The following is a 121,896-nucleotide window of genomic DNA, read 5'->3' on the forward strand; positions in this document are numbered from 1 at the left end:
TGTGGACCACTGGGATAGTCCTGAAACTTCTTTTGATCAGCATGAAGTTTTTTAGATTCACTAGTTTTGCTGTGTCTAGCATTTGTTCATTCCTTTTTATCACTGAGTAGTACTCTATTGTGTAGATGTACCACGAGTTATCTATTCTGTTGACAGGCATCTGGGTTGTTTCCAGTTCGTCTATTATGAATAGAGCTGCTCTGAATATTCTTGTGCAAGTATCTGTGTGTGGGTGTGTTATTTCTCTTGGGAAAATTTAACCATAGAGTGGAGAAACTGGATCACAGGGTAAATGTGTGTTTAGCTTGATAGGAAACTGTAATAGCAATGGATGCGAATTCCAGTTGTTCTTCATCCTTGGAGGCTTCTCTGCTTGAGATGTTTTGTTGCCTCAAGGAGCTCACCCCATTTCCCTTCTATAAGTGAGCCTGGCTTCTAGAGGTGGCAGCATCTTCTGGGAACCCAGAGCCCTGCTGCAGTGGAGGATCTGGCTGATGTGGGAGCCAGCAGGCGAGAAGGGAGCTCACATGTGGCAAGCACCACCTACAAGCTGGGCACCACACAAGGCTTTTACTTGCCTGCTTTGACTTAATCCTCTGGTTGCTGGGTTCCCGCCAGGAATGGTGCACAGACACTTACTACCTGCAGAGAGCCTGTCCCTACCTGCCAAGGTTGCCTGTCCCCAGCAGTGCCTCCCGGCTACCATATTGAATCTTTTAGAGGGCCCAGTACAAAGGCACTGTGAGGGTCTGAAGAGCCTCTCCTTCCCCTCAACCTGCAAGAGGAAAAGCCAGGCTCTGGGAGAGAAGGGACAAGTAGACCCTGATTTCCTGCTCCCAGCTCAGGAGAGGAAATCAGGCCTCTTTTTTTTTTGGAGATAGGCCCTTTCTAGGACCTCGTTTCATTGAACCAACCAGGACTTCACTCGATTGGGAGCATTTCTGGGTTGGCCATTTAACAGATCTGTGTGGGTGCCTTGGTCCCACCTGTGGAGGCATACAGCCAGCATCAGTGAGAGGAGGAATGCATGAGTGATTTAGTCTGACTCTGCTGCTTGGAAAGCTCCTTATCTGAAATAGTGACAATTGCGTTCGCAACCCAATCCCAGATCTTAGAGCTGAAAAGAACCTCTAGATATCTTTCAGTGCATTGATCTACTTTCAATAGCCCAAATGTTACTAGCCACATTTGAAGAATAAAGTCATTGATACCAAGAAGTCAGAAGTGACTGTCTCAGTTTTGTGCTCCAGAACTGACTGAAGACAGTGGAGAAAAGAAACCGAAGGCCTTAGGAGCAAGACCCAACAGGCATGAAGACCACACATCTCAGGAATCAACGTAAGTAATGAGAAAATTAGAATTCAATTGGCTACACTTCATTTTTGTACAAAGCTTCTGAGTAGAGCAGGGTCCACTGGCATTTTCTCTGATGTTGTGTGTATTATGCAGAAATCTCTTTCCTCCCAAATCCACCCAGTGCTGACTAGCTGGAAACCAAGTTGGGGTCCTAGAAGTGGCACCATAACATCTGGCTGGAAGCCCAGCCAGGTAAGCGAGACTCTTGTTTATTAGGGAGATTAAGCTTCCCTGTTGCTGTAACAGGTATCAAACAAACATAGTAAATGTCCCTGTTAACGTTTTATAGATTGACACCTATATCCTAATAGTTATTGAATGTAAGCCATATATTAATTAAAAAAATGGGGGGAGGAAATGGCAGCATGGGAAGAGAACAAGGAGTGCAATGGAAGGCTTGGGACAGGAGGGAACTCTGGTCCCCCGTTATGGCAAGCAGGTGGGGGATGGAGAACAGACATGGATTCAGAGGGGTGCAGGCCACCCTTGCCCAAGTCCAGCAGATGACTTTGGGGAGAGGCTGGGAGGGACCGATGTCATGTCTCCCTTTACTTTTTCTTCTCCTGGTGGGCTTGCCCTCCTAATTCCCTTCCAAGGGCCCAGTGACCATTATCTCTTCATGAACCTCCCACCTCTGATCCTCCAGGAGGCCACAACAGGCTTGGAGAATGTTCTATGGCTGAGTTGGCCCTAATCTCTATTCCTTCCTGGCTCCTGGGCTGTAAGCAGCCAAATACAGGAGCCCTTGGCCAGCATAGTGAGCCTTGGTGTCTTGCTTCCAAATGCCAACTCCTCAGCCCCAGCGTGGACCCTCAGGTCTTGGAATTGGCCTTGCTGGGGTGAAGACTGGGTGGCTGCTGCTTTTTCATGTGATATACAGAACAAGTCGGTAGAGGACCACAGGGAATGAAGACTAAATGTCCCATCAAAGACATACACATTAGATAAAAGTACATGAGTGTTTCTGTATTTACATATATATGTATGTGTGTGTTTTATATATATTTATATATACTTTTTAATATGTCTGACCAATGGGACATTTATTATATATTTTCATTTACATATTATACATTACACATTTCCTATCACACATACATATTCCTGTACATTTAGTATTTCATCTTGTTTTATTATATGTTTTCATAGATCATATGTTATATTGCACCTGAGCTAAGTCACTTCAGTTGTGTCCAACTCTGCAACCCTATGAATGGTAGCCCACCAGGCTCCTCTGTCCATGGATTTTCTAAGCAAGAATACTAGAGTGGGTTGCCATGCCTTCCTCCAGGGGATCTTCCCAACCCAGGGATCAAACCAGCATCTCTTATGTCTCCTGCATTGGCAGGCAGGTGCTTTACCACTAGTGCCACCTGGGAAGCCCCATATGTTATATTACTAACTAATAATTAGGGATATTTCTAATATACTTATTATATAATATATATGCTGTTAACAAAGAAGAATGAAAACAGATGTCCACAGATGGACTTATACATGAATGTTCATAACAGTGTTATTCATAATAGCTCTAAATTGGAAAGGGTGCAAATCAACAAAGGGATGGATAAACAAATTGTGGCATATCTGCACAATAGAATACTATACAGTAAGAAAAATGAATGAGCTACTGTTACCTGTAACAATGTGGAGGGACCTCAGAATCATTATGTTGTGTGAGACTACCAACTATATAATTCCGTTTATACGAAATTCTAGAAAATGCAGTCTAACCTGTAGCAAGAAAAGCACATCCGTGGCTGCCTTGGGGATATTGGCAGAGGAAGGGCTGGATTGCAGAGAGATGTGAAGAAACTTTTGTGGGTGATGAATATTTTTTTTTATTGTCATGATTTCTACATATATTCATATGTCAAAACTAATCGAGTTATTAAATATGTAGTTTATCGTACTTTAGTTATACTTCATCAATGTAAAAAAAGAAGCATTCTTAATCTCATTCCTTTTTAAAACAATACTATTATTCTTAATATGATATATCCCTTGTCCAAGGTAAGGAGCAGTGGCTGCGCTTTGCTGGAGCAGCCGTGAAGAGACACCCCACGTCCAAGGTAAGAGAAACCCAAGTAAGACGGTAGGTGTTGCGAGAGGGCATCAGAGGGCAGACACACTGAAACCATAATCACAGAAAGCTAGCCAACTTGATCACAGGACCACAGTCTTGTCTAACTTAATGACAAAGCCATGCCGTGTGGGGCCACCCATGACGGTAGGGTCATGGTGCAGAGGTCTGACAGAGTATGGTCCACTGGAGAAGGGAATGGCAAACCACTTCAGTATTCTTGCCTTGAGAACCCCATGAACAGTATGAAAAGACAAAATGATAGGATACTGAAAGAAGAACTCCCCAGGTTGGTAGGTGCCCAATAATGACTGAGCGACTGAACTGAACTGATTTTTTAATATCATTAAAATAATAATTTAATACTATTTTGTGAGGACCTAAGTGATGATACTCCATTGATAAAATGAATATTATTTAATGTTTTTAATTATTTTTATTTTACTTAAAAAAAAAGATAGATGGTGCTTTTTAAATTAGCTGATTTCTTTATTTGGCTGCACAGCATGTGGGGTCTTAGTTCCCTGAGCAGGGACCAGATCTGTGTCCCCTGCAGTGGGAGTGCCGAGTCTTAATCACTGACTGCCACAGAAGTCTGAAAAGTATTTTAAAGTAGTATTTATCTTATCATTACTTCTTCCTTTTAAAATTTTTATGAATTGTATATGTTTATAATGCATGTCATATTTTACTAGATAGACTACTATGTGTGTATAAAATAATGATTTAAACATAAACATAATGGAGGGTGTATGCTCAAAACTTCACTGATGTAGATAAGATGTTTTGAAGACCAGTAGAATAGAGGTGCTGAATCTTCACTCCTTGGGCATTCTGTGTGATTATAATAATATTGTTTAACCTGAAAAAAAGGAGCAGTTGACCATCAGAGGAAAAAAGGAGTAATCTTCTGATACATGTAACAACATGATGAATCTCAAAAACAGACACAAAAGGGTATTACTCTATGATGAAATTTTGTAAGAAACAGACAACACTAACTATGGAGATAGAAATCATATCAGTAATTGCCTGTGGGCAGGGCAATCACTGGAAGAGGACAGAAGGAACTTTCTGAGTGATGGAACTCTATGTATCTTGATTGTGGTGGTGGTTACCTCTGTCAATACTCAGAGACTACACACTTATTAAATGGGTGCATTTTATTGTATGCACATTAGACACTCCCCAGGAAAAGAATATTGCAAAAAGCCTCATTGTGCAGGTCAAGGAAAGCACTTTTCGTCCTTGGTACCAGTCACTGCAAACTTTTATCATTCAACTTTTAAATTGAGATGTTATTCACAAGGGCTTCCCTGGTGGCTCAGTCGGTAAAGAATCCACCTGCCAATGCAGGAAATGTGAGTTCTATCCCTGGGTCGGGAAGATCCCCTGGAAAAGGAAATAGCAACCCACTCCAGTATTCTTGCCTGGGAAATCCCATGGACAGTGGAGCCTGGAGGCTACAGTCCAAGGGGGTGCAAGGGTCAAACATGACTTGGTGACTAAACTACCGCTGCCGTTACTCACATACCTAAAATTCACCCTTTTAAGTAAAGTTTACAGTTCAGTAGTTTTTAGTATATCATGAAATTATGCAACCATCACTATAACTAAACTTTTTAGTATTTCACCACCCCAAAGATAAATGCCATCTTTGTTTTCCCTGCATTGCTGAGTGCCCTTGCTCGCCTATTCTGTGCCCTTAAGCTCTTGTTAGCAGATAATAAGTTGAAGAGGCAAAAGGCTTAGGGAAACTAAATGGCCCAATAATATAAAATCAACAACATTGTGCTAATTCATTTGTTTTCCTTCATGAATTGGGAAAAGAATGTAGTGGAGGTAGAGAGAGATCCCTGGGCTTGTGATACTTGAGGATGGAAATGGGGTCAGGGGAGCCTGTGCTTTTCCCAAGGTAGGTGACTGGGGAAAAGCAAGCTAAGTGCCTTAGGTAGACAGAGAAGGAAGTGGAGAGATCTTGGGAGGCCTCCTGGAAGAGGTGGCTTTGGACTATGACAATTATTTTTCAAAATTCTGTTGTGCTTATAGTTGGCAGAGAGTATTTATGAACCTTATGGTCTTGGATTCTTAGAAGCCAGCAAGATAGGTGTCTTTATTTGCATTTTTATAGAGATGAGGAAATTGAGGCCCAGAGAGATGAAGGGTCCCATAAAGGACGTATTATTGGGGAATTTCCCTGGCAGTCCAGTAGTTAGGACTCCATGCTTCCGCTGCTAGGGACCTGAGATGAATTGCTGGTTGGAGAACTAGGATCCTGCAAGTCACATGGCATCGCTAAAAATGAATAAATAAAACTCAATTAAAATTTAAAATAGTACAGCTCATAAATAAGCAATGACTCAATCTGAACTTGACCCCCAGTTGTGGGGAGAGAGAACCTTTTTAGGTGAAGTGGGCAAGGAAGACTTCTCTAAGGAGACCACCTTCTTAAAAAACACTGGAACAGTGAGATAGTGCCAACCATGTGAGGGGCTGTGCATGAGGTGGGATGGAGAGTGTCCCAGGCAGTGGGAGCAGGGTGTGCAAGGGCCCTGAGGTGGGAAGTGCCTTGGCATACTTTAGGGATGGAAAGGTACAGGTGAACTGCAGCAAGCAAGACAGGTGAGTAGTTCTGGTGAGCTTGTAGGGTGACCAGAGCCAGTTTCAGAGGTCAAAGTAAGTCTTTTGACTTTTTCCAAGTGCAATAGGAAGCCCTGGGAAGCTTTTGAGTAGTGGTGTGCCATGATCAGAAGTCAATTTCCTCCATGCTCCTCTGGCACTACCTCTTTAACTACCATCCGAATTTCCAAGCGACAGACGGGTTGAGGAGCTGGCCCACCTAGTTTGTGTTCTAGTTCTGCCTCTCACTGAGTGATCTGGAAGCTCCCAGTTTGTTCTTTGTCCTTAAGAGAATGCCATGACCTATGCTGGGGGATGTTGCAAGGAGTAAAGTTTTCCTATATGTGCACACATGCCCACACCTACACAGGGCCCTGCACAAGCCAGACTTTTTTAAAATTTCATTTATTTATTTTTGGCTGCGCTGGGTCTTTGTCGCTGTTTGTGGACTTTAGTGGCGGAAGGCTCAGTAGTTGTTGCGTGGGGCCTCAGTGGCATGTGGGCTTTTCCTAGACCAGGGATGGAACTTATGTTCCTTGCATTGGCAGATGGACTCTTTTAACTACTGAACCACCAGTGAAGTCCCAAGTCAGACTCCTAAATGCTGTTCCTTGTGGCTCTCTGCTCTTCCTGTTCCTCAGGGGTCATGAAGGTGAGCAGCAGAGAGAGAGGCTGGAATCAATGAGGACCCTCACTTCTGTCTGAGTTTTTAAATATTTGGATAAATGGAAAGATAGCACATGTCCTGGTTGGGAAAATGAAATATTCTGGAATATTTGATCTGTTTAAATGAATTCATAGGTTTAATGTAACACTATGCAAAATCTCAATTTTTTGGAAATATCAGTAACAAACAGCTGATATATACAGAGTATATATATGAATATATGTTATATACACATACATATTATATGTTATATACACACACATACTATGTGCCAGGCATCATTTAGCTTGTGAGGCAGATGTTACTTTTATTCCCATTTTATAGACCAAGACCCTAAGTCCTGGGAATCATAAGCAACTTGTCAAGGTCACAGGACTGGTGAGTGTTGAAGCTGGATGATCCTGTCTCCAAAGTGAGCACTCTTAACTCCTGTATGATGATCCTAGAATGTATATGGACTTATATTCTGTTTAACAAGTGATAAGTCTGAATGAAAGAAGACCCTATGAGGGGGGATTCTAGCCCTGCCAGATATGAGAATCTATTTTAAAGAACCAGTATTTAATTCCACATGGTATTTTCTTAAACCAAAGTCTGTGAAAGGAAATGGAGAATTCAGAAATAGACCACCCAAAATCAAAAGCCTAGCATGAAAGTAGATTTTACTAAGCAAAGGATAAGGGAAGAATTTAGTAAATGGTGATTGCATTAAGAACTGGTGATGACGGTGGTTACTTAAAATCCATATTTTACTCCCACACAGTAAAATAAACTTGCCATGGATAACCACCAAAGAATTAAAAATAAAATTTTAGAAAACTAGCAGAATGCAGACTATCAGATGGATGGAAAAAAGCTTTGTCAGCACTGAAGCAATTAAAAAAAAAAATCAAAAACGACCAGAATGGCAGATTGAATAAAACAAAAAAGAATAATGGACTGGGAAATATTTGGATCACTGATGACAGAGGAGTAGTATCTGCAACATAAAAAATTCTTATTCAAAATTAGAAGAGGTTCAAGTCCCCAAAAGAGTGTGAACAGATTATTTACAGAAAGGGAAATTTAGGTAGTAAATGCATGGAAAAACATTTTAAAGTCACCTAAGAAATACTGAAGTAACCTCGAACTACCAGTAGACACTACTAAAATAAAGGAGGAGAAAAGATGGCATCCAATACTTAGAAATGTGTATTGAACTCTTTACACTTGTTTCTGGCAGGTGCAGAATGAGTGGGGCTGCTGTTTGGAAAGCTCTGTGGCACTGTGGGCTAAGATCATCCTGCTGTTCCTTAACCTTCCACATGGTTATTCAACTGCCAGGAGTTTGTCTAAGTGCTGAACTAAGAGATATATTAGCAAACAATTATCAGGGACCAAAATAGGCAATATTAGGAGACAGAGTGAATGAATGATGACAATTGCACACATGAAAAAAGTGAACAAAACAAATGTTAGTGATGGTAGCAAACACAAAAGAGGATGTGTGGTTGCAACTATGTAAAGACTTGCATATAGGCGGAAGGTTTCATGTTTGAAAAGTTGCATTTTGTAGTAGTATTATGGATACTACTTCGTTCTTTTTGCATGTTTCTTCCTGGTTGTCATATTGTCTCTTCAGTGGCATTAAGAAAAAAAAAAAAAATCTAGATTCAAATCTAGCCAGTAGCGTGACTTTGAGCAACACTGTCTGTGAAGTAGGGTAATATTTCCCAGCGTAGTGGCTGAGCTCATTGAGAAGTGACTTGAGCCGCATTTGGCACCCCAGACCTCCTTCTTGGTGTGGGGGCGCCTCTTCCTTCCTGAAAGACAGGAATCATCAGAGTTCTGTCAGAGACCTTCTCCCCCGGCCCGGGAATCCGGGCACTCCACGGTTTCCGTGGTGCAAGGACTCCCTTCTGCAGGGAACTCTACAAAGCAGGTGGGAATCCTGGTGTCTCACTGGCACCTGCCCTCGCTGGGGGAAAGGGCGAGGTCGGGGAACACAATCGCCTGTGGGCAGCTCGGGTTTTGGGGCCGGCTTGTAGCCACCTTCGACCTTCGGTCCCAGCCCGGGTCCCCCTGCTCTCCCGCCGGAATTCGGCAGCCGTCTTGTGCCCCCTCGCTGGGGCCCCGTGCGACAGGAAAACTAGGATTTACAGGGTGCCTCCTGCGGAAGCCCGGAGACACCCGGTGCGCCGGGGGCCCAGGATCTGACTTCGCAGACAGGGGGCACTTGGGTGCTTTCCAGATCTGAAGGGACGCGCCCCAGGTCCTCGACGTGGGCCTGATGGACGGACGCAGCCCTCTCCCGCGGCAACACGCGCCGATCTAGCATCCAGTTGTCGCTCCGTCAGTTCCTCCGCTAATGCCATCTTGCCGGAGGCTGTCACATGCGGACGACAGCATCGCGCTTCACCTCGGACGCCAAAAACGACACCAGGACGCCACCAAGTTCCCTGGACTCCGTCCTCAACCCGAGGTGAGGCGCAGGGGCCCTTCTCTCGTGGGTCGGAGCAGGGACACGGTGGGCGCTGGGTCCCTGGGGCGCGTCTTCCCGTCGGGGCCAGTCCGCGTCAGGCTGCAACGCCGTCGGGGGCCGGAGGCGCAGCCGTTAGCTCTGCGCCACGGCCTCGAGGTGTCAGCTGTTAAGTTGTGGGCTGGGGGCACGAGGGGCCGGGGCGGCTGCCGGCGCGGGTCCCCGAGGACCCCCGTCCGCGGCCGCCTCGTCTCCCGTACTGACCCAGCAGGGCCGGAAGATGAGCGAGCCTGCTCGGAGAGGCCCGGCAGGGGGGCGCCACGCGCGCCGCGCGAGGGGCGCGGGCTGCCGGGAGGAGCGCGGAATGGGGTGGGGGGGGCGCGGGCGCATGCGCCCTGCGCCCGTGCCATATTGGAATGAGTCGGAGCGCGGAGCGCCGCCGCCGCCGCCTCCGCCGGAGCGCGGGTGGAGGGGGGCGGGGAGAGCTGCCGGCCGCCCCGCTCCGCGGAGCCCAGCAGGAAGGAGAGCGCGAGCGGGCGAGCGCGGGCGGCGCGAGCGGAAAAAGCTTCCGCGCGGGGGGACGAAAAGAAGAAAAGAAAGAAAGAAAACGAGCGCGAGAAGGGAAAAGCGAGCGATTGAGCGAGCGCGCGCGCGAAAACTCCCGGCAGGTAAAAAAGCGGGGCCGCCGGCTGGGCCTTCCCGCGCGGCGGCCTGAAGGGGCGGCGGCAGCGCCGGGGCGGTGGACCGCGCGGCGGCCCCCTCGAGGCGGCCGTGCAACTTTGCCAACGAAAATCCACCGGGAGCCGGAGGGCGGCGGGCGCGCGGGCTGAGGCGCCAACGGGCGGCGGCGGCACGTTGGGGGCGGGGGCGGGGGGGGGGGGGGGGGGAAGCGCGGCCCCGCGCGCCGGCCGACCGGGCGGTAGGAGCGCGCCTGGGCGCCTCGCTGAGGCGGCGGCGGCCGGCAGTCCTGGGCTGACTCGTGTGGCGCGCGGCAACCCCAGGGCGTGAAAGGAAAGTGGCCGGGCGGCAGTACCGCAGGCGCCCAAGTTCCCCGGCGCGCTGGGCCCCTGGCGCGCCCCTCCCCGCGCGTCCCGCGCTCCCTCCCGCCGAGCCCCCGCGGACCCGCCCCCCGGGCTCGCTCCGGGCCCGGGGCGCGAACCCGCAGCAGGACCCGGGGGCGCGCCGCCCGCGCGGAGATCTGAACTTCACTGGGCCGAAGCGGCCGCGGCGCGATGGCTGAGCGTCTAGCGGCCGCCACAACCGGTTGCTTCGGACCAGCGTATCGGAGTGCGCCGGGCCTCCCCAGCGCCGATCGAGCGGGCCGTGGGCTCGCCGGGAACCCGCTGCCCGACCCCAGGCGGACCTGCCGCTCCAGAGGTCCGTGACCGTTTCGATTTCTGTTCTTAAAGTCTCGTTTTGGATCCTGAAAAGGAGACTATGGAGAGGCGAGCCGAATGTCCTGAGAAGGCAGGCCTGCTTTGTGGGGAGCAGAAACGCCTTGTGAGAACGGAGATACATTCCCGCGGAAAGGATGTATGTTAAGTTTTTCACAAAATGTCAGCTGCTCACTGGGGTCTAAAACTGAGCCGTAAAGGACAGGTCACTTGCACCTCTTGTTATACACCAGCAGTGAGGCAGGACACCCTTGCCAAGGACAGGCTTTTTATTTAGTGGGGGATATTCTCAGCGGGTCTCTCAAAGCCGTGCGGGTGGGCTGCCCCGAGCGAGGTTTCGTGAGCCTACTTAGTCCTGAGAACCAAGAAACCATCAAAAAGATTGGAAAGGTAATAAGATGGATTTTATCAATCCCTGTAATGCCTTCTTCTCTGGAACCACATTTTTAAGATGTCACACTTGATTGCATCGCAAGTAAAATGCCTGAAAACGTACTTGTTCGTTTGTCGACCGTCTTGAGATGAGGAAGGAAGATGAGTGTACTCTTTGAGTACACTTTGGAGCCTGTCGGCCTGGTATTTTAAGGTATGTAGAAGCTTTCTAGGCCACAGGTAGATTTGGAGTTCAGATTTGTTTACAATGTTAGAAAAGTAACGGCTTGGAAGCGGGAGTGGCCCCAGATCAGGAAACAGTTCTGTTACTACTGTTGTCATTGACTACTGCCTTATCTTGGGTAAGTTTCTTTACAGATTTGTTTTTCTTTCTTTGCAAAATTATTGGATGAATAGATGATCATTGTGTGTCCTTTCAGTTCTGAAATTCGATGACTTTCTAAAGTGAAAGATTAAAAAATTTAGGTTTGTACTTTGAAAGGTTCTACAAGGAAGTACTCACAACCTGCATCTTTATTAAAATACATTTAGAAAAAAATACCTTGAGAGTTGTATCTTGGATGATTTTATGTAGCATTGTCTGGAAAGATAGTTACAAATGCATTTTAATATGTTTTGAAATTATGTATATATATTTATTTATTTATTGAGGCCTAATTTACAATAAGATCTTAATTTATGTACATAGAGTTCAGTGACTTTTGCATATGTATATGCACTGGTAGCTACACTCAGATCAAGATACAGAGCATTTTCAGCTTCCCAACGGCTCTTTCTACATTTCTTCTTTTCAGTTAACACCTTCCCTCCCCCACGGTGACACTGTACTGACTTGTGTCACCACTGGTGAGTTTTGCTTTATTAACAACACAACCCTTTTAACTGGGTGAATGGGGGCAGTATTAGTAAACTGAAGAACAACACATCTGTTAACTGGAGTTATGGTCATGGTCATTTTCTCCATGATCCTCATGCTTTTTATAACAATTTTTGCATTTTTATGCTATTTAAAATGACTAAAATTTCTGACCTGGGAGACCTCTTAGTCAGAAGGTCACTTCGTTGAGGCAATACTGTGCATATTTGGATCTGTGGTTCTGGGAGTCCTTGTGGACATGGGCTCTGTATCAATCTGCTACTTCCCATTTTTTGGAATGCAGGTATATTTGCAGACAGTAGGTTTAAAGGATGAATCATGAACTTTTCCCACAAGTCAGGTTTAAGTGTCAGTAGATGAATCAGTTCCTTAAAGCCTAGAATTTGCTGAGAAAATTAAATGAAAATTGATTTTTTTTAAGTTCATTGAATTAATGAATGTGGGCATAAAGCTTTAACAACCTTTTAAATGACAGCAATTAACTTGATTTATATATGCAAGATATTCCCCTGGTTTGTCAGATCATTAAAACTCTAGCAGTGAAAGCAAAAACAAACGATAACTAAAAATTATGTCAGGTGATTTTTAATTTTTGTTTGGTTTTTGCTTTTTGTGTTAGACCTAGGAAGTTGGGCTTTTTATGTTTCCCACTAAAGCAAGAACTTGAGCAATTTACTTATCCTTCCCAAATGCCTTTTAGTATATTCTTGTACCCTTTCTTATTTCTGTTGCTAAAGGAGAGGAGTTAGAGGTTGTAACTGAATTCCTGTTAGTTCTCACGAAGGCCTGTGTTTTTTACTGCAAGGCCATAGAAAGTTGAGAACTAAGTCCTGTGGTAGGGATGCATAGGGCATAGTCCACAAAGTTCAAAGATTTTATTTTGTGAAATGATTCTGCTGAATAATTCTGTTTTTCTGTGACTACAGACAGTTGGTCAAAAACTAAGCTGAATTTGCTACCCTAAGATTCATAGCATCATTAGCAAAGAAAGTAATTTATCACTTAGTTATTATTGATCTATACTTTTTTCTCCTTTCTTTCTTCCTCCCTCCCTTCCTTTTTTTAGTGGCTCTTTAGATTTCTTAGCTTTTGCACTATCAGATATTTAACTTAAAATTTGTTAAATTTTTGAGCGATGTAACTAGAGAGATGCAAAATGAGAAAACGTATTAAAGTGAATTCCATCTTTGCTATTTATTTTCCTGTAAACTCTGATTTTTCTCTTTAAAAGTGCTTTTCTTACCTATAATCTTGCTCCTTCTCTAGGGTACTTTTGCTTTCACAGTGGTAACTAGACTGGTCTTTACTATAGAATGATGATGTAGAAGCTGCTGTCTTTTGACTCTGTGAAGTCTGTAGAAAAGCTGAATTGTCCAAACTTCATCAGCCTTTTTTTTATGACTTCGTGTCATGTTCACATTAAATAAAGGAATACATCCAGAAAGCAGAAGACATAAGGCAGACACTGTAAATGCTAAGTACTTTTTATTGAAGCTTTTCTCTCATAAATTCTTAAAACTTTTGTTTCTGGAATTATTTGACTGTTACCCAGTGCTTCAGAATAATTTATGTGAGAATGAAAGAAACATGTAATCAGTAAATGGTATGGCTTTCTTATGGGAGAGTACTTTTATTTCTGTAAATAGACTTTGTTTTCTAACTGAAATGTTTTGTAATTGAAAAAAATATTTCTTTTGTACATAGCTGTTACATTGGGTGAAGCTCTCTGGGGATTTTGGTTACCTGGGAGATTTTGAGCCATTAGACTTCAGGGAGTGGGATTTTGGTATGACTCTATACTTCTTCAAATGGAATTGGCAAACAATTAAACATTGGAAAATATTTAAAATAGAAAGGATGTGGTCAGGTTGTTACAAGTTCGTTTTTAAGCTTTAGAGAGGTGGGAGAGAGGATAAGAAGGCAGGTTATTAAAAGAAAAATTATGAATTTACTGTAAAGGTTTTAACACATTGGATTGTAAACCTTTGCCTGTTGCTCAAAGGCACCTAAAGATTTCTAATTATTTTCAAGTCTCTTTTACTTAAGAGGATGTTTATAAATTTATTCAGCTCTCTTTGTATTTTTAAAATATTTTATATACATAGATATATTTATTTTTATTTATTTGGCTGCACTGAGTCTTAGTTTGGGCATGTATATTCTTAATTGTGGCATGTGGGATCTAGTTCCCTGACCAGAGATGGAACCCGAGACCCCTGCATTGGGAGTGGAGTCTTAGCCACTGGACTGCCAGGGAAGTCCCTTTCTTTGTCTTTAGATCATCGCTCAGGGACATAAAACCTTGTCTGTATATTATCCTAAAGGTATTAGGTCCCTGCTGACTTAATGGTTTGATGGTTGAGTAACTTCAGAGCCAAGCACTGTGGATAACTGCTGCATGGTGGCATTTCTAACATGGTGTATGACCTGCATGCAGGTTCCTTTCTGACTTTTTTGCTTAATCTGGAGAAAGGTTAATTACTAGACTGATTTGGGGTGGATTGGGCAGTTGATAGTTACCTGCTTGGTCTGGGAAAATTAGTTCTGGGCTGAGATGACATTTGGAGAGAGTCTTAGACGAGAGATGGAGGGTGGTTTTATCGGCAGTTACAAGTACAGGATGATTGTTTCTAGAATGACAACATGAGAGGACTGAGAAATTTAGCAATCATTAAAATACCTCAAGAATTTTTCCTGCTGAAAAATTCAGTTTAAAGTGTTAACCAGCAAGTACTTCGATTTGAATTCCAAATTAATATTTTTCCAGAATAGTTTTTATTTGAGGTGGCTGCTATGTAATATTTGCTCCGTGGTAATGCCACCTGTGCATTATCACTGATTTTCCATGTTAATTTCATGTTCATTTGGTGCCCAGACTAGTGCTTTTTCTCAGTTTTTACTAGTGTTCTTTCTCGTTGGTCAGTTCCTGTAAAACATGCATTTTCCGTGTTAAACATAGTATGTGTTACTTTGGAATCATAATTTTAAGCCGCTTTGGCTTATTTTTACTCATATCATTATAAAATAATCTTGGGGTGATCAGTGATAATGCAGATGCACTGAATATATCATCTCTAGAACACAGTAATTAATAAGGAAGCAAGCTTACATTAATTTAAAAATATTTAATTTTGTAAGTTGTGATAAAATATACACAACATAAAATTTGCCATTTTAACGGGTACAATTAAGTGGCATTAAGAACATTCACAGTGTTGTGCAGTGATCACCACTGTCCATTTCTGCAACTTTTTCATCTTCCCAAACTGAAAGTCTGTATTATTGACAATAACTCCCCATTCCTGCCTCCCTGCAGCCCCTGGTGACCAGCGTTCTGCTTCTGCCTCTGTGAATTTGACCGTCTGGCTATCTCATATAAGTGGAATTTTACAGTATTTGTCCTCTTGTGAGTGGTTTATTTCACTGTAGGGTAATGTCCTCAAGGGTCATCTGTGTTGTAGCATGTGTATCAGAATTTCCTTTTGAGGAAAGACATTTCCACAGCAGGTAAAATAGGTCCTGGAACACTGTATATGAGGGTTTGTTACCTCCTTTGGAAGAACTTGGGTAAGTGCCAGCAGAAATGTGAGAACCAGATACCTTTTCCTTAGATATAGTTCTGACATACATGGTTATTGGAACGAGAGAGGGATGAAAGCAGAATATGATGAAAGCATAGAAGACAGGGAAAGTGTAAAGCAAAGGTTGCTACAGTTTTGGATTTTATTTGGATGAGGACAGAGCTTTGTGGGTCTTAGGATACCACCTTATTGTGTAATCACTGATGTTCACAGTGTTGGTCTGAGTCAAGCATTTGGTCCAGAACAGTTAACCAAAAGAGTTTATGCCTTCTAAAGTTGTAAATAAGCCTTTGAGTATCTGAGAGGCATGATTATTCTGTGACTCATTCCCCTGCTGTTCTGGTTAGTTGAGGTTTTTTAACTGTATTTCAGTCTCATTTCTGTATTAATGGAAAACTAATTGAGTATTTAAAGAGGCTTAATATTTACATAATAATGATACCACATAATTAATGCTCTGTATTTTATGTTTTAGCTTTATTGTATTTCTGTACCTCTGGATTTGAGAAATACAGATGTCCAGTCATAGAGAGAAAGCAAATTGGGCAGAGAGTGTGAGTTGAGCAGTTAGCCCTTTCAGAATAGCTAAACAACTGAGCAACTAAATAACAACCAACATGTGTAAGTGTTTTTTAACACACATGTACACCTGTGGCTGATTTATATCAATGTATGGCAAAAACCACATGATATTATAGAGTAATTAGCCTCCAATTAAAATAAATTAAAAAAAATTATTGTTTTCTTTAGTGTTGTTACCATTTTTAATTGATGTGTAGTTGATTTGTTGTGTTAGTTTCTGGTGTACAGCACAGTGATTCAGTTATATGTGTGTATGTATGTATTCAGTTTCAGGTTCTTTTCCATCATAGGTTATTATAAGATACTGAATATAGTTCCTTGTGCTGTACGTCTTTACTGTTATTTTGATTCCTGTATTAGTAAATATGGGGTGACTTTCCTGAATACTGTTTGTTCCAGGGTGGTGGGGGGACACTAGAGCATCTTTTCATCACCCCTCCTCCCCAGCTTCCTCTTTGACAAGGAGTGCTATTGACTATTTTTGTGACAGTGAGGTTATGAAGTCTGATGTGTTTTTGTTTTTTTTCTTTTTGGTGCTTTAAATAACTGCTCAGTTCTTAAGAAAATCAGAGTGGTTAGTTGTTTTCTAGAGTTCCACTGTTAGAAGAGACATAATTTTCTTTAAAAAAAAAATAATAGGTACCTGTTCTTTCCAGGAAGGTAGTTTCCTTTTGATTACTTTTTGTTTTTATTATTGAGCAAAATGGGCAGGAGTAGGTGATCTAGTAGCTAAACCTAGAAATATGAAAAACTTTGGGTATTTTGTTGTTATCATTTATGGACTTTCCTGATAGCTCAGTGAAGCCTGCCAGTACAGGAGACACAGGTTTGATCCCTGGGTTTGAAGATTCCCTGGAGAAGAAAATGGCAACCCCATTCTAGTATTCTTGCCTGGGAAATCCCATGCATAGAGGAAACTGGTGGGCTACGGTCCATGCGGTTGCAAGAGTCAGGCACAATTTAGCAATGAAAACAGCAACAACAACATGGTCATTTATGATAGTGGAACCCCTTGACCTCTTAATGTAGTTGTTGTTCAGTTGCTCAGCCGTGTCTGACTCTTTGTGACCCCATGGACTACAGACCCTAGGCTTCCTTGTCCTTCATTATTTCCTGGAGTTTGCTCAGACTCATGTCCATTGAGTTGATGATGCCATCCAACCATCTCATCTTCTGTTGCTCCCTTCTCCTGCCCTCAATCTTTCCCAGCATCAGGGTCTTTTCCAATGAGTTGGCTTTTGGCATCAGGTGACCAAAGTATTGGAGCTTCAGCATCAGTCCTTCCAATGAATATTCAGGGTTGATTTCTTTTAGGATTGACTGGTTCGTTCTCCTTGCTGTCCCAGGGATTGAATCCAGGTCTTGTGCATTATAGGCAAATTCTTTACTGTCTGACCCACCAGGAGCTTCTTTATTTTTGGCTGTGCTGGGCCTTTGTTGCTGTGCAGGCTCTTCTCAAGTTGCGGTGTGTGGGCTCTGGGATATTGGGCTTCAGTAGTTGCGGCACGTGGGCTTAATTGCTGTGCGGCATTTGGGATGTTCCCGGATCAGGGATCGAACACGTGTCTCCTGCAGTGGCAGGTGAATTCTTTACCACTGAGCCACCAGGGAAGCCCAAGCATTTCTTAATGTAGGGTTGATGTTCATCACTTGCATTTTGTTTCCATTTTGAAGTTGATTTTAATCCTCAATCGTGTTCGTATTTGCATTTGAAATGTACAGAAGTTTTTGTTATTGTTAATACAAGTAATGCCACATGCAGACTGGGGAACAGAATCTGGTCTTCAGCATTACCTGCATCTGGTTTTCCTTAAGGGTTCCTGGGTGAACTGAGAGAAACTTTAAATGACTCTGTTGCCAGTAGTAGCTGTGACAGGGGACGCAGAGAGCTGGGGGGCTCTGCTGGCCTTGCCTTCTAGGCTGGCTCTCCCTTCTTGCAGTGAATGCTTGAGGGCTCCAGGACTTTTGCAGCCTGATCCAGGGCTTTAAGGCACAACAGGGTTCTGAAAACAGTCTCCTCCCCGCCCACCCCTTGACCTTTACCCTGATTTTGGCTTCCTATTAACTTTGAGAGGAGCTCTTTCGAAAGCAGCTATACTACTGAAATCTCAGGTTCCGTCGTGGTATTCTTTTTCCACAAGCTCTTTGAGAGGCTTCCCTACTATCCCTGTCTCATCTTTGACCTTACTGTGCCCTCCTTTTCCTCTCTCAGAGTTCCAGCCCCTTTGGGCCTGGACCCATTGTCCAGTCTTTTGTTTGCTTCCTGGCCAGTACCCTCTACACTGGTTCCTTTGCCCTTCTGCAGCTTCTGCTCTGGCGAGCACCGCCCCCGCCAGTCCAGCCTGTGCCCCCTTTGAAGTGGACACACTGCCCGGAATTCAGGGTCTCCTGAAGGGGCCCTATTTGCGGCTGGTTCCACACAGTATTAACTTGAGGCAGAACCTTTTCTTTTTGCCTTGTGTGACCTTTGCAGATCCTCAGTTGTTCCTCTGTTTGCACCTCCCTTGGTGGATCCTCCCACCTTTAGACTTCGTCTAGCCTGTGTGCCCCCCTAAACCTTTCTACTGAGCTTCAGGTCCATATATCCTCTCTTTCTGGGCCTCTCCAGTTTGGAGTTCTGCTGGCTCTTTAATCTACAGGTCCCAACAATTCCTTAGTCTGCCTTAAAGCTACTTCTCTAGCCGACTTGTCTGCCTAGGTCTTTTTTTTACCTTCTTTCTTGGTGATGGTATCCCATTTTTCTCCTGACAGCTTTTTTCTCCCAACAGCTTTCCTGTGGAACTGAGCCTTATTCTTGAAAATTACCAACCCTTGACTTAAGAACATGCTGTTCTGACTTCTTGGTTTTCAAACATTTTTAGAAGCTATGGGGCCCTTTGTTTAATGAAATCTTTCCAGGAGGCTTAATATGTAAAATAAGAAAGACTGGAGTTCTGGTGAAAGGGGAATGAAGGGCCAGCATCCTGTCCTGCCACTTACCCCGTGCCGCCCTCTTCCTTCTCCCAGGCAGAGCCGGTGTCTGGTCCTCAGCCTCTGTAAGTGGAACTCCCTGCAGTTAGTTGCTCTGTACTGCCTGAGGGTACCCTGCTTGTCCGAAAACTGCTTGATCTTTTCTATACCCTGCCTCTTTCTCATTGGTTTTATCTTGTGACTGGTAAGTATAAAATTAATGCTGTGATGAAACTTGCCGAGGAAAAGCAATGCCACTTTGGAAAGTGAAACTAGGTGGTAAAAAGAGCCAACTCCTTTAAATGCTGAAAACTTCAAAAGTGCCCAAGGGTTCCTTTCCATTTCAACAGAAGTCTTTATTGACTCTTATCTTTCTCTGAAGCTGCTCTTCTACAACATGAACATTCAAGTAAACTTAGTTTAGTTTTACTGTTTTTGTTTTGTTCATTAGCTAGTATAGCAGGTTTGTTCAACCTATATAACTAAAATGTTAAACAGTGGCAGTTAAAAATGTGTTCTGTTGCCTCCAAATGGTTGTCCATCCCCTCCACCCCACTCTTCTGTGATCCATCTGATACACTGTGGACAGATAGCTCTTTCTAAACAAAGTTGATTTTATCATAAAAAACTTAGCGCTGCCAGCGTGGTAAAGTCCAGGCTCCTCAGGAATGTATGCAGAATCCTGGAGCTGGTCCGGTCACCTGCCCCGCTCAGCCCGCTCTCACGTGTGCCCTCCCTCCAGCCTTGGCCAGACCTGGTCCTCCCCGCATCTCTCCTCTGCACGTCCAGTGTGCCCTCCACTGACATTCACCTCCCCAGATGTCAGTCTGGCATATACCACCCGCATACTTCTGGCCCTATTTGACTGCTGTCATTATTCTTTTCATATTTTAAAATTTTACTTTAAATTTGGACTTTTTACTGAAATTTTACAAAGCATGATTGCATTTAAAAAATAAAAATAATGAAATACAAGTAATAATAAATTAATAATATTCCTTCAGTAAGTTTCCCTCTCTGTCTCTCTTCTTTTTGGCTGCACCACGGAGCTTATGGGATCTCAGTTTCCCGACCAGGAATTGACCCTGGATTCTGGCAGTGAAAACCCAAAACCGTAATTACTAGGCCACCAGGGATCTCCCGTGGTTCTCAACTAAACCTTTTGTACTTAAAATTTTTATGTACTTCGTAATAGGTGATACTAAGGATTTTTTTTTTTAGGTATTATAATGACATTGTGACTATATATGAGAATGTCCTTTTTCTTGGGAGAATCAAACTGAAGAGTTAAAGGTGAGGTATCATGATGTTTGAACACTTTTAAATGGCTCATAAAGTATGTATGTGTATAATACATCATGCACACATATATGGAAATATATATATGCACATACCAATGCACATATATATATGGAAAAGTACAGCAAATCAGGGGAATTTTAATAACTTTCAAGTCTAAGTGGAGAGAATTTGGAATTTTTTCAGAATCTCTGTGTGTGAAAATTTTGATAAAAGCTTGTCTTGGTTTTAAGTATAAAAATGGCTTCAAAAGCTGCAAGAAAAGATTTTAATCCCAGTGCACAGTGGGTAACACACATGCATAAACCTCCGCGCACGTGCGTACACACACACACACACACACACACACACACACACACACGGAGAACACAGACCCACTTGTTGAAGTGACATTTAGACTACTGTGTTTTCAATGTTGTGGGAAAACCAAATGCTAGTGAAGGGTTTTTTAAATAATTTTTTAAATTGAGGTATAATTGATATATACAGTATTACATTAGTTTCAAGTATACAACTGATGATTTGATAGTTGTATATATTGTAAAATGATCACAATATGTCTAGTTAACATCTGTTACCATATCTAGTTACAAAATTTTTTTCTTATGACTTTTAGATACACTCTGATGACTTTTGGATACTTTCAAATGTGCAATATGACATTATTAACTATAGTCATTGTGCTATACATCACATCTCCATGATTTACAACTAGAAGTTTGTACCTTTGAAGTTCCTGACAAATCCTGTTTAAGCAATACCTGTGAAGTTGCAGTTGCATATTTTATATGTTAACTTTTTTTCCCCCATTCCACCTTAATGATGCTACATAAATTCTTTAAAAGAAAGTCTTCAGCAGCCCCTAAATTTTCTCATGTTCCAGCAGTGGTTTGGGTGTTGTGTTTAGGGGACTATGCTAAGGAGATTTCTTGTTTGTCCTGTAAGACTCAGGTTTCCTGTGGAGTTTTCCTTCCTGGATGCCTCCAAGCCAGGTTAACTACCCTTTGCCCTGGGCATTCAGCCTTCTGCATATTCTCCTCTTGTGAATGTTATAAATGTAATTACTTGTTCAGTGTCTGTACAAGATTGAGAGCTGACTGGGAGAGACCTTGTTATCCCTCATTGATACCTTGGATACAACATAACAGAGTAGACAATAGATAAATTATAGCTGAGGAAAAACACAGAGGCAAAACTGTAGCACCACCATTTGTAGCTTTGTTTCTACTCCAAAATGCATTATATTCTAAACAAAAGCTATGATGTTTAATCACATCTGATCTAGTGACTCCTTGGTTTAGAGCCTGCCATTGGCTTTCCATAGCAATTACAATAAAATCCAAACTCCGTTTGTGGTCTGTAATACCCTTTGCAGTTTGTTCCCTGCCCACCTCTGCCACTTTGCTGCCTGCTTTCCCACGATCCGCGGCATCTTTTCCGTCCCTCCAAGTACAGCAAAGTTTGTTACGTTTAGCTCCTTTTCATCAGAGGGTTGAGCTCGGTCATGAAACCTTCCCTGAACATCCTTACCTCCACTCCCCTGGCTTTCCTGTCTCTTTACTGTTTGCTTTCTTCACGGCACTTATCTCTTAATGAAATTATCTTACTTTCAGTTCATATTAATACTTAAATTAAAAAACTTAATTTATCATTGACTGCTTTAAAGTCACAAGGTAGAGAACATTAAAACCCACTCCAGGACTGTTTCTCCTTATTGTTCCTTGTGGGAAAACCAAACAGGGCACTCATGCACTGTTCTTCTGTTTACTGTTGGAAGCTCTGTAAAGATAGGAACCAGTTCCTCTTAATAAGCATGCATCCCTGTACTAAGAATGGTGCATAGCAAATATATGTGTGTTGAGTGGAGGTGTGAATAAACAACCAGCTTGTAAATGATCTAAGAGAAGTTTTTTTTAAACTTCAGAGATTTGGGGGCAGTGTTATGGTTTAGTTCTGCCTGTTCTGAATTTTTTTATGAGAAGCCAATATTTTGTCATATTTTGCTGCCTGGAGTGCCTGTTTATTGTTCTAGGTGAGCAAAATTCCTTTCTTCAACTTCATTTTTTTTTTAATCACATTAACTTATAACTTCACTTTTTTGAGGATAATTGCTCATCTTTAGATCTTCACTAAATGCATTCCTTTTCTTAAAAAATAATTTTGTTTATTATTTTTGACTATACTGGGTCTTCATTGCTGCTCGGACTTTTCTTTAGTTGTGATGAGCAGGGGCCACTCGGTTGTTGTTTTACGTGGACTTCTTATCCCGGTGGCTTCTCTTTTTGCAGAGATCAGGTTCCGTGGTGTGCCTGTGTGTATGCTCAGTTGCTTCAGTCGTGTCTGACTCTTTGCAACCCTATGGCTTGTAGCCTGCCAGACTCCTCTGTCCATGGGATTCTCCTGAAAGAATACTGGAGTGGGTTCCATGCCCTTCTCCAGGAGATCTTCCCTGACACATGGATCAAACCCGCATCTCTTATGTCTCCTGCTTTGGCAGGTGGGTTGTCAACCACTTAGCCACCAGGACAGCCCTTACAAATGCATTTCTATTAGTAAAAATCAAATTGAAGGGCATTAGCTCCAGTCATTGGCTTTTCTTCTCTCGAAAGTATTTCCAGAGAGGCCGTCACTAGCCTGGTTCTTTATGGACTTGGGACGGGGCAGTGCTACTTCCTTTGCCCTCATGTTCCTCATGAGAACCTGTTATTTGCAGTTGTATGAGGCCCAGGTTGATCTGCAGAATAAAGTCCAGTGAATCCGCTGTCCTTCTACCATTGTTAATTGAATCGATGCTCTTACTGTGGTGGGAGTGCAGATGATGGTGTATCTGGATGGGAACGGGGGAGGCATCCACAGAAGGCAGATGGGGTTGCAGACGATGGTGTATCTGGATGGGAACGGGGGAGGCATCCACAGAAGGGAAATGGGGTTGCAGACGATGGTGTATCTGGATGGGAATGGGGGTCCCTGAAAACAGGGGAGGCATCCACAGAAGGGAGATGGGGTTGCAGATGATGGTGTATCTGGATGGGAACGGGGGAGGCATCCACAGAAGGGAGATGGGGTTGCAGGCGATGGTGTATCTGGATGGGAACGGGAGGCATCCACAGAAGGGAGATGGGGTTGACCACACTTGGACTTTGCCTGGTAATCCCTCCCACCCTCTCCTCAGTCCTGTTTGGAAATGGAAGAGTTTTGGAAATTTTGAAGCTATGGGGGAAAAGAAGCCCTCTAGTTTTTAATTAAAAATTTTTTAAAAACAAATTTTTAAATCAAAGTTTCTTTGTTGTTGTTTAATATATTTTGTTTGATATATTTTGATAGATTTTGTCCTGCTTCCATGCACAAACGAAAAATGAGTTAGTATTCTAGTTTTTTACTTAATTGATTTTTGGAGAGAGTTTAGCAAATTTGGACTCTCAGGAAATCCTGAGTTCTTTGTTAGTTTAGAAGCAAAAAGATATTTTGTAAAACTGGTTACTCATAATTAGTATGTGATACTAACATATAAAGTGTAATAGAACTTTAGTTGCAGATTTTTTAGTATATTTGAATCATTTAAACTTTGATTACTGTGGAGCCAAACATGTAGGGGATTTTTCCATCTTGGTTTGAGGAGAACATACACATTTTTTCAGCATGGTGGCAAACAGTTGAAAGTTACTGTGGGTAGAATAGACCTTTTCCTATACCACTCTTCCACCAACACATTTTACTGAACTCAAATTTTGTCACAAATAATTGCACCGAAAAATGGATGCTTTTGAACTGTGGTGTTGGAGAAGACTCTTGAGAGTCCCTTGGACTGCAAGGAGATCCAACCAGTCCATCCTAAAGATGATCAGTCCTGGGTGTTCATTGAAACGACTGATGCTGAAGCTGAAACTCCAGTACTTTGGCCACCTCGTGCTAAGAGTTGACTCATTGGAAAAGACCCTGATGCTGGGAAGGATTGGCAGGAGGAGAAGGGGATGACAGAGGATGAGATGGCTGGATGGCATCACCGACTCGACGGGCATGAGTTTGAGTAAACTCTGGGAGCTGGTGATGGACAGGGAGGCCTGGCGTGCTGTGATTCATGGGGCCGCAAAGAGTCAGACACGAGTGAGCGACTGAACTGAACTGAGCTGAGGAAAAATGAGATTGCTTTTAATAGGCATCACTTTTTCTTGCATTGCATTGCTCTATTTTTATCAAATGATAAACTTAAGTATCAATACTTAATCTTTTGGGTTTTTTTGGCTGTGCCGCATGGCATGTGGGATCTTAGTTTCCCAACCAGGGATCAAACCTGTGCTCCATGAAGTGGAAGTCCGAAATGCTAACCTCTTGATCACCAGGGAAGACCCCTTGGTCCCTTCTATAGGTCACTGTCATTCCTATTTTTTTTTTGTTTTCTGCCAGAAAAATTCTATTTGTATAAAGATACATATTTCCCCACCCACTTAAAAAAATCAATTGACAGTGCTCTTTTCATTTAAAATATCTTGGATATATCGAAATACACAGCAGTCTGCCTTGTTCTTTTAGTGATTGCCTAGTAATGTATTTATATAGATGCACTGTAATTTATTCAGTCAGTACTCTACTTGTATACTTTTGGGTTATTTCCAGTGTTTTATGCTATAAACAGTGTTGTGCACTAATGATAACTGAATTTGCTTGGATTAAAACAGCTTTCTAATACTGAAAGCATTTTTCCCCCTGATTTCGAGTATTTGTATAAACACTGGTGGCCAGCACTGGGTGTGGCAGAGTAAGGGGAGCTGGATGTGAAGTCCTCGCCACCCCTTCCCCTTTGGTGGCATAGAAGGGGTGGAGGGGACAGAATTCCCAGCCGAGTCTTGGGAGACCGATGTGTCTGAAGATGTCCACAGACTGTAAGGTCTTAATCATACCTTTGAAGCCCAAGACCTGTGTGTGTGCTGCTTGTTATCAGATTATGTTTGTCATTTAGTTTTGAGAAAACCACAGCAGCATGGATGGACCAACTAACAAGTTGTTTTACTTTCTGGAAATTTTTTTAAAAACACCTTTTCTAATTTTCTTAAGTGTGTTGGTCTTAGTTGCAGCTCTTGGGTTTAGCTGCTCTGCATGGGAGATCTTAGTTGCCTGACCAAACCCATATCCCGTGCATTGCAAGGCCGATTCTTAACTGCTGGGTCACAAGGGAAGTTCCTGGAAATTTTTTTTGTATTCTTTTGTTCATTGGCAGTAGGACAGCTAAAATTTTTTCTTGAATTTGCTTTTTATCTGAGCTACTTGATAAGAAATTTTAAACAGAATGCTCTGGTTCCAGTATAGTAACTTCTGAAGAAACTGAGTTTGGAATCTTGAGGCATTATGTAGCTGAATCTTAGAGTGGTTATGATATTTCAGTAATCTGAGTTTTTAGTTTTCATCCCTTTGCTGAAGAACTTCGGAGCATTCCCTTGGAGCACACATTCGTACTGCCATGAGTATCTCCTCTGCGCACTGCCACTGCCTCTAAAAGCATTGTCCTCAATGTAACAGGGTGATAGGAGGGAGGTGCAAGAAGGAGGGGACACATGTATACCTATGGCTGATTCATGTTGATGTTCGGCAGAAAACAACAAAATTCTGTAAAACAATTATCCTTAAGTTAAAAAGTAAATAAAACAACAAAAAAAGAGATGGGTAACAATTGACTGTAATATATCCTAACCCGGGACTGTCTCTGCTTGCACAGAGGGCCTGCACACCCAGCCTGTGGCGGGTGGATGGGCGCTGCTGGTCCGCGGGCGCTGCTGCCCTTCCCTGCAGGGACTTGTAGCTGCTAAGTTCACTACTGGGCTTTCCAGAGTCAAGTGTGTTTGCTTTGCTGTGGCATTCTTTCTGCCATTTATTTTGTGTTCTAGTGAGTAGTTTTGACTCATGAAGGCAGACAAAAGGATGCAACTTGTAGACTTGGGGTTGTGGCAAAGAAACAGTGGCAGAAAGCAAGTTTTTGTGCATTGATAAGGCCCCTTCAGAAAGTGATCTGAGAAGTGTAGAAATTGGCAATTAGGATTAGTCAAGTTCTTTGTTTTATGAATAGCATTGTGAACAACAGGGAAGCCTGGCAAGTTGCACCGCTTAATGTTTAAAGAACAGGTGTAAGAAAATGGTTCGAAGGCTTATTTTAACGTCAGAGGATTTGAAGAGGATTGTAGAGCAAGCAAATTGCCTGTAGATAATGCCTAACAGATTCACACAGGAGTTCTGCTTTTACGCCCTCTCAGGTGAAAAAGGCACTCGGGGTTGGCCCTTGTGCACACCAGGACTGTCAGAGGTGCTGGCCGTGAGGCAGACGGTGGGCACTGAATTTCCTTCCCTTAATGAGAATGGCATTGCCCCTCCCTGGAGGCAGGAACATTCTGCTGCGGTAGAAAGTTCTGGTGTTTTCCTTTCTAGTGAATTGGAGGTATCATGATCTGTTGACATATAAATTTATTCAGCAGACTGTATAAAGCAGTGATGCCAGGAGTTTAGGGAATGCAAAGATGAGGGAATTCCCTGCCCTTGAGGAGCTTATAGTGCCATGAGATGATGCCACACAAATAGCTAGTGTTTAAATGCTGTTGGAGAGGTACAGAACGCCTCCTGTGGAAGATACTTTGACAGGGGTGGGTGAAGGGTCTAACGTTTTTGTAGGGTGTTATTTTGAATAGTTTTGTGGAATAATGTTTGTGGGAGTAAAGGTCAGAGAGTGAGTGATCTTTGAATACTTACTCATATATCGTTATTGTTAGTGTAAGACTTTCTCGGGCTTAAAATATTTCTGTTTTTAATGGAGAAAAGGCCCAGTGTAAAATAAGAAAAGAACTTTGGACTTTCCTTTTCAAATCCCTTTCTAAGCCTTAATCTTTTAGTGCTACTTCCTCCTAAAGCTGTTTAACTTTGGTGAAGGTCCCACCAACTTTCCTTCTTTGAGAACAGCAGAAGAAGCAAAGAACTAGCTCCAGTGATCTGTCGAATCTTAAGCTGTAGGCAGGCTCTTTGGGACCTGCCTGGAACTGCAGTGAGCAGCAGTCAGGATATGGGAAGGGAGGGGAAACTGTTAACTTGTGTCCGTAAGCAGGCAGCTTGGCAAGAATGACAGTATATCCTCAGTGGGCCCCAAACTTTTTACTTTGTTATTTGTTGAGTGCCCCTGATTTGCTCTTTAATTGCTGAGGGAGGTTATTATGCTGAATTCTTATATGTGAGTCACTTGCTGTTTTGATAATATTAAAATTTTTATAACCCTGGCATCTTATACATTAGTTTTTCCTTTTATTGACTATTGCTGAATGTTAATTTGCAATTATTATATTTTCTTCAGCTAATTATATTCTCAGTTGGTAGGAGTTTCTATTGATGTGGATTTCAGCAAGATTCAGGGACCAGCCCCTGGCTTTTTTTTTTGGTATTCCTTTTTGTTGTTGTTGTTGACTTTTTAAGAATCAGATAGGAGTTAAAGATACATTCAGAATTTGCTCAGTATCCTTACTGTCATTTCTTTGGTCTTACCTGTCATCTGGTCTCATTTGGATTATTACAGTGGCCTCCTAACTGATTCCCCTCCTTCTGCCCTTGCCTGCTCCAGGCTGCCCATGATATAGTGAGATTCTCTTAACAGGTAAATCAGATGATGTCACTCTGCGCAGAATTTCCTGCTTTCACTCAAGTCTTCGTCCTATCCCACAAGGCTCCCATGGCCTAGCCTTCCCACTTTTTAAGAATTCCTCCCCATTATCTGTTGTCCAACAAGCCCAGGGGACTCCTTCCTGAGGGCCTTTGCATGTGTTGCATGTGTTCCTGCCTGGAATGCCTTTGTACAGATATGTGCATAACTAGGTCTCTCACTTTCTTGGGATCTTTCCCCCAAAATAAGCTCAGTGACCTGTGTGATTGATTTCAGCCCTCCTGTTATGCCCAATGAAATAAGTCCATCAGAGAAAGACAAATACTGTATGGTATTGCTTATATGCAGAATCTAAAAAATAAAACAGACTAGTGAATATAACAAAACAGAAATAGACTCGCAGATATAGAAAACTAGTGATTACCAGTATGGAGTAGGGCAAGATAGAGGTAGGTAAAAAATAAGAGGTAGTGAACCTACCTCTGTAGTGGTAGGTACAAATTAAGAGGCACAAACTATTATGCATAAAATAAGCTGTGAGGGTATATTGCCCAGCACAGGGAATATAGCCAATATTATACTAACTATAAACTAACAATAATATATACCAACTATATATTATTTTAACTATACCTTTAAAAATTGTGAATCACTGTGTTGTACATCTAAAATGAATTACCTGACATTGTAAATCAAGTATACCTCAATGAAAAAAAGAAAATTTCACCCCTCCTCCACCATTTCATATCCCTGCCTCTGCTTATTTTTTTTCTCCTTTGCATTTATTATCTAACACTGTGTATTTTACTTCTCCAGCCTGTGTATTATCTCTTTCCTTCACTTGAATGCTAGCTCTTTGAGGACAGGGATTTTTGTCTGTTATATCTCCAGCACCTCAAACTGGGTCTTATCTGTAGTAGGTGCTCAGTAAGAAGTTGTTGACTGGATGGATGGATGAATGTTTCATACCATAGCTTCCTGCCCTGGTTTGTGAATTATGTAAATTCTGAATGTGGTAGGCTGTCAGACAATGTCTCATCAAGAAACCTCTCCTAAATCTTCAGTCAAAAGAGGGCTATGATTCTATGTGTATAACAGTCATTTTGTTATACTGCACAGATTGGCACAACATTGTGCACAAATCAGCTATACTTCATTTAAAAAAAGGTGGGGATATAATTCTGAATTGGATTCTGAATTCCAATTCTGTATCTGAATTGGATACAAAAGGAATAGCCGGAGGAGCAAAGGGGAAGGTGCTATTACACAGAATCCACGCACCACCTTTTCCCAGTTGTGCTGCTGGAGTTCGCTAACAGCTGAGCAGAAACCTGTCCACCTGCCAGGGCTTCTGTCAGAGCGGAGTGAGAGCGCAACTGTTAAGGGGGGTGGCTGTGTAAATTCATGCCTGTGATTCAAGGAGAGTCTGCAAGGATAAGTGTGGGACTGACACACTCACCCACTCATGTGTTAAGTACCAACAAGCTATCCAGCACAGGGGGTGTTTATTTAATTCATGTGTGGAGATACCCTTAGATGTAGGACAGACTAAGTTAATTACACGGGGTAAGATCTGAGATCATGAGTGAAAGATTAGAAAGTTAAGAATTAAATTCCAGCTTAGCCTAGTCACATCCATGTGTTGAACCACAAAACTGAACTCAGCCTCTCGAAATGGAACACGACAGGAAGCATGTCTTCACTGTGGCCGTGATCTCTTAGTGTGATTAAGTGCTCATTTCCGTGAGTTCAGTAAATCTGTGTTTAGGCCCAGTTGTGTCCCAGATTAGATCTCTGTCCCCTAGAAGATCACAGTGGCCTCTCTTATTCTGATCATAGTTCTTCCTCGGAGCACTGTTGTCACTTAGGATTCCAGGCGGTGACAGGCTTGTGTCCATGGTGCCTCTGACCTGAGTGCTCCCCCCTTGGCTGTCAGATCCTTCTCGCCTCCCCCACCCGCCCCAGGACACATTGCCAGCATCTTGTTGCTCTTCTGCCTAATGAGCAAGGGTACCAAGGTCTAAATGTACTTTATTTCAAACTATAATCATGTTCGATGCTCGTTAATATTTATGACTTGCATCTGTTACTGATAAGCTTATTTTTGATTACAAATGGCAGCATTTAAATCTCTCAAGATGTGAAGGGAGATCACAGTGGAAATGGTAGGAATTAGTGGGACTTCTGCTCGCCTTGCCCAGTCCTCTGCTTCTCTGGGCCCCAGGTAAAGTTGGCCGAGGGATTAGGTTGAACGTCTGTTCCTTGGATGTGAGGTCTGTCACTGATAGATCACAAACTACTATTCCAGTTACCCCCTCAAAACGAAAGACAAAATGAAATCTGGTGCAGTGATTACATTTACAGATTTGGAATTCTGTAATTTATTTATTTATGAAATTCACATTCTTTTTTTTTGTTAAAACCTGAAATTCTCAGGGCTTTTAATGTTAAAAGTTATCTTCAGGAAATAATTTATCATGCTTTTGAGGAATTAAGTAATTTATGTTCAAATGCTAGCTTATTTCATTCATCAGGTTATTTTGGATTTCTGTAATGCCAATTATTTTTCTTAAAAGATGATCCTGTGCTACTTAAAAACTAAATGAGTCTTTCATGTGCTGGTTTGGATCTGTCTTATGTTCATAGATTCACTTGTAAGGATATAATCAGTCTTAAAATGTGACTAGCTCCAGTCCCTTACTTTCCTAATACAATTATTTTCTTCAATTCAAACAAACTAGAAATAAATTTCTATTATTTTTGTTTTCCCATAGACCATCATATTTCTACAGCAAAACAGTTAGCTACCACCAAAACAGCTTACATTTTTCTGTTCTTTGTGCCACTTGATAAATGAGGCCTTCACATCAGCATCTCCGCCACCACCAGGAGCAACATTTTACCTGCTGTCGTGGAGAAGGAGTCCTGGAGAGGAGGGCTGCTCTGGTTGTGGATGCTGGCCTCTGATGGATTTGCATTTAGTCTTCTGTATGAGCCCCCTTCAGAATCTGAAGCACTCTTTAGAAAGAAATACTGCCTCATCCAGATTCTAGGAGAGAAATATTTAAATTAAAGCAAAAATCATTTATTTTCCCCTTCTTCATGCTTCCACTACTTTCCCCTTTTAAACGGTTTTATCACTTCCATAAAGTTTCTGTTTTCGAGCTGTGGTTGTTGAACTCTCATAGAAAGGTACTGGGCTGGAAGCCTGTGACACCGAGCTGGTGGGAGCGCCCACAGACGCTTCCGAGGAGCTGATGCCATATGAAAACACCTTTAGGGACTGTTATCAATTCATTTAAATTAAGTTTCCAGCGGGCAACAGAGTGTACTTGAGCCAGTGTACTGTGACCCAGAGGAACTTACTTGGTTTTGACTTCTTGGAAGCATTTATTTATTTTACTTTTTATTATGGTAAATTTTAAACATACACAAAGAGATAATGACATAATATATCCCATTTACTGATCACCCCTTATTAACATCTTGCTCTTCTAGAGGCATTTTCTAATGCGTTTAGGCATAAAATGCCTGCATTTTATAATTATGTTTTTCTCCTTTTGGCATTGTGTTTTAAGCAAAATTTTTTCCTCATTTACATTGGCAGATTGAAATGTGCACTAGTTAACTCCTGAGACTAGTTGTAGAGAAGCAATGATTTGATCTTTCAATAGAAATGCACTGAATATGAAATAAACAGACTGCTGTTAGAGATGTTCTTTACAAATTGGTTGTGTGTAAAATATTACTCTTAGCTCAGCCAACAGCGAACCTCTTCTACTTTCACTTAGAGCATGGAAAAATCTGTTATTATAAAATTCTGATGGAAACTTGGATATAGATGGAAAATGTTTTCTTCCCTTCTTTTCTCTCCTTCCTCCATTCTTGACTTATTTCTTCTTTCTGCTACTCATTCTACAGATATTTATTGTCACTGCAGATACAACATAAACAAAGGGACGCTTATATTTGGGGAAAGTAGGAGGATAATAAACTAGTAAGGAAATAAATAAGAGCTAGTGTTTGTGATAGGGACTTGCTGGTAGGCTGAGTGATATGTTAGAGAATAAGATGAGGACATACTCAATAGGGTGATGAGAAAAAAATCTTTCTGGGCTGCTGACTTTTAGATTTACAGTGTGAAGGGTTAGAACTAGCTTGGGCAGAGGGATAGTCCTTAGGAGAGACTCTGTGGTAAGTGGTTTAGGAACCAACAGTGGGAGTATGATTGGAAGGAAGATGGAACGGTATGTAGGGACCAGATCTTCCAGGGTCTAGTGGATCCTGGTAAGGAGTTTGGAGTGTATTTAGAAAGTTAGTGAAAAGCTTTACATATGATTGTGATAGGATTTGCTTTGCCTTTTTTGGGGTTGGTGGTGGTGGGGGATGCCTGCTACAGGGGCTTGCAGGGTCTTAATTCCTGGGCAGGGATTGAACCCGTGCCCTCTACAGTGGAAGTGTGGAGTCCTAACCACTGGACTGCCAGGTAAGTCCTGATGCAATTTTAAATCACCCTTAATTCTTAGGGGTTACTTTTTTGGGGGTAAATTCTTGATTTTTTTTGCTGTTTCAAGGTATATATGTAATTAAAAATTCTTCACAAGATTTTTAGAAGTCATGACTATATTCTGAAACAAAAGGTCCTTTTTTTGTTATAGTAGTTTGTAGGAATGTTTCTGATCAAGGCACAAGGAAATGATCATAAATACAGTGTTTTATTTTCCATCCTTTTGTTGAAAATCATTAATGTCCTTGATGGAGAAAACTGCTCTTTTTTTCTATAAGGTAAGGTGGTATCAAGTCATGCTTTGTAACAAGTGAGGTTTGCATCTTGAATTAATGACTCTATAATACTGTTACACTTTGAAAGGATTTAAGAATCTATAAGGAACCCGTTTTCCAGAATTTATCTGGTGGCATAGTTCTTGCATTATGTTTGGTATTATGAAATTCTAAAACAGTGGATTTTAGCAGAACACTGCCTCTCTTCAGCTTTGAACTCATCCATATTTAACACCAAGAGTTGTGTTCATGATGACATATTCTACCTATTATAACTTTATCTTTTATTTTGGTCCCCTGTGTAGAAGAGCTTATTCTTCAGATGAAGGATTGAAGAATGAGTACTTTTATTATTTTGAGTACAAACTAATGTGCAAATTGTTATTTAGCAAGTTTTGTGGTTGGCTGGGACTATCTCTATGTAAGTCTCCACACTGGAAACAGATGAAAAAATATTTTCCATTGAACCAGTTTTGCCAACATTATAATCAAATTTTATAGCATTACTATTCCTATAGGAAGTTTCTAGATTATTGTGATTAGCCTTGCCGATGTTTTCTTTATAAAAACATGGTTTAGGATTTCAAAAAGGTATATGATTTTTTTTGTTGTTGTAATTTTTTTTTTTTTGTATCTTAACAATCTCTTTGTGTTTTTGTTATTGGTCTTCTGGCATTCAAAGCTTTTCAGCTGGAAAGAGGGTGGAATATGTTCAGTCAGTATATGTTAATTTGTTATATTTATAACTGAACTCTATTAGTTGGTTATGGAATTGAGCTTGCAGAGACTAAAATGTATCCATCATTTTCCTTTAATTCTAGCACCTTGAATAACAAGACGTGTGGGCCCTAACCTTCGACTTTTGGATTTGTTGGTCAGTGTTTTCCTAATTACTTCAGTGAACAAAGGATTGTGAGAACTGCTGGATGTTGCTGCCCTTTAAGAGGCCATTAAATCTTGTCTATTGGCTGCTTGTTCATTTCATACCTAAATATACAGTTGCTTCCCATTTACTGCATTCACTTTGTATCTTCACATTCTCATCTCTGCCACCCACGTCACAGCCTCTGCTTCTGCCACAGCTCTCACACGTGGCCAGTGATCTTTGCGTTGCCAAGTCCGGTGCCTTTTTCTCAGTTTTCATTCTCCACTGAGCTTCTTTTCATATTTGTTTTTTATTAAAAAAAATTTTAAAGGAGAGTTTTGTTTATTTATTTACCTACTTTTTGGCTGCACCCCGTGGCATGTTGGATCTTAGTTCCCTGACCAAGGATTGAACCAACATTCCCTGCATTGGAAGCCAGATTTTTAACCACTGCATCACCAGGGAAGTCCTGTTAGGTTTCGTCTTTCCTCACAGTTCTGAGGTCTGCTTCTCTGAGTCAGGCTCTCAGCCTTTCTTCATCCCTGGGCGCTTTTCTGCTGGTCTCCCTCTAGTCCTCTGACTGTGTGTGTCAGCTAACAGACAAACTAGAAAAGGTGGTATCGTCAAGTCTTTCCTGCCTGGGGCCTTTTGTGTGGCATGTAACTTGCTGTGTATGTGTACACCCTTCTGTGTGGCCTTGTCCTGTACATCAACAAGTTGAACTCTCCTGCCACCTTATATGCAAGCACAACTTCCCCTACACACACACACACACACACAGGCACACACAACTGTTGCCAGCCTCATGCCTGCCTTGCTGCCTTTTGCATCCTGTTTGCCCTGCTAGCGATGTCTTCTGCTCTTTCCTCTACCTTTCCAAGACTCATTCTATCCTTCGAGATGAAGTTTCTTTACTCTTTTATTTTTTTAGTTTCTTTTTTTTTAGTTTCTTTACTCTTGAATGCCACTTTTATTATTTTTTTTTGTAGCTATCTTGACTCACAGTGAACTTTTCCTTCTCTGTGCAGCTGATTTTCTAATATCTTGCATTTCAGAAATTCCCCCAGTGGCTCTGTCTCTGACTGTAAAATCCTTTAGGGCAGGACCGACCTTTGTATCACGATCTTCCATCGCTAGTGCAGTGCTGGGAATGGAGGCGGTGCTCAGTAGTAGGTGGAGGTCAGTTGCGAGAAAAGTTGAGAAAGTATTGTAAACATGTGGGTTTCTGATTGCGTTGGTAAATATTGGAAGACAGTTCTAAAGATGAAGATATAAAACAGATATTTGTAAGGCTGGTGGTCTTTCCCTCACATGGTTTTTTATCTTTTACCTGGTATTGTTTTGTTGATGTGGTATAACCAATATTGTGGAGTTAAAACTTAGTGGGGAAACTTTGAACCAGGTATTTAAACATTATGTTTTATAAGGTAACTTCTATATACATTTTCTCAGCTACTGTAAAGCCAGTACTGTGCTATAAATAAAAAGTCATTAGCCAGACTGTATTTTGGTTGTACAAATTAAGTGAGTATCATCTTCTTTTGAAACATGGCTCCACTTTACCCCCTTGTGCGTTTTCCCATCTAAGTTATGTAAAGAGAGTTAAGAAAAGTTCTTGTTGCTGTGATTAATATTCCCAAAGCATCTCTGTAATAGAAAGGGGCTACCACTTCTACAGAGGGTTAGATCAGGATCCATGAGCTGTGTCCCCCTGGCCAGGCAGCCATGTCCAGTCACTGCCCAGCTTCTCCCTCTTGAAAGCTGCTTACTCTGCCTTCCCTTGGGCAAGGGATGTTCTGCCAGAAGCCCCTTGCACTCCAGGCTGTAGGAGCAACCAAGAGCTAAAAGACTTGATTCTTTTGCCTTTACTCAAACGTGCCTTGTTGTTTACTGAGAAGACAGAACCTCTTCTCTGAGTTCAAAGGTTTCTTTCGTCCTTCTGCTCTAGGCCTTCAGACATCTCACCTTGATACTTGTTTTTTTCTCCTTTCCCACTAGTTTGAGGCAAAGGGGTAATTTTTTTTATCTTTGTAGCTGTTTCACAGTATAGCACAAGAACCAAGTATTTGTTGAATAAATAAGTGGGTCATGTGTTTAAAAGCCAAACTTGTGTCCCTTTTCTTCTCTCTGACTCTCAGCAGATTGACAGCTTTGTTGTTCACACCCAGGGGTCCTTAAGCTCTTTGATATTCAGATGCTCACGTGCCCCTTTGGTAAGCTGGGCTTCTCTGGTGGCTCAGCTGGTAGAGAATCTGCCTGCAATGTGGGAGACCTGGGTTCCATCCCTGGGTTGGGAAGATCTCCTGGAGAAGGAAACGGCAACCCACTCCAGTATTCTGGCCTGGAGAGTTCCATGGACTGTACATGGGGCCCATGGGGTCTCAAAGAGTCGGATACAACTGAGCAACTTTCACTTCACTTCACTTTGTAAGCTAGTGAAGCCTTTTGACCATTCTTAGATTGCTGATTTTGAATAAATAAAATGAGTTTCCCTGGTGGCTCAGATTGTAACAAATCTGCCTGCAATGCAGGAGACCCCAAGGAAATCTTTATGTATATCTGCCTCATCTGTAATATGATACGAAAATATGTGTTCTTTCTGTGGTGACACAGTTAGTTACTGTTAATATTGCTGTGATTTGTTGCCTAGTATACTCGTATTTGAAGGAAATCTTAAATTTCAGTTTGAGGTTAGTAAAAAGAGAAGTGAAAACTTCCACTCATTCACATTCACGCACCCCTGAAATCTCTTCACAGACCCTGGAACTCCAGGTGGAGAACCTTAGTTATTCTAAAGAGTAGAAATAAAAGAAGCTATTTAAGGTAGGAAGACATTTTAAGAAATTGGACACCGTTGCTGGTTTTTAGTAAGAAATCTGATGGAGTGGGCGGGATTATTGTAAACTGCTGAGGATGCTGATGGGCAGAGACTTAGGGGTTAAATAATTTCCGTTTTATAGTTATGACATGATGGGAATGGTTTGTCTTTTGCTTTGCCTGAATCCAAGGTCTCATTTCCTTATCTGTAAAGCAAGGGTATTGGAGTAAAAGATCCTTAATATCCCTTTAACCTGAAAAGTTGTTTAATAGTAGGAAGCCTACTTCTTAGGCTCACTAAGATATAAATTTATTAACTAGATGCAACCTGTAAATAGATTGCTCAGAAGTGGGAGAGCAGTAGTTCTGAGTATCTATAATCTAGAAGGCATTCTCAGAGGTACCATCTATTTCATCCTCAGAGCCACCCTGTAAAAAAGGTGATATTCCCACTTTATAGATTAGGGGATTGAGACCCAGACGGGTGAAAAAACTTCCAGAGCCACAGATTCATAGGTGATGAACTGGAGTTTGAAGTCAAGTTTTCAATGTGGAAAGCCTGTTTTTGGCTTTCGTTTTTTGCTGTATAACACTGTTCCCATCCTACTTTCCTAGTGATCCAAGACTCAGTTTAGTACTCGTCCTACAGAGAGAACATTTTTGTTGGAAATAATACATTTGTATGTGTTAAGATTATATTTATTACTTTCATTTTGGAGAGAAAACCAATCATTTAAAAATATTTATAAAAAATGTGAAGCAACTGAAAAGAGGGAAAAGCTCTAAGTACAATAGAGAAAACGGTTTCCCATTCTAGAACCCTTGGCCATAGATTGTCCATCTGATGTTCCGTCACTCCAGAGTACCCTCATGTTTTACTTCCTACAGTGAGGATGTTCTCCTTCATAATAACGGAGTAACCACAATATCAGGAAAGTTAACGCTGAACACATTGTTACCATCCAGTACTCCTCAGACTCCATTCACGTTTGACCAGTTGCCCCAGTAAAGTCTCCCACCTCCCCACTGCCCCTGTTTTTGGATGAAAGCAAACGGATCCAAAGAGAATCGTGCTTCACATTTAGTTGTTGTCTTCAGCCTTTCTTTTGATTTTCATGATCTTGGTATGTTTGGAGATTATAGCCCTGTTATAGAATAACCCTCAATTTGGGTTTCTCTGATGTTTTCTGAGGATTAAACTCAGGTTATACATCTTTGGCAGGAACATAACAGAAATAATGCTGTGTCTTATGTACCCTTTCAGGAGATGTAGATTTCAATTTGTCCTGTTTCTGATGATCAGCTGTTTAAGGTAGCATCTGCCAGGGTTCCCACTGATAAATTACTCTTTCCATTTGTAATTAAATAGTATTTTGTGAGTAAGTACTTTGAAACTATGTAACTATCCCATTCTTTGTCAAACTTTTTAATTTATTGATTTATTAGTTTATATAAGTATGGGCTTGTGGTTTTCTGTTTTATTCAGTGAGCTACAGTCTTGTTACTGTGTGTGTAAGTTGTCCCAGATTTGGCCAGTGGAAGCCCCGTCAGGCTGGGTTCTTTACTTTTTTGACCTGTGTCTGTCATTCTTTGGAACATTTTCTCACTTTCTGTCACCAAGTGTTTCAGGCCAGGGTTTCTCACCTTGGGTACTGTAAGTGCTCATATGCCTGGTTTTTAATCTTAGTATTCATTCCATTCTTCAAGAAAATTGAACATTTTTGAAAAAATAACTACCAAATGTCAACCTTTTGTGTATCCTTAGTGATAGCGTCACTTAGTGGGATTTTCTGATACTACTATGAAGGGGCAGAGAACCTGATTTTCCCTTTTGTGCATGTTTCTTTTCTCCTGCATAGGGGAAAAAAGAGGTCTTCTTGTCCAGGAACTGCCAAAAAGAGGTATTTGTCAAAATTTTCCATTGTCAGAACAAACATTAAACAGAGCAAAACAAAATAAACATTTCAGTGTCATTGGTACAAGAGGGGAAGAGGATCAGTGTGCTCTTCAGTGATTTGCTTGCTCATCTATCACATGTTGCTGTCTACTGGTTAAGAGATGAATAGTCATGAAAAAGAAAAACTCGGACTGATAGACAGTCATACAAGGAAATGCCCGGAGTAGCAAGCAGTTCCTTACTTACGAAATGTGACAGATGTTCTACTTTACAGATTTCTCTGAGGGTAAAATGAGCTCATTTAAGTGAAAGTCTTTTGTAAACTGCAGACATCTTATATAAATGAAGTGTTTCTTTCCTGTCACTCTATCTTCTGGTATTTCTGATCTTTTTAGAATCATTAAAGTAAGCATCCCCTGATCTAGCTTCTAGGCTGTTCTTCCCCACTCCGTCCTGAGCATCACTGCCCATCTCTCTGTATGTCCACCACCATTTATTTTCATGTCCCTTAACCCTGTTCAGAAATTGAGTGTTCCCATATTTTGTTCAAGTTGAAGTCCAAACCTTTGATGAATAAGGCCTCCAGGTTAGCATCAACCTAGCTTTCTCGTCTTGTCACTTGTGTTGAAGCTCATAACCCAAACCGTATCATCATTTACTGTGTCTGGGGTACACTTTGCACTTTTCCATCTCTGTGCCTGTGCTCTCTTCCTTCTGCCTGGAGTTATCTTCATTTTCTCCTGTTTTCACAGTTACTTCCTCATTTTGGACTTGGTTCAAACCAAGGCCTTCCTTCACTTTGCTTCTGTTGTGGTCTTTCCAGAGCACTTGGTAGTCATCCTTTGCCTTCTTAGGTTGCTGTTAGGTTTTCCCAGATGGCATCACATGCTCTCAACATATAGGGACCATATTTAGCATGTGTTTATATTTCCCATATTTATGTAAAGTACATTTTTTTCTGTTTGATAAGAAAAATGATTAATTCATCCCAGCTCCCAAGAATTTAAAAGCAAAAACAAAGTCTGACTTTTCAAAAATACCAACTGAGTTTGCACTGCAAAAAAATTATTACTGTGTATCAATTTTATTGTAAAAGTTACAACACATTTGACTTAACTTGTCCTTTGTCTCTGCAAAAGATGGACACCTTTGTTCAGTGAGTACACTGTTGTCAAGAAGAAGGGCCCATTTTGGTACCAGGGAGAGACTGCTTCAACTTAGCAGCTGGATGTATTAGCTAGCATCAAGTGGGATGGATGCCCAAGGCAGTGTAAGTGGCTGCTAGTGCTGCTGAAATGGGCTCAAGAGGGTATCCAGTATTTCTCTTCTGTACATGAATGATAAAGAAGTTGTGTCTCAAAATCTGAGGAATCTGCCACTTAATTATATACCTTAATTAAAAATGAAAACTGGAGTGAAACTACTTACTTCATTAAAAGCAATTTATTCTATTAAAAAAGAAAAAAAAATGCCCCTGCATGCTATGAAGGAGAAGAGTTTCATGCTGTCAGAACAAAAAACAGGAGGAACCATGAGTTTAGGTTTCAGTAACTGAACGTGATCTCATAATTGGTGATATCACGTTTTTGAGTTAAAATTCCATATTATTCTAGATGGATTTTCAGTGATGGACCATTTTCCCCTCCTTACTACTCCAGCTTCAACATTCACTGTTGAAAGAATAGGTTGTTAAAAGAATGGTCAGAAATTGGAAATAGATAGCAGTGATGATCTTTTAGTTAATACATATGTGTATTGATTTTCAGAAAGATCTCTAAAATAGAGACTGCATTTCGAATGTAATTGTTTTGGAGGTGATGTCATATAATTTGGGATATCAGTCATGGGAATCACCTCTCATGCTGCTGAGAATGCAGCAGGTTTTTACAGAGTAGTAGCTTCCATGAATATCAGGATATCAGTTACTATGCACGCTTTTTATTTCTGTGTTTAAAGCAGTTAATGCTGTTGCTGCTTTCTTGAAGCCTCTAAGAAGGCTGATTGTCATTGTACTTTTCACGGTGTCCTTTTCACCACGGCAGTGTTCAGACACACGTGGGGAGTCCCAGCGCTCAGTTTCCACGGTTACCACGTGTGGCTGGCTTGTTTGAGTCTGTACTTTCTTTTTCTCTGACACACAATTTTGCCTCCCTGTTTTGTTATACAGAAAAACTGGAGTATTTTATCACTTTGTCAATAGCTCAGTGTTTATGATAACTACAATGATGACTTTTAAAAATTGTAATGTGTTTATCGTGTGTAAAAATCAGTTAATTCCTTAATGCTATTGAATATCCAGTTGGGAATATGATATTGCTTGTATGTGGAATCTAAAAATACAGGTACAATTGAACTTATTTATAAAACAAGAAGAGTCACAGATGCAGAAAACAGACATGGTTACTGGGGGGGATAAATTGTAAGATTGGATTGACATATACCCACCATTATATATAAAATAGATAACTAATAACGACCTACTATAAGCACAGGAACCCTACTCAGTACTCTGTAATGGCCTATATGGGAAAGGAATCTGAAAAAGAACGGATATATGTGTATGTGTAACTGATTCACTTTGCTGTACACCTGAAACTAACTAACACGACATTGTAATCTACTATACTTCGATACATTTTAAAAAATCTAATTGGTATCATCACTACTTAAGTTCTCTTCCATGTGGAGATTAGCATTTGACTTGTGGTGCTGGCTGTTATGCAGAATCTATTTAGCTTTTTCTTTTGAAGTTGAGATATAAAAAGAATAGCTCTGTTTCTGAAATGAAAATTTAAATACCATAATTTTGTAAAAATATTTTGAGTTAAGACCAAAAAAACCCCAAAGAACAACCAGCCACTGAAAATCTGTGTATAACAATCTTGACTAAATTCACTTGAATTGTATTTTTCCCATTGCTTTGGTCCTTCATGAATGCCACACTACTGCTGCTGCTAAGTCGCTTCAGTCGTGTCCAACTCTGTGCGACCCCATAGACGGCAGCCCACCAGGCTTCTCTGTCCTGGATTCTCCAGTCAAGAGTACTGGAGTGGGTTACCATTTCCTTCTCCCGAATGCCGCACCGCTTGATGGAAAAAAGAGGAGGCTGTTTTGACAGTGTGTGCTCCAGGTTTAGCAGGCTGCTGCTGCTCAGTGAAGTTTGTCAGTGGTTCTTGGGGGCAGTCACTGGTCTTAGGCTGGGATTTAGGGTGCTCAGGACAGGCATCCAGTTACTCAGTATAGTTCATTTTAGCAGGTGCTTAAATGAGCACTTGCTCTATGCAAATTAAACATGAGGATATCTTAACTACTGAATGCTGAGTTCATTTGAAATAATAATACTCTTATTTCTGTCATAACTCAGAACTATCACAATAGTGCAGATCATGTTTGAATCTTTAGAGGTATAAACTAGACTACCCTGTAGAGAACACGTGTTAAAATAGATTATGGCTTTTTTTTCTGTGCTTGTTTCTTTCCTTAGCTGGAGCAGTGTTGCTCCTATTTTAGAAATGAAGAACTGCTTGCTGCTGAGTGCAGTGCTAGCTGCATCCACTTTGTATGGGATTAAAGATGTTTGAAAGTGAGATTTTTCTGTTCAGGATGACCTGAGGATTTAAGAAAAATTAAGGTTTCTGGAACCTTAATATTTCTAAGCACCCATTTGTGTAGTAGAGAACCCCTTCACCCCATGTTGATATTATTAATTTGGGAAAGAAAGGAGGCAGATCATCACTCATAAAGAGTTGTGTCCTTCAAATTTTGTATGGTTCTTTTTAGGAAAACATTTCTGTTGTGGAGAATGTTGAGTATATATGAGAGTAGACCGAACAGTGAAATGAACGTCCATATACCCGTGTCAAAGAGTGCTTCTGCAGGGTTGGTTCATGGCCAGTGGCGTTTCGTCTGTACCCTCGCCCGTTTCTTCCTCCCATGTATATTTCTTTTCCATTTTAAATGTTTACCTTTATTTACCAAGCCACCTATTGGTAGGTATTTGAATGGTTTCTGAATTTTTGTTTAACCATTACAAACAATGTTATAATAAATACCTCTCATTCCTTGCACTCTTGAGTGAGTTTCTTGAAGATAAATTGTCAGAAGGGAAGTTTAGTCAAACAGTATGCATATTTTTTGTTTTTATAAATGCCCTTAGTATTTAAGATGTCATAACATTGTTTCCAATAAACTCATACCAATTACCATTTTTTCTAAGACTAAAGTTCTCATTTTTAATCCTTCACTTAGAATCACCACTGGCTTTCCCTCTCTCTCTTATGTTTATGTATATATATGTGTGTATATATGCATAAAATATTTTATATAATCCTGAAACATTTGAGAAATCATTGTAGACCTCATGACACTTTACTTCTAATACTTCAGCTTACAACTCTAAGAATAAGATATTTTCATACATTCCCTGCAATACACTTAAAACATTGGGGGAATTTAGCATTGATAAAATGCTAGCATCTCATTTCTCCGTGTTAGCATCTCATTTCTCTATGTCTTTCATAGTTTTTTTTCTTCCATAATCTAGTTCAGGATCATGCTTTACATTTGATTTTCTTGTACTCCCAATATTATTTTTATAAGAATTCCAGATATGAAGTCATTTCACTGATAAATATTTTTATATGTGCTTCTAAAAGTTAAGGACTCTTTGTTGTTAAAACATAAACACAATGCTATTATCAGTCTATATTTTTTCTTAATAACATTAAAATCCATGCAGAGCTCAGTTTTCATTGTATCACACATGCTATTATTTTTTAAAAAATGTGTTGCACAAAAATGTGAATGTACTTAATGCTACAGAACTGTACTCAACAGTGATTAAAATGGTAAATATATGTTACGCATATTTTACCACAATGAATACATTTACAATTTTGCTTTCAGGATCCAAAAGACCAGTGCATTGCAATTGGTCTCTTAATTCTTTTTTAAAACTGTTTTTTGAAGTATATTTTATACCTTAAGTGAACAGCTTGTTAAGTTTTAATGAGGTTATGCAGTTGTGCAACCATTGTTGAAATTTAGTTTTAGAATACTTCCATCATCCCCCAAATGATCTTTTGACCATTTACTGATAATCTTTGCCTCTGTCCTGGCCCCAGGCAACCACTGATCTGGTTCTTTCTCTACAGTTTGGCCTGTTCTACACATTTCATGTAAATGGAATCATTCTGTATGTAGCTTTTTGTGTCTGGCATTATTCATTCATTGTGTTGTTTCTGAGATTCGTTCCTATCATGCATGTATTGGTAGTTCATTTGTATTTTGCTGAAAAGTGTTCCATTGGATAGCTATACCACATTTTGTTTGTCCATTGAGTAATTGATGGACCTTTGGGTGGTTTCTGGTTCATGGCAATGAACACTTCTGGAAATGTCTTTGTATGGATATATTTTCATTTCTCTTTGGTAAATACCATGAGTGGAATTGCTGCATCTGACTTTTCAAGGAACTGCCAGACTGTTTTCACAGTGGCTGTATCATTTTACATTCTTTCACGTTGGTACCAGTATTGTGTGAGAGCTGCAGTTTCTCCACATCCATTCTTAACACTTGGTATTGTTAGTCTTTCACTTTAATAATCTTTGTTGACGTGTAATGATATTTCATTGAGATTTTAATTAGCATTTCCCTAATGACTAATGAAGTTGAGTATGTTTTCACATGCTTGTCATTCATGTATCTTTGTTGAAGAGTCACTTCACATGTTTTGCCTATTAAAAAAATTGAATTGTTTACTGAGTTGTAAGTTTTTATATATAAATCCTTTATCAGACATATATTTTGCAAATATTTTTCCTTCAGTTTGTGGCTTTTCTTTTTCTTAATGAAATCTTTGAATAACAGACACTTTTAAACTTTGATATAGTCAAAATTGATTGATTTTTCTCTTACCGTTTGTGCTTTTTTTGGGCATCATATCTAAAAAATCTTTATCAACCTAGGTCAAAAACATATTCTCTTGTTTTTCTTACATGTTTTAAAGTTTTAGCTCTTATAATTAGCTTTATGATTCTTTTTGAATTTTTCTGTACAGTGTGTGAGGTGAGGGTCAAGGTCACCGTTACGTCTGCCGTGTTCCTCTGACTCCTCTGTTGGATCTAGCTCAGTCTGATTCAGGTTTGGTTTTGCTTGCTTGTTTGCAGTATTGTTTTGTAGTTGCTGTTATAGCCTTCCATTATCAGGCACGTTAACCTTTTAGGTTGTTTTTTGTTTTGTGGTTGATGTAAACTGTTTGCTGATGGTCAGCACTTAAGTCTATTGATTGATTGTTTTAGAGATTCTGTCATTCTTTCATCAGGATTGCTTTCTTTAAAAGAAGTCCTTATCTTTTTTGTTATCCACTGGTACTGTTGTGTATGATCCCTAGTTACAAATGCAGTGACTGTTGTTATTAACAAGTCGTTTGGGGTAAGTATTTTTCCTCCTGCATCTTTTCCCAGATGACTTGGCAGACAGTTTCAGCTAATAAGCAAGTTTTTTTTTTTTTCTTCCACTGTCTCTGCATTAATGGCTTATGAACAAATCCTGTTGGAAACGCTGTATAAAGGTGTTATCCTTGGCTTCTTTGTAGGCAAAACTGTATGTATCCTGAATTATGCTTTGTAAGAGAACATGGCAAGCTTAACCTTACCTTTTCCCAGCATGGTGTTTTATACAGAGTATGTAGTAATTGCTTGCCTTTTTTTTTAAACAACTTTGATTTATGATACTGCTGTCTCTTATGCTGCTTTATTGTTATGAAAAGGTTTTCTGTTCTTTCCTTGATCTTAAGTGTAAATAACGGAAGTTACAAAGTTGACATGCATTCTATTCTAGTCTTTTTTCTTTTTCATTTTTGTACCTTGGTTATTAACCCTTTTTTCAGCATTCTTCTCAAATGGGATGATTTTTTTTTGGCTCTCAGTGTATCTGTTTTAAATACTAATCTACTGTCACAGTAACTCTAAGAGTTTTGTAAGTAGATGTACCTCCTAATAGGAGCTGTATGTAGCAGATGCTTCCAGTGGTCAGAACTAAGTGCATGGATGGAGCCAAGGGTGGGGACAGTTTCTGTACTAATTGATCAGCTTAAATTCAGTGACTTCGTTTCCTTCAGCTTATACTCAGAAGTGTAATTGCTGGATTGTATGGCAGTCCTATTTTTAGTTTTTTGAGGCGTTTCCGTGCTGTTTTCTGTAGTAGCTACACACATTACCTTATCAGCAACCGTGTACAAGGATTCCCTTTTCTCCACATTCTCACCAGCACTTGGTATCTCTTGACTTTTTGATAATAGCTGTCCCAGCAGGTGTGAGCTGATAACTCATTATGGTTTTGATTTTCATTTTTGTGATGATTAGTGATGGTGAACATCTTTGCAGGTATCCGTTGGCCATCTGTATGTCTTTGGAAATATATCTGTTTAGTTCTATGATTGGTTAAATTTAAAGAAATATAAGAAAGGAACAGTTCTTTATTCCATCAAGACTGATTACCAAGCTCTCAGTATTGAAGTCTAATTAACTGAGCAAACTTAACTTTGAAATATTTTTCCTGGTCATGTAAGTGGTAGACTGTGTCAAGTGAAATCAAAATTGTTTGAAGGTTTTAATTCTTTTACATTCTGTTACAATACAGACATTGAAATGTGTTTCAGAGGAAGATGGGGAGGATGAGGGAGCTCAGGACCTGTCTCAGGAAGCAGTGTTAGTTCTTCCAGCTGTGTGCAGGGCTCTGGTGTGTGTGAAGATGCAGTCTCATTCTGAGTGGACAACACCTTTGGGTAGAAGCCACTGGAGCTTGAGGCTGGTTCACTAACAGAGTGTGTGGCGGAGCTGCTCAGTAGAACAGATTGTCACAGACAGGATTCACGGGAGTTTTCTGTACTGTTGCTGATGGTGTTGCAACGCAGAATGGACAGCTTCCTCAGGAGTGAATGGGGAAGGACTTGCTAGAGAAGCACCATAGGTTAATGAAGACATAAATGTTTATCTGTGGAAATATTGGGGCATTAGAATGGTGTATAATCACAAAACTATGAAGGTCATTGAACTAGATGTGAGCTGTTAAGATTTTTTTCTAACTTCTAGACTTTAATGAGTATCAGTTATTTAATGAGACAAAGAAAGATTAAATAAAAAATCACCCAGGCAGTCAGTACTGTAAAAGTATAGTGCTAGGTATGATTCCTGATGGCATTAAACAGATGTTTGAAAGTGAGACAGTGATGTGAGCATAAAACATTTAATTGTTTGGAAAAAATGAGTAAAAGGAAAAAGATTTAAATGTTGAACTTCATTACTCATCATTTGAATAAGGTGGAACAGGTATTTTATTCTCTTCATATGTTACCTTGCTCCATCAATATCCCTCCAAAATTGCAAAGCTAACCAGGTAAGCCCACAGTAGTAATTTTTATTTATTAGATTTATTCACATGTTTTATAAGGTGTGCCGATGTCAAAATTCCCAAGGCCAAAATTACATGATGTTTACTTCTCATCATAATATTTGTTAAAATGGGAAAGACTTTTCCTCCCTGTCTTTCTTGACAAGACTTTTCATTAAGGTGGTTCTTTCCTAACTGGCAGTCTGAATTTGTTTGACATCTTTGTTAAAAGATTCAGGCAAAAATAGTACGGTTGGTGCTTGAATAGCTTATTGATTTTTTTTTTTTAAAGACTGCTCTGAGAGGAATTTGAAGTTAGCTTGTGACTTTTGGGTAGTTAGATTTGACATTAAGCCTCTTCCAGCATTGTATTTTGTTCCAAGTCAGGATGGATGGACTGAGTATCCTATGTATCTGTCATCTGACTGGTGGGCATGAAATTCCCACTTGATATGTCTAAACCTGGGATAATCTTCAAATTATCACTTCGGAAGAATTGAATGTGAATTTAAACAACTGAATGAATTCTCTTTTATACTTTAATAGAGAATAATATTGTATTTATAATCTCACATCTTACAAGAAAATACTGAGGAAACCCTGTTAATGACTGATAGGGTGTACTTTGAATTGTTATCTTTATGATGTTTTTCCTGAGTGACCGTGTTTTGAGCAACTAGTTCATTTATTTTCTGATCAGTTTAAATACAGTTAAAATAATAACTTTGTCTCTCTCTCATCCCTCATCCTAAAACAAAAACACCACCAGCCTTTGTATCGTAAGGGTTTTCCTAGGTGATGCTGGAAATTTTTTCCTCTGAGAGCGACATTAATAGTCAGCTATTTACCCCTAGCCTACCTTTTGTTAATTGGCAAATAGAGAAGTTTTCTTGTTGGCTTCTTTTGATGACTTAAGGTGCTTGTCTCTGTTTCAAACTTAAATTTTATATTTTGTAAACACTATTTTTTTCTTATAAAATATGAAAATTAGCATAGCATAGTCAGTGGTGTTAAGGATTGATTATTATGTCGATAATTTTGAACCACGTGGTAATCTCAGAAAATTGGCAACCTTTATGTCAGATTTGTTGTTGTTCAGTCACTAAGTCATGTCTGACCCTGCAGCTTCATTAACTGCAGCACGGCAGGATTCCCTGTCATCCAGTATCTCTTGGAGTTTACTCAAACTCATGTCCATTGAGTCAGTGATGCCATTTAACCAATCTCATCCTCTGTCATAGTTAGGTTTATTTAAATAATAATTTAATGGCAGGAAAAATAACATTTTTAGGGAAAGAATAGATAAGTGGGGGAGGAAGTGTCGTTTTTGTTAAAATGGTGTAGAGATTTAACCAAAAATCTCTATATATTTCACAGTCACTTCTAGGTTTTAGAGGATGTTTCATTGTATATATTAATATATGTGGGTATTGAAGTCGAGAACAACAAATAACAAGCTACAACTTAGTTGTTGTACTGACCAAACAGGCTGCCAGGCCTCCTGCTAAACTCTAGAAAGACAGCTATGTGGAGTGCTTTGCCAGTTAGGGTTTTGGTTTTACGTCTTGCATATGAATTTAATTGGATTCCTCATTAGTTAGCATAATTTAGGCTGGTTGTTCTTCTTATGCCTGTTTAATACTTTGCACTGAGTTATTTTGCACTGATTTATTTTGGAAATCTAACATATTTGCAGCTTATCTCCAGTAGTGACTAGAGGTTTCCTCTTTTTTTGGAGGCACGTATTGTTAAAGCTGCTAAAGACTTATTTTATTTTCTAAATAATTTATGATTTTTCTAAATAGCTTATACTTGTTCCTTGTATCACTGTTATTAAATGTTCAGCATGCTTTTTAGGCTTGTGAACCACAGCATAACGGCCCAACCCAACGTTTGGTAGTAGACGGTCACCGTCAGGCTGTTTCCCTGGGATTCCTCAAGGGACATCGGCATTGCCTCGGAGTTGGCAGCTGTCCTTGAGGGACTGGTTTTGTCTGATAACAGTATGGATGCATATAGTGACTTTGAGGGGTTATATAACCTATCCAGAGTTACTTGGCATTTTCAACTGGTCATCTTTTAGGGCCTTAAATTCTTTTTAAAAATTCTAGTGAATTAATTGTATAGCATATGTGATTACAGCCCAGGAGTCTGTAGGGTTTGATGTAAAGCTTTTACAAATACCTGTGTGTTTAATGTTACAAAATAAAGCGCAAACTTCCCAAAGCATCCTGCCTTATAATCATGCCCTCTGTTGAATGCTTTGAGGAGAAAGAGTAGTAGTTCAAGTTTGGTGAATGATTGGACAGAGGCAGACTCCCAGAGGTCTGAAGACATCAATCACTGTAACTTGCCCTTGGTTCTCTTCTTGAAGGCCTTGGGGAGAGGCAGAAGCCTCCTTATTCCCTTGAGGCAGAGGCTTTGTTTGTGTGCTTTCCTACTGATTCTCCTGTTTTTTGGTGATGGCAGTTTATCACTGATTCTTTTTTAGCCTTTTGACTGTTCTCTAACTCAGTATCATTCCAGTCCATCAAAGAAGAATTAATAAGTACAATTTTTAAAAAATGTGTACTGTTTAACTTTGCTAGGAGGAGTTTGGAGGCTAGCTAATAAGAAAAAGAGTTTCAACTACTTATGGGAATCATTTTAGAAACCAAGAGTATCTTCATTCTAGTAAAAGAAGCAATAATAGCTTGTTAAGCAATAGTAGCTAATATTCTTTGAGGACTTATTGTGCTGTAAACTTTTACATGCATTAATTGACTGAATAATCAAAGTATTAATAGCTTTATGGGCTAGCTACTGTTGTTCACATCTCCATTTTACAGAAGAGCCTACTGAGGCATAAGTTGATTCTGTATCTTGCCCAAGCCACACAGCAAGCAGGTCATGCATCTGTCTGCCCTTTAGTCTGGCTTTTGAAGCCACATGCTTTCTTATCAGAACTGTCTAGTTAGTTTTCATGTGGTGTTGATTTTTCATATACTTTGATTTTCTCCTTCTTAGAGGCCTGAATTAACCAATGAAAATATTTTATAAAACTTCCTGAGCTTTTGAAAGTTGTAGTGTAGGTTCAATAGTCTCTAAAATTTATGACCCCTATAACTTTCTTAGCTGGAAAGACATGGTTGTATGGAAACATGAGGGTTGTATGGAAACGTATCTCTGATGTTCTAATGGGCAGGATTTATTAGGTGCCTTCTGTAAGTGTAAATGATATACCACATGTATATTCCCTATTTAACCGATAAGGAAACTTATCTAGTAGGTGGTGAATTTAAGCTGGGTCTCATTTTTATAGTTAGTCTGGTCCATCATTTAACTACCTGCCATTCCCCAGCATGTGAATTTTGTTATTCACTATTCAGAGAAGCATTTGCCCAACTAATGGAGATAAAGGCACAAAGTCAAAGAATTACTTTTTGGGCACCTCTATTGGTGTTACCCAGTGACCTTTTCCAAGATACTTGTTGGGCCGAACTTTGGGTAGAACATATTTAGGGATACTTATTCAGCTTCAGTTGATTTTTCATTCTCTTCAAGAGAATAGTTGGCTTTTAATGAAATATGATTTTTTTTACCATTAAAAAAAAATTTTTTTTTTATTAGTTGGAGGCTAATTACTTTACAATATTGTAGTGGTTTTTGTCATACATTGACATGAATCAGCCATGGATATACATGTATTCCCCATCCCGATCCCCCCTCCCACCTCCTTCTCCACCCGATCCCTCTGGGTCTTCCCAGTGCACCAGGTCCGAGCACTTGTCTCATGCATCCAACCTGGGCTGGTGATCTGTTTCACCCTAGATAATATACATGTTTCGATGCTGTTCTCTTGAAACATCCCACCCTCGCCGTCTCCCACAGAGTCCAAAAGTCTGTTCTATACATCTGTGTCTCTTGTTCTGTTTTGCATATAGGGTTATCGTTACCATCTTTCTAAATTCCATATATATGTGTTAGTATATATGATTGTCTTTTATGTTACTACAAACAGTTCAAGAGCCAGAGAATTTGCAAATATAGTATTAGATCTAAGGCAACTAGGAATTTATAGTGAGAAAAATGTGGACTGTCAGACAGTGGTTTGTTTTGGTCCGGTCTGATGCCCACCCCCCCCCCCCCCCTTTTTTCCTGACATGTGTGGGCACTTGGTATATTCTGTCTGTAGCTGAGCTCTTAGAGTTAAACTATATTATTGTCTCTGGTCTCATGATGATCTCTTTTAAGTATTACTCTTTCTTCTGGCCAGATTCCCTTGTTTCTTAATGTAAATTTGATCAAGTGCTTGGGAGTTTTAGGCCATTCCTACCAGATGTCCACTTTATAGTCATGTGACCCATTCTTTTTGATCATGGTAATTGGTGGGAGAATAGAGGAATGAGGATACCAAAATCCATGAATAATTTAAAATATTCATGATTTTGTTCCTAGCTCCACTTTCCCTTTTTATCTCTCACAGTAATTTTTGCTTGTTTTTTGTCTTATGGGAGCCAGAAATCAGATTTTAAATTTTGACTTAAATCTTCATTGACTACTTCGCTGTACTTAGTGTTCTCTTGAAACATACTCCTTTGAGGTATAGCAAAATTAACACTGAACGAACACTTTCTCTTCCAGTTTATACACTCATATTTTTGAGAAATCTGAAATTTTCCAGTTTGCATATATTAAGTATGATGCCTAATACTTATTAAATAGTCTTTGGTATCAAATATATATATATATATACACACATATTTTAGCTGTATAACAAAAACTGCTTAGTCGAAAGGTACAATAGATAAAATTATCTGAATAGATCAAATTGCCAACATCCCCTGGATCATTGCCAAAATTTGCTGGATCATCAAAAAAACAAGAGAGTTCCAGAAAAACATCTACTTTTGCTTTATTGACTACACTAAGGCCTTTGTTGGATCACAACAAACTGGAAAATTCTGAAAGAAATGAGAATACCAGACCACCTGACCTCCCTCCTGAGAAATCTGTATACAGGTCAAGAAACAACAGTTAGTACTGGACATGGAACAACAGACTGGTTCCAAATCGGGAAAGGAGTACGTCAAGGCTGTATATTGTCACCCTGCTTATTTAACTTATGTGCAGAGTGCATCATGTGAAATGCCGGGCTGGATGAAGCACAAGCTGAAATCAAGATTACTGGGAGAAATATCAATAACCTCAGATATGCAGATGACATATGCAGATGACCTTTTCTTCTTCACAGAAAGTGAAGAACTAGAGTCTCTCGATGAAAGTGAAAGAGGAGAGTGAAAAAGTTGGCGTAAAACTCAACATTCAGAAAACGAAGATCATGGCATCTGGTTCCATCACTTCATGGCAAATAGATGGGGAAACAATGAAAACAGTAACAGACTATTTTTTTGGGGCTCCAAAATCTCTGCAGATGGTGATCTCAGCCATGAAATTGAAAGACAATTGCTCCTAGGAAGAAAAGCTATGACCAATCTAGACAGCATATTAAAAAGCAGAGACATTACTTTACCAACAAAGGTTTGTCTAGTCAAAGGTATGGTTTTTCCAGTAATCATGTATGGATATGAGAGTTGGACTGTAAACAAAGCTGAGCCCCAAAGAACTGATACTTTTGAACTGTGGTGTTGGAGAAGACTCTTAAGAGTCCCTTGGACTGCAAGGAGATCCAGCCAGTCAATCCTAAAGAAGATCAGTCCTGAATATTCATTGGAAGGACTGATGCTGAAGCTGAAACTCCCAATACTTTGGCCACCTGATGTGAAGAACTGACTCTTTTGAAAAAACACTGATGCTGGGAAAGGTTAAAGGCGGGAGGAGAAGGGGATGACAGCGGATGAGATGGTTGGATGGCATCTCAATGGGTGCCGATTCAATGGACCTGAGTTTGAGTAGGCTCTGGGAGTTGGTGATGAACAGGGAAGCCTGGCATGCTGCAGTCTATAGGGTCGCAAAGAGTTGGACATGACTGAGCGACTGAACTGACTAATAATAGTTTCAGTAAACTTAATATTTTACAGTTTAAGAAGGTATTCTAAAAAAGAAAAAAAAACCCAAATCATTTTATTCTACCAAGGTATTATTTCATTAATTAATCATTTGACTTTGTAGTTCATTAATTTGACAAATATTAATTGAGTACCAACTGTGTCTTAGGAGCAGGAATTTTAATGTCCAGTTTGTTCATTATTCTACCCTGGTGCCCAGTATAGAGCCTGGCATGTACTAGATGTTTGTTGTCGTTGTTGTTGAATTGCCCAATCAAGTCCAACTCTTTGTGACCCCATAGACTGCAGCTTGCCAGGCCTACCTGTCCCTTACCATCTCCCGGAGTTTGCCCAAGTTCATTGCGTCAGTGATGCTATGCTATCCAACCATCTCATCCTCTGACACCCCCTTCTCCTTCTGCCCTCAATCTTTCCCAGCATCAGGGGCTTTTCCAATGAGTCATCTGTTCATATCAGATGACCAAAATATTGGAGTTTCAGCTTCAGCATCAGTCCTTCCAGTGAATATTCAGGGTTGATCTCCCTTAAGATTGACTGGTTTGATCTTGTCCAAGGGACTTCCAGGAGTCTTCTCCAGTACCACAGTTCAAAGGCATCAATCCTTTGGTGTTCTGCCTTCTTTATGGTCTAGCTCTCACAACTGCACATGACCACGGTGAACTAATTGAGTGAAGCAATGCATGTTCTTGTAGAGTTTACTTTCTAGTGTATGCCAATACCTAGCACTGCAGGGGCTGTAAGAGACGTAGAATACATAGTCTGTACACATTGTAGTGGGATGTGTGGGTAATACCAAAGACTATACATTTTGAAACTATCTTGCCTCTCTTATTAGGAATGGAAATATATTTCCCAGAAGCTCCCCAGTAAACTTTTTCTTACTTCTTTCTGAGCCAGGACTGGGTCACATGGCCACAAGGAAGACTCAGAACACAATGATTATCTGACAGAGTGGGTGGGATGAGACTGACTGAGCATAATCCATTCTGTGACCAAATGTGGGTATGAGGGCATGGTGGAAGAGATGGAGGGAAAGACATTGGGCTGTACTAGTAGTGACCATTGCAGGATTGGAGAGTTGAATTGGACTGGGCTTACCTTTGTACAGTGCTAGTTTCTAGATATATAAAGGAGTAAAGTGGGAATTTAAACCTACTTGAGAAAAAACTTCAATCTTAACACTTTAAGCAAAAGCCTCATAAATCCTCTTCTTTGGAAGTTCATTTAAAGAATAAGAGAATTATGGCTTCCCTGGCGGCTCAGCGGTAAACAATCGGCCTGCCAGTGCAGGAGACATTGGCTCGATCCCTGCTCCGGGAAGATCACAGATTGTGAACCACAGCAGGGCGCAGGGCATCTGAGTCCGCGCACTGCAGCCCCCGAAGCCCTCACGCCCTAGAACCTGTGCTTGGCAGCAAGAGGTGCCACCACAGTGAGGGGCTCGTGCACCGCAACGGAGAGCGCCCTCGCTCGCTGCAGCCACAGAGGCTGTGCATCGAGGAAGACTCAGTGCACCCAAGAGTAAATAAATAAATACAATTGTTTTAAAAAAGAAAGTTGTATTTCTTTTTTCATGTGTTCATTAATTCAGAGTTTTCAGGCTTTTATTCTTTCATAAGAATTTACCTGGTTAAGGACCTAGTAAAGTAACATTTTGAGAGAAAGACATTGATGGCAACACCTATCTAGGTACCATCCAGACGCCTGGTTACTTACAATTCTAGTAGAACAGTGAAGAATCCTAAAGTTAAATACATGAATAAACAGAAGGACTAGAGGTAAGTCATTTAGGGCCATCGCTTTGTGGTGCAGGAGATAGACACCTCACAGTCATCCTGAGCTCCACGAAAACCTGGGAAAACCGGGGGAGTTCAAGCTCAGGAATCAGGCCAGGGTTCAGATGCTGCTCCTGATGTTTCCTAGCTGTATAAATTGACAGGTAATTTAATTTCTCGGAACCTCAGTCTCCTCATCTATAAAATGAGGTTATTATGTATGTGATAAGAAGATCGTTGGTTAGAATTAAATAAGATATAATTTTAAAATAGTTAACACGTTTTCCATGTACTGTTGGGCAGTGTTTTATTTACCGTATAACATACCAAATAAGTGTTGGGCACACATGTAGAAGGTACTCAAATATTACTTCTTTCCTTTTTTTTTTTTTAAAAAAAGATAGATGGCTAACAGGCATTTGTTGAGTTGAAATGAAGTTTCTGATCTGTCACTTGGCATGAGAAGGCTGAGAAACAGCAAACATGAAATGATAGAATAGTTTCCAGGCTTTTTGTAACCAGACACAGTCTCTTCTTGTAATCCTTTAATAAAAGGATTGCAAGTGGTACATTCTGACAGCTTGTGTTGGTGAATCAAGGACCTCTTTAGTCAGAATAAAGACATGTTGACTATTTTAACTTGTGCTTGTGCTACTGGCTCCCATATTAAAGCCGGTAATCAATGAAAAATGTGGTAATATTTGAGGTCTAGAAGATATGCTGTTTCTGCAGCTTACAAGATAATATAAGGATAAATGATTTTTAAATGCTTCTGTCATATTTTGGTACAATGAAAGATAGTTTTGAAACCTTGATTTAGTATTTTTGGTATCTGGAGTTGTGTAGGTGCTCAGTATCCTGGTAGTAATTAGCAATTGCTGAGGAAACAGGACTGCAGGGTGGCCATACTTACATCTATGAACCAGGGATTTATAAATTGGTTGGCATGAAATTTCCAACCTCTTGATAGTATGATTCAGTTTTTAAAAATTATCTCTGAAATTTTTGAAAGATGTGCTTTTTTAAGCAAGGCTTAGAAAAATTGACATTTTCCATTAAAAGTGCCTTTAATGGAAGATTTGTGGGTATTGAAATTGAGATTAAAATAAGATAACAGGGCAGCATAAATTACTAAATGGGTATGAGGAGGTGCCTTCATGGATGATTAGTAAACATAGAAAGAAAGGTGAATTGTAAGAGTGGGATTGAAGGTGACAAGAAGGTTCCCAAGGTATAAAATAAGGATTGAACCCATCTATCTAGCTGTTATAAAGAGTTGTTATTTTGCTCAGATGAAGTTGCAATTTATAAAGAAAATAGCTTATAAATTGGAAACACTTTAATAGTAATAATTATCCTTTTGTTGATTGAAAAAAATTCCCCTAAACACTCAAAAACAGTGAACCTTTAATGAAGAAAGCAATCATTTTTCCCTATTTGCATTAAAACCCTCTGGATTTTCCTCCCTCAAACCACTCTTCCTTTAGGCTGTTTTTTCTCCAAGTAACAATTTCATCCTTTCTAGGGGCTTCCCTGGTAGTTCAGCTGGTAAAGAATCCGCCTGCAATGCAGGAGACCCCAGTTCAATTCCTGGGTCCAGAAGATCCGCTGGAGAAGGGCATGGCAACCGACTCTAATATTCTTGCCTGGAGAATCCTTATGGACAGAGGAGCCTGGCAGGTTACAGTCCATGGGGTAGCAGAGTCAGACATGACTGAGCGACCAAGTACAACATTGCTTAGACCAAAGACTAGGTGTCAGGCTAGATAATGCTCTTTCTCTCATACCCCACATCCAGTCTCTCATTTACTCTTCTCAGTGTTTTTGCTGCTCCTTACCTGGAGTTAGCCACCAACACCTCTCACCTGGATTATTCCAGCATCCTTTAAATTGGTCTTCCTCCTTCTGCTCTTGTCCTTTTACAGTCTCTTCTCAACATAGCTTTCCTGGTGGCAGTAAAGAGTCTGCTTGCAGTGTGGGAGACCCAGGTTCGGTCCCTGGATTGGGAAGATCCCCTGGAGAAGGAAATGGCAACCCACTCCAGTATTCTTGCCTGGAAAATCCCTTGGATGGAGGAGCCTGGCAGGCCACAGTCCATGGGGTCGCAAAGAGTCGGACACAACAGAGTGACTTCACTTCATTTCACTTCATTCAACATAGCTGCAGAATAACCTTTTTTTTTTCCCCCCAAAGGTCAAACTCTCTCTCTCTACTCAAAATCTTCCAGTGACTTCCCCCAAACTAAAACTTTCACATCGGTCTACAAGTGTATATGTAATCTGGCTCCCTGGTACCTTTCTAAACTCATCTCCTAGCATCCCAGCCTTGATCACTGTGCTGCAACAGCATTGACCTTAGGTGTCCTGCACAAGGTCTCACTGAGGATCTTTGCAGTTATCTTTTCCTGCCTGGAATATTCTTACCCAGGTACCCACTTCCTCCCTTTACTCAGGTGTAGGCTCATGTCACCTCATAACTGAGATCTTAATCACCTTTTTGAAGGTAGTACTCTCCATCCTTTCTTGCTTCATTTTCCTCCTAACATTTTGTTCAGTATACCATACCCTTTGTTTTTCTCTCTCCCCACTCTGGACTGGGAGATTCATGAGGGCAGGGCTCCCCCTGAATCTGTTTATTTTCCTGTGGCAGATGGTATGCACTCAGTAAATATTCACTGATTAATTGAGAAAGCAATTCCATGGCAGTTCGTTGTATCTCTCCTGCTGATCTATAGAAGTGAAAGTTGCTCAGTCTTGTCTAACTGTGCGACCCCATGGGTCGCACGTAACCTAACAGGTTCCTCTGCCCGTGGAATTCTCCAGGCAGGAATACTGGAGTGGGTTGCCATCCCTTCTCCAGGGGGTCTTCTTAACCCAGGGATAGAACCTAGGTCTCCCACATTGCAGGCAGATTCTTTACCAACTGAGTTGTGTGAAAGTGAAAGGTGCTCAGTTGTGTCTGACTCTTTGCGACCCCATGCACCATACAGTCCATGGGATTATGGGCTTGCTTATTCAGTACATTGCATATAAATGGAAGCAGACAGTGTATGGCCTTTTGTGTTTGACTTCTTCCACTTGGCTCAGTATTTTCTAGGATATCTGTGCTGTAGTGTCAGTACTTTATTCCTTTTTGTGGCCAAATAATCTTCCATTGTGTTAGGTAGCTCACATTTTATGCATCCATTCATCAGCTGCTGGACATTTGGGTTGTTTCCACCTTTTGGCATTATGCAGAATGCTGCTGTGTACATTCATCTACAAGTTTTGGTGTAGACATATGTTTTTAGTCCTCTTGGGTATATACCAAGGAGTGGAATTGCTAGGTCTCATGGTAAATCTATATTTAACATTTTCAAAACTGCCCAACAGTTTTCTAAAGGGATTGCACCATTTTACATTCCCACCAGCATTACCTGTATGTTCTACCACCCCCACCCCAGAGGAGGAGGGTTGTGGTAAATACCATGGATCCCTAAGAAATAGGTGGGCGACAGTCACAGAGGAGCCTGGGAGTGTGGCAGACAGTGTGAAGTGGATGCTTCTCCTGCTCCCTCTCTCCTCTTGTTTGCTTTTGTGGCCTCTCCTACCCTGGCTTCCTGGCTAGTCTTAGAACACAGCTCACATGCCCTCATTCTGAGGTCTTTGTTCTGGGTTTTCCCTCTGCCTGTCATACTTTCCTTCCATTTGTCCTTCAGGTCTTTGTCCATTGTTAGCTTTTCGGTGATGCCCCACCTCCACCCTGTGTAACTTTTAGCCTGTGGGTCTCCCCTGCCCAGCTCTGTCACTTACCATATTTAGAAAAAGTACTGTACTTTTTATCCTTCCCAGTAAAACATACGCATCATGAGGGCAGAGAATTTGGCAGTGTTCTTCACTGATGGATCCCTAATATTTTGATAGGGCTTCACACACAGTAGGTTTCTGGTAAACGTTTGTTGAAAGAATGAATAACTTTTCATTATCAGTAAATGCATTTTTTTCTTAAAATAAAAATTTAAGTCATAGAAGTATATATATGAATATATTCTTAAAAAATTTATTCCATGCAGATAAAGCACGACTTTCCTTTTATCCTGTTCCTGAATCTCACTTTCCTAGAAGTAACCACTGGTAGTGATTTGGATGTGATCTTCCAGATCATTTTAAGGGTATCTGTGTATATATATAAAGAAATATATATATTATAGAAATATGTAGTTTTGAATATGTTTGAGTATGTTTCATAAATGTGCACACACACAAAAACTGCTGTCTACACTCAAAACCTTTTCATCACTCCTAACATAAACTCTGTGCCCGTTAAACTAGCTCGTTCTTTTTAACTCTCATCTTATAGATTTGCCCTAATTTACTGATTGATACTGAGGTTTCCAATTTTTCCTTAGTTACAGACATTGTTGAAGCATGCAATTAGACTTTTACACTTTGTACCTATGGGGGTGTTTTCTCTGTTTATGCCCTGAAAGTGAGAACAGTTTAATCTCTTTCTTTGAAATTGTTATACTACTTTTTGCGGGGGGGTGGGCATAGTTTTCTGAAATAGATATTGGAAATTGAATTGCTCAGAAGTAGAGAATGCAAGTTAAATTTTTTGATAGAATAAAATTCTTTAAAAGAGTCATATCCATTTGTGCTCTGTAACTGGTGATAGCAGCATTCATATCTTTGCCCATCTGTGAGTGAAAAATGCCTCATTTTAGCTGTTGATGTGAAACATTTTATATGCTTATAAGTCATTTCCATGTCTTTTATAAACCTCCTGTTTGTATCTATTTCACCCCTGTAAGGGTTGTTCTTTCATCTTTATTGATTTATAGGTATTTTCTATAATTATGGCTATTAATTTTTTGTCTATTATTTATAGAGCAGATAATATTTTCTTCTAGTCTCTAATTTGGCTTTGGAAGTGTTTTATGGTATCTTTTTGCTAATCAGAAGTTTTAAATGTTTATGTACTCAAATATCCATTTTACAGCTTCCTTGATTAAGGAAGTCTGTACCAAGGTTATAACCATATTCTCTGTGTTTCGCTTTTAATTTATTTGGAGTCTTAGTTTTCATGTTTTGCTCTTTTAATTCACCTGGGATTTATTTTTGTTGCAGCATGAAGTAAGGGTCTAATTTCTTTCTTCCCCAAATGAATAGCCTTTTCTTTTATTAGTTTGTTCATCCTTTCACAATTGATATGGGATGCCATTGTATCACAAAGTATTCTCTCATATAAATGGATCTATTTCTCAACCTCACTCTATTTTATTGACGTATTTGTCTTTTCTTGCACTAATACCACACTATTTTAATATTTTGATAGAAGGGACTAGCTTTGTCATATAACATCTTTTACAAAAATGTAGCTGGATTGTACATTTCCTCTTCTAGATGCATTTAAAAATTAGCTCATCAAGGTGAATAAAATACCTTGTTGGTATTTTAATTGGGAAGGAAAACTTTTCTCTAACACAGTTTTAATTTGGTCAGGTAGTAATAGATTGTATGCTTATGCCATATTTTACTTAAAAATTTCTCATTGTTAGACCAAAATAGCCCTTTTAAAATATTAACTGGTAATTTGACTTTTTAAAAGATTGAGATATAATTGACATAACATTGTATTAAGCCAAGGTATATAAAACTGTGATTTATATATATATATATATATATATATATACACACATATACAGTGCAAAATATATATTGCAAAAATGATTTAATTGTATATGTTCATATGTATACACTATATCTTCTTCATCTCTCCATAGACACTTAGGTTGCTTCCATATCTTAGCTGTTGTAAATAATGCTGCAATGAATGTGGGGTATAAGATATCTTTTTGAGTTAGTGTTTTCATTTTTTTTCACTTCACATACCCAGAACTGGAATTCCTGGATCATGTGGTAGTTCTGTTTTTCAATTTTTTAGGAAACTACATATTATTTTTATACTGTGCCTTGTTGTTCAGTTGTATCCAACTCTATGTGACCCCATGGACTGCAGCTAGCCAGGCTTCCCTGTCCATCACCATCTCCTGGAAGCTTGCTCAAACTCATGTCCATTGAATCGGTGATTCCATCCAACCATCTCACCCTTCATTGTACCCTTCTTCTGCCTCCAGTCTTTCAAAGCATCAGGGTCTTTTCCAATGAGTCAGTTCTTTGCATCAGACAAAGTATTGGAGTTTCAGCTTTAGCATCACTCCTTCCAATGAATAATCAGGACTGATTTCCTTGAGGACTGACTGGTTGGATCTCCTTGCTATCCAAGGGATTCTTAGAGAGTCTTCTCCAACACCACAGTTCAAAAACATCAGTTCTTCGGCTCTCAGCCTTCTCTATGGTCAAACTCTCACATCCATACCTGACTACTGGAAGAACCATTGTTTTGACTAGGTGGACCTTTGTTGGCAAGATAATGTCTCTACTTTTTAATATGCTGTCTAGATTGGTCATAGCTTTTCTTCCTAGGAGCAAGCGTCTTTTAATTTAATGGCTGCAGTCACTGTCTGCAGTGATTTTGGAGCCCAAGAAAATAAAATCTGTCATTGTCTCTGTTGTTTCCCCATCTCCTTGCCATGAAGTGATGGGGCTGGATGCCATGATCTTAGTTTTCTGAATGTTGAGCTTTAAGCCAACTTTTTCACTTTCCTCTTTCACTTTCATCAAGAGGCTCTTTAGTTCTTCTTCACTTTCTGCTATTAGGGGGGTGTCATCTGCATATCTGAGGTTGTTGATATTTCTCCTGGCAATCTTGATTCCAGCTTCTGCATCATCCAGCCCAGCATTTCACATGATGTGCTCTGCATATAAGTCAAATAAACAGGGTGACAATATATAGCCTTGACATACTCCTTTCCCAATTTGCAACCCATCTGTTGCTCCATGTCCGGATCTAACTGTTCCTTCTTGACCTGCATACATGTTTCTTAGGAGACAGGTAAAGTGGTCTGGTATTCCCATCTCTTTTAGAATTTCCCACATTTTGTTGTGATCCACACAGTCAAAGGCTTTAGCATAGTCAATGAAGCAGAAATAGATGTTTTTCCAGAATTCTTTTGCTTTTTCTGTGACCCAACGGATGTTGGCAATTTGATCTCTGGTTCTTCTGCCTTTTCTAAATCCAGCTTGAATATCTGGAAGTTCTTGGTTCACGTACTGTTGAAGCCTAGCTTGAAGAATTTTGAGCATTACTTTGCTAGCATGTGAGATGAGTGCAGTTGTGCGGTAGTTTGAACATTCTTTGGCATTGCCTTTCTTTGGGATTGAAATGAAAACTGACCTTTTCCAGTCTTGTGGCCACTGCTGAGTTTTTCAAATTTGCTGGCATATTGAGTACACTTTCACAGCATCATCTTTTAGGATTTGAAATAACTCAACTGGAATTCCATCACCACCACTAGCTTTGTAGTAGTGCTTCCTAAGGCCCACTTGACCTCTTACTTCAGGATGTCTGGCTCTAGGTGAGTGATCACACCATCATGGTTATCTGGGTCATTAAGATCTTTTTTGTATAGTTCTGTACATTCTTGCCATCCCTTAGTAATATCTTCTGCTTCTGCTTTAGGTCCATACCATTTGTGTCCTTTATTGTGCTCATCTTTTCATGAAATGTTCCTTTGATATCTCTGATTTTTTTTGAAGAAATCTCTAGTCTTTCCCATTCTATTGTTTTCCTCTATTTCTTTGCTTTGTTTAGTTAGGAAGGCTTTCTTATCTCTCCTTGCTCTTTGGAATTCTGCATTCAGATGGGTATATCTTTCCTTTTTTCCTTTGCCGTTAGCTTCTCTTCTTTCCTCAGCTGTTTGTAAGGCCTCCTTAGGCAACCAGTTTACCTTTTTGCATTTCTTCTTCTTGGGGATTGTTTTGATCACCACCTCCTATAGAGTGTTATGAACCTCCATCCATAGTTCTTCATGCACTCTATCAGATCTAATCCCTTGAATTTATTTGTCACTTCCATTATATAATCATAAAGGATTTGATTTAAGTCATACCTGAATGGTCTAGTGGCTTTCCCTATTTTCTTCAATGTAAGTTTGAATTTAGCAATAAGGAGTTCATGATCTGAGCCACAGTCAGCTCCCAGTCTTATTTTTGCTGACTGTATAGAGTTTCTGCATCTTTGGCTGCAAAGAATATGATCAGTCTTATTTTGGTATTGACTATCTGGTGAGGGCCATGTGTAGAGTCTTCTCTTGTGTTGTCAGAAGAGGGTGTTTGCTATGACCAGTGCGTTCTCTTGGCAAAACTGTGTTAGCCTTTGCCCTGCTTCGTTTTATACTCTAAGACCAAACTTACCCGTTATTCCAGGTGTCTCTTGACTTCCTACTTTTGCTTTCCAGTCCCCTATGATGAAAAGAACACCTTTTTTGGTGTTAGTTCTAGAAGGTCTTGTAGGTCTTCATAGAACCATTCAACTTCAGCTTCTTCAGCATTAGTGGTTGGGGCATAGACTTGGATTACTGTGATATCGAATGGTTTGTCTTGGAAACAAAGTTCATTCTGTCATTTTTGAGGTTGCTCCCAAGTACTGCATTTCAGACTCTTCTGTTGACTATGAGGGCTACTTTGTTTCTTTTAAGGGATTCTTGCCCATACCATGCCTCAGTTCAGTCAGTCAGTTCAGTCGCTCAGTCATATCCAACTTTTTGCGACCCCATGAATCGCAGCATGCCAGGCCTTCCTGTCCATCCCCAACTCCCAGAGTTGACTCAAACTCAGGCCCATCGAGTCAGTGATGCCATCCAGCCATCTCATCCTCTGTCATCCTCTTCTCCTCCTGCCCCTAATACCTCCCAGCATCAGGGTCTTTTCCAATGAGTCAACTCTTCGAATGAGGTAGCCAAAGTATTGGAGTTTCAGCTTCAGCGTCAGTCCCTCCAGTGAACACCCAGTACTGATCTCCCTTAGGATGGACTGGTTGGATCTCCTTGCAGTCCAAGGGACTCTCAAGAGTCTTCTCCAACCACCAGTGTTTATTCCCACCAGTAATGCAAAGTAGTTTCCTGTCCTCCACATCTTTGCCAACACTTGTTATTTTTTTTCTTTTTGATGATAGCCATTCCAATATGTATGCTTTGAGAGCTCACTGTGGTTTTGAAACCCATTTCTTTAATGATGTGATGTTGCACACCTTTTAAAAAAAGGGTATTCTTTAAAGTATTCTTTTCCCTTTTTATTAAACTTTTTATTTTCTGTTGATGTATAGTTGATTAGCAGTGTTGTTGTGATAGTTTCAGGGGGACAGCAAAGAGACTCAGCCATACGTATAATGTGTATTCATTCTCCCCCAAACTTTCTCCCATCCAGACTTCCACAGAACCTTAGGGTATTCCTGTGTTGTGACTTTTGTTGAAAGCTTTTACTGTTTTTGTAAGTTAATAAGTATTGATTTGTTCAACTAAGATAGATATGCCCTGTGTTGTGTTTACATAGTCATGAAAAGTTAAGTTAGTGTCAAATTTAATTTAGATGATCTGAGTGGCTAAGATTTGTCAACTTAACAGACTTATTTTTATGTTCCTAGTTCAACATGTAGCAGTGGGTTAAAAACAACAATAACAAACAACTTAATGAAACAATAGAAATTTTCTACTCCTGATAATCAAGTTACATTGACATTTGACAGATGTAAGTGTAAGATTTAATTTACATAGCCTGTCAAATAGGATGTGCACAAGGTCAGAGAGTGAAGATTAACCATTGTGGGGAGTGGAAGACCAACTGAAATCTACACATGTTGGGGGACAAAAATACAGTGATTGCCACTAGCATCTACTGTCAGGAGCAAGGTTAACTTTGCAAATCTGCCCCCAGTGGAGCATCTGATTTGCTGAATTGTTTGCATTTATCATATTTACAGCATACTTGAAGTTATTATTGACCTTCCATTTGTTGAGTTGAGGGACAGGAGTGCAAATTCAAACATTTCAGTGGGAATTTTCTTTTTAACTGTCTGGTAAATATTTACTGAATTAAAACAGTTTCTTGCATCCACCATACATAATAGGTCATATCTTTATAGTCACACTGAGTTTTGTTCTTCCAGAGTGCTTTAAAAGTTATGTCCAGCATGTTAAATCATTTGGCTGAGGATTTTAAGCTATAGAAATCTCTCTGGCATTATTGTAACTTTTCTCTGTAATAAATATTCTTACTCAGTGTTTAATCTTAGCCTAGAAAATCAAGTGCTTTATCGTGGAGCCGAGTAGTATAAAGGGAAGGGGAAACATCATGTAGCTGTTTGTTGTTCAGATGACTTTTAGATCTTTTAAAAGTTCTATTTAAAAGTAAGTATCCCATGGCAGTTTTATTTTACATTGATGTATCACTAAAAATGAAATAGTTAAATTCAGTTTTATTCTGCCTGGGTTTTGTTCTTTCCTTTGTGTGCCTGTGTATGTTTGACTTCAGAGCTTGTTTTGTACAATTAATTTTGCTTTTTAAATTGTTATTTATATTTCTTAGAGGTGTTTCATATTTTAGAATAGCTATACTTTGGCTTCGGTCTCTTTTATTAGAATCTCCTGTAATAGGCTCCTGTTTAGCTCACTGAAATAATTTTAAATAAGATGAACAAGATCCAGATCAGTTAGTTCATGAGAGCTTATTTACATAAATAGCTCTTAATGTATTCTGGTCACCACAAGAGGAATTCTAATGCCAAAATCAGTAATAAAATAAAGGCAATAAAGCAATTTAACATGAATAGGAAATAAATGAAATAAAAGGAAATAAATGAAAAGTGAATTAAATTTTTACAGTTTTCAAGCTCCTGGATATTTTACTTTTTTTTTTTTTTCCCCCTCACTGCATGAAAAGACAGCAGACTAGTAATAAAGAGAAGGATCTGTGAGATGTTCTACAGCAAAAGTCTTCATCATTTTATTTTTCTTGATCCTATTAAGACTATGAACTGACTGTTTATTGTTTAAAAATCTAAGTGATGTTGTAAGATTGAAAAAGTCTCAGTCCTTTTTCACAACTTTGCATGGTGACAGATGGTAACTGGTCTTATTGCAATGATCATTTCATATTGTATTAAAAAAAATTGAATCACTAAACCTGAAACTTACCTAATACTGTATGTTAATTATAACTCAATTTTTGAAAATTTATATTCTTAGTTTCACCTGTGTAAGACTTGCATTTCCACCAACTCGTATCTTTTTGGCTCTGAAGATTTATTTATAATAATTATTATTATTGCACTATGGGGCTCACTGCACAAAATATGGCGGTGTATTTCAAGAGTTGATGAGTGCAAGCAGTGGGTGCTATCTGCAAAATCTTATAAACCAACAGAAAATTTTGTCGTATCAGACCCATGACAAAGTTTCAAGACTGTATGTTGAGATGACAACTAAATTACTGCCATAGGAATAATAAATAATAATATATTATAAATAATAAATAATAATAAATATAAATAAATAATAATAATAAACCTATCAACTGCATAACATTAACTCAGCATTTACTATGTAACTCTCTGCTAAATGTTCTTCGGGGTTTATCCTACTTATCTTGTCAGCTGGTGAGGTAGGTACAATACTGTTAATCCCTACTTTAATAAGTGATATCATTGGCACAAATAAGGCATTTGTTCAAAGTCACATAGCCAAGTAAACAATGGACACAAGATTTTTAAAAGTTAATATAAATTATCCTTCACTTGCTTTTTTTTCACTGAGTGTAAAGATGACATTCCCATATGCTTTTATAAATCTACCTATATTCTTCTAATGGATACAGAGTATTTCCTAGTGTACATGTTTCATAATATGTGTAGCCATCTCATTCACATTTGATGAATGTGGTTTCTGGTTTCTCACTGTTACAGATAATAATATTAAGGAGATTGGACATATTTTTATAAGTTTTTAAACTGATTTTTAATGTGAGTTAATTACTTAATTATTAATATTTTGCCCATTTTTTTGTGTGTGGAATTATAGGACCTTGTATTAATCCATTATCTTACATATTGCTAATATTTTCACCTATCTCAACTGTCCTTTTGCTTTTATTGAATATTAATTGACATAACATTATATTAGTTTCAGACACATAGCATAATGATTTGACATTTGTATACACTGTGAGTGATTGCTGCAGTAAATCTATTTAACATCTGTCACCAAACATAGAAAAAATTTTTTTCTTGTAATGAGAACTTTTCAAAACTACTATCTTACTTTGAATTTTGTTTATGGTGTCTTTGCCATGTAGAAATTTGATACTTTTATGTTTTTGTTGTTTCCTTTTTGTCCTTTTATGTTTTGTCTCCTTTATGGTTTCTCTCTTTGGGTCCAGAGTGGTTTTTTTTTTTTCTTTTCGGAGTGACCTTTTTTAAAACAAATTTGATCTGTTTAAAACAGATTTAAAAAGGGCTTCCCTGATAGCTCGGTTGGTAAAGAATCCGCCTGCAATGCAGGAGACCCCAGTTCGATTTCTGAGTCGGAAAGATCCGCTGGAGAAGGAATAGGCTACCCACTCCAGTATTCTTGGGCTTCCCTTGTGGCTCAACTGGTAAAGAATCTTGCCTGCAATGCGGAGGGCCTGAGTTCAGTCAGATCCCTGGGTCTGTAAGATCCCCTGGAGGAGGGCATGGCAATGCACTCCATGGATAATTCCATGGACAGAGGAACCTGGCAGGCTACATCCATAGAATTGCAAAGAGTCGGACAGTACTGGTGACTGAGCACGCACACACTGCTTAGTTGAAGCCCTTGGTTGCATCTCATTGAGAGGTGGTGTATCATATAGTGCTTGAGGAAATAGAGTATGGGTGTTTTGCTAGGTTTGAAACCTGGTTTTGTCTCTTACTGTAGGACACTGGCAGTAGACCTTGTTCTTAGCTTGTCTCCTCATGGTGGTTATGGTTGCCTTGCTCAGTTGTTGAGACTGTTAAATGGCTTAGCGTGTGTAAGTGCCTTGGATAGTACCCACACATGGTAAATCCTCAGTAAGTATCATGGGTGTTATTGTTTCTCTTCCTGTCCAGTCTCCTCGTGTGCCACTCACCCGGTGGGTTCTGATGCTTCAGCCGCTGAGGCCTCCTCTCAGTCCCTCCCTGCCCTGGAGCCTCTGTGTGTGCTGCTCCCTGTTCCTGGACCACACTTCCTTTTCTGTCCTCTTTGACTCGCTGCAGGTTCCCCTTTGTTGTTCAGTCATTCAGTCATGTTTGACTCTTTGCAATCCCATGGACTGCAGCACACCAGCAGGGTTCCCTGTCCTTCAGTATCTCCTGGAGTTTGCTCGAACTCATGTCCATTGAGTCAGTGATGCCATCCAACCATCTCATCCTCTGTCACCCCCTTCTCCTCCTACTCTTAATCTTTCCCACCATCATCAGTCTTTTGCAGTGAGTCTTTCTTCACGTCAGGGGACCACAAGTATTGGAACTTCACCGGCAGTCCTTACAGTGAATATTCAGGAAATACTGATTTCCTTTAGAATTGACTGGTTTGATTTCCTTGCTATCCAGTGGACTCTCAAGAGTCTTCTCCTGCACCACAGTTCAAAAGCATCAATTCTTTGGCGCTCAACCTTTAGTATCACCTTAAATATCCCCCTCACCGCCCCCGCCACCCCACCACCTCCAACCAGGGACCATGTCAGTGTCCTCTTAGTTTAGGTTAGGTCTGCCATTATGTTCTGTTTTAGCACCCGCTGCTTTTCCTTCTTAGCACTTTAAATAATTGTTGTAAATTGTTAGCTTAAATTTTCTTTCTCCTGTTAAAAATAAGTGTCATGAATGCAGAAACTAAGTCTCTCTTGGTTACTTTACCTTTACCCCCTGGAATAGTAGATGGTAATGAACTGGTGTTCCATAATATGGGGAGTGAATGAATTACAGGTGGAATGGTATTCAAATACCATTCCAAATGGTATTCAAACTGAATGTTTTGGACTTGGAATTAAAAAGGAAGCTGAGAGAAGAAAGCTTGCTCAGAGGCTTTAAATGTCACTACCAAGTTTGTACTCAGTTGTTCCTATCTGTGAAAGTGTGAGTTTCAGTGCTTAAGTTGTATGAAAGGACTTTGGATAACTGGCAGTTACCTCAAATGGGATATCCATAGTATTAACAGTTATTAAGATTTTCTCTATGCTCAGTAAGGAATTTAGTTTTAAAAGCTGAAAAGGATGTTACGCTCATTTTACAGATTTTAAAAATGGACATAATGTAGTTTGTATAAGATAGCATATTTGTCGTGGGTGGAGCTGGAGCTAGAATCTGTTTAAAAGGTTTTTATGAGAATCCATTACTGGGGATTGAATACAGATTCAGAATCTTGTTGACAGGTTCAGAGGTATTTGCTCTTGTAGGTAATCCAGGCAGCTGTGGCTGTTGAGTTCCTGTTCCACCCTCACGGTTTTCTGCGTTGTTGTCCTTGTGTCTGTTCACATTGTGCCTTCGGCAGCAGCTTCTTTCCTCTTTCTGCTCTATTAGGCATACGTAAGACAGTATCTGAGATTATTTTGCATGTAAGTAAAGCAGGAATAAATAGATTCATCCATGTGCAGCATGGATGGGCCTCAAAAACATGCTGACTGAAAGAAGCAAGATACAGGAAACCACATAGTGTATGATTCCATTCCTGTGACATGTCCAGAAGTGACAAAATCTCTAGAGACAGAAAGTTGATTAGTGGTTGCCTGAGGCTGGGGATGGAATGGGGAAGAACTGCAGGTGGGAAGGAAGTTCTTTTCCAGGGGGATAGAAATATTCTAAAATTGGATTATAGTGATGGTTACATAACTCTGTAAATTTACTAAAGATTATTGAATTGTACACTTAAAATGGAACATTTTGGCATGTGAGTTATATCCCAATAAAATTTTTTTTTAAGAAGAAATGAATTCAGAGCTTATTTTGGAAGAATTGTGCTTTCTTTCTAAATTGTAGACAAATATAGTTCATACTTTTTGGTTCTGCATAATATTCTAGATAAATGAAATGGGAAACTAGATAAAATAATACATTGTATCCTGAATCTTACTCACTAAGACAGAACTTTCAAAGCTAAACTCCTCCTCCACTCCCCAGAACTTCCTTAAGAATTGGAGTTTTCATGGATAGGCCTGCTCAGTATTATAATCTTAAGTTGAAGGGATAGTGATTCATATATATATGTTTATTTGTTGTGATTTTTAGATATCAAGATCTTAATAGCTTGCTCTCTCTGTCAACACACACACATGTCTTCCAAACTAGAAACGGTGTCAGTTTTTGTCTGATTACCTCTGTGCTGCCAGTGTGTTTTCATCTGCCGTTTCAACCCACCAGAGTGTTATGTCTTATGAATGAGTAAACACGGCACTGCAGCCTGTTAATGTGTTTGTTCTTTTTGATTTTTCAGCACTTTCACTTGGACCCTTTGATGCCCATTGAACAGATGCTTGAGAGTTGCAAGTAATCTTCAGATTGTAGCATAACCATAAGGCCTGTCCTCTGTGTGGGGAGGAGATTACCCATGTGCTGTGGAAATGAACGGGGAGCAGCAGACTGATGCAGGTATTGGTTTTGCTGAGCAGAATCTGTTTTTCGGAGTGCAGAATTCCATTACTCACCTATGTTACATTGTCAGGCTTATCTTTCTATCACTAAATGGGAAACTCTTTGAAGATATGAGTTACCTTTCTTTGTACCTGGCACTAGGGGTGCTCAGCCTGCTTGCTGAAAAAGTAAATAACTGTTATGAGCAGACTTCGTTAAAAAAAAAAAAAAAGTTAGAAAAGCTTGCTTCAGAATAAAACCAAAAGATTCCTAAAAAAAAAAAGTTAATTTGTTTTGAAGTAAGTATTAATTCATAGGAGCTTGCAAAGATTCTGACAGTCTTCATGTACCCATCACCCAACTTCTACTGTAAGTTACATCTCATTTAAGTATAGTGCAGTATAAAAGCTGGAAATTGATATATGTATCAAATGTATGTATTTCTCTATGATTTGTGTAAATTCCTGTAACTGTCACTTCAGTCAAGATACAGAACTATTCTATCACCACCCAAGAGCTCCTTTGTACTGCCCCTTCACAGTTACACCCGACTCCTCTTCCCCAGCATTCCCTAACCCCAGGTAACCATTAATCATTTCTTCATATCTATAATTTTGTCATTTCCAGAATGTTACATAAGTAGAACCACACAGTATGTGAGTTTCTGAGATGGGCTTTTTTTCACTCAAAATAATGCCCCTGAGATATCCATCCAGATTCTTGAATATATTAGGAATCTGTTCTCTTTTATTGCTTGGTAGTATTCTGTGGATATACTGCCGTTTGGTTACCCATTCATCTGTTGCAGTACATTTTGGTTGCTTCCAGCTTTTGGCTTTTATGAATAAAGCTGCTATGAATACTCATATACATAAGATTTCATTTTTCTGGGATAAATGCCCAGGAGCACAGCTACTTTCCAGAGTGGCTATACCATATACATTCTTTCCAGCAATGTATGAGATCTGATTTCTTCACATCCTCACAGCCATTTGGTATTGTCACTATTTTTACTTAAGTCGTGCTGATAAATTAACAGATCATCTTGGTCTTACTTTGCATTCCCCTAATGGCTAGTGATGCTGAACAGGTTCTTACTTGCCATCCCTATATCCTCTTCAGTACCATGTCATCGTATTTTTGGCTCATTTATCAGTCATTTTGTTTGTTTGCTTTTTAATTACAACTTTTTTGAAGTACTTTTTTTTGAGATACAATTCACATGCTATAAAATTTACCATTTGAAAATACACAATTCAGTGGATTTTAGTGTATTCACAAGCACTACTACCTAATTCCAGAACATTTTCATCACTCCTCAGAAGAAACCATTGGCAGTTATTTCTTACTTAATCTAGCCTCTGGAGATCATGTCTACTTTCTGTCTCTATAGATTTTACCTATTCATACTCTTTTTTTATTAACATTTCCATGGTATATCCTTTTCATTCTTTCACTTTCAACCTCTGTGAATCATTATATTTGAAGTAACTTCCTTATAAAACCATGTAGTCATTAAAAATTTTTTTTTCAGTCTTGTAATTGGTGTGTGTGGACCATTTACACTTAATATAATTATTGATATGCTAAGGGTCATGTGTGCCTTTTTTTTTTTTTTAACATCTGTGGTTTTGTTTGTTTTCTCTATTTTTTGTTCCTTTTCCTATCTTCCTGTGGAATCCTTGAAAATGTTTTTAGAATTTTGTTTTGATTTGTCTCTACAGTGTTCTTTTTTTTTTTTTTAAGATTTTGTTTGCTTGCGTCTCTGTTGCCGCGCAGGCTTTCTCTCGTTGCGGCATGCAGGGCTAGCCTCTCGTTGCTGCACTGGCTTGTCACTGGGGAGGCTTCTCTTGTCGCATAGCACAGCCTTTAGGCACACAGGCTTTAGGAATTGCGGCTTGCGGGCTCTAAAGCACTGGGTCAGTAGTTGTGGCGCCCAGGCTTAGTTGCCCCATGGCATGTGGGATCTTCCTGGGGCAGGGATCGAACCTATATCCCCTGAGTTGGCAGGTAGGTTCTTAACCAATCAGTCATCAAGGAAGCCCTGTATACTGTTCTTGAGTGTATCTCTGTGTAGCTTTTTTAGTGGTTGCTCTAGGTATTATGTATATCTAACACATGCCACTCTGCTGATGTTGTCGTTTTGTTAGAGTGAAGTGTAGAAATTTTACCTGCTTTTTATATCTCTTTACCTACTCTTATTTATAATAAAAATCTTGTCTTAAATATTTCTCTACATATTTTGAGAACCATATCAGATATTGTTAAAATTTGAGGGAACTTTCCTGGCTGGCCAGTGATTAAGACTGCACTTCCAATGCAGGGTGTTGTATGTTCTATCCCTGGTCAGGGAACTAAGATCCCACATGCCTTGTGGTATGGCCAAATTTTTTTTTTTGCTTCAGCTGTCAGATATAATTTAGAAATTGAAGAGAAGAAGGAAAATGTTTCATAATAATGTTTTCCACTATTTTTATTTTTTGTTCTTTATTCTTTCCTGATTTTCCAAGATTCCTTCTACTATCATTTCACTTCTGTTTATAGAATTTCCTTTAGCCATTTTTCTAGGGTAGGTCTGTTGGTGATAAAATTATTAGTTTCCCTGTCTCTGGTCACTTCCCTTAGAAGGGGTATTATTCTCTTGCTGCTTTCAAGATTTTTTGTCTTTCATTTTCAGCAGTTTGACTCTGTGTGTCTGTGTACAGATTTCCTTGGGTTTATCTTGTTTGGAGTTTTCTCAGCTTCTTAAAACTGTAGGCTTTTTTGACAAACTTGAAATGTTTTCAGCCATTATTTCTTCTAGGACTTTTACTGCCCTGTTCTTTCTCTTTTGGGACCCTGAAGACACTTTTGTTAAATCTTTGTTATTGTTGCACAGTTTTGTGAGGCTCTTTTCATTTTTTTCTCTTTGTTGTTTAAATTGGGTGTTTTCTATTGCTTTTTAATTTTAGTAATTCTTTGTTCTCCCCATTCTGCTTATAGAGCTTATCTATGGAGGGGTTTGTTTTGTTTTTTGTTTATTATATTTTCAGTTCTAAAATTTCTTTTTTTAGCTGAAGAGGAATGAAAGTTGGGAATAGGTCCAACTTAAAGTGCCACAGTCCCACTCTTCTGACAGAGGTTCAATGACTTGTCTTGAATAGATGCTTTTCAGTTTTGTTTTTTTTTTTTTGCCTTCAGTTACTTTCAGAACTTTGAAATAGTCAACTTTCATTGTTTAGCCAGTATTTTTGCTGCTTTTCTGAAAGAGTAAGGTATTCACTTTGCTATTTAGGAAGTTGACTTGTTCTCTTTTGTTTTAAATGTTGTCATTAACTCATACAGCATGTACATTGCATATATAATATATATTACATGTGAGTTTGAATCCGTTGCTGTCATCATTCATTTGATGATCAAATTGTTCCATTCTCGAGCAGTGAGAGTTGTTTCAAATTGGTTCCTGTGTTCTTTGGATGAGATGTCATTATATCTCTGATAGCTTTAGTCCTTGCTTTCTGGCATAGTAAGATTCTGAGGTTCCTCCTGTACATTTCCTGCCCCAAGTTTTTGCAATCTGACATTTCTCTGAGAAGCTCTTTTTTTTTTTTTAAGTGGATATGATATTTATAGTCTATAGCCCAGATGCTTGGGTGCTCATTGACAGCAGCTTGCCATTTCTTCTAGGTCTCATCCCTAAACATAGCTGGAAAATACACATCATTTTGTTTGTTTGTTTGATGCGCAGTGTGGGGGATCCTAGTTCTGTGAGTAGGGATTGAACCCAAGCCCCCTGCGTTGGAAGGGTGGAGTCTCAAGCATTGGACTGCCAGCAAAGTCCCAAAATACACATCTTTTGAAGAGAAAAGAAAATGAGATGGCTTAATCTGATATTTATAATTTTATAAAATTATATAAATTTTATATAATTTTATAAAATTATAGGGATTTTCTTTTTTTGATTTTTTATTTCTTTTGTCTCTTTTCTTTTGAAAATGTGTTGTTTTGTAACCTTTAGTATCATCACTTATTTGTTTTTATCCTTATTTAAACTTGTTTAAATTGTTTTATCCTTATTTAAACTTATTTATTTATATAATATTCATATAATTGCCTCACAACAAGAATGCCTACATTCCAGATATCAATAGAGTAGTAGAGTAGTGTGTGATTTCTTTATTGTAAAAAAAAAAGATTTCTTTATTGTTTTGTTTTTAAATATATTCTACTCAGGTTTGCAGTCAGAATTTTGTATTTTAATAATGACTTAAAGGGATTCTGTTTTATTTGTGGCTTTTCCACCAACCATCAGGCATGTTTGTTTAAGTTCATTTTCAGTTTTTAGAATTTTTAAATATGTTTCTAAATCATGTAAAGGATATACATAATTATAAAATTATGTATTACATATTACATAAAAAAATTATAACAACATTCCCACTTTCAGGCTGATAGAATTCATGCTTTTTATTCTTCTCCATATATAAAGAAGTTTTATTACATTTTATCCTGTTGTTCATGTTTTAAAATGTAAAAAGATATATGTGAGCATTTACATATATATTCATATCTCTTTTACCTTATGCAAAAATTAGAGCTACAATAAAAACTGCTCTGTTTTGCTGTTTCACTTAATACGTACTGAGGTTATTCCACATCAGTATGTGGAAATCGTTCTCTTTCCTTTTTACAGCTGTGTAATGCTGGATGTTGGAGAAGGAAATGGCAACCCACTCCAGTATTCTTGCCTGGAGAATCCCAGGGACAGAGGAGCCTGGTGGGCTGCTGTCTATGGGGTGGCACAGAGTCGGACACAACTGAAGCGACTTGGCAGCAGTAGCAGCAGCAATGCTGGATGTATATACTATATTTTATTCACCCAGTTCCTTACTGATGGACATTTGGATTACTTCCAGTCTTGGTATTACATATATAGTACTACAATGAATAGCCTTGTACATATGTCTTTTTGTATTTTTGCCAGCATATCTTTGGGATAGATTCCTAGAAGTGGAATTGCTGGATCAGAAGGTAAATACATATGTAATTTTGTTAGCTGTTGCCAACAAAAATACAACCCCTTTCACCAGGGTTGTATCATTATACTTTACCTGCCTAATTACTTGTCTCACCGTGGAGTATGTTGTCAAACTTTTAGAATTTTTTCCAATCTGATATCTCAGTATAGTTTTCATTTGCATTCTTTTAAAATGAGTAAATTTGCACATCTTTCCATATGTTTAAGGACTATTTGCAATTAAAAAAAATGAATTCCCTTTTCATTTATTTTGCTCATTTTTTGTCAGATCGTTAATTAGTTTTGTTTTTTTCTAAGTTTTTAGGTAGTTTTTCTGATGTATGGGAGATTTTAATCCTTTAATTCATTGCTTTTATTGCTCCTGTTGTTTATTTATTTATTTTTTAACTAGCATGCTGCTTGAGGTGCTAGGGTTCTTGCCAAGGACCATGAATACGAATTGTCTAGCCTTGTTATGTTCTAGTGATGGAAGTTGGCTTTCTGTTGACTCATGCTTCCGGGATGCCCCCAATAAAGTCTTTATTGATTTGTTTTATATCTAGTGAAAAATTTCAAATATGTAGAAACGAATGGAAAACATATAAGGAATACTTCTGTACCTACCATACAGAATTAAAAATTAATAAATAATAAATTAACTTTGTCCAAATTTGTTTTCATTTTTTTAAATTGTGGTATATTATCCATAACATAAAATTTACCATTTTAACCATGTTTAGGTGTACTGTTCATTCACACTGTTGTGCAGCCATTAATACCACCATCTCCAAAACTTTTTTATCTTCCTGTTTTGGAACTCTGTACCCATTAAACACTAACTGCACCTTCCCCTCTCCCCACCGGTCCTTGGAAACTCCCATTCTTCTTTCTGTCTCTATGAATTTGACTACTCTACTTCAAGTAAGTGGAAACATATAATATTTGATCTTTTGGGCTTGACTTATTTAGTGTAATGTTCTCATAGTTCATCTACATTTTGTAGCCTGTATCAGAAATTTCCTTTCTTTTTGTGACTGAATAATATTCCATTGTATGCATATACCACATTTATTTTATCCATTCATTTGTTGATGGGTACTTGGGTCAGTTACTTCAACCTTTTGGCTGTTGTGAATATTGCTACTCTAAACATGCATGTACAGATACCTGTTTGAATCCCTGTTATCAATTCTTTTGGATATATACCCAGAAGTGAAATTGCTGGATCATATGGTAATTATATTTAAAATGTTTTGAGGAACCACAAAAAAATTTTCCACACTGACTATACCATTTTATATTCCAAGACCAGCAATGCACAAAGATTCCAATTTCTCATTTCCTTGACAACACTTATTTTCTGCTTTTTGATAATAGCCATCCTAATGAGTATGAGGTGATGCCTCTTTGTGGTTTTGATTTGCCTTTCCCTAGTGATGTTGAAGATCAGTCCTGGGTGTTCATTGGTAGGACTGCTGTTGAAGCTGAAACTCCAATACTTTAGCCACCTGATGTGAAGAGCTGGCTCATTTGAAAAGACCCTGATGCTGGGAAAGATTGAGGGCAGGAGGAGAAGGGGACGACAGAGGATGAGATGGTTGGATGGCATCACTGACTCAGTGGACATGGGTTTGGGTGGACTCTGGGAGTTGGTGATGGACAGGGAAGCTGGCATGCTGCGGTTCATGGGGTTGCAAAGAGTCAAACACGACTGAGTGACTGAACTGAACTGAATGATGTTGAACACGTTTTCATGTGTTTCATTTTTTTAAATTAATAAAACATAATACAGTTTAAGTCTCTTTTACTTTTCTTCTAACCTTCTTTGCTTCCCTACATCCCCAAAGGTTATTGAAATGTGTGTATTTATAAATATTATATTGCAGAGTTTTGTTTTGAGGCTTAAATTATATCTTGTACTTTTTATTCTGCACTTGTTTTTTTTTACTTGATATGATTTTTTTTCTTTTTGAGATTTATATGTCAATCCGTTCATTCATTTCAGTTGCTATATAGTAGTGCTCCATTGTAGGATTGCCATAATTTATCTATTCTCCTACTGATTGCTTCTGTCTGTTGCTGTTAGAAACAGTGCTGTGGTAAGCATTCCTGTATTTGCTTGCCTCCTTGTATTTGTGTGAAGCATAGACTCCCCAAGGGTATACTCATTCAGCGACTGTTTATTGCAAACCTGGTAGTGTTAGGCATCGTCTTAGACAGTGGGGATATATCAGTGAATAAAACCCTGCTTTTAAGCAGCTTATGTGAATTGGGGTTATTGGATCACAATGAAGTGTTTGAATCTTTGCTCACTCAACAAAAATGTGTTGAATCTCTGCTATGACAGAAATAGAGGATTTTCCAAAACAACGTTCCTGTCTTCATAGTTGTTGTTGAGTGGGGAAGATAAAAAGACATAAGGTATACTTTGGAACGAAGTATATAAGGTATACATATAATGAACATAAGGTATACATAAGGAAGGAATGCTTTGAAGATAATGAAAGCAGAGGCTGGGGGTTTCTACTTTAGATGTGCACTGATGGAAGGCCTTTCTGGTTGGTGGAAGGTCTTCCTGAAGAGGTGTTTGAGTAGAGGTTGAATGAAGTAAAGCTGTGAATGACACAGGGGAATGAGCCTAACTGAGATAATAACTAACATAGAGGCTGTGAGAAGAGAACATGGTTAGAAAGTAAACAAACAAACAAACCTCAATGTTCCTCGAGTGCAATGAGCAAGCAAGAGGCTGGTGGGGATGCTGTGGCAAGGTCAGGAGCTAGGAGTCAGATCATATACGGCTTTTGCAGTCTCCCAGAGATTTTAGGTTTTATTGTGTGATTAAAAGGTGAAGATATTGTTGTTAGGCCTTGCACTTAGAGCAGTAGAGATGGTGGAAAGTGATTAGATTTGGGGTATTTTTAAAGATAGTACCTATAGAATTTTCTGATGGATTGAATGTAAAATGTGAAAGAAAGAGAAAAAAGTAAGAATAACTCCACAGTTTTTGGATTGAGCCAAAATATCAGCCAATGGTATCTTTTACTCAATTTGAGGACCCTAAGGAAGAAGAGATTGAAAATTTAAGTTTGAAATGCCTATTAAGGATCTCAAATACTTGGCAGTTAGATACCAGATTATGGTCCAAAGTGATTATAATAGTTACACTTTCGCCAGCTTTATATGATCCATTTAGGTGAATCCCAAATGGATCCCAGCAGGAGATAGCATGTCACATTCTATGATGTTGAGATTCATTGATAATCAGTGTATTAAGTGGAAGTGAAAGTGTTAGTCGCTCAGTCATGTCCAACTCTTTAGGATCCCATGGACTGTAGTCCACCTGGCTCCTCTGTCCATGGAATTCTCCAGACAAGAATACCGGAGTGGGTAACCGTTCCCTTCCCCAGGGGATCTTTCCAACCCGGGGATCAAACCCTGGTCTCCAACATTGCAGGCAGATTCTTTACCATTTGAACCCCCAGGGGAGCCCCAATCAGTGCATTAAGGGAAACTGCTATTTAAAAAGAACACTTAGTTATCTTGGGTATAAAGTAAATTAACTTGTGAAGTAAGTTGTAAGTTAGGTTTACTAAGTTTACATTTTTATATATTGAGTTTTCTTTCATTGGATCTTACCTGTTTTGTGTTGTTTTGTTTTAATTCCAGATGCTGGATCTGGAGTGGAGGAAGTGGAGTTAAGCTGGGAAGACTATCTGGAAGAGACAGGGTCCACAGCAGTTCCCTACGGGTCTTTTAAACATGTAAGTGGTGACTATATTGCTTGACTGCCTGATCCTTTTTCATTTAGAAAAAATGAAAATCTTTTTTCATTTGATCTTTTTTCCTTTGGAGTCCTTATTGTATGACTCAGGGTTTTGTTTTTTTTTTTTTTTATGACTCAGTTTTAAATTGCTGGTATGATACATCTTTGCCGTATCTGAGCTGGGTTCTAATATCTACTCTGTCTCTTCAAAATGTGTTTTTTGTCTTTCAGTAGCTCTGTAAGTTTTTGTTGAAAGCTGGATATATTAATAATATACCGAGTTTTAAAAAAAAAAGTGAGTTTTCATTGTTTTCTGTTTATCCAGATAAAAGTTAGGCTGATTTTACTGTTCGTTTTAGCTATAGGTGTGAGAAGCTGAAAGGTACTTTGCTTTCATTTATTTTGCCTCACCTTTTGTACAGGAGCTCTCTTGATGTGGTGGTAAGGTATGAGGGGAGCAAAAGCATTCTCCAGTCCTGTGATTTGGTCTCAGTGTTTTAGTGATCCTGAGTTGTGCATATTCTTTCCCCTATTTTGGAGGCCAGAGGGGGCTGGAGTTGGGTATTTTCCTTACCATAGATCAGTAAGGTTCTGTTCACTGTAGTTGGTTAGGACCTAGTAAAGTAGTTTTTCTTGAGGATTAGTCTTGTTAAGAAGAACAGAACACTTTGGATGTATTTCACGATGCTCCTTTCTTCTCTCCTGTATTGCAGGCAGATTCTTTAGCCACCAGGGAAACCCAATTTTTGTTGTAACTTGTCTCAAAGAATTTTCTAATTTCCTTTGTGATTTCTTCTTTGATCTATTGGTTAACAGTGAGTTTAATGTCCACATATTTGTGAATTTTTTAGTTTTCCTTGTGTTACTGAGTTCAAGTTTTATTCCATTGTGATCAGAAAAGGTACTTTGTTTGATTTTTTTATTTTTCTCCTAACATTATGGTCAATCCTGGAGAATGTTCCATGTTCATTTGAGAGGAGTGTGTATTCTCTTGTTGCTGAGTAGTCTCTTTATGTCTATTAGGTCTCGTTGATTTATAATCTTAAGTCTTCTGTTCCTTTCTGTCTGGTCATTTGATCCTATGTTAATTGTAGGGTACTGGTTTGTTTAGAGATCAGCACAGCCTTAATACCAAACCTAATAATTCAAGAAGAGAAAACTACAGAGATGGGTCACTTATAATGACTGATGCAAAAATAGCTTCATACAAAGTAATACCAAACTGAATGTAGCTATATTTAAAAAGGATAATACATTAATAACAAGTCGATTTTTTCCAGGAATGCAGGATGGCTTAACATTTGAAAATAAACCAGCATAATTCACCATAGTACTAGAGTAAAGGAGAAAATTTTTACTATTATCTCAATAAATAAGAAAATTATTGATAAAATTCCATATCTGCTTATGATCTTAGCAATCTATAGATGAGAATTTCCTTAATTTGATGATGTGTATATATACAAAATCTACAGAAAACTATTAATAGCAATATGATCCATATTTCTTTTTATTATGGAATAAGACAAAAATTATGCTGGTTAGCATGATCCCTATTTGATAATTGTATTGGAGGATCTAACCAATACAATAAGGTAAGAATAACAATTAAAATGTTTAAAAATTGAGAAGGAAGGGGAAAATAATCATTATTTACAGATGAATAAAATAATGTGCAACTCTATTATTGGAATTAGTGAGTAATTTTTGCAAGATTTTTAAATACAAGATAGATATTAAAAAGCTATTATATTTCTATATACTAGTAACAGACAAAAATGGAAACTGAAAGATGTGGTTTACAATAACATAAAAAACATCAAATAAATGTAAGATATTTGCAAAGAGACACAAATCTTTATTGAAATAAGTTAAAATGAAGGAATATGCCTTGTTCATATAATGGAAGACTCATTATTTTAAAGATGTCAGTTTTTCTTAAACAGATCTGTAGATTTACTGCAACTCAAATCAAACACCAAAAAAAATTAGTTAGAAATTGACAAGCTGATTCAAATAAGTAAAACCTGGCCTCAACCTAATACCACAGATAGAGATTAACTCAGGGTTGATATTAGTTCTCCATATGAAAGGCTTCTAGAAAATAATATAGTAGTATTGATATATCTTATGACCTTTAGGCATAGGAAGAATTTGTTTAAAAATACAGAAAATTAATTAACCTTTTAAAGGAAAAGTATTGATGGATCAGAGTATATTGCAATTAATAACTTCTGTTTATTAGACAACACCATCAAGAAAACGATATTTGTAATACAAGTAATTAGCAAACTGATACCTGGAATGTTGACTAAAAAGTTGACAAAAAATTTAGGCATTCCCCAGAAGAAGAAATCTAAGTGGCTAGTAAAATATAAACATTCTCAACTCTATTAATAATAATACAAATTAAAATCACCATGAGATAATACATGCTTCAAGATGGTTAAACTGAAAAAGGCTGAAAATACAGTAATATTTGTTAGAATGTTAGAGCAAGAAGATTTCTTGTACACTATTGGGAGAGTATATTGGTACAGCCACTTTGGGAAACAGCTTGGCCATATCTTTTTTTTTTTCATTTATTTTTATTAGTTGGAGGCTAATTACTTTACAATATTGTAGTGGTTTTTGTCATACATTGACATGAATTAGCCATGGATATATCTTTTTATTTTAAGAACTCATGTAGGTATGCAAGTGACACACGGATTTATTCTTATAATCATGACAGTGTTATTAATAGTCTTCCAAAACTGTGAACTATCCAGAGTGTCTTCTCCTAGAAGAATTAGAATGGATAAATTATGGCAAATGTGTATAATGGAACACTATACAAGAGTGAAAAGAGATCAAGTCCTGTTATGTGCAGCAGCACAAATGAATCAGATAAGCAGTGCTGGGCAAGAGAAGCATTCATACTGCATAATTTTGCCCACATCGTGCTGAAACACAGGCAGTGTTAGACTGTAGTGTTATAGTTTAGGATAGTGATCACCTTTCAGGAGTATAGCAGGTTAGTGATTAGAATACAAAGGAGGTTTCACACAGGGTGCATGCTTTCCCTGTCTGGCTTCTCCTTTTCAGAAGCCCCCTCACTTCCCAGTGGTTATGATGGCCACATTGTACTTAGTTGTTGTGTTTCCATGGTCTCCTCCATTGCATAACAGTTCCTCATTCTGTCTTTCATGGTGTGGATACTTTTGAAGTGCAAACCATATACCAGTTATTAGGTTGGGACAAAAATAATTGCGGTCTTTCATTGTTGAACTTCGCTGTTTGATATCAGAATACATTCTTTTATAAATGTGGTTATGTTATACATCATTTTAATACACATTTCTTACTTTACATCTTTTTGCTAGTGACTTATTGCTTGCTGTTTATTTTGTATTTATTTTAAACTAGGGAAATGATGTTAGATGAAAGGCAGATTCGAGCAATTTTCTTACATAAGTTCAAAATGGGTCATAAAGCAGCGGAGACAACTCACATCAACGCATTTGGCCCAGAAACTGTTAACGAATGTATACTTCAGTAGTGGTTCAAGAAGTTTTGCAAAGGAGGTGAGAGCCTTAAAGAGGAGGAGCTTTAAAAAAAAAAAAAGAGGAGGCGCTTTAAAAAAAAAAAAGAGGAGGCGCTTTAAAAAAAGAAGAGGAGGAGCTTTAAAAAAAAAAGAGGAGGCGCTTTAAAAAAAGAAGAGGAGGTGCTTTAAGCCACTGTGCCCTGTAGTGACTGGCCGTCGGAAGTGGACAGTGACCAACTGAAAGGATCGTCAAAGCTCATCCTCTTAAAACTACGCGAGAAGTTGCTGAAGACTTCAGCGTTGACCATTCTATATTTGTTTGGCATTTGAAGCAAATTGGAAAGGTGAAAAAGCTTGATAAGTGGGTACCTCATGAGATGACCACAAATCAAAATACCGTCCTTTGAAGTGTCGTCTTCTTTTATTTTATGCAACAGTGAACCACTTCTTGATTGGATTGTGACGTGCTATGAAAAATGGATTTTATATGACAACCGGTGATGACCCACTCACTCAGTGACTGGACTGAGAAGAAACTCCATAGCACTTCCCGAAGCGAACCTTGCACCCAAGAAAGGTGATGGTCACTGTTTGGCTGCCTGTCTGATCATTACAGCTTTCTGAATCCTGGCAGAACCATTACATCTGAGAAGTATGCTCAGCCAGTCGATGAGATGCACTGAAAACTCGCAAGAGCCGGACATGACTGAGCAGCTGAACCAAACTGTACTGAAAACTGCAATGCTTGCAACTGGCATCGGTCAACAGAATGGGCCCAGTTCTCCTCCACAACACCTGACCACACGTCACACAACCAGCACTTCAAAAGTTGAACAAATTGGGCTATAAAGATTTTGCCTTATTTGCCATATTCACCTGACCTCTTGCCAACTGACTACCACTTCTTGAAACATCTTGACAACTTTTTGCAGGGAAAATGCTTCCACAACCAGCAGGAGGCAGAAGATGCTTTCTAAGAGTTTGTTGAATCCCAAAGCATGGATTTTTATGCTACAGGCATAAGCAAACTTATTTCTCATTGGCAAAAATTTGTTGATTACCATGATTCCTGTTTTGATTAATAAAGGTGTATTTGAACCTAGTTATAATGATTTAAAATTCACGGTCCAAAAGCACAATTACTTTTTCACCAGCCTAAATGTTTTAGGTTTCTTAGTTGGGCTTTGGTTTTTCTTGTGATTAGCTTGAATTTATGCATTTTGGTTTATGCACTTCTTTATCCCACAGTAAGAAACTTGGCTCTCATTATTTAATATATACGTACAGGATTTCCAGAATTGCAGACTGCAATGTTTGTGACTATATAATTTGTCATTTAAATTAGTGCACTTTTGAGAGAGATAGGAGGCATTATTAGAATTATTCAAGGATAACAGGTATAAACACAGACTGTTTTAAGGTAACTGGGAAATATGGCTCCCTCTGTATGGTACATATTATACATATTTATTATCAATATAACTTCTGTTTATCCTTTACTTTTTCTAGCTTCATAAATTTTCTTTTGAATGATTGAGAAGTCACTCTTGAAATCTTAATGTGTTGAAGATTGTTAAAATGGTGAACATTCAGTGGTCTGTATATTTAATAGAAAGCATAGTCTATAATCATGATAGACAGCTTTCATGGAATATTGAGTTCTCTTAAACCTCCTTCAGGGTCGATGGAACAGAGCAGCATTGCTAGTCCCTGTTTTGTTTGGATCACTCCTGTAAGTTAGAATTGAAATTTCTCAGATTTCCCTTGAGAAGATTTTATTGCATTTAGTGCTTCAGAATGGTACGTCTTAAAGAATGTTGACCAAAGAAGCACTCATTTGAGATGTTTTTCTGGTGGTTAATAACATTTCCATGTTCAGGTGGACACACGTTTGCAAAATGGATTTGCTCCTGGGATGAAACTGGAGGTGGCTGTGAAAGCTGATCCTGAAACCTACTGGGTTGCCACCATCATTACCACCTGCGAGCAGCTGCTCCTCCTCCGCTATGATGGCTATGGGGAGGATCGCAGAGCAGACTTCTGGTGTGACATCAGGAAGGCTGACCTCTACCCCATTGGGTGGTGTCAGCAGAATAAGAAGACCCTCGAAGCCCCAGAAGGTAATGGTGATACGTCATATCAAGATGTGGTGTGGTATTGATGTAGGAAAATTTGGGCTGTCCAGTCTTAAGATTTTCACATCTCCTAAACACAGTAATCTTCCTAACTTCTTTGGGTTAGTATTTTGAATGAGAATATAAGGATTAATACACATTTCCATTAAAAAAATTATTTTCTGTGCTCCTTATAAGCCTCAGTCTTTTGTGACATTCATAGGGAGCATCAGTTATTTATCATCCTATGGGTGTGTGAGGCTCTCTGAGTTTAAGACTTGTAGGTCTGGCTGTCTTAGAGTACATTGGGCCAGCTTGTTTCTCTTCCTGATTTTATTGTCCTCCCTCCTATTACCTACAGATGATCTGGGACCTGTGAGCTTTTAAAATAAACCAGCTGAAGCTCCCTTCCAGGAAAGAGCCCTACTCGGAGTAGAATCCAAATTAAGCAGCACAGAGACAATAGGACACAAGATAGAGAAGGGTCATATAAACATGGAAAAAGGGATGCCTTAAGAAAATTCTAGACCTTATGTGCTTTTCTTCCAGCTTCTTATTTTGTTATATTGATAATTTTAGATTTACAGAAATATTTCAGATATGCAAAAATATAGAAAATTCTTGGGGCCTTATTGCCAGTTTTCCCCAAATGTTGTCATTGTCCCACATTTACTTTATCCTCCTTTCCTCCCTGTCTTTGTCTCTCTCTTTTCTCTCTCTCTCTCTCTCACACACACACACACACACACACACACACACACACATGCACGTGCATCTTTTTAATGAACCATTGAGAGTCACGTGTAGACATGATGCCCTTTTTATTTACTTTTTTTGCTTTTTTACTCTTATGAGAATAATATGAGAATATACCTCTAAAAACAGGGACATTGATGAACACAGTAAAATAATAAAATCAGGAAATTAGCTTTGATATAATACTGTTATTTAATATATAGAGCTTGTTCAGTTTTTATCAATAGTGTTTTTATAGTAAGATGTTTCTGTAGTAAAAGAAAATCCCAAGTCATTTGTTGCATTCATTTATTGTGTCTCCTAAAATTCCTTTAGGAGGAATCTAAAGGAACTGGGACAGTTCCTCAGTCTTTTATCTTCCGTGACTTTGACATCATTGAAAGTAGCAGGCCAGTTTTCCCACTAATGTTCATTATGTCTTGGATCCAGTACATTCATTATTCCCCATGTCTTTTCCTTGTCCAAGATTTCAGTATATTTGGCTATCATCTTTTTAGTTTCCTTAACCTTTCTTTGTCTTCCTTGATGTTGACATTTTCGAGGAGTATAGGCTGATTATTTTTTAGCATGTCTCACAATTTGGGTTTGTCTGATGTTTACTTACATTCAGACTGTGGACATTTGGTAGGAAAAAATGCAGGAGTAATGCCATGTCCTCCTGGTGCATCATGTTAGGAGACAACATGCTGTTGGTTTGTCCAGTAACTAACTTGTGATACTAACTTTCATCACCTATGTTGGTATATGCCAAATTTTTCCACTGTAAAATTACTTTTGCTGTTTTTAATTAGTAAGTATCTTGTGGGAAGATACCTTGAAATTATGTAACTATCTCATTACTCTTCAAACATCACCCACTATTTTTGGCATCCACTGGTAATTTTTATCTGAAACAGTTATTACTCTAATGCTTAGTAAATGGTTTTTTCTAATTCCTTATACATTTCATAATTGGCTTTCTGCTACAGAAAGGGCTTTCCCTTTTCTCCTATGTACACACACACATTTGTGTATGCATCTGTATTTATGTATATATGTCAGTGTAGACTCATGAGTCTTATTCAGTGGATTACAGTCCTTGCTGTCATTATTTATTTTGATGATCACACTGTCCTAGATACGGCCAGTAGACACCTCTTCAAGCTGGCAGATGTGTCCCTTGCTGTGTTCCCATTATTATTTGAGTAGTTTCTTGTTCAGGAAACTTTTCCCTGCCTCAACCCTGAAATCAGCCATTTCTCTAGGAAACCCTGGTGGTTTTTTTTTTTTTTTCTTTTTGTATTTGGAAGGATGATATTTACAAATGAAGATCTGAGTCCTGGGGTTTTGGTGGGCTTCTAGCTGATCATTAACATTCCGTGAAAAAAACAATGTAAAAGAAAGTTATGGAGACATGAAGTTACCTGGCCCACTATCTCAAGAGTATAGCAAAATTCACCTCATTAAACATGAACAACAAGAAATGATTTCTGTCAAGTCTCATACAAGGTCACGTTATTATAATTAAAAAAAAGGCGAAAAGGAAGAATAAAATCCTTCCATAGAAACATAATCACAAAAAAGGTGAACACTGTCAGACAAAAACATTTCAAAACAGGATAAAAGAAAATAGTAACTATGATAGAGCAGTGAGAAAAACCATAAATAAAATTTATAAAAATTAGAAAATCAACTGACTGGAAAAAAGGAAGATTTGAAAAAAGAATAAAAGTCAGACAAGAACTAGAAGTTTAAAAATACTTGAAATGAAGACTAAGATGAAAACAGGAGTGAATGAACCAAGAGTAATAACTGAACAGAAAGAGAAGATGAAAAAGAAGTTAAAATTTTAATTAAAATAAAAGAAATAAAAAGGACTTGGAAAAAATAATATAGGTTGGCAAAAATAGATGTCCCTGAAGATAAGAACCAAAGCAATGAAATAATAAAATACCGTAAACTAAAATTTAAGAAAACTTTATGGAAATCAAATAGGACCTAAAAATACATATTGAAAGGGTTCACTATGTACATGGAGAAGTCAAATGAGAACAGGTGTGTATTAAACTCTAAAGCAGAAATGGATCCCTTGGTCTTTTAGGCAAAAAGCATTTAAGTTTCTTGAAAAGTTAAGAAGACAAGATTGTCACCAGACTAATTGACAACATGCTTTATGCCAAAAGATGACAAGGTAACATATGTAAGAAATTCAGTAAAAGAATATACAAGGCCAGGATTTTATGTTTAGCCAAACTGAGCTTCAGGTGTAAAGGCCGCATGTTAGGAATATGTAAAGACCCAGGGAATATTGTTCCCATGAGCCCTTCCAAAGAAATCCACTAGAGAATGAGCTGCAGAAAATCAAACAAATGAAGAAATGTTAGTGTGACAATGGTTAGTGAAACCCTAAATGTATATATGGCTGTAGAACTTAAATCTAAAAGATGGTTATAAGAGAGACAGTATACTATGTAATTGTACATGCTTTGACTACATAAATACAGTATAGCTATTAAAAATATGAGACCACAGTAGAAAGAACAGGTGAATAGTGGTATAAACTTGTTCATCCTCCCTCCCCGTTTTAAGACAGGGTTATTGCCTAATAATTTAACTGATTACCTTTCGTGTATTAACTGGGAATAAAAGGCTGTTATGTGAAATGAGATCCTGAAAGAGAGAAGAAAGGAGGTTATTGCTAACTTTTAATGTTTGCTAAAAAAAAGAAATAGAAAATAGTCTAAAATTAGAGAGGACTAGAATTGTTACATAAAGATATTAGTATAAAGATAACCAGAAGGAAAAAAGAACCACAAACTTTTCTCAGTGCCAAAAGATAGATTTTAAAAAGAAGTATATATTTAAATAAAATATATCACATAGTGAAAGACAATATACCCACACAGGTAATTTATGTAATATTAATAAGACAGCATTGAGGCCATATCTTTGATGATGTAATAAATTGTGTTTATAAATAAATTATATGTAAATTAATGGGCTTGCTCTTCTATTAAAAGTAAACAATTCAGGTTGGCTCACAAAGTAAAACCCACTTCTGTGCTATTACAGGAAACATACGTAAATGGAGATATTCTGAAAGAATAAACAGAAAAGGATGGACAAAGATACATAGACCAGGTGCAAATAGAAAAGAAAGCAGGAGTCTCAGTCTTGATATCTGACAAAGGTGGAATTCAGATCAGAAAGCACTGTAAGAGACAAAGAAGGGTATTTTATTGTTGTTTTTTAATTGAAGTATAGTTGATTTACAATGTTGTGTTGGTTTCAAGTGTTCAGCAGAGTGATTCAGTTATACATATACATATTATATAAATTATTTTTAGGTTCTTTTCCATATAGGTTACTGCAAGATATTGAATGTAGTTCCCTGTGCTATACAGTGGGTCCTCGTTTCTCGGTTTTGTATGTGCTAATGTATATCTGTTAATCTCAAACTCCTAATTTACCCCTCTCCCTCCCCTTTGATAACCATAAATTTGTTTTCTATGTCTGTGAGTCTGTTTCTGTTTTGTAAATAAGTTCATTTGTATCAATTTTTTAGATTCCACATAAAAGTGATATCATATGATATTTGTCTTTGACTTATGTCACTTAGTATGATAATCTCTTGGTCCATCCATGTCGCTACAGATGGCATTATTTCATTCTTTGTTATGACTGAGCAATATTCTGTTGTGTGTGTGTAACAATATATATCACCTTTCCAAAGAAGACTACTTTATAGTGACAGAAGGTATAGTCACTAAAAAAAAGAAACAGAATCCATCTATATACATCAAAGGAACGGTCTCCAGATACCTTGTTACATTAAAGAAAAATCTGTATTGAATGAGGGAGGAGGAAGGTGTATGAATGTGTGCGTGAATTTCATTTTTTGAAAATGAAACAATGGTTGAATAGCAGTAAGGAACACACTATTTTAAAAAGTTACCTATGGGAAAAGGAGGGAATAGGATGAAGGGAACAGGGATAAAAGCCAGATTTTCTGAATGTACCTTACTTTCTAGATTTGAATTTTGAACCATGTCAATATTCTGTACAACTTGTGGAAAAAAAAAAAAAGTTAAAAAAATGCAAAAGCAAATAAAGAAATCTGTGTTTGGGTCTTGTGAATTAACTACCCAAAATAGAAAAACTATTTCAGTGATTTTTCAAATGCAGTAATTTAGATGTATGTTCCTGTGGGGAAAGAAGGAAATAGGATGAAGGGAACAAGGATAAAAGGCAGTTGTTGAAACTACTGCACATGGGGATTCATTATATTATTTTCTCTGCCTTTCAGTATGTTTGAAAATTTCCACAATAAAAAAATAAAGTAGCTCATTTTGGGATAACATTGTACTTACAGTGATCCTTACTGTGAGTTGGGCCTGTTCTCTTTGTTTTGGATACAACTCATTAAACTAACCAGGAAGTAACTCTTATCTACAGGAGGATTATTTCTAAGCTCTCAAAGAATCAATATGTTGGGCTCTTGCATATTAAAATGATAAATGCACCTCTAAACCATTTTCACAGAGTTAGTTTTTCTGTGTTCTGTGTGGTTTACTTTCTTTGTGTTTTGTGGCTGACAGTATGATTCCGTCATCTAGGCATCAGAGATAAAGTGTCTGACTGGGATGAGTTTCTACGGCAGACCCTGACGGGAGCATGTAGTCCTCCTGTTCCGCTGCTAGAGGGCGTGAGTATTATTGCTTCCAGAATGAGGGTGGAAAACTTCTAATCTTCCTGTCCAGGGAATCTTAAAATGACTTGCTCATTTACCACTGAGTCAGATCAGCGTTACTACTACAGACCCAGGCGTAGGTCTTAAGGGGTGTAGACTTACCTCAGAGATTGTCAACTGGAGGCTTGCTCAGAGCCTAGAATGTTTTTGAATTAGTTGGAAACACATAAAACTCTATAGTTTTCCAGATTCTTTCACGCAGCTTGGAAATGTGGCCTTTTTGAGCTCTCACTTGGAACTGAGCCGGGGTTGACTCTTTCAGTGTGGACATGTGTAACTCCTGCACCAGGTGACTTGAGAGACCCCTTTTCTTTTTCTCAGAAGACCCTGGATCACTACCTACCTGCTTTCAGCAGTTCTTTTAAATTAGTGTAGCTTTTGAGCTTTTTGGTGAATATAGATTTCTTATTTTTGTGAAATAAATTTATTGGTTATGATGTTTCTAATTTACATTTTGTCTCTTTCTGTTATACCAGCAACATTGTAGCATATGTGAAATGCGGTTTATGAAGGTTCCAATGTCTTTACATCCTTACCAACACCTGTTGTTCTGTTTTTGGCTATAGCTCTCCTATTGTGTGTAAAGTGGCTTCTCACTTTGAGTTGCATTTCTCTAATGACTAATAATACTGAAAATCTTTCTATGTACTTCTTTTTTGGAGAAATACCTGCTCATTTTAAAATTGGGCTATTTATCTTTTTATTATTGGCTTGTAAGGGTTCCTTATAAATTCAGATTACAAGTCTAGATCAAGATATATGATTTTAAAAATATTTTATCCAGTTTTGTAGATTGTTTTTTCACTTTCTTGATATTGTTTGTAGAACAAACGTTTATTTCAGTGTAGTCCAACTTATCTTTTTTTCTCTTTTGTCTTAATCTAAGAAGGCTTTGCTTAACTCAGGGTCATAAAGGTTTGCTCCTATATTCTAAATGTTTTATAGTTTTAACTCATATATTTGATTCTGTGATCCATTCACAATTCCCCTTTAAAGCTTCAGTGTCGAATTTGTTTCTAGGTGACTTTTATATATCTTATACACACATACCTTGATTTATTGTGCTTCACTTGACTGTGCTTTGCAGATACTGCAGTTTTTACAAATTGAAGCTCTGTGGCAACCCTGCTTTGAGCAAGTCTGTTGGCACTGTTTTTCCAGCAGTGTTTGCTTACTTTGTGTTTCTGTGTTACATTTTGGTAATTCTCACAATGTTTCAAACTTTTTCATTATTATTATATTTGTATGATCTCTGATCAGTGATCTTTGATGTAACTATTTATTAACTTTTTTGTTCTGTATTTTTAAATTAAAGTTTATGCATTTTTTTTAGACATAACGCTGTTGCACATTTAATAGATTATACTATAGTACAAGCTTAATTTTTATATACACCGGGAAGCCAAAAAATTAGCATGGTTCACTTTATTTCTATATACTTTATTGCTGTAGTCTGGAACTAAACCTGCAATATCTCAGAGGTGTGCCTGTACTCTGACACATTTAATTATGTTTAGTCAGGTCTGGCTCACCACTCAGTAACATATGAACAAATACATTGACTTTGATTCTGCCATTTTTATCTTTAGTTGTGGATGTGTGCCTTTATTTGTTCATGTGTTCTTTTCCGTATTTATAAATATGTAATTGTCATAGAACAGTTCTTATTAGGAAAAAATGTAAGTTTGAACATTAAATGATGATACTGAAGTCAACCTTTTTTCTTTCTTTTTTCTAGTTTTTAATAGTATATCTATAGAGTGAGAATTAGACTTTTCCTTTGCTTGAGTGTATTCAAAACACTTTATTATTCGTAAGAGCATTGTTGTGAAATGAGTAAAACATCAGAAATAACTGAAATCCCATCAGTATAAAAGTGGATAAACTACTGCCTAAGTATAATAGAGGATATCAATAAAGCAGATTAAAAGGATGAGGAAGATTTGTATGTGCTGTAATAGAAAGATAGCTATAAAATATTAAGTGACACAAACACACTGAAAAACAATATACATTTTTCAAAAAATACAAGCGAGAGAAAAAGATAAGACATGGATGGATGTTGACTTGGGTGTAAAAAACCTATTCTCAGAGAGTGTTTGCCAAGCATTTATCATGTTCTTTCCTGGAGGTGTGTTGTGGGTGATTTTGACTTTTGTCATGTTTGATTTTTTTTTTTTTAAATGATGATCATTCTTGGCTTTTACAAAGGCTAAGTGATGATGATCTTTTAAAAATTCTTTCTAGATGAAACTCTTTGGCATAGTCCTGGAGATAGAAATCTTTTAGAATAGTTCTATTGCTTTATAGTAAATTTTCTTTAAGGTAGACATTTTCACATCACCAGAAATAATACTATACAGACTTGTCTAATATTAGACAGTTCAGTGTCCTGGCTTTGAATGGATAAAAATATAAAAGCTAGTTTGAGTTCATTTAAAACTTGACTTTTTAAAATGTTATGTTACCTCTTATAAAAAATCATTTTGCTTTTTTACCTATAGCTCCGTAACGGGAGGAATCCTTTAGATCTCATTGCTCCAGGTTCCAGGCTGGAATGTCAGGCTTTCCAGGACTCTTTAAGTGCCTGGATTGTTACTGTGGTGGACAACATCGGGGGAAGGCTGAGACTGCGCTATGAAGGCCTTGAGGGCTCTGCTAATTGTGAGCATTGGTTGTATTACTTGGATCCGTTTCTCCATCACGTTGGCTGGGCTGCTCAACAAGGGTACGAGCTCCAACCCCCATCAGGTGAGGAGCAGTGCAGCATTTTTCTTTTAATATTGCATTATTGTTTATAATATTTAGTCATATTTATTGTTTATTAATATCAGTGAGACTGAAAAATACATTATTCTGCATATTACAAAAGCTTTTGTTGATTTGCATAATAGAAATAATTGCAAATGTATATGAAATAGGTAAATGCCTTTTTTTTTGGAGGGGGGAGCTTTGTTGCCTTAGTAATTTGCCACACATACTGATATACCTTCTGCCCCAGCTCTGCTGACTGCTGCCCCAAGTCATACTGACCCCTTACCAAAACTGAAGAAAAGTTCTCTAAGTAGCATTCAGATAGATACAGGAGTAGCACAGGTCTTGAGTTCAAAGAGGATTATTGATTAAAAGATTATTCCAGTTTAAAAAAACTTTTAAAAAGATATTGAAATAGGAGTTAATATTGAAATCACTCGCATTCATTATTATGTACCGCAGTTTGGATGTTGTATTATTTTGTGGACTAGAGTAATCCTTGTGGTCTCATGATAGGTGTTTTTACTCAACTACCACCCAGGTTCTGAACAGAGGACACAAGATATTGAAGTTTAAGTAGGAGTTCTCTGAGTAAAGATGGTATAAGTGGGCTTGAACCCCTACCTTTTCCTGGGGGAAAGTGACTTTTTTGTTTATGGGAATGCTTTCAGAGCAGTTATAAAATGTGTAAGTTCTCACATCACTTAAAGCATCCTGTTTTGTTTTAACTAAAGCCATCAGACATCTGAAAAATGAAGCTGAGTGGCAAGAGATCTTGGCCAAAGTGAAAGAGGAGGAAGAGCCCTTGCCATCTTATTTGTTTAAGGTAAAAGCAAAAACGTGGCAGATAGGGACTTGTCTTCTCACAATAGAGCACAGCAGTATGGGGGGGCTGCGCGTGCGAAATAACCCCTGGTGTCAGCGAGAGCGCTGTGACGGCTGAGGGAGACGAAGAGGTTTCAAGGCTGGAGTGGTGATCATCCTTCCTTTTTTCTTGAAGGTAGTCTAGGTTTTCTCCCAAATGCTCTTTAAGCATTCTGAGTCTTTTCTCTTCTGCTTTTAACTACATAGCCCTGACTTGTATTAAAATAAGCTTGTTTTTTTCTGTGGATGGTCCTTGTGTTCCAAATGTAGCGAGTAGGAGTGCTTGCTCCCTTTGGTTTTCTTTTTTTCCTGAATAGTTTTTTCTAGGCAGGGAAGATAATTACAGGACTAGATTATTTAATATAAGACGGACAGTTTCATTATTTTAATTAAGAGTAGTTTTCAGGACTTCCCTGGTGATGCAGTGGATAAGAATCCACCTGCCAGTGCAGGAGATGTGGGTTTGATCCCTGTTCTGGAAAGATCCCATGTGCCATGGAGCAACCAAGCCTGTGCGCCGCAAGTACTGAGCCTATAGTCTAGACCCAGGAGCCACAGCTGCTGAGCCTGCATCTTAGAGCTACTGAGGCCCGTGTTCCTAGAGCCTGTGCACTGTAACAAGGGAAGTTACCACAATGAGAAGCCCACACACCACAGCAGGGAGTAGCCCCCACTCATCGCAACTGGAGAAAGCCTGTGTGCAGCAACAAAGGCCCAGTACAACCAAAAGCAAACAAATAAAAAATTTTAAAAATGAGTAGTGCTCAGCTATATGTTAGCGTAAAATTAATGTGAAAATACTATATTTTATTTCCTCTTGGCCTTTGTATTTCAGGACAAGAGAGTGATTGGCACTCATTCTTTCTCTGAAAATATGAAATTAGAAGCTGTGGACCCCTCGTCTCCTTTTGGCATCTCTCCTGCTACAGTTGTTAAGGTAAAATGGAGTCAACTATCTTGGTAAGAATTCTTGTCAGGGTGGCTGTTTTAGGAAATTGGTGGTGTTTTGATTGTCAGACTCCGCTAATCCAACCCATTGTTTCTCCTAAGCTGCGAGGTTAGAATTAGTTCTGTGCACATCTTACGTTTATAATGTCCAGCTCTTTGTGGCTCGTTCCTTTTTCAGAGCTTGGTTGCCCCAGCTAACCAAGGCCTGGGTGCCAGAGGAGTTGGGTGACATTCTTTGGGGGCAGTCCTAGCTGTGTCCTATGATAGTCCTCCATAACTAGAGGAGATCTAACCAGGAGGTAGCCATGGTATCTGAAAAGTTTGGAGGCAGGCAGTGTCATCAATGTCCAACTAGGTGCCAGGCTCGTTGGGTGAACAGGTGTGTGAGAAACAGTGGCTTAGTGTCACAAGACTTGCAAGTAGGGTTGTTCCAGCCATGGATTCCAGATGTAGACTTTTAATCTTTTGGAAGACTAATGAAAACAAGGCTCTGGTTAGGAGTATGCACAAGAACAGGGCAGGTTGTCTGTGACTGTAGCAGGCCCAGTTACTTGTTATGAGAACTGATGCATAAGGCAGAGGATTTTGTTTGAGTAGTAGAGCAGAAGCTCATTTACTGAAAGTAGAACCAAAAGTCAGGTGTGACGAGGAGTGGTTACTTGGAAGCTGAATCATCTAACCTGTTGAGATTTAAATTTTCCTTGTCTTAGAAGAGGATAATTCTTAGAACAAGAAGGGATCTTGAATCTGCAGTGGGGCCAGAAAGTCTTTTCTGGAGTCTGAAGGATAGGTGGTAAGGAGCTAGGGGAGGTTCATAAAACCTTCTTTTGGTATTTGAAACTAGGCTAGGATCTGATCTAATAAAGTAGTGTTCAGACTCCTCACTGAGTCTGAACTAAGCTTTGTTCACAGCTCACATGCTTAGATTTAAATCTAAGCTCTGTTTCTACCTGTCTGTGTAACATGGTGTAAGTTATTAACTGTTTTTTAAACTCAGTTTCCTCTTCTGCAAAATAGGGTTGATAATGGTACCTCATTAGATTGTTAGAAAGATTAAAACTGAATTAATATTGCATGAAAAACATTTAATTAAAACAATGCCTGACATAAAGATAAGACTTATTGAGTGCTTAGTAGTAGTATTAAAACAGACTTAATGTTACTATTAATGTGGCTATGAACTTTTATAACATGTTTATTAGCTACACCAAAGAAATGGCCTGTGTGTATGCACACATATGTGTATATGTACACAAAAAACATTAATCTATTTTGTATGTTAAATCATACATACAGGTTTTTGATGAGAAGTATTTTCTAGTGGAAATGGATGATTTGCGACTGGAGAATCGTGCACAGCGATCCTTCGTGTGTCACACTGACAGCCCTGGTATTTTCCCTGTGCAGTGGAGTCTGAAGAATGGTTTACACATCAGCCCCCCTCCTGGTGTGTATTCATTCTTTTCTTATTTGTTTGCTTGGGAATGAGATTTATCAGGTGGCTTTACTTGGATCTTTTGTCCCCACCTCTCTTCACACCCAGTCCAGTCCTTAGTGGTTTGAGGGCACAAGACAAGTATAAACAAAGACCTAGATTCCAGTTTCTACATATTTAAATGTTACAAATTAAGCTTGTGCTGCTGTGCTGTGCTTAGTCGCTCAGTGGTGTCCGACTCTTTGCAACCCCGTGGACTGTAGCCCACCAGGCTCCTCTGTCCATGGGATTTCTCAGGCAAGAGTACTGGAGGGGGTTGCCATTTTACTCCAGGGGATCTTCCTGACCCAGGGTTCGATCCCACGTCTCCTGCTTGGCAAGTGGATTCTTTACCACTGAGCCACCTGGGAAGCCCATAAATTAAGCTTGAAAACTAGGAAAGTATGCCCTACTACTTAGATAAATATCTTCATGACAACCTGGGATTCCATGCAGCCTCCATCTGTGTCTGTCAGGAGGCACTAGGGGTGAGGGTAGGATGCAGTGAGCATTGGGAGTTGGCTGACAAGAAGTGGCCTGAGAGCCAGAGTGAGGAGGTGGATTGATGTCTGTTTGGTTTCTGGACCTCCTTTTAGAGGGAGATGCTTTGGACTTCAGAGGGAGGTTTTTGGTCAAGAGTAGAACTCAGGCTGTAAGTAGGAAAGTAGCAGCTCATTTTCCTCATGTTTGAGCTTTGCAAAATTTAATCTTTGACCCTTTAATTAAGACTACTAAATATGACTTAGTTGAGCTGAAATTAAAAAAAAAATTTTTAAACTTAGAGTATCTGGAAGAATGTTTATCTGATTTTTGTATCAGCAAGTCAGATTATTTGACTGGTGGTGTATGTATACTTTATTGGCAAGTCCTTGGTAAAATGTATCTTCACTTTCTAAATGGTGACTGCTGGAACTCTGGACTGTGAGTGTTCTTTTCTGTTCACAAGAGTCACAGACTCTGAACCTTTGTCTTCTGTTCAGCCTTCATTTATCCAACAAACATTCGTGGAATGTTTGCGTTGAGCCAGGCCTTGGACTAGTCACTGGAGAAACAAAAGTGAGAACGACAGTTCCTGCAATGAACAAATAGGGGAAAACAGCAGACGCCCCCTGGTTCTCCCTCATCAGTGACCAGACAGTGGGGGTAACTGCCTGGTGAGGATGGAAGGGTTGGGGTCCACACCTTCAGGAGCAAGTTCTTTGCGTGAATGCTCTGAACACCCCAAGTTCCTTATCCTCTCTGCTGTCTTTCTGTGAGAAGATAAAACATTTTTATTAAAGATATCAGAGCTCTCAGCGTTTTTATAGACAATGCAGCTGTCTTTATAAATAGAAGGAAAGTAGTGGATTTTGTATTGAAAATGGCAGGTGATTTACTGTCAGGAATGAAGTGGAGCCAGAGAAAACACGGTGCCGGTCTGAGCTGGGCAGAGGAGGTGGCTGCACATTGTAGGCTGGCGCAGTCTTGAGTAGCCTGCTCTGTGCCTGTGGGGTACTGAACTCTGGGGAGCAGAGAGGAGCGCAGACCCAGTGGAGCAGCAGGGCTCAGTCATCTCCTGGCATAGAGCCAGTGCCATCAGGGTGTCGGGTTAGAGGGGCTTCTGCCAAGAACCCTGTAGACTGAAGCTGGGAATTAAGCTCAACTTTTTTTGTGAAATGAATTCATGATTCAGGTTATGAGAACATTGAGATTTTGTAAAAAAAATGTAACTGTTTAGAGTATTAGTAGTAGCTAAGACATGTTTTGGAGAAGGAAATGGCAACCCATTCCAGTACTCTTGCCTGGAAAATCCCATGGATGGAGAAGCCTGATAGGCTACAGTCCATGGGATCTCAAAGAGTCAGACATGACTGAGCGACTTCACAAGACATGTTTTAGGAAATAGCTCTGTGAAAGAAGTCTTCACTGATTTAACTAATGCTGTAGGTTGTTTGCTGTCTCTTTTCCTTAGAGCCTAAGTCATAATAGAAGGGTAATGAGACTAGAATTATTAGCACAGATCAAATTCAGTCATAACTTTTAAAATCTTCTGTTAAATTGTCAACAACTAATCATAAAATACTGCTCAAATAAATGCTTAATTTGAAGTGTGAAAGTTGAAAATTCTATCCAGAGTTGCTCTATTTTATAAAAATCAATAATACTTTAGATTTGATAGGATGTTTTTTCCTCTAAAATGATCAAGTCCTCAAATTAGCGAAATTAAAAGCTGTGGGTGGATACCAGCAGAGAGGTAAAGCCGGGCGAGCACATGAGGTGTGAATCATTGCTCTTTTGTCCCTGCCTAGGCTACCAGGGCCAGGACTTTGACTGGGCCGACTACCTCAAACAGTGTGGTGCTGAAGCTGCTCCCCAGAGGTGCTTCCCTCCGGTGAGAATCCCGTGCCTGCAGGGCCACTGCTCCAGGGCTGCTGGGGACTGCTGCCTTCCTGTGCTGTAGTGATGTTTCCTCTGAAGCCAATTCTCTCATGCGACCCAGAAAAGCCTCTTGTTGCTTGTAATAAAATGGTCCAAGGAAAAGTTCATTTACTGCAGAAGTTAATTTGTTAATTTAATTAATTTAACAGTTTATTGTTTTTTTTCCTTATTAGCTGAAATCATGTGAATTTAAAATTTTAGTTTATGATTAGTTTTGATGGTCCATTAAATATGAAAATATGTTGAAATATTAAGGGGTGAAAATTGTTAAACTTACTTATGGTTAACAAGGCCAAAAAGCAGTGAAAAGCTTAGGACATAAACCAATAATTTCCTACTCTATCTGACTTTCCATGGCTTCCCTTCCCAGAAGTATTCACTTCCTATTCTTCTCACTGTTATTCTCATATTTATAGTTCTTTATTTATAATACACTGCTGTCTTTTGAGTTAATTTTAGATGCGCCTCTTGATTCTATGTTATGATAAATGAGTAATCTGGCTATTTTACTACTTTTCTCCTCTGTCTTTCCTGTTTCCTCTTCCTATCAGGTTGATTTTACAATTTTTAGTTAAGTCTGAATTTGAGTATTTATGTTACCATGGGCATTTAAGTGTTATTCACAGATTGTTGTTGTTCAGTCACCAAGTCCGACTCTTTGCCACGCCTGTAGACTGTGGCATCCCAGGCTTCACTGTCCTTCGCCATCCGGAGTTTGCTCAAATTCCTGTCCACTGAGTTGATGCTATCTAACTGTCTCATTCTCTGTCACCTTCTTCTCCTTTTGCCTTCAATCTTTCCCACCTGATTAGTAGTGCATTATTTTATGATTGCTTTGTCTTTTAATTTGTCCTCAAGTTAATAATTGCCTTGTTTTCATAGCTTAATTTTCTTTGTTTATAATATAATTTTCTTTGTTTCTTTGTTATAAAACTACCATTTCCCACACCATTCAGTAGATTCTAAAAACTGTTTGCCCATCAGGAAATCTGTCATTTTAAATTTTTTTTTTTTAAGAGACACCCCTCATAGCAACCCCTTTCTAGACAGGTTACTCTGTAGGCTTGCTGTGTAGTTTTAATTCTGGAAATTGCTCTGTCTCCCAAGGAATTGCCTCTCTCTTTTCTTTGGACTTGAAATTCCGGTTTTGTATATCTCATGGCCTCCTCTTTGGTTTACTCGCTTGTTTTGATGGAGTCTGTCTTTCAAAAGCTTCCTGAAATGAGATGCGAGAGATGTAAATTTTAGTAGACATTTTGTGTTTGAAAATGTCTTCACTCAGCTAACTTGACTCATCATTTGGCTCAGTGTGGAATTTGGGGCTGAAAGTTATTTCATTGTAGAATTTTGAAAGCATCAGTTGTTTTCTACCTTCAGTTCAGTTCAGTCGCTCAGTTGTGTCCGACTCTTTGTGACCCCATGGACTGCAGTACCCCAGGCTTCCATGTCCATCACCAACTCTTGGAGCCTGCTCAAACTCATGTCCATTGAGTTGGTGATGCCATTCAACCATCTCATCCTCTGTCGTCCCCTTCTCCTCCCGCCTTCAATCTTTCCCAGCATCAGGGTCTTTTCCAATGAGTCAGTTCTTTGCTTCAAGTGGCCAGTGAGTTTCAGCTTCAGCATCAGTCCTTCCAATGAATATTCAGGACTGATTTCCTTTAGGATGAATTGGTTGGATCTCCTTGCAGTCCACGGGACTCTCAAGAGTCTCCTCCAATACCACAGTTCAAAAGCATCAATTCTTCGGCACTCAGCTTTCTTTATTTATAGTCCAGCTGTCATGTCCATACATGACTACTGGAAAAAACACAGCTTTGACTAGATGGACCTTTGTTGGCAAAGTAATGTCTGTGCCTTTTAATATGCTGTCTAGGTTTGTCATAACTTTTCTTCCAAGGAGCAAGCGTCTTTTAATTTCATGGCTGTAGTCACCATCTGCAGTGATTTTGGAACTCTCCAAGATAAAGTCTGTTACTGTTTCCGTTTATTTGCCATGAAGTGATGGGACCGGATGCCATGATCTTAGTTCTTTGAATGTTGAGTTTTAAGCCAACTTTTTCACTCTCCTCTTTCACTTTCATCAAGAGGCTCTTTAGTTCTTCTTCACTTTCTGCCATAAGGGTGGTGTGATCTGCATATGTGAGGTTATTGATATTTCTCCCATCAATCTTGATTGCAACTTTTGCTTCATCCAGTCCAGCATTTCTCATGATGTACTCTGCATATAAGTTAAATAAGTTTTCTGCCTTACAGTGTTGGTATTGAGAAGTTAAAAGACATTCTTATTCTTGCTCTCTCATATATGACCTGCCTTTTTCTCTGTTCCTGGAAGATTATAGAATCTCTTGTCACTACATTTCAGTGTGAAACCATGGCTTGGCCCATCTTTACCCATGTGCTGGTGCATGGAGAGCAGATTCTCTTTGGACCTTTGCCTCTCTGTGCTGGGAAGTTGTCCTGAATCTCTTCTTTGATTCCTTTTCTCACTCTCTTTTCTCCTTCTGAAATTTTACATCTTGTTGGCCCTCTGGATCATGCCTCTAATCCCCCAGACCGCCTGCCCCCTCCCCAGCACCTTTCCTACTTCTTAGGGTTTTTTCCCCTTGCTTTCTGGAAGATTTCCTAAACTTTAGGTTTTAACACTTACTTTGAGTTTTTAATTTTTGATATCACATTTTAAAAAAGAGTATATTTTTGGCTGTGCTGAGTGGGCTGCATGGGCTTGTCTCTATATGCAGCAGTGGGGGCTGCTCTCTGTTGCATGCACAGGTTTCTCACTGTGGTGACTTCTCTTGTTGCAGGACACACGTGCTCAGTAGTTGCAGCTTTCGGGTTCTAGAGCACAGGATTAATAGTTGTGGTGCATGGGCTTAGTTGCTCCTCAGTTTGTGGGATTTTCCCAGACCAGAGACTGAACCTGTGTCTCCTGCATTGACAGGTGGAAACTTTATCACTGAGCCACTAGGGAAACTCTGATATCACATTTTTTAACTTTTAAAACATATTTCTGATCTCTGAATATTTGTTTTTAATAACATGCTATTCTTATTTTAAAGATGTGGTAGTGTTTCTTATCTTTCAGAAGATGTTAATTACTCCTGCTTTTTTGGTCATTTTTCTTCTTGCGTAATCTGGTTTCTCCAAGTTGCTTATTTTATCTGTTTTTGTCTCAAACTTCTTATCTTTAGATACCTGTTAATTCCTTAGTAGGATTTGCTTGATTATATTTAAGAAATCAGGACTAAAAGAAAAGGCTGATTGGAAGCTCTAAGCATGTAGGTAGCACTTGTCCATCTTGAGGTACCCAATTGGTAAGGATCTGGCTGGCCATTTGTTGGAGAAACCTAAATCCATATCTTTATGTGTTCCTTCTTGTGCTTGTCATATTAACACTAGAAGTCTCTTTCAGTCCATTGCTTGGCGGGTAGAGGCAGGGGCTGGGCCTCCTGGCATTCCGTATAGTACTCCCTGTTTTGGACAGCATGCACACCCTCAACAGTTCCTGTGTCCTCCTGCCTAGGGATCTGGTGTTTTACTGCCTAGAGGAGAAGTCTCATCTTCTATAGGGAGAGGAAGGGACAGTTATCCTGGGGTGTGGAATAGAGGAGTTACTCTGGAATTAACTGTTACTTGGAAAGATCTTTGAGATGAGCACATGAGTGAATACTGAGTATGTTATTTGGTGAATTTATTTTCTAGTCAATTTCTGAGCATGAATTTAAGGAGAACATGAAGCTTGAGGCAGTGAACCCTCTTCTCCCCGAAGAAGTGTGTGTTGCCACCATCACTGCAGTGAGAGGCTCCTACCTGTGGCTCCAGCTGGAGGGTAGGTGTCAGCGCCCCTGGGAAGCCTTCCTCTGAACACTCTTCTTTGCCTTCCTGATTACCCCTGTAATGTTGCTTGTTCAACTTAATTGATTAACTAAATAAGGTTCTTGTTCAGAGACTTCTAATTTATAATTTAAGAGTCTAAAAATTTGTCTTCCTATCCTTGACCTTCAAATTTTAGGAAATGAATATGAATAAAAGCCTTCACTTATTAGGGTCCCCTGTTTTCTTGAAGGGGAAAATATAGATTAAATAACATATTTTGATGTGACTGAAATATATGAGCTTGAACATTAATAACCAGCTTATTCAAGAGATGATATTTCGGTTGTCCCCAACCAGAAGTACCAAAAAGTATGTGAAATTGACAGGATACATTATACTAAAAGTACTATTCAGTAATGGAACAGGTTTGTGAACAGAAAGTAGTATGTGAGTACTCATCTCTACAACTAACTATGTTTGGCCTGGATTTTTTTGTTGTTGTTTTATCATTCCCGAATAGCCAGACTCAGTTCTTATGTTGTTCCCAGTTTGCAGAGTTAGTGTTTAACACAGGAGTCAAGAACCGTATTAGATATACATGTTTATGCAGCCCCTGCTGAGCAATTTGTCTTCATCACTTTCTGATTTGAGCTACCTTTTCTACCTCCTGGCTTGTTCCTGAGTACCAGAACTGATGTTTTTTAAATGAGTAGAACTATAACTTTTGCCTTTTATTTTCCAGTTACTTCATGGAATTCACTACCATATTTGTCGATCATCTGAATATTACTGGTAGTTCTAGTAGCTTATTTGCTGTTCTCTAACTTTACCCTGTATATTCACTACCTGTTTTGATCATTATTGGGGGACAGTTTACTTTTTTATAAATGTTTGTCGCACATGAAAAAGTATGTGTGTATTTGCTTTGTCGTGTCTGACTCTGCCAGTCCATGGACTGTAGCCCTCCAGGCTCGTAAGAATACTGAGGCAGGTTACCATTTCCTACTCTAGGGACTCTTCCTAACCCAAGGATCTCTTGTGTCTCCTGCATTGGCAGGCGGATTCTTTACCACTATGCCTCCTGGGCAGAAGTGTGACTTTTGTAAAGGAAACTTGCTAAATAAACTTTGTGTCTTTTGCAACAATAGAACACTGGGCACTGTCCACTAGAATACTGTCTAGGAAGTAGTTTATGAAGAAAGTTACTTAGTGGTCTTAAATTTTTTTTTTTAAATCTAAACAGGTTCTAAGAAGCCTATACCTGAATTTATTGTGAATGTGGAATCAATGGATATATTTCCTTTGGGCTGGTGTGAAACCAATGGCCATCCCCTTAGCACTCCTCGCCGAGCACGAGGTAACTGTCTACTTCTGGATCAAAGGTTTGATTGTTAAACAGTATGTTGTTTGACTGTTATCAAGTAGGATGAATCTGTACACTTGAGAGAAAAATAAAATTATATTCTGGTTATCCGTTCCTGCCTAGGAAATGATTCATTGCTACAAAACATTTATTATCTCACAGTTTCTATGGGTTAGGAATCTGACACAACTTGGCTGGAACCTCAGGATCCGAGTCACTGGTGAGGCTGCATTTCAGGGTGTCAGCAGGGCTCTTGTCATCTCAAGGCCCAACTTGGGGAGGGTGTGCTTCCAAGTTTACTCAGATGTTTGTGGGCGAGAACTCATTTCCCTGTGGGCTGTGGGGCTGAGGGCCTCTGTTCTTTGCTGGCTGTCAGTTGGAGGCTTATGTCAGTTTCTGGCCATTTAGGTTGCTTCATGGGGGCGCTCACAGCACAGCAGTTGGCTTCCATCAGAGCCAGCAACTGTGAGAGGAAGAGATTGAACAAGACGCGAGTGCCCATGTTTAGTAACGTAATCCTAAAGTGTTCCTGCCCCTTACTTTTAAAAACAGCTTTATTGAAAGATATTTACCATAAAATATCCTCCTTTAAAGGACGGTTGACCCTTGAACAATGCGAATTTAAACTGTGTGGGTCTACTTATACATGGTTTTTTTCAATAAATATATACTGCAGTACTGCACGACCCCTGGTTGGTTGAATCTGTGGTTGAAGAACTGCACCTGCAGAGAGTGAAATGTAAATTTCTACATGGATCTTTGAGTGCATGGGGATTGGCACCCTAACCTCTGCATTGTTCAAGGGTCACCTGTTTTTAAAACCTAGTTCTGTGTATACTTAAGTAGCAAATACTACAAATATTGAAACCCAAAATAATATTTTTATGCCTCCCTGGGCCAGCTAGCTTCATTTTATATCCAGGGGGATATAAAATTGTGTAGCTGCTTTGGATAACAGCCTGGCAGATCCTCAGAGTATTAAATATAGTTATATACTCATGAGAAATGAAAACATATATCCACAGAAAAACTTGTACACAAAGTTCATGCTGGAAACAGTCCAAATGTCCATCAGCTGATGCACAGATAAGCAAATGTTATATCTCCATACTGTGGAGTAGTCAAAAATATAAAGGAATGAGGTATTAATACACACTTGAATGTGGATGAAGTCTGAGAACATTATGTTAAGTAAAAAAAACCAGTCACAAGAGAGCACATGTTGTATGATTCCACTTATAGAAACAGGCAAATCTAGAGAGAGAAAAAGTAGATTGGTAGTTGCCTAGGGGCTCAGGGGTGGTAAATTAAGAGGTGATTGCTGTGGGGTACCAGGTTTCTTTTTGAGATGATAAAAATATTCTCTGATTGGTTTGAGATTGCCCAACTCTTTGAATATACTAAAGATCAGTGAACTGTGTGTAGTTGTCCCTCGGTATACACAGGGGATTGGTCCCCGGATCTGCCATGGATACCAAAATCTGCAGATGCGCACGTCCCATAGTTGGCCCTCTGTCTCTGCAGTTTGCATCTGAGGAATCGGCCAACCTCAGATGGTGTAGTACTACAGTAATTACTGTTGAAAAAGTCCCTGTATAAGGAGACCCATGCAGTTCAAACTCATGTTGTTCAAGGGTCAGCTGTAAGCTAATATTAGCTTAATGCATATGTAACTTTTGTCTTTTTATTTTTCTTGACATTTATTTACGGATTTCTTTTTTCTTTGTACAGTACACAAACAGAGGAAAATTGCAGTGGTTCAACCAGAAAAACAGTAAGTAATAAAAAGTATGTTAAATAGAAGAAGGAAACATAAAAATGTTTCTGTTCTTCATCTGTTAAAAAAAAAATGAGTACTTCCTCTGCTTACCCTGGGATTATGTCCCAGAAAAGCTACCGTAAGTTAAAAATATCGTAAGTTGAAAACTGCATTTTACATCCTTGACATACCAAACATTGTAGCTTTGTCTGACTTAAACATGCTCAGGAAACTTACATTAGCCTCCAGTGTGGAAGAATCATCTACCACAAGGAACACCCAGCTAATACATTGACTGCTCTACTGAAAGCAAAGAACAGAATGGTTGTAAGTGTATTGATTGTTTACCTTTGTGATCTCCTGGCTGACTGGTTTGCTGCCCAGGATCATGGATCATCCCGCATAACATTAGCCAGGGAAAAGATCAAAAGTCAAAGTATAGTTTCTGCTGAATGCATATTGCTCTTGCACCTTCATTAAGTTGAATATCATTAAGTGAAACCACTGTCAATCAGAGATCATCTGTAGTTTACTTGTGTTTTAAGAATCCCACAGGCATTCTATAATTTGCTGCTCACATAAATGCAAGTTAGTTTGAATGTGCAGTATCACAGCACTGTCTACATACTGTTGTTTTCCCCTTAGAACATATAAATAGCTTTTAAAACAATTGCTTTTTTAAAAAAAAGTATGACAAGGAAGCACTTTTTGCTACAGATTTCGCAGTCTGCCACATTTGCTTTCTTCTTAGATTTGAAGGAAAGTAATCCTCACATTTTATTGACCTTAAGGACTATCTCTATTTTGTTGCTTTTTCTTGATGCAGAATACCATCCTCAAGGACTGTCCATGAGGGTCTGAAGAATCAGGAGCTGAGCTCCCCAGACTCAGGTATAAGTTCAGACAATCTTAGGGAAAAGATGACCTTTAATTTCCTTTAGTGGACTTTATCTAAAAATAATTTAAGTTTATTGGAGTAGCTTCATAGAGGGATCTCTTAATTGTGATTTTAAAGAGTTAAAACTGTCTAAGATGTATTCAGTTTACTAATTATCTTTAGGCTAGTATTTCTGTGCATTTATAATATTTTAGCTATTATTTACTGATCACTTGTCGATGTTAAAGGCTCTGGAGGTCAGTATGTTATCCCTGAGTTTCATGAAGAACCTGAGGCTTTCCAGATCGTGCTCTTTTTTTTAAGCTGGGTGGTTGAGAGATAGGTGTTTGTTCTTCTTTAAAACCTTTCTATGATATACACACTATATTTTGTCTATATTTTACAAAAACAAACAAGCAACAACACTGAAAAGCATTATCCTTTATGCAATACCTGTTAAATGAGACAGGGCTCCTTGTTGGAGGTCAAGCTGTTGACCAGGACTCCTTGGCTCCCTCTTGCTGGTTGTATGACACGTAGCATCTTGACTCTGTGTGTTAGCACACCTTAGGCTTTTGGGAGGTATTCAGTGAATGCCTAAGAAAGAAACCGAAGCCCAGAGAGGTCACACAGCTTATAGTAAAAGGGTGAGAAAGGGAACTCGTATTTCTCAAGTTCAAAACTTGCGCTTTTGTCTCTTCTGCTGCTGCTGCAAAGTAGCTTCAGTCGTGTCCGACTCTGTGCGACCCCATAGATGGCAACTCCACCATCCCTGGGATTCTCCAGGCAAGAACACTGGAGTGGGGTGTCATTTCCTTCTCCAATGCATGAAAGTGAAAAGTGAAAGCAATGTCGCTCAGTCGTGTCTGACTCTTCGCGACCCCATGGACTGCAGCCTACCAGGCTCCTCTGTCCATGGGATTTTCCAGGCAAGAGTACTAGAGTGGGGTGTCATTGCCTTCTTTGTCTCTTCTACCCACTGCCTTTTTGTAACATCATGGAGGATCAGGGTTGTGCATTTCTTTATTTTTGTTGTATTACTGACCATTCTAATGCCCACTAAAACCACAGAATTAAGATATTAAGATCTCATGTGATCATAGCCAGAATCTTTGCTTTGGGTTTTGTTGTAGGTCAAGTTACCTTGGAAACAGAGCCTGAGATTGATATTTGCATGTAGGAGTTTCAGGGGAGTGCTTTTGGCAACACTTCTGGAAAGAGTTGAAGGACACAGGACCGGGCAGAGGGCGAAGCTGAGTCCCAGTGCAGTTGTAATAGATGTCCTTTCCAGCCCCACAGGGAGCCCTGGAGCTGGTGGAGCCCTGAGTGTTGCTAGCAGAGGTGTGGTCGCCATACCCTGGTGTTCCCTCAGTGGTCAGCTGTGGAAGTGAGCTCTTCCTCCCTGCCCACCTCACACAGGGTGGGCCTTGGGCCAGGTAGCTCTCTCCTCCTGAGGGGCAGTTCTAGACTGAGAGTGATTCCAGGACAGACTCACAACTGAGAGCTGTAAACTGCCAGCATTTCCAGGAGCAGGGTGCATCCCCAGAGGGGACCTGGGTGGCAGAGTTCAAATGGAAAAGTGGGTCCCTACATGTGCTAAGACTGGGTTCTTGGGAATTCCCTGGTGGTCCAGTGGCTAGGGCTCCATGCTTTCACTGCCGTGGCCCCAGGTTCAATCCCTGGTTGAGGAATTAAGAATCCTGCAAGTCATGCAGCGTGGCCTAATAATAAATTAAATAAATAAAAGACTGTGTTCTTAATTAGAGTGTGAACACTATGTCCTGCTGGATGCTGTCAGCACTGGGCAAGGGACTTTCCTAGTGGTCCGCTGGCTATGACTCTGTGCTCCCAATGCAAGGGAACTGGGTTCAATCCCTGGTCATCGAACTAGATCCCACTCGGAGTTCACATGCACAACGTAAAAAAACCAAAATCCTGCATTCTGCAACTAAGATGTGGTGCAGCCATATAAGCAAATAAATATTAAAAAAAAACTGGACGATGTACATACACTTTTCCTTTGGGTTAACAAGGTAGTCTTCATCAGAAGAGCTTCTCTTTGCGTTGTCTGAAAGTAGAAGATGTTATAGTGTTTTTGCATTTTTTTTTTTAATATTTAGTAGCTGAATTGCCAACTACACAATATGAGGGGTTAAAAAAAATTATGTTGGAGTACAGTACTCATACAAAAAAACAGTCCGAGAGAGGGTTCTTTAAGCCCAGTTACACCCCACAGTACGTGAAGAATTTAGAGATGTGGTCGCAGCATGCTTTTAGCCCTCTGAGGAATCCCAGTGATGGGAGGACTCCTGCATCATCAGAGGCTGCCAGTGTACTAGTTCAGTGGTTTTAAGGGACAAACCGTAGTTCTGGATATTCACCATCACTATTTAGAAATATTCTAGAACTGATTGTTGAGTAGTTGGTCTTCAGAAATTACCATGAGTTCTCAAAGTAAATCCTCCACTTCCTGTAGTGATAGAAGCACTGGGCTCTAGAACAAATGTTGCACTAACCAGGAGTTAATCTGCAGTAAATCAGGATATTCAATTTCAGCAGAGTGATAGCCCTATAATAGACTTTTTGTTAAGTATAAGGTATTTCATACTCAGACTGTATGTTAAGCTTCAAAATAAGTCCTGACTTTATATAATAGTGGATATACTGGTTTTTTCTTCAGTAATCTGCTTTAGAAGCATAGGGTAGGATTCTGTTCTGAATATTTGTTTTTCTTCATTTCTCAGTTATCATTAATGGAAAATATTGCTGTCCAAAGATATACTTCAACCACCGTTGCTTCTCAGGGCCATATCTTAACAAAGGAAGGATCGCTGAGCTGCCTCAGTGTGTGGGACCTGGGAACTGTGTTCTGGTCCTCAGAGAGGTAAGGTTCCTGCCTAGAGTATAAGAACTTAAGAAATTTCACAGCTGACTCATAGACTCATTTAGACAAGGATCAGCATGCCATAGATATGACACCTCCAGGTTTTATCAAAAGTGACTCACTTTTCTTGTGTCTTGAACAATGAACTAGGCACGTGAATATTTTTTTGCTCCATAGAGAACATTCAGTTGAGCAGTTCTTCCCGTGGCAGTTCATCTCTGTCACTGTAGAAAAGTCTTCTGTCAGAGCCCACGTGAGGACCATGAGAGTAGTCTAAGCCTGAGAGGCTGCGTGGCATTAACCTGGGACCATGACAGAGCTACACACATACCTGCTGGGCTTGCGCCTCCCCACCAGGGTGCCGCACTCTGGGCAACAGATGTGAGGTTATCAAACCTTTCAGGCCTTAGGGTGGCGAGGCTGCGTCTGGAAAGGCTGAAGCTTCCATGTGTCCCATGACTGGGAAAGGATTTGGAAGCATATGCTAAGAGTAATTCTTGGTTTGTTGCGCCTATTCCTTCCTGACCATAATGTTTAGAATGTTCAAGAGGGTCTCATTACTGTCTTATTTGCAACTGTGGTCAACTGTCATATCTTCAGTATTATTATTTTGTTAGTGCTTTTTAATTGATATGACTAGAGTTAATCACCTAGGTGACATTCTAGGGGATAGCAAGGTTCTAATGGTCTGCTTTCCTTTTTCCCAACCCAAATTTCTGCCTTAAAAATGGAGCACAGGTCCTCACTTTACTGATCAATGCAGCCTACAAACCCAGTCGTGTCCTTCGGGAGCTGCAGCTGGACAAAGACTCTGTGTGGCATGGATGTGGGGAAGTCCTCAAGGCCAAGTGAGTAGACTCCTCTGCTCTTTTTTCTTATTCATTCTTAACAGGTGCTTCCATGGAAAATATTAGGATACTTCTGTTCCCTTGGGCAGTCCTTCCTCAACTCTCTGTGGTAAAGGACCAGGTTTGTTTTCTTTTTTTAAGTTGACATCCTATTGTGGGCCAAAACTTTTATAAAATATAGTAAAAAGTCGTTACAGGAAATATGGAATTTAAAAGATACAAAATGCAAGAGCAGATTTTTTGTTATTAAAGAGCCATAAAATTACTTTGGCAAGTTACTGTGAAAGTTTGTAAACATCTGCTTTTGTTTTCTGACCTGATCTTGTCATGGATGGGTGGCAGTTGGCTGGTTTTATTGGTCTGTGGCTCATACCCGTGTATCACTTCTTCAGGATCAAGAAAGACTCAGTTAAGAGTCACTGTTTTTTTAGTAGTCAGTGTAGAAGTTATTATTTGAAAACCTTAAACTTAGAAACAGAAAGCAGGAGCTTTATTTTGCTAATTAAAAAAACTCAGCTTTTAGCTGTCCTAGCTTACTAAATTGTAAATTTGACTTAAGTACAATATAAATTTCTCATTGTTTTCAGAGTCCTCAAATTGTAAGCAACATATAATACTCTAAGAAGCAAAACTATTTTTCAGGTCTGTTAATATACTTGATTTTTCTCTGTGGAATCACTTGCCCAGTATATTTGGTGTCTGATGTCTTCCAATGGCAGATACAAAGGAAAGAGCTATCGAGCTACTGTCGAGATAGTGAAAACAGCAGATCGGGTGACTGAATTCTGCCGGCAAACCTGTATCAAATTGGAGTGCTGTCCTAACCTCTTTGGGCCACGAATGGTTCTGGATAAGTGTTCTGAGAACTGCTCTGTTCTTACAAAGACTAAGTATAGTGAGTCAACTTTTTCAAATTTGTTCACTAATAGCAGCTGACCATACCTCATCTCCTGCAAACTTTTAATTTTGCAGATATTCAGATATAGCTGAGGGACACAAACTTTCTGTATAAAGGGCCAGATAATATTTTAGGCAATAGATCATATTTTGCATATTTTAATTGTCTAGACTTAAATCACCTAGGTGACATTCTAGGGGATAGCAAGCTTCTAATGTTCTACTTGTCTCCTTCCCAACCCAAATTTCTGCTTTAAAAATGGAGCTCAGGTCCTCACTTTACTGATCAATGAAGCCTATAAACCCATTCGTGTCTTTTGGGAGCTGCAGTTGGACAAAGACTCTGTATGGCATGGATGTGGGGAAGAATATGCCTTTGCATATTCTTTTTCTGTTTTATTTTCATTTTTTAAAAGAACACTTTTAAAAATGTAAACTAAAACAGGCCATGGCCACATGTGGGCTGTGGGCTCTAGTTTGCCACCTTTTATGTACAAATGCTGTATAAGTTAGCTTTTGCCTTTAATAGGATATATAACCCCTTTATACAGTCTGCAACTATTTATGTGTCCACTGTGTACCACTACTGTTCTGGCACTGGGATACAAATGTAAAGAAAAAAATTCATTCTCATTGAGTTTACATCTTAATGTGGGAAACAGGTAGTAAACAAGTGAAAAAACAGAAGTACTATGGAGAAAAATGAAGCAAAGTAAGCAAAGCAGGAGAGTGAGGAAGGAAGGCTAACAGTTGGGATGCTGTTCATACAGGTGGCCAAGGAAGACTTCCTGACAGGTAACTACCTGAAGGAAGCAGCCCAGCTGTACAGACTTTGAGGGAAGAGGCAGGAGCATGTTATAACAATACCTGCTACCTCTCATTGCTTATCTTTTCCCTTGTGAAGCTGCAAAAAGAAAAAAATTATACAGAATGAAAATTTTAAAATATTTATTTATTTTGCTGCACAGGATCTTAGTTGTGGCACACAGGATCTTTAGTTGTAGCATGTGGGATCTAGTTCTCTGACCAGGGATCAAACCCAGGCCCCATGCATTGGGAGCTCTGAGTCTTAGCCACTGGACCACCAGGGAGGTCCCCAAAATGAAGATCTTAATTTGGAGTCTTGTCAAGGCATTGTTACTCAGAGACAAAATTCTGATCCTACTTTTCCTTAAATCCTACAAGCCCTGGTATACTTAGGAGAATTAATATAGAGGTGGGTTTTACCCTGTTAAACTTGAAGATTTCTTTTAAGGCACTCTAATTTTGTGTGTCTTTAATTTTATCATGTGGGTAAATCACCTAAGGATCTTGTTGAAATGGAAATTCTGATTCTTCAGGGTATATCTGGGGCCTAAGTTGTCTGCATTTCCAACAAGATCCCAGATGCTAGTGATGCTGCTTATGCAAGGTCCATATTTAGCATGATGGGTTTTCTAATCAGTATATGAATCACAAAATCGTATGAGAGTCTCACCTTTTTGTTTCCACTTACATTTATTGGAATGTAAACTTCTTAAGAGCAGGATTTGTCTAGCTTATTATTATTGTGTCAGATTCAGCACTTAGTTAGGCAGATTGCAATAATTAGGAGCTAAGTGAAATGTACTGTTCATATAAGCACATGTTTTAAGCACACCAATTTGAGCCTTTGGTATTATTTGGATTATGTTACACTTCTTGTCTGAATTTATTTTTCTCAATGAGATAATTGAAATTAGCCTAGATTTTAGGAGTCTTTATAATTTTTCCCAGTTAGTAATTTAAGTAATATCAAATGGCTTTATATTCTTTAGCACTCATTTTAACAAAAAAATTACATTATATTTTGATATTACTTTAATGTATAGCTCAGAGTTCAACTATATATGTGTTATTTTTTGAAGCATTTCTACATTCTGTAATTTATATGAAAATACAGAGGACCTAAAAATAGTCATAACAATTCTGAAAAAGAAGAATAAAGTTGGAGGACTTACTCTACCTGACTTCAAGTTTTACCATAAACTACAGAAATCAAGAGTGTAGTATTGATGAAATAATAGTCAAATAGAGTGATGGGACAGAATAGAGGGTCCAGAAAGAGATACAAACATGTAGCTACAAGATTTTCAACAAAAATGACTAATGGGAAAGGAATTTCTTTCAACAAGTGGCACGGGTACAATTGGACATCCAAATTGAAAAGGCAAAAACAAAATTCCTTGGCTCCACCTCACTATAGACAAAAATTAATTCAAGGTGTGTCATAGACCTCCTGTAAAACTAAAACTATAAAGCTTCTAGAAGAAAACAAGAAAAGTATCTCAAGATTTTGAGCTAGGTAAAATTTGCTTAGAGAGTACACAGAATTCACTAACTAACTGAAGGAAAAACTAATACATTAAACACTATGAAGTTAAAACTTTTGCTCTTTTAATGATAGTATTTATAAAAATGAAAAGACAATGCACAGTCTTGGAGAGAATATCTCATTTATTTGTTTTGGCATCTCTGAATGGCACAGAGGAGAAAATGTTCTTAGTATGTATATCCAACAAAGAACTTGTCTCCAGAATATATTAAAAACTCACAACTCACTAAAAAGAGGTTTTGAAACTAGAGAAAACTGGTAATTGTACAACATTGTGACTATATTAATAGCACTCATTTGTACATATTTATATGTTGTCATGTGATTTTATCTCAATTTAAAAATAAGATAAATAAAAAGAGGAATTAATCTGAAATTAGATAGTGGTGGTGGATTCATCTGTGTCTAAAAATCACTGAATATGTACACTTATAAATGATGGATTTTATGTTATGTGAATTACATCTCAATTTTAAAAAATGAAATAAGCAGAGAAAACTGTTTTAAAAAGTGAATAAAAGACTTGAATAGGACTCTGAATACAAGACAAGTTGGATACAGCGTCTTAGCGGAGGGATGCAACACGATGTTGAGCGGAGAGTGGCACGAATTAGGCGTCCAAAGGAAGAAGTAGAGAAACTGGCTGGTATAGAGAAGGGCCCTAGACTTCACTCGCCTGTGCGAAAAACCCACTCATCTGACACTGAAGCTTGCACAGCACGTTCACGAAGATGTTCATACATCAGTAAGAATGCAACAGAAATCTCCAGAGCTTCACAGGGCTGAGGATCTGAGGGCACTAGATCCCCAGCAAAGCCAGGCATCTATGACTCAGGGCCAGGGTGGCCTCAGCTGCAGAAATGTATGATTCTTCTATCCATGCACAACTGTTCCACCTTCAAATGAATCAACAAAGGAACAGAAGTGGACAAGACGGAATAGACAAGATGCCTCTTGAACTAGAAGTCTCTGTCTGTTTGATAGGGATCTAAGAAAGAGGATAAGGTCTTTGCTGGGCCACCTGAGACCAAACTGGGATGGAGAACCGAATTGGTCATAAACCAGATGGAATTGCCAACAACTCCAGTCATCTGTTTGTGTGTACACTGCTGTTCTTGGAGCATATGTTTCTGAGTAAAGAAGAAAGGAGAAATTTAGTGCCAAAGGCCTTGAGAGACTGTCAAAAGGAATGGAGGGAGTGATGTGGTGCCTGCATGCCCTCCTCTCCCACAGAGACTTTGAAGGGTTTTAAGACCTTGGGAAAAGATCTTAGAGCGAGAAACCAAGGAATCATTTTTGCAAATGATTTGGGGATTTCAGATTTAAGAAGTATTACTTTGGGCTCTGGTGACAAAGTCTAGCACAGAACTGGTGAGAGAGTCCCTCTCTTACCCAGTCTGCCGAAAGACCTCTGTGCACCTTGTCACCACTAGGGAAGGGCTACACCCAAAGAAGGCGTATTCTCATAAAGGACACTAGTGCCCAATACAGGGTCAAGATGAGTTGGCGAAGAGCAGAGAATAGTAGAACATGAGTAGAACTGTTCTGAGCATCTGCGAGATACAACTGAAGCTCTCCTGTCCTGAATGGTGGAGCTTGGGCGGACGAAGATGATTGTTAAGATGACTGATAAAACTTATTTAGGCAGTGATATTAAGCTAAATTCATTAGTATTCACAAGCCAGAATCATCTGATATTACATGATATTCACATGATGTTACACTTAAAATTATATTAACAAGAAGAGAGTTAGAGGGAAAGAAAATACTTAATGCCTTTGATAAAAGTACAGTGTGAGCCACACCATGTTGAACCTTGATTCAAGAATAGTAAGTACCTACTATGTGTTAGTCCCATACTAAGGTGTATAGTAACATTAACTTCTCAATTTACTCCTGCCAAAGAAAGTATTAATCTTTACTAGTGTCATTGAGGCAGGAGATAAATAAGTTCCAGGTTAGATATTTACAACTAGCCTCTTATTTATACTTTGAGCTAGAAATAACAACAGGAACAGGAGGAATAATTGGACTTTATGTCCTGTGAACACTTTAAGACAACAGCAATGGCAGGGACAGAGACGGGTTAAGCCCTGCTTAGGGAAAAAGATAAGGAAGTCACATATTTCTCATTCTTGGTGTCAGGGAGACCTCCCAAATTACACATGCACAGAAAGTTTCCTCGGGGGAAAGGGCGCCAGATCATAATAAGTTTTGCTAACTTCCCAGAGATCCTGAAGTTGAAATTCACCTAGGCTAAAGGATACGCACACACGTGGGCTCTAAGACAAATCAGATACACGGTCAAAGCACAATGATTGGTCAAAGGAAGACAAAGTCCCAGAAGTCCCTTATAAATTATCTAAACTTCCCAAAGCTACAACTGTTCCTGAACCCACCAGGTATCTATCTGCTCATACTCCTCTCATCATGAACACTTTACTTGCTTCACTATTTTCCATCTCTTTGAAATTCTTTCCAAAGGGGACAAAAGCCAGGGCAGTGCCACCATCCAGTTTCAACCCCTGGTCAGGGAACTGAGATCCCGTTTCAAATCTCCGAAGCCATAGCCACCCAACAGCTCCTCCAAGATCATTATTTTTGTTTATTTGCTTTTAGCTAACAGTTTTAAAATCATTAGTATTTTTAATGTGAGTACTATTATCATGCGAAGTACTCCTTTTATCCTCATTTTGTAGATAAAGATATTTAATGGTTAATTTACCAAAGGTAAGTAACACAGCTGGAAAAAAAGCAGAGCCAGGTTTCAAACTCAAACCAATACATAAAACTCAAAACCAATTCATAAAACATTGCTGTCTACATACTTTTACTGCCTCCTGCTACACAGAAAGCAAGTTGTAACTGTATGTTTCTCTACAATGGAAAATCTATTTTCTATTTTTTAAATCTATTTTCAACTCCCATTCTTAAAAGGAAATGAATTATTTCTCAAAAAGAGGATTTAAATGAGAATTCTCCCAATGGAAACACTGAGTATGGAATGTTTCAGTGGAACATTGGGCAACTGTTTAGATTTCTCTGCTCAGAAAAAGAAAAAAAAAAGCCCTGAAAACAAACCAAAAAAAAGTCCTATGATCACTGCAGCATAGACGTGGCCAGTGATTTTCTACACTTTTGCTGCAGATTCTGATTGCAGGAACTCATCCAGGAACTCCAGGGTGAGAGCCTGGAATTTCTATCATTATGAAGCACCATATATGATTCTAATTCACGACCAAGTTTGACCAGTCCAACAGAACAAAATAGTAATGGTGCTCACAAGAACATTCAGTCTCCTAGACTTGCCCATTAACCCAGTCAATTAGTGTGAAGGAAACGGGAAATTGGTATTTAAAACCTACTAGGAACCCACTAGCAACCCACTCCAGTATTCCTGCCTGAACAATCCCATGGACAGAGGAGCCTGCCAGGTTGCCAAGAGTTGGACAAGACTGAGTGACTTCACTTTCTTTCTTTCTTCCTATATATAAATTCACATTTATTGTAAAGAAGTATATTCATTAAATTGTTTAGTGTCTTCGTCAAAAAAAAAAAAAAAAGACTTGAATAGGCACTTCACCAAAAAAGTGGCCAAAAGCACATGAAGATGTGCCCAGTAGCATTAGTTGTCAGGGAAATGCAGGTTTAAACTATGATGAGAAATTGCTATGTATCCACTAGATTGGCTGAAATGAAAAAAGACTGACAGTCCCACGCATGGGCAGCATGACCTGAGCAGCCTGACCTCTTGCACATTGCTGGTAGGAGAGTAAAATTATATAACCCTCTTGGAAAACTTAGCAGTTTCTTTGAAGGTAATCCTGTGTCTACCATGTGATCCAGCAATTCAATTCGTAGGTATTGACCCAAGGAAAATGAAAACATGCCCACTAAAAGCCTTGTACAAGAATGTTCACTGCACTTAATAATTGCCAAAACTTGGAAACAGCCAGGTGCCCGTCGGCAGGAGAATAGATAAGCCAGTACATTCGTACAATAGCATGCTTTTCATCAATATGAAGAAATGAGCGTCTCACACATACAACATAAATGAAACTCAAAAACATTCTGCTGAGTGAAAAGGAGCCTTGTTGGAAAAAGTACTTACTGAATGATTCCTTAGATGAGGCAAAACTAACGTATAGTGAGGGAAATTAGAATAATGGTTACTTCTGGTGAGGGGGACTGATGAGGGAGTGACACTGAGAACTTTCTACGTTGATGGGGATATTTTATATCTTGATAGGGAGGATTATCTAGGTTTATGCACTTGACAGTTACTAACCAAACTATACATTCAGAACCTACACAGTTAAGATTATTCCATTATATGTAATTTAACCTTAAATACACTGTATCTATTTTGTGCTATGATAGTGGAATCTCTTGTGGTTTGAGGTACACAAAAATAATGAAACTACTTCATTTTTCTTTGTCATACACATTTAGCACACTACTACGGAAAGAAGAAAAATAAAAGAATTGGGAGACCACCTGTTGGGCATAGTAACTTAGCATGTGCCCTGAAAAAAGCGAGTAAGAGGAGAAAGAGGCGAAAAAATGTTTTTGTTCATAAGAAGAAACGCTCCTCTGCGTCTGTTGATAATACACCAGCAGGCTCTCCCCAGGTACGAGATCTGTGATGTCCCAGTAATGTCTTTACGCCAAAAGATCCCTGCTTTACAATTCAAACAGAAAGAATATCTGCAGGTCTTTTTTTAATTCGAATCTCTAGCCAATGGAACATGGTTTTGTGTCCAGGAACTGATTTGTCTGGAATTTCAGTGACACATCTCCCCTTGTCCTCTAGGGAAGTGGTGGTGAAGATGAAGAGGACCCAGATGAAGGGGATGATGATTCCCTAAGTGAAGGCAGTACATCTGAGCAGCAGGATGAGCTCCAGGAAGAATCAGAAATGTCAGAAAAAAAGTCATGCTCCTCCTCCCCCACCCAAAGTGAGATATCCACATCACTGCCTCCAGACAGACAGAGAAGAAAAAGAGAACTTCGCACTTTTTCATTTTCTGATGATGAGAATAAACCTCCTTCACCAAAGGTACCCATTTTAAAACTACAGTGTTGTTTTTTTCTTTCTTTACAGTTTTCCTCGACAATCTAATGGTGAATGATATTGGCATTACATTTATTTCAATATGGCATCAGTTGAATTTCCTGAGTCTCTTTTTAAAAGATCCCAAATTCAGATTTACTTGTATGTCAAGGATTATTTAGAGATCAAATAATAATAACCCTTATCAGGGGGAAAATCTCTCAGAATGGCAGCTTATTTTAAGTTACAAAAGTTTCATTGGTAGTTTATTAGTAGTGTATTAGTCGTTTAGGGAAAGCTGTCTTTTTGATATTCTTCATGATATATGTGGTTTTTTAGAAATAAAGTATTTATATCTTTTTGGCTCCTGTTAAACCATTTTGTTGGTAGATTCATATATGCATATTACATAACACATACACACATTATGAGAATGGAAGAGTAAGTTAGTATTTTAAACTTGGATTGCTTTTTAAATATAGTCTGTGAACAGAAATAGTTAAAAATGATTTCTCCTGGTAATTTAGTTAAGCCTTCTGTTATTGGAAATACCAGCCTGTTCACTTCTGCACCCTGATAGAGCGTGCGCTAAAATAAACCAAGGAACAAATGGGAGATTTTAAAACTATTTTCTGCTGTTAAATTATCCACATTATTTGTATTGAGACTTTGAGATACATTCTTGTCCACTGGTATTTCTTATTATAAAAGACAAAGTTTCTCAGTACCTAATGTGTGTGGACCTTTGCATATTTTCTGGGAGAAATCATGTCCTAAAAGCACTTTGAATTCTGCCTTTTAAAGGGTTATAACTTTCTGTAGAGACTTTCTTAGAATGAAGTAGCTCTAACACCATTTGTTTTGCTTTTGTTGTGGGGAATGAAGGAAATAAGGATTGAAGTTGCTGAAAGGCTTCACCTGGACAGTAACCCCCTGAAGTGGAGTGTGGCGGACGTTGTGCGGTTCATCCGATCCACAGACTGTGCTCCGTTAGCAAGGATATTCCTAGACCAGGTATCACAGAGACCTTTAGTTTTTAGTAATGCGTCTCTTTAGCAGAGGACTATGGATATAATAGCAATAGCAATTTATTTACAAGTCTTAGGAAAAATACTTCTATCGAAAAATAAAAAATGATTTCCCTGTTTAGGAGTAGAAACGTGATAAAAAGTTATTTATCTGACTTCCTTCACAGTTGAAGCAGATTGTTACTGCAATCTTATTTTTCCTAAGAGTTTGTTTGCATCCCCCATTAAATAACTTAAAATCAAGCATGCTATACTTAATTATCCTCTTATGCCAAAATAATGATCTGCTTGTTTTAAAAAATAATTAACATCTATAATATGTTAGGATCGAACAGAAATAGTCTGTGACCTTAAACAGTGAAATAAATTTTGTTTTGATACTTGAGGAGATTCACAACTGAACATCTTTGAAAAGCTTCTCAGGCTTTTGTGAATTACAGAGCAGGATTTATAGGTAATATTTTCTTTAGGATTTAGGAAAGTTTCTCTAAAAAGATGATTCTTTTGACACATTTAGTTGTCAATTACAAGGCTAGTTACTGGATTTCTGCAGAACAGAATAGATTCTTACTTGTGGTAAAACTTTTATTATTCATTCTGAAGATTCATTAGTATAGAGGGCCATGAGAGGTATTTAAAAGGAAATGTGTGATACTTACTTAAGGAGAAAAAGTAATGAAAAGCTGGGGACCCTGATTTTGACAAAACGAAGTGAACCAGGGCTGTCATGGTTGAGCTGCAATTCATGTGCACATCACAGATAATTTGTATTTTATGCTTTAACAGGAAATTGATGGGCAGGCCCTATTGCTCCTTACTCTTCCCACTGTTCAAGAGTGCATGGACTTAAAACTGGGCCCTGCTATCAAACTTTGCCATCACATAGAGAGGATCAAGTTTGCTTTTTATGAACAGTTTGCCAACTGAGAAGGACAACCAAAGTAGGCTGTATCTTTGAAGCACAAATGCAGCAAATCCTTCGCCCTGCTCTACAAGTGGAGCTGAAATAGTCCCAGGGCTCTGGGCCCTGCAGGTGTCGGCTTGCTCTCTTTGCACTTTCAGGGAAGGAGGACCCACACCGAGAAAGCAAAAACTGCACAAAGTGGCTCTCCCGCCAGTGAAAATGCGGGCGTCTCTCGTTCATCAGATGGCAGTTTTAAAAAAACAAAGATTGTGAAGAAAAGACTCATATAAAAAGAATGAGCATTTCCACTGGTGTGGCCTGGAAACAAGAATAATCGAGGCTGCTGGCACGCACCCTTTTGATTTTCTTTTTATTCTCTCTGTTCCTTCCCATTGTAGATGGAACTTTGTTCTCTGCTTTCTCTTTCTTGGGAAGAGAGGACACAGCTTTAAGTCAGCACTGATTTGGGACTGTGCCTCAGGCACGTCAGTGCTTCATTGTCATGTGTTTTAAAGCTTTTTTAAATTAAAACGGTTCATTTTGGGGATGATTATATGGCTCTAGGTTTTTGAATGTACAGTCACACTTTGATCCATTTTAAAATCTATTCTTAGGAGTTCCTTTGTTTACTACCTCTGTTGATAATTGAGCTTGTAGCCATGTCTGAGGTTTTTTTAATGATGCCATTTTTAAGCTACATGAACACTAAAACTATGACAGAAGTTGGAGGAAAAGACACTGTTTTCTTTCTTAAGAATAATGTGTGGCACTTACACCAGTTCCTTAACTGACTGATCTAAGAACTCTGCTGTCGTCGTTTTCCATCCTCACTTTGGTTGGGCTGCCTGTTTCAAGTAATATCGCAGACTGTTGCTGTTTTAAGTTGAATTGCTCTCTCCCCACTAGTTCTCGGAAGGATGTCCATAGCTTTTATTTTGTATTTACTTTTCTCTACAGTTGTTTGTCCAACTTTCATTTTGAGAGTCCTTACTTTGGGTAAAAATCAGTAGGTGTTTCCTGGACCCACAGTAAAGCCCATTTCCCCATTTTTCTCAGTGTCTCTAGACAGATAGTATAGAAGCACAAAAGAGAAAATACGTTTTGGGGGAGGGGGAAAGGGATGCAGAGCATCAAGTTTCTGTCACAGTATGTCCTTAGTGGCCAGATAAAGATTGAGAGATGGTTAAGGATTCTAGAAACATCTTTGACTAGTCACATTTACACTTTCTTTGATTGAACCTTTAAATTGAATGTATTCTACAGTCAGTTTCCACTCAAAAACTCAGTTTCCTTTTAACTGTTTCTTTTGACCCAGCTCAACTTGACATTAAACAGAAAAATTTTCACTTATGATTGCACTGGCTGTTGGCTGTTATAGAAGAATAGCATTTACTGTACTGTTTCTTCCATAAGGAATGAGGAAAGATACATACATGGGTTGCTTCTTTTAAATGGTTTGCTTTCCTGAATGGTTTTTTTTTTTTTTTAATTATCCTAGTTACCTACAACTTTATAACCTAATCATTCCTCTTCAAGATTTGAAACTGTTTTAAAACTACAAACTGGGTAAATTCTAAACAGCTGTTATACAAATATAAGGTAATTTTATTACAAATTTAAACTGATTGCGATTTTTTTCCTTTTCTTCCCCGCTGTTCCACCTTTTTTGGGGGGACCTTGGCAAACATTTTGTAGTCTGACTCTTCTCTTTATTGGATAATTTATGAACCACTTTAGTTCAAGCCCTCCAACCAAACCCTATATTAAAGCATCAACTCTTTGCTTAGGTTGCTACTAGATATACCAGGAAAGAAGATTTAAGTAAAATTAATCTGTTTGAATGTATTGGGAGAT

General features: G+C 38.9%; 1 protein-coding gene across 8 annotated transcripts; it reads left to right on the forward strand.

Moving 5' to 3' along the window:
• The first annotated feature begins 8,965 nt into the window (after positions 1–8,965).
• SFMBT1 (Scm like with four mbt domains 1) lies at positions 8,966–121,392 on the forward strand. Of its 8 annotated transcripts, none has more exons than XM_070455934.1 (23): positions 9,785–9,851; positions 10,593–10,716; positions 11,029–11,163; positions 69,782–69,936; positions 78,581–78,675; positions 84,083–84,323; positions 89,669–89,757; positions 92,307–92,553; positions 93,291–93,382; positions 94,256–94,357; positions 95,665–95,815; positions 98,131–98,213; positions 101,963–102,089; positions 103,320–103,433; positions 105,171–105,213; positions 106,025–106,089; positions 108,820–108,959; positions 109,698–109,807; positions 110,527–110,702; positions 117,510–117,688; positions 117,871–118,116; positions 118,996–119,124; positions 119,925–121,392. In XM_070455934.1, exons 4-23 carry the CDS (start codon positions 69,909–69,911, stop codon positions 120,063–120,065), a joined length of 2,598 nt encoding a protein of 865 aa, XP_070312035.1. In that variant the 5' UTR covers positions 9,785–9,851; positions 10,593–10,716; positions 11,029–11,163; positions 69,782–69,908; the 3' UTR covers positions 120,066–121,392. The 8 variants fall into 8 exon arrangements, with proteins under 8 accessions (XP_020729919.2, XP_020729914.2, XP_070312036.1 ...); XM_070455936.1 differs by lacking the exon at positions 11,029–11,163 and adding an exon at positions 33,489–33,541; XM_070455935.1 differs by lacking the exons at positions 10,593–10,716; positions 11,029–11,163 and adding an exon at positions 33,489–33,541 and having other exon boundaries at positions 9,774–9,851.
• Positions 121,393–121,896: the final 504 nt, after the last annotated feature.

Source organism: Odocoileus virginianus, chromosome 26 (genome assembly GCF_023699985.2).
Source record: "Odocoileus virginianus isolate 20LAN1187 ecotype Illinois chromosome 26, Ovbor_1.2, whole genome shotgun sequence".
In the NCBI taxonomy this organism is placed as follows: domain Eukaryota; kingdom Metazoa; phylum Chordata; class Mammalia; order Artiodactyla; family Cervidae; genus Odocoileus; species Odocoileus virginianus.

Excerpts from the sequence above, each read along its gene's own strand:
- SFMBT1 (XM_020874260.2), top strand. The coding sequence starts at position 69,909 with ATGAACGGGGAGCAGCAGACTGATGCAG. Across the intron at positions 110,703-117,509 it reads TCTTACAAAGACTAAGTATA|CACACTACTACGGAAAGAAG; the intron begins GTGAGTCAACTT and ends ATACACATTTAG. Across the intron at positions 117,689-117,870 it reads CACCAGCAGGCTCTCCCCAG|GGAAGTGGTGGTGAAGATGA; the intron begins GTACGAGATCTG and ends CTTGTCCTCTAG.